General features: G+C 44.8%; 7 protein-coding genes and 3 non-coding genes across 11 annotated transcripts; 4 read left to right on the forward strand and 6 right to left on the reverse strand.

The window, feature by feature from the left end:
- Positions 1 to 4,171: 4,171 nt before the first annotated feature.
- RPL39 (ribosomal protein L39) lies at positions 4,172 to 6,684 on the reverse strand. Its single transcript, XM_062183312.1, has 3 exons — positions 6,574 to 6,684; positions 5,340 to 5,443; positions 4,172 to 4,374 (listed from the first exon to the last, which is right to left on the reverse strand). Exons 1-3 carry the CDS (start codon positions 6,574 to 6,576, stop codon positions 4,326 to 4,328), a joined length of 156 nt encoding a protein of 51 aa, XP_062039296.1. The 5' UTR covers positions 6,577 to 6,684; the 3' UTR covers positions 4,172 to 4,325.
- Positions 4,888 to 5,019, reverse strand: LOC133753893 (small nucleolar RNA SNORA69). The gene has a single exon (XR_009865130.1). It is a non-coding gene; the product is annotated as a small nucleolar RNA SNORA69 (small nucleolar RNA).
- A 14,689-nt stretch (positions 6,685 to 21,373) lies between the features above and the next one.
- On the reverse strand, positions 21,374 to 37,968 carry UPF3B (UPF3B regulator of nonsense mediated mRNA decay). 2 transcript variants are annotated; one of them, XM_062183705.1, is made up of 11 exons: positions 37,717 to 37,968; positions 36,749 to 36,855; positions 36,481 to 36,587; positions 34,091 to 34,189; positions 29,684 to 29,794; positions 28,608 to 28,651; positions 27,992 to 28,174; positions 27,559 to 27,597; positions 25,510 to 25,670; positions 24,944 to 25,238; positions 21,374 to 22,382 (listed from the first exon to the last, which is right to left on the reverse strand). In XM_062183705.1, exons 1-11 carry the CDS (start codon positions 37,870 to 37,872, stop codon positions 22,233 to 22,235), a joined length of 1,452 nt encoding a protein of 483 aa, XP_062039689.1. In that variant the 5' UTR covers positions 37,873 to 37,968; the 3' UTR covers positions 21,374 to 22,232. The 2 variants fall into 2 exon arrangements, with proteins under 2 accessions (XP_062039689.1, XP_062039690.1); XM_062183706.1 differs by lacking the exon at positions 27,559 to 27,597.
- A 793-nt stretch (positions 37,969 to 38,761) lies between these two features.
- On the reverse strand, positions 38,762 to 48,459 carry RNF113A (ring finger protein 113A). Its single transcript, XM_062184096.1, has 3 exons — positions 47,383 to 48,459; positions 47,249 to 47,304; positions 38,762 to 38,948 (listed from the first exon to the last, which is right to left on the reverse strand). Exon 1 carries the CDS (start codon positions 48,415 to 48,417, stop codon positions 47,383 to 47,385), a length of 1,035 nt encoding a protein of 344 aa, XP_062040080.1. The 5' UTR covers positions 48,418 to 48,459; the 3' UTR covers positions 38,762 to 38,948; positions 47,249 to 47,304.
- Positions 48,460 to 60,878: 12,419 nt separating this feature from the next.
- LOC133753905 (small nucleolar RNA SNORA7) lies at positions 60,879 to 61,016 on the forward strand. The gene has a single exon (XR_009865138.1). It is a non-coding gene; the product is annotated as a small nucleolar RNA SNORA7 (small nucleolar RNA).
- A 29-nt stretch (positions 61,017 to 61,045) lies between these two features.
- LOC133753142 (large ribosomal subunit protein eL32-like) lies at positions 61,046 to 61,542 on the forward strand. The gene has a single exon (XM_062183548.1). The coding sequence runs from the start codon at positions 61,082 to 61,084 to the stop codon at positions 61,487 to 61,489; it is 408 nt and encodes a 135-aa protein (XP_062039532.1). The 5' UTR covers positions 61,046 to 61,081; the 3' UTR covers positions 61,490 to 61,542.
- A 12,528-nt stretch (positions 61,543 to 74,070) lies between these two features.
- Positions 74,071 to 87,068, forward strand: AKAP14 (A-kinase anchoring protein 14). Its single transcript, XM_062183047.1, has 5 exons — positions 74,071 to 74,227; positions 74,315 to 74,406; positions 83,347 to 83,526; positions 86,147 to 86,199; positions 86,984 to 87,068. The coding sequence occupies exons 1-5, from the start codon at positions 74,071 to 74,073 to the stop codon at positions 87,066 to 87,068; spliced, it is 567 nt and encodes a 188-aa protein (XP_062039031.1).
- Positions 74,985 to 75,338, forward strand: LOC133753352 (protein transport protein Sec61 subunit gamma-like). Its single transcript, XM_062183894.1, has one exon. The coding sequence runs from the start codon at positions 75,024 to 75,026 to the stop codon at positions 75,228 to 75,230; it is 207 nt and encodes a 68-aa protein (XP_062039878.1). The 5' UTR covers positions 74,985 to 75,023; the 3' UTR covers positions 75,231 to 75,338.
- A 3,999-nt stretch (positions 87,069 to 91,067) lies between the features above and the next one.
- Positions 91,068 to 111,892, reverse strand: NKAP (NFKB activating protein). Its single transcript, XM_062183524.1, has 9 exons — positions 111,379 to 111,892; positions 109,111 to 109,191; positions 105,786 to 105,856; positions 105,468 to 105,608; positions 102,403 to 102,466; positions 99,122 to 99,231; positions 98,953 to 99,028; positions 96,817 to 96,966; positions 91,068 to 93,431 (listed from the first exon to the last, which is right to left on the reverse strand). The coding sequence occupies exons 1-9, from the start codon at positions 111,756 to 111,758 to the stop codon at positions 93,257 to 93,259; spliced, it is 1,248 nt and encodes a 415-aa protein (XP_062039508.1). The 5' UTR covers positions 111,759 to 111,892; the 3' UTR covers positions 91,068 to 93,256.
- Positions 94,537 to 94,664, reverse strand: LOC133753898 (small nucleolar RNA SNORA31). Its single transcript, XR_009865134.1, has one exon. It is a non-coding gene; the product is annotated as a small nucleolar RNA SNORA31 (small nucleolar RNA).
- Positions 111,893 to 141,471: the final 29,579 nt, after the last annotated feature.

A 141,471-nucleotide genomic window follows, 5' to 3' on the forward strand; every position in this document is an offset into this window, starting at 1 on the left:
TCTTCCATCCTGGTTCATTCCCCAATTGGCCGCAACCGCCGGAGCTGTGCTGATCTGAAGCCAGGAGCCAGGAGCTTCTTCCGGGTCTCCCACGTGGGTGCAGGGGCCCAAGGACTTCGGCCATCTTCTACTGCTTTCCCAGGCCATAGCAGAGAGCTGGATCAGAAGTGGAGCAGCTGGGACTCGAACCAGCACCCATATGGTATGCCGGTGCTGCAGGGGTAGGATCAGTCCACGGTGCCACAGTGCTGGATTTATTTCTAAAGAGTAAATCCCCTCCCAGGCCAGTGCCGTGGCTCACTTGGTAATCCTTTGCCTGCGGCACCGGCACCCTGAGTTCTAGTCCCGGTTGCTCCTCTTCCAGTCTAGCTCTCTGCTGTGGCCCGGGAGTGCAGTGGAGGATGGCCCAAGTGCTTGGGCCCTGCACCCACATGGGAGACCAGGAGGAGGCACCCGGCTCCTGGCTTTGGATCAGCATAGCTCTGGCCGTAGCGGCCATTTGAGGGGGTGAACCAACGGAAGGAAGACCTTTCTGTCTCTAACTCTGCCTGTCAAAAAAAAAAAAAAAAAAAGTAAATCCCCCCAGCAATTTCAGCGTTAGAGCTGGGACTCAGCATTAGGTCCAGGATTTTCTGCCTCATTGACAAGGTCTTGAGGGGTTATTCTACCTGTCCAAATTAGAATCCTAGAACTGCAAGGGAACTGGCATCTAGCTAGCAGCTTACATGAGCACCAGCTCCATGCCAACTCTGCTTGGTTCTCCTAAGTGGCCTCCCATCACCACCTCCCTCCCCCATCTCTGGTCCCTGTCTCTCAGGGCCTTTATCTAGCATAGAGCATCTGTGCTGAGGAAACCTGCATCCTGCTCACTCCCCTTCCTCTCCTTTTCCCAGTCCCTGCATGGAACTCAGTGCTTTAGTGATTCCATGTCACCCCTAGAACTGCAGGGGGTAAGGGGCCCATTTTGCAGATGACATTGAACTTACAGCTGGGGAGCAAACAGCACTGTCAGCCACCACTTGGCTGCTGCCTGTCTCAGTGGATCATCAGGGATGAGCACTGTCAGTGCAGAGTTCTTTGTGTCTTTTTTAAGTTGACATTTTATAGGTACCTTTTCTAACTTTGAAAATTTTTTTTTTTTTTTACTTTTTGACAGGCAGAGTGGACAGTGAGAGAGACAGAGAGAAAGGTCTTCCTTTTGCCATTGGTTCACCCTCCAATGGCCGCCGCAGCAGGCGTGCTGCTGCCGGCGCACCGCGCTGATCTGATGGCAGGAGCCAGGTGCTTCTCCTGGTCTCCCATGGGGTGCAGGGCCCAAGCACTTGGGCCATCCTCCACTGCACTCCCGGGCCACAGCAGAGAGCTGGCCTGGAAGAGGGGCAACCGGGACAGAATCCGGCACCCCGACTGGGACTAGAACCTGGTGTACCGGCGCCGCTAGGCGGAGGATTAGCCTATTGAGCCAAGGTGCCGGCTATTAACTTCGAAATTTTAAACACTATCAGAAGCTCCCATCCCATCCAGTCCAACTCACTTCACAGGTGAAGAAAGCGGTCCTGGAAGTTGCACCAGCTAGCAAAGGGCCAGTGGGACCAGAACGTGTGCTCAACTCCCAGGCTCACATGGCCAGCCCTGTTGCCCATTTCCTCACTCAATTCCTATCCTGTTTAAAGTCTGTAAAGCAAGCTGGCTGTGCCACTAGTGACCCTGGCCTTCTCCATCTACCACCCTGGGCTTGGTTAGGACGTCTCAACCCACTCTGAAGAAGCTGAATTATTTCCTGGTTAATTTCCTTGTCACTTGATTGTTGTTCAAATCTATCAAGTCCCTCTGCTTTTGAAAAACCATTTAAGAACTATCGCTCACTGGGGCAGCTCTCTATGTCCAATAATGAAGGCAACACTGAAGCACCAAGAGAAAAATATTTTAAAGTCTAGGGCTCACAAGGGAGACAGCTTCCAAAGACCCCTTTGAGGCTCCCAAGTTCCTGGCTTGTCTCATACTGCAGTCTGTAATTTCAATAAGCAGTTCTTAAGGATTGCAGTCACTGGAAGCTCCATGGGGCTTCAAGTAGACCCTTCCTTCTTAGCTATGTCCCTCCAACCAGCACAAGGCCCCTATGAACTGGGTAGGTAGGGAGTTACCACTAAACCCAATTCTGGTTTCCCTTGCTTCAAGTTTCAAGCCCAATTCCCCAGGTGATTAACTGCTCCCTCCGATCTATTCCACAAAAAAGGTTTGCTGACAGCTTGCAAATTGGCTTATTAGTTCACCATCTCCTAATTTACCAAATCTATCACCCAATTAATCCCCAACACACTGGACAGTGCCTGACACAAAGGTGCCCAAGAATTTGCCAAATGCATCTCCTAAGTATTGAGTGGTTCTTTGTGGAGTGTTAGGTATAAATAAATCATTCCCTGCGGATTTATTAGCCAAGGAAATTGCAAGGACTAACAGAGCAGTATACTAACCTGGTGTAAGTTCAAATCTGCCATTAAGATTTCTAGCAAGAGGGAGGAAACATCACTATATTTTTAGAATTTTATTGACAAACTTTATGAACCCTAAAAAAACAAATTAAAAAATATATACTCTGGGTACTGCTGCTGTGTAGTGGGTAAAGCTGCCACCTGCAATGCCAATATATCATATGTGCCAGTTTGAGTCCTGACTATTCCACTTCCTAACCAACTCCCTGCTAATGCACCTCGGAAAGCAGTGGAAGATGGCCCACATACTTGGGCCCCTGCACTCATGTGGGAGATCTGTAAGAAGCTCTTGATTCCTGCCTAGCCCAGTTCTGGCTGTTGCAAGCCATTTGGGGACACAACCAGCAGATGGAAGCTCTCTCCCCCTCCCTATGTGTCTCAAATAAAATAAATCTTAGCTGCCGCCTGCAGTGTTGGCATCCCATATGGATGCAGATTCAAGTTCCTGCTGCTCCACTTCCAATCCAGAGACCTGGAATAAACTTCTCTCTTTATCTGCGCAGCTCCAACCATTGTGGCCAATTGGGGAGTGAACCAGTTGATGTAAGACCTAACTCTTTAAAAAAAAAAATACTCTAATGCATTAAATTTTTTCTAACATGCTCATTAACCCAGCCACAGGTGTTCAGTAGTCAGTGTTGCCATTAACCAATTGCTACAATGCCAACAATTAATCTCCATCTGTTCTTAAAACAGATAGCCATTTCCCATCCAACGGTTTAGTCCCCCAAATGGCAAGAGCCAAGAACTCAATCCAGGTCTCCCATTTGGCTGGTAGGGACCTAAGCACTTTAGTCACCACCCACTGTGTGCCATGGTGTGCACTAGGAAGCTGGAAACAGAACCGGGATTTAAACCTAGGTGCTCCTGCTGTGGAACACAGGCATCCCACAAGACACACAGCCACAACGCCAAACACAGACCACCTCAATCTTTAAGGCAAACGTGAACTCTACTCAATTCAGAATCAGGGGTTGGCTTTTTCTGAAATGAGCCAAGTAACAAATATTTGAGGTTTTGCAGGCCACACAGCGTCTGTGCATCAGGGTTAAAAAGTCATAGATAATAGGATGTAAATAAATAGGTGACCATGTAACAAAAAACAGGTCATATACAAACAAGCAAGATTGCTCTGCCAACTTCTAGCTTAGATAATTCCTGCCTACTAAAAATCTAACTGCAATTCGGCCGGCGCTGTGGCTTAACAGGCTAATCCTCCGCCTTGCGGCGCCGGCACACCAGGTTCTAGTCCCGGTTGCCCCTCTTCCAGGCCAGCTCTCTGCTATGGCCCGGGAAGGCAGTGGAGGATGGCCCAAGTGCTTGGGCCCTGCACCTGCATGGGAGACCAGGAAAAGCACCTGGCTCCTGGCTTCGGATCAGCAAGATGTGCTGGCCGCAGCGGCCATTGGAGGGTGAACCAACGGCAAAGGAAGACCTTTCTCTCTGTCTCTCTCACTATCCATTCTGCCTGTCAAAATAAATAAATAAAAAAATTTAAAAAAAAAAAAGATTTAATTAAAAAAAATCTAACTGCAATTCAATACCCCCCCCCACCAGTCCTTCACACTAAACACACGTCAGGTACTTGGTAGCCAGAGAACATTTCTATCATTGCAGAATGTTCTACTGGACCAGTTAAGAGGGAGCTAGGCACTTCACAAACCAGAATACAACAGCAGTTCAAAAGGTCTCACATATTTATTACTGAACCAGCCCACTGGTCACAGCCCTAATCAAACATGTCCAGCTGTCCAGATGGTGACATCTTCAGCTTGATGTGGTGATAGTGACATTGAGACAGAAGAAATGTGCGCGCCATTCAAGTGCAATTCCTTATAGACCCAGCTTGGTTCTTCTCCAATGTCTCCTCTTGGAGTTATACCTACACAGGAAAAAATTTTCAAGTTACAAACAGCACGACCAGTTTAGGTGTTCCTCTTTAACATATTTGGCAGTTTTTCTGCAGAGTAAGATGATCTAGTGGCCAGCACTGTGGTGTAGTGGGTAAAGCCATGCCTGCAGTGCCAGCACCCCAATCCGATCCAGCTCTCTGCTGTGGCCTGGGAAAGCAGCAGAAGATGGCCCAAGTCCCTGGGCCCCTGCACCCACAGGGGAGGCCTGGAAGAAGCTCTGCTTCAGATCAGTTATGCTCCAGCCACTGCGGCCATCTGGGGAGTGATCCAGAGGCTAGAAGATCTCTAACTCTTTCAAATATTTTTTTTTTAAAAGATGACCTGCCGAACTTTTATTTTATGAAAATGATTGAAGGCTAGGATCCTAATCAGCACTGAAATAGTGAGAAAACTCCCCTACCCATGTACCCCTTACCTACTTTAACAGTAACGCCCCATTCATGTCTACTGCAGCAGTGATTTGTGGAGCTAAAACAATTCAGAATTGTCGATGTCGGTCTGTCATGATTTTACCAGTACAGTGGCAAAATCAAAAATGACCAACACAGCTTTTCTTTCAGCAGGATAATGACAGTACTTTCACAAAATAAAGCACTGTAATTGCAACCTGCTTTCATCCCATATGGGCGCTGGTTCTAGTCCCAGCCTCTCCTCTTCTGATCCAACTCTCTGCAATGGCCTGGGAAAGCAGAAGAAGATGGCCTAAGTGCTTGGGCCCCTCCCCCCCGCGTGGGAAGACCTGGAAGAAGCTCCTGGCTTTGGATCGGCGCAGCTGCGGCCAATTGGGGAGTGAACCAGCGGATGGAAGACCCCTCCCCCGCCTGCCTCTGTGTAGTACAGGATGTATTGGGTTCAAGTAACATTCAATTGGATGTCAGTGTTAAAACTGGACCCTTATGTTGAATCAACCAAGCAGCACAATAGGGGGTCTTACCTGATTTTATTACCAGTTTTCATCCGAATCCATTGCGGAATGGGGCGGTTTTGCTTTTGCTTTTTGGCCAGGAACCTCTTTATTCTGAAGGTCTTGTGAGAAGACTGCAAGGAAAGGCAAGTATTTTAGACAGTGAAACTCCACCTGCACAAATGATTCCAAGTTAGGAGCTCTTTCTCCAACAAACACTTAAGTGCTTTATACCTGAAACCATCTCCACCAAGCCCTCTGAACCTCACAACTTCTCTGGAGGCAGGTAGCACTGTTCAAAATTCAGGAAGGTAAGTGACTTTGCCCCAAAGCAGTGTTAATGCGCAGAGCTGGCATCTAAGTCCAGAACTTCCTAGCTCCCTAGCCAGGACAGCCTGCTGTCACCCACTCTGAGCAAAGAGGCTACCTGGAAATAGTGACCACCTATCACTTGCCAGTCACTGAGTGTGAGTGCCCTGATTTCTAAGACAGAGGTACCTACCTCCTCAAGGGTTATTGTGAGGATAACAGGAATATTCTAACTCGCCTACTGTTTTCATATTAATCTTATTTACGTGTCTTTCATGTCATCTAGCCCACAGTATTAAGCAGTAAACTCAAACCTAGAAGGCAATTAAAATGTCACTTCCCAGGAAGCTGTGCCACAGGACAGTAACCGGTCAGCTGTTGACATTCACTAACAATGTACAAACAACGAACAAGAACATGGGCTCAGAGCACAACACTCTTTGTTCAGGCGCTTCCACGGGGTGACGCTTCAAGTTTCTGAACAGCTAAAAAGTCCTGTAACCTAACCGTGTGCTATGCGCCTGGGTACCAAGCTCTCTGAAAACCAAGACTCCAGACTCCACACCTAATGCCAGAACGTCGTGCACGCCTCCGGCAGTGTGCAACCGGGCCATGATTTCTGGGAAACCCCCGACCTGACCCCTATTCCTGCCGCAGAATCACAACTCCGTCCCGACAAAGGGAAGCAGGAATCCTGGCCTGCCTCGGCGGCGATCCGGCAGGCAGAAATCACCTGGAAAGCAAGGCGTCAGCGCAGCCCGGCGATCCCTAAGCAATGGCTTTCTCAGTTTCCCCGGCAAGGCCGCAGATTAGAGCAGCTGACAAACTGGACCTTCTCTTAAGAAAGCCTTTAAAGAGCTTCTGCCCCGTGACGCTCCGTGCAGCCCCGACAAGTCCGCGGCGGCCTCGCTTCTCAAAAAGCCATCTCCCAGCCGATGGCGGCCGATACACTTACCATGGCGAGGGAGAATCAGGGACACCCACCACGATGGCGGAGGAAAGGAGAAAGGAAGGGGCGGGCGGAAGAACGCGTTTAGAAGGCGCCACGGAGGGGCAGGGCTTAGGCGGTGACGCCATACGTCGGTGACCGCCCGCTAATGCCTTTCCCTCTCCGCCCCTCTCCCCCACTGCGTGCGCTCTCTGGGGGCCGTGGGAACGAGTACTCGTTCCTAAGAAATGGAATTGGCTTTGCTTCAGTTCCGTGAGTTCCCCCATGTGAGTCCATCAGGGTGCCAGGGTCCCCGTTTCTTGGGTGACGCCTGCGAGAAGCGCCAAGGTAGACTCCCGTCCGAAAGCAGAGGGCGCAGAGTGGGCGGGACTAACCCCCAAGAAGGGCGGAGACGGCGTCCGTCACCTCTGAGCGCCGGGGACTTCGGCTCAGGATCTGTGAGGAAGCGCGCACAGGGGCCAGGGAACGCCCTGCCAGGGCCAGTGTAGCCTTCCCCCGCGGCCTGCCCTCGACCCGCCTGCCCCAGCTTCGCGTGCTGGAAGTCGTAGCGACCTGTTGTTCATCTATTTCGTCTCCCTCATTTATTTTATTTTTATTTCTTTTTTTAAAAAGATTTATTTATTTATTTGGAAGTCAGAGTTACACAGAGGAGAGGAAGAGAGAGTCTTCTATCTAATGGTTCACTCCCCAATTGGCCCCAACGGCCGAAACTGCGCCAATCCGAAGCCAGGAGCCGGGAGCTTCTTCTGGGTCTCCTACACGGGTGCAGGGGCCCAAGCACTTGGGCCATCGTCTACTGCTTTCCCAGGCCATAGCAGAGAGCTGGATCGGAAGAGGAGCAGCAGGGACTAGAATCCGTGCCCATATGTGATGGTGGCACTGCAGGTGGCAGCTTTCCCGCTACTCCACAGCGCCAGCCCCTATTTATTTATTTGAAAGTCAGAGTTAGAGAGAGAGGAAGAGTCAGAGAAAGAGGTCTTCCATTCCCAAATGGCTGCAACAGCCGGGGCTGCGCCAGACCAAAGCCAGGAGCCAGGAACTAATTCTGGGTCTCTCATGTGGATGCAGGGGCCCAAGGATTTGGGCCATTCTCCCTTGCTCTCTCAGGCGCATTAGCAAAGAGCTGGATTGGAAGTAGAGCAGCTGGGACTGGAACCTGCGCCCAAATGGAATACCAGGGTCGTAGGCAGTGGCTTAACCCACTACAATGCCACAATGCCGACCCCTCTTCTTCCTGGTACAAAAATAAAAACGTGGAGATAAAATAGTGGCATAGTGGGTTAACCGCTGCCTACAGTGCCGGCATCCCATATGGGAGGTTTTGAGTTCCAGCTGCTGCACTTCCAATCCAGCTCCCTGCTAGTGGGCCGGGGAAAGCAGTAGAAGATGATCAAGTCCTTGGGCCCCTGCAGCCAGGTGTGAGACCCGGAAGAAGCTTCTGGCCCCTGACCTCAGCGTGGCCCAGACCTGGCTGCTGCAGGCATTTGGGAAGTGAACCAGCAGATGGGAAATACCTGCCTTTCCCTCTCTTTAACTTTGCCTTTCAAATAAAAACATAAATCTTTTTTAAAAAAAATAACAAAAATGTGTAGCTTTGTAGCCACTTCAGGCATTTTTGCACCAGTGGATTAAGGAAGTTTTTTTTTTTAAGATTTATTTATTTATTTGAAAGCAGGATTACAGAGAAAGGGGAAGAGATAAAGATCTATCCACTGTTCACTCCCCAAATGGGCACAATGGCTAGTGCTGGGACAGGATGAAGCCCGGAGCTTCATTTGGGTGACCCATGTAAGTGCAGAGACCCATGTACTTGGGCCATCTTCCTCTGCTTTCCCAGGTGCCTTAGCAGGGAGCTGGATTGGAAGTAGAGCAGCCAGAACTGGAACGAGAACCCATATGGGACACTGGTGTTGCAGGCAGTGGTTTTTAACCTGGGATTCACATTTGTAGAATTTAGAGTGCATGGGGGCCAGCGCCGTGGCTCACTTGGTTAATCCTCTGCCTGCGGCGCCAGCATCCCACATGGGCACCGGGTTCCAGTCCCAGTTGCTCCTCTTCCAGTCCAGCTCTCTGCTGTGGCCCAGGAAGGCAGTGGAGGATGGCCCAGGTGCTAGGGCCCCTGCACCCGCATGGGAGACCAGGAGAAAGTGCCTGGCTCCTGGCTTTGGATTGGTGTAGTGCGCTGGCCGTAGCAGCCATTTGGGGGGTGAACCAACAGAAGGAAGACCTTTTTCTCTGTCTCTCTCTCTCTCTCTCTAACTCTGCCTGTCAAATAAAAATTAAAAAAAAAAAAAAAGAATTTAGAGTGCATGAACTTGCATGGGGGGGGGATAGGACTATAGAGGGTATTTCAAAAAGTGGAGAATGGAATTAAAAATGCTTATTTTGGTGTACTAAACTGTGACATTCAGGATTGGGCATTTGACACAGCCATTAAGAGCTGCTTGGGAGAGGCCAGTGCTATGGCTTAGTGGGTTAAGCTGCTGCCTGCAGTATTGAATTCCCATATGGAGATCTGTTTGAGTTCCTGTTGCACCACTTCCAATCCAGCTCCCTGCTGGTGAGCCTGAGAGACCAAGGGAGTGTGGCCCTGGGTGCTTGGGTCCCTCCTGCCCACGTGGGAGACCTGAAAGAAGCTCCTGACTCCTGGCTTCTACCTGGCCAGCCCCGGCCATTTGGGAAGAGAAACAGTTGGAGAGTGAACCAGTGGATGGATGGAGGATTGATCTCTCTCTCTCTCTCTCCATTTCAATTAAATAAGTACAGTCTTAAAAAAAGTAGATGAAGAGCTGCTGGGACATCCACATCCCATGAGTGCCTGGTTTTGAGTCCTGACTCATTTTCTTTTCCAAATTCCTGCTGTTGTGTACCATAGGAGGCAGCAGGTGGTGGCTCAGGTAGTAGAGTCCCTGTCATCCACATGGGGGACCTGAATTGGATTGCAGGCTCCTGGCTTCTGCTTGGTCCTTCCCTGGCTATGGTAGGTATTGAGGGAGTGAACCAGTGGATGGAAGATTTCTCTGAGTCTGTCTTTCAAATAAAATTGACAATGTTGAAAAAAATTGAAATCTATGCATATGAAGGGTCTTCAAAATGATTATGAAAAGCTGTATTATGAAAAAACTTGGAATTCAAAAAAATTTGGCACCAAAATAAACTTACCTTTTTTTAATGCCTCTTTTCCTACAAACTTTTGAAGCATACTCTTTTTAAAAGATTTATTTATTTATTTATTTTTAAAATCTTCTTTACTCAAAAGGCAAAGTTAGACAAGGAGAGACAGAGAAGAGGAGAGATCTTCCATCCTCTGGTTCACTCCTCAAATGGCTGCAACAGCCCAGGTGGGGCCAGGCTGAAGCCAGGAGTCAGGAACTTCTTCCGAGTCTCCCACATGGGTAGCAGGGGCCCAACCACTTGAGCCATCTTCTACTGCTTTTCCTAGGGAGCTGGATAAGAAGCAGAGTAGCCCTAACTTGAACTGGCACCCATATGGGATGCCAGCATCAAAGGCAGCGGCTTTATCTGCTACGTCATGATGCCAGTCCCTGAAGTACTCTTTCACCAAACCAACTGAAACGTAATACTTCCTTTATTTACGAATATAGGCCACAGCGATATTAGCAGTTAGGTTGACTTAGTCATCAAAGAAAGTCAAAGAGCTACTGTGCTATTATACTATAGTTAATATAAATGTCTCAGGCCAGCGCCGTGGCTCAACAGGCTAATCCTCCACCTTGCGGTGCCAGCACACCGGGTTCTAGTCCCGGTTGGGGCGCCGGATTCTATCCCGGTTGCCCCTCTTCCAGGCCAGCTCTCTGCTGTGGCCCGGGAAGGCAGTGGAGGATGGCCCAAGTGCTTGGGCCCTGCACCCCATGGGAGACCAGGAGAAGCACCTGGCTCTTGCCTTCGGATCAGCGCGGTGCGCCGGCCACGGCGGCCATTGTGGGGTGAACCAATGGCAAAGGAAGACCTTTCTCTCTGTCTCTCTCACTGTCCACTTTGCCTGTCAAAAATATATATATATATATATATATATGTCTCAAAATACAGTTTACATACTCATCTCTTCTTTCAAGTTTCAATAGTTATTAGGCCCACAAATACAACTGTCTAAAGCCCGTGTGTTACTATAGCCCACATTTATTTTAAAAATATTTTGATAACTGTATTGCAATATAACTGGTTTTCTATGTAATCTTACATACTTTATGCACCTAAAACATTTGGGAAATACATCCCTAGGCATCCTCAGACTACCAAAGAGTTCCATAGCACAAAAGTTGTTTCAACTCCCTGCACTGAATTACAGTGACAGATGGTTGAAAAGCAAAGTAGGTATGTGGCTGTGGAAATAGTCTAGACAAAAAATGATCATGGCTCAAAGTAAATTGTCTCCGTAAGATAGAACAAGAAGGAGTAAAATGAAGGGATGGTAATGAGATTGACAAACCTTGGGGTGGGCATTGTGGCACAGCTTGTTAAACTGCCGAGTAGGAGGCCCACATCCCTTATCAGAGTACATCGTTCAGCTCCCACCTACTCTATACTTGTAATCCAGCTTCCTGCTAATGTGCTTGGAAAGCAGCACACGATGCCCCAAGAACTTGAGTTCCTGGCCAGCTACATGGGAGACCTGGATGAAGTTCCTGGCTCCTGGGTTTGTTGCTGGCATTTGGGTAGTGAATCAGCAGATGGAAGATCTCTCTCTCTGTCACTCTACCTTTGAAATAAATAAATCTTAAAAAATAAAATTAATGGTGCACCAGACATTTGGTACAGCAGTTAAGATGGCACTTGGGATGTCCATAAATCATATCTGAGTCAGAGGCAGCAAATGATGTACCTGGTACTTGGGTTCCAGCCACCCATGTTGGATACCCTGTTGGAGTTCCTGGCTCCTGGCTTTGGTCTGGTCCAGACCTGGCTGTTACATGCATTTGGAGAGTGAACAAGTGGATGGAAGTTCTCTGTCTCTGCTTTTCAAATAAAAAATTAACAGGAGTTGGTCCCAAGTTTCTGCCTTGGTTACTCAGTGCTGAACGTAGGTCTTGAGAGAAAATACAGAAGATGTGGGAAGCTTGGGGCCCAATTTGTTAATTACTATTTTTAACAGCTAGAGTTTTATTACATTAATCCCATCCAGTTTTAAAATTCAGACCCTCATCCAGATAATTTCAGATTTAATTGACATGAGACATCAGGCTTCTTAACTTGGATTTTTATTTATTTACTTCAGACCCAGTATATTCTTTTTGGTGACCCAAAGGAGCAGTGAATAAGCCCTTAGTTGATGAAATTATTTTTAAAAGAATAATTTTATATATTTGAAAGACAGAGTTACAGAGAGAGGTCGAGCCAGAGAGAGAGAGGTCTTCCATTCCACTGGTTCACTCCCCAATTGGCCGCAATGGCCAAAGCTGAGCTGATTCAAAGCCAGGAGCCAGGAGCTTCTTCCAGGCCTCTCACAAGGGTGCAGGGGCCCAAGGACTTGGGTCATCTTCTACTGCTTTCTCAGGCCATAGCAGAGAGCTGGATCGGAAGAGGAGCAGCTGGGACTTGAACCATTGCCCATATGGGATGCCAGTGTTGCAGGCTAGGGCTTTAACCCACTGCGCCACAGCGCTGGCCCCTGATGAAATTATTTTTATCATCTTCCTACCTACCAGTTATTGAGGGATTTAAAAAAAAAGATTTATCTATTTGAAAGGCAGAATCACAGGAAGCAAGAGGGACGGAGGGAGGGAGGGAGGGAGAGAGAACTAGAGAGAGAGATACCTAGATATCTTCCATCTGCTGGTTCACTCCCCAGATGGCCACAATGGCTGGAGCTGGGCCAGGGCAAAGCCAGGAGCCAGGAGCTTCTTCTAGGTCTCCCACATGGGTGCAGGGGCCCAAAAGCTTGAGCCATTTTCTGCTGCTTTCCGAGGCACATTAGCAGGGAGCTGAATTGGAAGTGGAGCAGCTGGGAATTGAACTGGCACCCATATAAGATGCTGGTGCTGTAGACAATGGCTTTAATCCACTATGCCACAGTACCAGGCCCAATTGAGGGATTATGTTTTTTTAAAAGGATTTATTTATTTATTTATTTGAAAGGCATGGAGAGAGAAGAGATACAGATCTTCCATACACTGCTTCACTCCCCAAGTGTATGCAACAGCCAGGGCTGGGCCAGGCCAAAGTCAGGAGCTAGGAACTCCATCCAGGTCTCCCATATGGGTGGCAGGGGCCCAAGTTCTTGAGCCATCACCACTGCCTCCTAGGATGTGCATTAGCAGGAAGGTAGATCGAAAGCAGAGCAGCTAGGCTCTGCTTTCTCAAACCAGGCTGCTTTGTTTTTCTTGATGACACTTAATCACCTTCTAACATGCCATGGAGTTTATTATCTAACTCCCCACTGTAATGAAACTAAATGAGGGCACAGGTTTGTAAAAACTTTTTGATTTGAAAGAATTGTAGATGCATAAGAAGTTGCTAAGAAATGGACAGAGATTCTGTGTACCCTTCCCTGAGGCTTCCCTGTTAGCATCTTGAATAATTATCAAAACCAGGAAATTCATATTGGTACAACCCACAGAGCTTATTTGGATTTCCTCAGTTAGCTACACCCTCATCTGTGTGTGTGCGTTCTATTGAATTTTATCATGTGTAGTTCTGTGTAACTCCCACCACAGCCAAAATATAGGACCAGGCTATCATCACCAGGCTCCAGGAGGACACAGATTGTTTGTGGAATTTGTTTGCTCCTGTACCCCCACACCAAGAACAGAACCAGACACAGTGCAGGGCCTCAGTGTCTGTTGCATTGAAGAGACAACAGAATGTAGTGGTGTTATGGGACTAGGAGGCAATCTGGGTTCCTGGCTCACGCCTAAGAAGAATTTCCATGTGGAAAGGGACAGTGAGCAAAGCGAGATTCATTGAAAGCAAGAAACCTCCTGCTGCAGCAGTCAGGAGGACTCCAAGGGAGGAGTTGCCAAAGAAGCTTGGACTCCCAGGAGCCCAGCCCCCATAGGATGCCTCCTGCATTTCCTAGTGCCCTAGCTCACTCTTTAGACTCCACTTCCCTGCCCCCAGGCAACTAGCCCAGCCATTCCCCAACTAAGAGAGCCGTGGGGAGGCGCTGTGCTGTAGCAGGTGAAGCTGCTGTCTGCAGTGCCGGCATCCCATATGGGCGCCGGTTCGAGTCCTTGCTGCTCCACTTCCAATCCAGCTGTCTGTTATGGCCTGGGAAGGAAGTGAAAGATGGCCCAAGTCCTTGGGCCCCTCTACCCATGTGAGACACCTGGAAGAAGCTCTTGGCTCCTGGTTTTGGATCCGCACAGCTCTGGCCATTGTGGTCATCTGAGGAGTGAACCAACAGATGGAAGACCTCTCTCTTTCTCTCTGCCTCTGCCTCTCTGTAACTCTGCGTTTCAAATAAGTCAATCATTTTAAAAAGATTTATTTGAAAGAGAAAGAGGGAGAAACAGAGAGAGAGAGAGAGAGAAATCTTGCATCTACTGGTTCACTCCCCAAATGGCAGCAATGGCTGGGGTTTGGCCAGGCCAAAGCCAGGAGTCAGGAGCTTCTTCCAGGTCTCCCATGTGGATGGCAGGGGCCCAAGTATTTGGGCCAAGTTCCACTGCTTTCCCAAGCCGTTAACAGGGAGCTGGATCTGCCAGCATCACAGGCAGTGGCTTTACCCACTAGGCCACAACACCAGCCCTAAGAGTTCTTTATGTATGTTAAGTACAAGCTCTTTATGACTTGCCAAAATTCTCTTCCATTGTGTGAGTTGTCTTTTTGCTTTATTGATGGTGCTGATAATGCCTGATTTCTTTGTTTCTTTTGCTTCCTGTGCTTGGGGCGCCATATTTAAGAAACAATTTCCTAATTTAAGGGCATGAAGATTTATGCTTATGTTTTCATCTAAGAGTTTCATAGCTGGAAGTTTTATGAGCATTTTAAAATTTATAACTTAGTTATAAACTTAAGGGTTTTTATAAACTGTAAAAGGTATATAGCTAAAAACTCTTACATTTAGTTCTTTGTTCCATTTTTAGTTAATTTTTGTATATGATTTGAGGCTGGGGGGGTTGACTTCATTCTTTTGCGTGTGGATATCCAGTTGTTCCAGTTACATTTGTTGAAAACCGTATTCTTTCTACACTAAATTATCTTGACACCCTTGTTGAAAGTAAACTGTGGGGCTGGCGCTGTGGCATAGTGGGTAAATGCCACCGCCTGCAGTGCCGGCATCCCTAAATGGGCGCTGTGTGGAATCCTGGCTGCCCAACTTCCAATCCAGCTCTCTGCTAATGTACCTGGAAAAGCAATGAAGGATGACCCAAGAGCTTGGTCCTGGGCATCCACTTGGGACACCGGGAAGAAGCTCCTGGCTTCGGATTAGTGCAGCTCAGGCCATTGTGACCATCTGGGGAGTGAACCAGCAGATAGAAGCTCTCTCTCTCTCTAATTGTGAATAAAATAAATCTAAAAAGAAAAATGTGATGCCTTCAGGGCAAGGAGGGAGGCTGTGAGGGAAACCAACCCAGCTAGCACTGATCTCAGACTTGCAGCCTGCAGAAATGCAATGAATCAGTTTATATTAAGCCACACAGTCTGTGGTGCAGCCTTGGGGGATGTGTTTCACACCTCCTCATGGATACCTGAAACCAAGGCTAGTACCAGACCTTGCACATACTATTATTTTTTCTTAAACGTACATACCTTATCACACGCCTTGGCCATAGCCTTTTTTTTTTTTTTTTTTTGACAGGCAGAGTACATAGTGAGAGAGAGAGAGACAGAGAGAAAGGTCTTCCTTTTTGCCTTTGGTTCACCCTCCAATGGCCGCTGCGGCCGGTGCATCTCGCTGATCCGAAGCCAGGAGCCAGGTGCTTCTCCTGGTCTCCCATGGGGTGCAGGGCCCAAGCACTTGGGCCATCCTCCACTGCACTCCCAGGCCACAGCAGAGAGCTGGCCTGGAAGAGGGGCAACCGGGATAGAATCCGGCGCCCCAACCGGGACTAGAACCCGGTGTGCCGGTGCCGCAAGGCGGAGGATTAGCCTGTTAAGCCACGGCGCCGGCCCGGCCATAGCTTTGTGTGGTTTGAAGTACGATCGCAAAGCTAGCCCAGGTTTTTTTTTTTTTTTTTTCACTTTTCGCAATTTCACAGATGTGAGAGGCTTTATTACCATGGGTCTCAGCAGCCTTGGTGTATGATCTTTTGTTCTTTCCTTTCCAAGTGGAAAACTTTCATCCTTTCACTTAAAGTAAGCTCTTTATAGCTTCTCATCCAAATCACCAGCATCAGTTCCCTTGTGCTGTGGGGCCATTCTTAAGGAAAATAAGGGAGACTTGACAACAGGCATTAGGACGCTGCTACAATCAGTCCCATAGCCAAGCTGGCTACCATGTGGCTAACAGGTGGGCAGTGTGCACAGTGTGGATCTGCTGAGCAAAAGGAGGCTTCACAGCCTAGGCAGGATGGAGACTGATGCAAGAATCCACCATGCTACTTAGAATAGCCCACATTTAAAAATTATGAATGGTTCGTTTCTGGAATTTTCCATTTAATATTTTTGGATCATGATTGACTGCCAGTAACTGTGAGACAGTGCAGCTGGGGAGACGGGAGGACTGTATCTTGGTCCAGCAACCTGAGCAAGTTAATACTGGTGAGGTCATTACATGGGGAGATGGAGAGAAGGATAATCCAAGCTAGAAGGAACAGCATGACACAGAGGTCAGGGGCTTCCAGTCACAACACTCAAGACGCTTGGGAGAAATCTGAAGGGAGGAATAGACAGCAGAGAATGGAAGTGGGGCTGGCTTCCAGACAGAGGGAACTGCACTCATATTTGCAAAGGAACCCATATCCAGGACTTCCCAGAGCTGATTCTGGGGTCTGAACTTTACCCTGAGAGGCAATGCTTTGAAGGCTTCCTCCTTTTTTTTTTTTTTAAGATTTATTTTTATTTATTTGATAGACAGTTACAGAGAGAGGTAAGGACATAAAGAAAGACAGGTCTTCCATCTGCTGGTTCACTCCCCAACTGGCCGCAACGGCCAGAGCTGCGCCGATCTGAAGCCAGGAGCTTCTTCCGGGTCTCCCACGTGGGTGCAGGGGCCCAAGGACTTGGGCCATCTTTTACTGCTTTCCCAGGCCATAACAGAGAGCTGGATCGGAAGTGGAGCAGCCGGGACTAGAACCGGTGCTCATATGGATTGCCAGTGCTTCAGGCCAGGGCTTTACCCGCTGTACCATAATGTCGGTCCCTCGAAGGCTTCTTTAGCAGAATAATTTTTTGTTTTAAAAACCATTTTATGTAGAAACCCACCCTTGACTCTTCTCTTTCTTGTCCACCCTTAACCCAATCTGCTAGCAAATCTTATCAGTTTTCTTCAAAATATATTTAGAGGGGCTGGAGCTGTGGCATAGTGGGTAAAGCTGCCGCATGCAGTGCTGGCATCCCATATGGGTGCTGGTTCAAGTCCTGGCTGCTCCACTTCTGATCCAACTCTCTGCTATGGCCTGGGAAAGCAGTGGAAGATGGCCCAAGTCCTTGGGCCCCTGCACCTACGTGGGAGACCTGGAAGAAGCTCCTGTCTTCAGATCGGCACAGCTCTGGCCGTTGCGGCCAGTTGGGGAGTGAATCGTTGGATGGAAGACTTCTCTCTCTCTCTGCCTCTCCTTTTCTCTCTGTGTAATGCTGACTTTGAAATAAACAAATAAATCTTCTATATAAATACATAAATCTTATATGCCTAGAATCCAGTGCTTCTCACTGCTGTTCTCACTTGGATCACTGCAAAAGTCCAACTCTCCCTTCTTATGACTCTGCCCCTCTTAGGGGGTTGGCGCTGTGGTGTAGTGGGTGGAGCCACCAGATGCGATGCCAGTATCCCATGTGGGCATCAGTTCGGGTCCCAGCTGCTCCATTTTCGACCCAGCTCTCTGCTATAGCCTGCACCTGTGTGGGAGACCTGGAAACTCCTGGCTCCTGGCTTCGGATCAGCTCAGTTCTTGCTGTTGTGGCCATTTGGGGAGTGGACCAGCAGATGTACGATCTCTCTCTCTGGCTCTACTTCTCTCTGTAACTCTTTCAAATAAATAAAATAAATCTTTTTTTAAAAAAAGTACCTTAGGGGTAGATGTGGCCTAGCAGTTAAGATACCTTGTTGGGATGCCACATCCCATACAGCAAGGGCTACATTGAGTACCTGGGTTCCTGTCCTGGCTCTGCTTACAACTGCCACTTCCTGCTAATATGCATGCTGAGAAGCACCAGGTGATAGCTCACCCATGTGGAAAACCTGGATTGAGTCCAGGCTCCCAGCTTTGGGAATTGGAAAGTAAACCAACTGATGGGGGCTCTGTCTCTCTGGTTGTCAAATACAACAAATACATTTTTTTCTTTCTTTTTTCTTTTTTCTTATTTTTTGACAGGCAGAGTGGACAGTGAGAGAGAGACAGAGAGAAAGGTCTTCCTTTTTGCCGTTGTTTCACCCTCCAATGGCTGCCATGGTAGGCGCGCTGCTGCCGGCGCACTGTGCTAATCCGATGGCAGGAGCCAGGTGCTTATCCTGGTCTCCCTTGCGGGTGCAGGGCCCAAGCACTTGGCCCATCCTCCACTGCACTCCCTGGCCACAGCAGAGAGCTGGCCTGGAAGAGGGGCAACCGGGACAGAATCCGGCGCCCCGACCAGGACTAGAACCTGGTGTGCCGGCGCCGCTAGGCGGAGGATTAGCCTATTGAGCCGCGGCGCCGGCCCAACAAATACATTTTTAAAAAAGATTTATGTATCCATTTGAAAGGCAGAGTTACAGAGAGGCAGAGGCAGAGGTAGAGGGACAGAAGTCTTCCATCTGCTGGTTCGCTCCCCACATGGCTATAATGGCTGGAGCTGGGCTGATCAGAAGCCAGGAGCCAGGAGCTTCTTTCAGGTCTCCCACGTGGGTACAGGGTCCCAAAGACTTGAGACATATTCTACTGCTTTCCCAGGCCATAGCAGAGAGCAGGATCAGAAGTGGAATAGCCAGGACTCAAACTGGCACCCAAATGGGATGCCGGCACTGCAGGCAGTGGCTTTACCCGCTAAACCACAGCGCTGGCCCCATACAAATAAAATTTTTAAGTTGTTAGCAAGAGGGAGGGCCTTCCTGTGGTTTCACCAGTTGATCTGGTTTAGACTTTGTCTAGCAACACTTGGCAGGTTCCCACACCACCCTGAGCCATACAACCCTTCTCACATTGTGCATTGTGCTGATTATTTTTATATCTTTTAACACCACTGGACCATGAATTCCTCAAGGACAAGGATTTGTTTGAGTCCTTGACCCCCAAGGCCTGGCACACAGTGAGTGATTAGTAACTGTTTGGTAAATTAATAAATACGTGTAAGAAATTTAAGGGGGTGGGGTGGGGTAGTTTGGTTTACCCAGAGCTGGATTGGCCAGGCAAGTAGAAAAGAGGGAGCTGCCAACATGAAAACAGCCTTGCGATGGCCTACAACAGGCCGGGTAAGTTGGTATGCAAACAGTGCCAAGTCATGACTGATGGCTGAGGAGCACTGCTACTGCTAATGTCAACTCCTCTTACCTCTTACCTTGGCTTCCATTTTTATCTGCCTTTGCAGGAAACCTACACTGTTGGGGAGTCACTCACTTTGAGCTTTCCTTTTGACTTCTAAAAATAATATAGTATTTCTCATATTTATAATAATCTTACCTCAACACCATTTACCTGCCTCCATTTTTTCCCACAGACTTCTCTAAAATGTTGTATTTGCTGTTTCTATTCTCAGTCCAGTGCCTTCCATTCCCCATAATTTCAGACCGTCAGTCACTGAGTCCCATAGCCCTTTCACATATCACACTCCACCTTTCAGCAACATCCAACCCTGCTAGCCAGTCCCTCTTCTTCCTGAAATTCTTTTAAGAAACTCTTTAAGTAACATCAGGCTCTTGTTTTTTCTCCTATTCTCTGCCTACTCCTTCTGTTCCTGGGGATACATTTCCGTATCTGTATAGTACTGTTAGCGTTTTTCAAGGCTGTACCCTAGGTATGCATCTGTTCCAACTTCATTCTCTCATGCTAAAGTGATGGAATCTTGCCCTTGGCTTCAATGATCATCTAAAAATGGATAAATTCCCAGATGTATCTCTAGCCCAAATCTTTTTTTTTTTTTTTTGACAGGCAGAGTGGACAGTGAGAGAGACAGGGAGAAAGGTCTTCCTTTTGCCGTTGGTTCACCCTCCAATGGCTGCCGCGGCCGGCGCACCGCGCTGATCCGGCTGATCTGGCTGGAGCCAGGTGCTTTTCCTGGTCTCCCATGAGGGTGCAGGGCCCAAGCACTTGGGCCATCCTCCACTGCCCTCCCGGGCCATAGCAGAGAGCTGGCCTGGAAGAGGGGCAACCAGGACAGAATCCGGCGCCCCGACCGGGACTAGAACCCGGTGTGCCGGCGCCACAGGCAGAGGATTAGCCTAGTGAGCCGCGGCGCTGGCCCCAAATCTCTCTTTTTTAAGATTTAATTTACTTATTTGAAAGTCAGAATTACAGAGAGAGGGACACACACACAGACCTTCCATCTGCTACTTCACTCCCCAAATGCCACAATGGCCAGGGCTGGGCCAGACTGAAGCCAGGAGCCGGGAGCTTCTTCCCGGTCTCCTACATGATGCAGGGGCCCAAGCATTGGGGCCTCTTCTGCTGCTTCCTCAGACACATTAGCAGGGAGCTGGATCAGAAGTGGGGCAGCTGGAACTGGAACCTGTGCCCATATGGGATGCTGGTGTCATAGGTGGCGACATTACCTCTGTGCCACAGTGCCGGCCTCCCAAATCTCTTTTCTGACCTCCAAGACCCATTTATACAATTGCCCCATCTCTGAATTCCCACCTGCCACTCACTAGCATGGTTTCTATTTCGCCAGTTCACTGACGACTGCAAATACTATGAAATCCAACGCCCACTTCACATTCCTTGTTTTCTGTAACTATTTCTCTGTGGCATGGGACACTGTCAGCCATTCTCCTCCTCAAAATTTTCCCTTCCCTAATTTTAGTACTCTTTCCCAGTTGATGACCATTCTCTTTCAGTCATCTTTGGTGGCTCTTTTTCTATCTGCCTCTTGGGATACTGGTTTCCAAAAGCTGAGGGAGGGGCTGGTGCTATGGCATATCTGGTAAAGCCACTGCCTGCAGTGCCAGCATCCCATGTAGGCACCAGTTCAAGTTCCAGCCGCTCCACTTCCAATGCAGCTCTTTGCTATGGTCTGGGAAAGCAGTGGAAGATGGGCCATGTCCTCCGGCCCCTGCACCCACGTGGGAGACCCAGAAGAAGCTCCTGGCTCCTGGCTTTGGATTGGTGCAGCTCTGGCTATTGTGGCCATTGGGGAGTGAACCAATGGATGGAAGACTCTCTCTCTCTCTCTTTTGTTCTCGCTCTGCCTCTGTAATTCTTTCAAATAAATAAATCTAAAAAAACCTAATCATGTCTTCTAGAAAGCAGTATTAAAAAAAAAGCTGAGGGAACATAAAGCAGTGTTACTAAATAAAGGCAAAATGAGCTCTGTTAGGAGGGCCCGGCAGGGTGAAAATCAAGCAGCAGCTTAAGGATGTTGTCAGACATCTTGCTTCTTATGGAACAACACCAGTGAACCATGATTTAATCTACTCCCTGGTGAACAAAACAAAGACAGAATGCTAGTGAAGGCAGAAACTATGATCATTCATCCCCTTTTAAAATTTTCAAGTCAAAAGCTTATTTTCTTAAAACTAATAGCTATTTAGTTAATAAACACACAGTGTCACATTTGAGTGCTGTTGATATTTATTGACATCAGCACAAAACAAGTTAAGACTTGAAGCTGTTACTTAACAGGAACAGATATTTGTGTGCAGTTTCCTTCCTGGAGAGGGTATGCTCTCAGATTATGAGACCTAAGGTAAAACAAAGACTGGATTGTCAAGAACCAAACAAGGACTACATTTTACCTATTAGTAGAAAAACTGCTAAAGGCAGAATGAGATGTTTAAAAATATTCCTCATGCCAAGCTCACATAAGCAAACAGAAAACTAATCCTTAACTTTTAGGACATAGGGTATAGCTATAAGATGACTAGTTCGATTTTTGCAGTGAAAATTTGTTAAATCCTTCACTGTACTTGTATTACAATTACATGCTTGTTGCTTCTACACTATACAAAGTCAACAGTTATCAACAACAATGCAAGATAACGATCTGAACAAGAGTTCAAAGTGACTCTGCTCCACTCAAACTAAGAAAATTCAAGCCAGGATTAACAACATCTTTTTTTAGAGCCAGCTCTCCTTTTTTTTTTTTTTTTTTTTGCTTGTGTCACACATAATTAAGTCCTCACTTGACATTTCCCGCCTGCAAATTGCAACACGTGTCCTCACCATCGTCTTTTTCTGGCACTTTAAAGTTAATTTGTAGAAAACACAAAAACAATGAAATTGTACTTCCCAATTCTGAGCCTGCAATCAGATTCCTGCTTTACCGCTAAACATACTCCTCTGCAGTGCACCTCACCAGCACAGCGACACCCTTTCTTTCTCTCTATTCCTTTGCCCTGAGGGCACTTCTGGATTGCTGAATACGTGCTCTTTGGCGGCCTGGACAGTCAGGATATCTAGGACCATTTGGACTTATCACTCCTCTCCCCCTTCTTTTCTATGGCTAATACCACTTTCCTGCTTTTTGTCTATTGCTGAATCTCCAGACTTGGTGCTGTCGTCAGGGGGACAGAGTCGATTTCGGCTTCGAGCTCCTGGTTGGTAAAGCTGCATTGCTGGGCGATCCTGAAGTAAAATGAAATATGTTAATATTACAACACTGCTACTAAACTTTTACGTGGGATTTTCAGAGCCATAAGGCATGTATTAATATATACCAAAAAACAGGGCACTGAAAACCCAAAATGAGGGCCTGGTGCATAACAGCTGTCCATTTCCTTTCTCTTGTCTCCAGAGAAAAGCAACCATTTCATAAGTGGTACTTCATATGCCTAGGGTAAATTTTTGAGACCTGTACTACCTAATTTTCTTAACCATCTCAAGATGAACTAATTAGCTTATTTTTTTAAAACTTAGAAACCTTAGCTATTGCCTATCTCTTCTTCCCATAAGTAAACTGGCTATAAATAATAAAGGTGAAACCTCTTAAGTGGATGCATCCCTGGAATTATGAGCGCAGATGCTATGTAGCTTGCCACAGACATTTGTTTCTGATTCAGGTATAACACCTCAGCAGGTGGCACTTTAGATCTGAGATTCCCAAATAAGCCTCAAGAAAGCCTCATGTATCTCTCAGTTCAAGTAATATGTTTAGTTCCACAGTACAATACTGGAAAACTTATAGTGCTTTTTAAGAATTCAACCAAAAATTCCACGTGCCTTCCTCTCCCTTCCTCCCTGATTTATGAAAGTTAGGTACTCGGATTCTTGCCACACATGTGGGAGTCCTGCATGGAGTTCCTGGCTCCCGGCTTGTGGGCATTTGAGCAAGTCAATCAGTGGGTGGAAGATCTTTCTTTTTCTCTGTCACTCTGCCTTTCAAATAAAATCTTGAAAGAGAGGGCAGGGCTGCCATTGTGGCACAGCAGCTAAAGCCACTGCCTAGAGTGCCAGCTGCTCTACTCCCAATCCAGCTCCCTGCATATGTGTCTGGGAAAGCAGCAGAAGATGGCGCACGTACTTGGGCCTCTGGTGCCTATGTGGGAGAACTGGAAGAAGCTCCTGGCTCCCAGATTTGGATCAGCCAAGCTCCAGCAGTTGTGGTCGTTTGGGGAGTAAACCAATGGATGGAAGATCAATCAATCTCTCTCTCCCTCTCTCTCCTTCTCTTTCTGTAACTCTGCCTTTCAAATTAAATAAACAAATCTTTTTTTAAAGGATACATTTCAGGCAAATAGAGTTTGGGGGCCCTGTGTAGATACTATTAAAAAAGATATTGATAAAGTAATTGGAAAAATCTGAACACTAAGTGGACAAGATGTTAAAAATTGTTAGGCTTTTTTTAAAAAAGATTTATTTTATTTATTTGAAAAGCAGAGTTAGAGAGACAGAGAGGGAGAGACAGAGACCTTCCATCTGCTAGTTCACTCCCCAAATGGCTGCAACAACCAGGGCTGGGCCAGACTGAAGCCAGGAGCCAGGAGTTTCTTCTGAGTCTCCTACATTGGTGCAGGGGCCCAAGCACTTGGACTATGTTCCATTGCTTTCCCAGGTGCATTAGCAGGGCGCTGGATTGGAAGTGGAGCAGCTGGGATTTGAACCAGCACCCATATGGGATGCTGACACTGAAGGTGGTGGCTTTACCTGCTACGCCACAACACTGGCCCTATTTGTTAGGCTTAATTTTTTTTTTTTAATTTGAAAGGTAGAGTGACAGAGAAGGAGTGACACACACACACACACACACAGATCGAGATCTTCTGTCTGCTGGGTCACTCCCCAAATGCCTGCAACAGCTGGGGCTGGGCCAGGCCAAAGCCAGGAGCTCCATTTGGTTCTCGCACATGGGTAGCAAAGGCCCAAGCAGTTGAGACTTCATCTGCTGCCTCCCAGGCATGTTAGCAGGAAGCTGGGTAGGAAGTACAGAGTAGCTGGGACACAAACAGGTGCTCTGAGATGGGATGCAGATTGTTGCAGAGGCTTAACCTGTCACACCACAATGACTGCCCTAGATTTTTTTCTTATTTTAGTGTGAAAGTGCTCCTAAGGTTATATTATCCTTAAAAAGACTCTATCTGTAATAGTTAAATATTTAAAGAAACTCTAAGTCTAGGATTTGCTTGAAAATAATCCAGTAGGGTAAGGAATGAGGTAGAGTTGATAATCGTTGAAGCTGGGTGATGAGGAATTGGGACCTCATCATACTATGTTTTATTCCCTCCACTTTTATGTATCTCTGTCATTTCCATAGTTAAACTTTCCCATTCCGGGGCTGGTGCTGTGGCGTACCGGGTAAAGCCGCTGCCTGAATCCCCGGCATCCCATATGGGCCCTGGTTTGAGTCCCAGCTGCTCCACTTCCCATCCAGCTCCCTGCTATGGCCTGGGAAAGCAGTAGAAAATGCCCAGGTTCTTTGGCTTCTGCACCCATATGGGAGACCCGGAAGAAGCTCCTGGCTCCTGGCTTCGGACTGCCCCAGCTCCAGCTGTTGTGGCCATTTGGGGAGTGAACCAGCGGATGGAAGATTTCTGTCTCTGCCTCTGCCTCTCTGTAACTCTGCCTTTCAAATAAGTAAATAAATCTTTAAAAAAAAAAACCCTTTCCTATTTAAATAGTCTTTCCTTTACATTTGCCAGCAAAGGGAAAAAGTCTTCATGAAAACAAACAAGTTTAATGAAAAGCAGCACCTTGTTTCTTATGCGATCTCTCTTAACCACTTCCTCTTTCTTTTCAGTTTTTTCTGAGCTGCCTAATGATTCTGTACTTTCATTCTTCTTTCCTTTATCCCGAAGTGCTTCTTTTTCTTTCTTCATTTCTTCTTCTTTTCTCTTGAAAGCCTTCTCTTTCTCATAACGCTCCTTCTGCCTACGGCGCTCTTCTTCTTGCCGCTTCAGTCTCTCTCTCTCTCTCAGTATGCGCTCCTGATCTCGTTCGTAGTCCCGATCCCTCTCCCTGTAGTCTCTGCCACTATCATCTTCAGGTCTGCATGAAAAACAAATCTGAGAATGAACCCTCAGAGATCTTGCAGGAACACTGGCAATGGGACTTGACCACTAAAATGACGTACTTTTAGAGTACAAAAAAAAAAAAAGAAATCAAAATAATCATTCTCCCAGATTAAGATAGTAGGGTATTTGATATCCTTCCTCCTCATCCTCTGCTAAAACAGTTTATCCTCTTCAGTACAATTCCAGGACACAGCAGCAAGTGTAGTATTCAGAAATCAAACAACAAAGAGCCCTCAGCTACTGACCTCTTTGGCTTTTCATCTTTATATTCAACATCAGAACGCTTGGGCAACGTACAGCTTTGCCCACTGGTTCGCTCATCATTCAGATTCTCTTTATCCAGTTTCTTGGCTTTGTCTCTTTTGTCCAATTCTTTTTCATCTCCCTTTTCTGGTTTCTTGAGCAACTTTAAAGAAAATATGCTTATTTTTATTTTTGAAGGATAAGGCATTATTTTCTGATTCCACTAAAGCAAACACATCCTAAATACTTAAAAATTTAGATTATAGAAGGTCCCCTATCTCTGTAGGCACTCAAACTTACAGGCGAACAACTAGTACGTGAGAGTAGTAATTTACTAAAAGGATGCTATTAATGTGAAAGTGTTATCCACTCAAGTGAAGTGGTTTAATCACTTTGTGGCAATAGGATCAAGACTCCTTTGGCTTTAAATGGAGCAACCTTTAGGTGAACCAAAGCACATTTCCAAGTTTGCTTCTGTAACAAACCAGCATGTCAATATGGCTTGATGCGGAAAATATCCCACAAATTTAAAATGCTATGCAGATTATTACTGTTGGACTGTTTTTTTTTTAATGAAATATGGATTTGGAATGACAAATACCTGTGGTCACCAAAGGAGAGATCCATTGCAGGAGTAATTTTGCCTTGAGCCTGAGAATAACATACTTATGATGGTACAATTACATTACAATTAGATGAATAGCAAAAATTATTTGTCATTTGATTGAAAAGTCCAAATGCTTTAAGACATCAGAATGGTGAAGTTCCAGCTCTACTGAATAGGAACTCTGAACTCAATGCCATCTATATCCGTGTTAAAAATGTCATTCTTTCTCAAATCAGAGCTACACATCTCTCTAGAATACTTCCAAGTGTTGAATAGTCAGAGAGATTCTTGGGCAAAGTAGAATTTGAAGTCTCATATAAAGTTCATCTCAGGGTGAAGGCATCATACAAGTTACGAAGCAAAAGGCAAAGCACAAGATTTAAGCATAAAGTATTTTAGCACATAGACAGCCACTGCAAATGGAAGTCCAAACTGGACACTAAGAAGGCATCAGTGTAAAGTGAGGATACCATGTGCAGGTTTCATTGGAAGTGTTCTTATTTTTCTAATGAACATCTAGATTGGAAACGAAGATGTTCATTACTGTAATAAGAACATGAATGAGAGTCTCTAGCATGGCTGGCTCTACCTTCTGCCTTGCTGATTGAGGAACAGAAAGTCAAGTCACTTGTGGCATGGCAGAGAGACTGCTGGAAGGAATTAAGGTGGGAATCCTCCCTGCCCCGCCAAGCCCTCTGTCACCAATATGAGCCCTGTGGAGACCCAGGGAACCCTAGCTACATAAACTGCCGAGTTTTCAGGGATAAAGGACTCCACCATCACCTCTGTGAGATTTTCTCTGATTTTTCCTAAAGTATAAGGGTACTTCAAAAAGTTAGTAGAAAAGTAGAATTAAAAGATTTTTTGGGGGGCAGAAAATTTTGAAATCCATGCATAGTTTTTTCATAATATGTACCTTCCAGGAACCTTTTTGAAGATCCCTCAGATCCCCCAGGTGATGAGAAGTCTATTGGGAACAAGGGCTGCTCAAGCCATGCCCTCAGAAGGAAGCAGCAAGGTTGAAATTGTTCTACAAGTTTTCCTCTACCTACATGCAATGCATTAATCAGAATCTGCTGCTTGGATTTACAGCTAGATGCATGAAGATAACAAGGAAAAGCACATAATGCAGGATATATCTATCCTTAGTCCTCCCACAAGGCAGCCAGATATGAGAGGCATATATGAAGAAGAGAAAGAGCTATATAGGCGTGGTTATCTTCTGGTTGAATGTCATAGAAGCTTCTGGGTACACAGCAGAGCATCAGGAAGTCACCGGGGCTTCCTTTTCAAGTAGGAATTCAAAGTAGCTCAGCTTTTAAGAAGTCAATCTGAAGGAGATTTCAACAGGTAACACTACCACCACCACCGAAAGGACTTATTAGCTAAGACCTGCATGTGTGACATGATACTAGGTGATCTGTATCATGTACTTGGTCCTTACATTTTTCTGATTCACAGCTTGTAACAGAAACCTGTGTACCTGAAGACAGTGGAAAACAAACAGATGAGGCAACTTCATGTATCAATTATGAAGGAAAAGCTGAATAAAACCCGTAATTCATGCCAGCCAGCCCTAAGCCCTCATTTACTATGAATTGAGAGAATAATCTACAAATTGAATATTTTCAATGATAAAAGAACATAGATCTGCACTAAAGAAATGATAATATCATGTAAACTACTTCTCATTTTAAATGATCTTAAATTAAAAAATAATAACATTACAGGAAAGATTTCTATTGGTTCTTTCCCCCCCAAAAGGATAAAAACAAAACAAAAAACTCATTTACACCAATACAATATGCATGCATTCTTAAAGATGTAGATACATGCAATTTTCAACAGCATGCAGTCAATTTAAATTCTCTTCATACCTTTATCTTTGGTTCATCCCTTAATTTGTCCCTTTCTGGAACTCTGTCTATCTTCTTCAGCTTTTCTATATCTTTCCTTTTTCGTTTCTCTTCTTCTTTCCACTTTCTTCTCTCTTCTTCCCTCTGCCGTTTTCTTTCTATTTCTCGTCGCCTTCTTTCTTCTCTCTTTTCTTCTCTCATTCTCTAGAAAGAAACATCAACACAAACCTTCAAGTGAGATAATCATCATCAAAAACCTAATCAATCCCAAGGGCATGACGGGCTCCCACTACACTGGATCATCTTTCTACAACCTCCATAACCTCCACCCCACCCAGAAAGGGATAGAGAATGAAGACCAGGGCCTGCTAGTGTCAGTCTCCCCCTGCTGCCTTACTGTTCTGTCCAGAGGCCTTTAGAATATCAAGACAGGGTCTCTGGGAGAAGTTAAGGACTCTCCAGGTTTACAGAGTGAGAGAGAGAACCAGAGAGTGAGACTCGCAAGTCCAATCTTTATAAAGAACGATGGTGGAAAAAGCAGCTCTTTCTTGAACTACAGGACCCCAATGCTCTTAAAATATTTATAGAATGTGAACCAATGAAAGTATTCAGAGAACTATAAAAACAAAAGGTTTACCTGCTTGTTTTTCAGGAAGCTCAAAAGTGGGGTTGTCTTTTTAGCTACATAAATGTAAACAGATTATTAATAATACTCATCACTCTCTAGCAAGAATTCCATTTCCTGACATTCCCTGCCATCCACCCAAGGTGGGAAAACTATACCCCTTAAACAGAAAGTTAACAACTATATTACTGGGAAGTAGTTTTACTGTATCCCATTTTAGCAACACAGGTTTAAAGTACATCTTAAAAAGTGAAGAAATTAAAATTAAGGCAATCAAACAATTTTTAACAGAGTAATTTCTAGTTAGTAAGAATTAAGTACAAAGGACATTCTCTTGTTTTACTAATAAGAATATATGAATTTTTTCAATTGGAAAGAAATTGGGGAAAGGAATTAAAAAGATCTAATCCTTTTGATCTCATAATTCTGCTTCTGGGAGTTTATTCTAAGAAAGTTACCAGAAATAGCTTAATCTGATTAATAAAAAATCAAGTTTTCAAGAAGAATATTCAGCTTCATTTTTCTACATTCTGAACAGTGCTATTAGCTCTTTAACTACTTTTTAAATACATACTTTCTTAAGATAAATTCCTAGGAGTGGAAATCTTGGGTGAGACTCAACTGGTATTTAGTTACTGATACAGTAGTGACAGCCTATTACTTAGAACCAACATCCAAATTAGAATTTCTCAAGAGGTTTTCACTTTTGTAGTAACCAATTCCTTTATATGTGTATATACATAAATATATATAAATACAAGAAATATAATCAATTCCTTTACGTATATATTTACTTATATTTATTTGTAGGTCAAATTTTTTATGAACATTAACTTTTTGTTGCTAGGATATATCAATTGATCGTCAAAAGCTTACCATTATCTAAATTCCCCTTATCAGTCTTTTTACACTTATATTACAAGGCAAGTATTATCATGTGCATTTCCCAGCAGAAGAAACAGTCTCAGAGAAGTAAGTGACTTCTCCAAGGTCACCGAGCTAGCAAGTGATGGAAGTGGGAGACAGATTTAAGCAAAAAAAAAGAAAAAAAGAAAAAGCCCTTCCCCTAATTCCTTTTGCCCACTTACCTATCAATTCTCTATTTTTTGCTTCTATTTCCTCTAGCAGTGTCTCTGGAGTAGATGTCATTTTCTCATTGTCTGTAGCATAACTTTCCAAAAATTTTCTATATTCTGGATCTAAATAATTGTTCAAGGAACCAGAAAGTATAGTAGACTTTAAATGAAAGACCAAATATTATATAGGATTATATAGGATACTTAAGTATCAAAGAGGGTAATATCCTACTTCATGGAAGATTTTTAAAAAAAAGCATACCCACAAGATAGACTATTTAGGGATTACTTGGTCACAAATAGAAATGCTACTGCCAGTACCCACTATAGAAGTCTTGTGTAGGCCAGTGCCGTGGCTTAACAGGCTAATCCTCCGCCTTGCGGTGCCGGCACACCGGGTTCTAGTCCCAGTTGGGGCGCCGGATTCTATCCCGGTTGCCCCTCTTCCAGGCCAGCTCTCTGCTATGGCCCGGGAAGGCAGTGGAGGATGGCCCAAGTGCTTGGGTCCTGCACCCGCATGGGAGACCAGGAGAAGCACCTGGCTCCTGGCTTCGGATCAGCGCGATGCACCGGCCGCAGCGGCCATTGGAGGGTGAACCAACGGCAAAAAGGAAGACCTTTCTCTCTGTCTCTCGCTCTCTCTCACTATCCACTCTGCCTGTCAAAAAAAAAAAAAAAAAGAAGTCTTGTGTAACACAGGAGTCAGGAAAAATGAGATACCACACATCATAACAGAACCACAGGGGATGTTATATGGGATATATTTTTAAAAGATCTATTTAATTATTCAAAAGGCAGAGTTACACAGAGGGAAAGAGAGATCTTCCATCTGCTGGTTCACTCCCCAAATGGCTATAACAGCCAGGAGCTAGGCACTTCATCTGGGTCTCCCACGTGAGTAGCAGGAGCCCAAGCACTTGGGCCATCTTGTGCTGCTTTCCCAGGCACATTAGCAGGGAGCTGGATAGGAAGCAGAGCAGCCCGGACTTGAACTGGTGCTCATATGGATGCCCATGGTAGATACAGTGGCTTAATTGCTAGGCCACAATTTCAGCCTCTACCACTGCTTCTACTAATCCAGAGTCACACTTAGGGGACAACTGAAAGTTACAGCTATGGAACCTTCTGAGAGTATTAGGTATAGTATATAAATAATTCCTGTTTGGCTTACTTTGGGTAAACTCAACATAAAATATCAGATGTTCCAAAAAGATAAGTTGGGCAGAAACCCTAGATGTGGCACTGGAAGGGATGGTAAATCCTGAAGTTTTCTCCTAGATACTTTTGGCTTCAGAAAGGTGACACATCACAATCATTACACTGCTCTTTTTAAAAAATTTATTTGAAAGGCAGAACAACAGAGAGAGGAGGAGAGACAGACACAGAGATATTCCATCTACTGCTTCATTTCCCAAATGGCTAGAAAGCCAGGAATTCCACTAAGGTCTCTTATTTGGGTGGCAGGGGCCCAAGTACTTGGACCATTCTCCATTGGTTTCCCAGGTGCATTAGCAGGGAATTGGATTGAAGCAGAACAGTCAGGAAATGAACTGGCACTCATATGGCATGTTGCCCTTTTTTTAAAAAATAAAGATTTATTTATGCATTTGAAAGTCAGAGTTACAGAGAGAGAGAGGACCTGAGACAGAGGGACAGAGACACAGACACCTACTGGTTTACTCCCAAAAAGGCAGCAGTGACTGGGGCTGGGGCAGGCTGAAGCCAGGAGCCAGGAGCTTCTTCCCGGTCTCCCACATGGGTGCAGGGGCCCAAGTACTTGATCATCTTCCTCTGCTTTCCCAGGCCATAGCAGAGAGCTGGATCGGAAGCAGCGCAGCCAGACTCTGGCGCTCATATGGAATGCCTGCGCTGCAGGTGGCAGTTTAACCCTCTCACCACAGCACTAGCCCTGTGGGATGTTGGCTTTGCAGGTGGTGGTTTAAATACCTGCACCACAACACTGGCCCTCATATTGCTAGTTTCTATGCACTGTCAAACATATCTCTTGATCTGGTCTTCCAGATCAAAATCTATGATATGTTCCATAAACAACTGTGTGTTGAGTCTTTATTGTGTTTTCTTTATAAAATATATGTTAATAGAAACAAATGGTGGGGGAAAAAGCCATTGTAATCCATAAGCTGTACTTTGGAAATTTATATTCATTAAATAAAAGTTAAAAAAAATAGAAACAAATGGTGGAAATGAAACTAGATGATTCTAAAGTATTAATCTGATGAGTGAGCATCTGGGTAGTGGTTAAGATGCCACTTGGGGACACCTGCATCCCATCAGAGTGCCTGAGTTCCACTTTCATCTCTGCTGATTCCAGCTTCTTGCTAATGCTCACCCTGGGAGGCAGCGGGTGATGATTCAAATAGGACCCTGCTACTCACATGGGAGACCCAAATGGAGTACCTGGCTCCTGGCTCAGTCCCAGCTCTTATAGACAAATGTGGAAGATGTCTTTCAGTCTCTCTCTGCTTCTCTGCCTTTTAAATAAATAAAAAGCTTAAAAATATATCAATCTGATATAAAATATTGGGGCTAAATCCTTATACAAGATAACAAGAGTTAAATAATTTTTCGACCTGACAACATAATGTTACAGAGATCTCAAAATCTGAAGCCAGTTTACTTTCAATGGCAATCATTTCCGATTTTTTTTTTTGACAGGCAGAGTGGACAGTGAGAGAGAGAGAGACAGAGAGAAAGGTCTTCCTTTGCCATTGGTTCACCCTCCAATGGCCGCTGTGGCCGGTGTGCTGCGGCCGGTGCACCACGCTGATCCGAAGGCAGGAGCCAGGTGCTTATCCTGGTCTCCCATGGGATGCAGGGCCCAAGCACTTGGGCCATCCTCCACTGCCTTCCCGGGCCATAGCAGAGAGCTGGCCTGGAAGAGGGGCAACTGGGACAGAATCCAGAGCCCCGACCAGGACTAGAACCCAGTGTGCTGGCGCCGCTAGGCGGAGGATTAGCCTGTTGAGCCACAGCGCCGGCATCATTTCAGATTTTTACTTCCTATATTTCTGTTCAACTGAATCACTATGTGTCTAATTAACTGCATATCCAAAGCCTAGAAAATAGGACTGGCTACTTTACTTTGTATTAAGTTACTTGGGTATGGAAGTTACTTAGTATTTATTTCCCCAAATAGCTCAAACCTTCAGAAAGATAATAGAAACAAAGTCATATAATTGTAAAAACACCTAAGAGATCTCAAGGAGCAGTTTTCATACTTTGAAACATCTGATTTTTTCCCATTGTCCTCTGCAATAAACCTATGATTATTTGCTACTCAACAGTCAACCCTGTATCAAGGGTGGAGAAATAAAATGCCAGTAATCAGAGAGAGCAGAAACTCTGCAGGAAACCAACTTCCATCCTGAGGATTAAGCAAAGCATCCACTGACCAATAACATATCTCCATATCTTTATTCTATATGTTTTCTAATTAAAATATTGGGACCTGGGGCTGGCATTGTGGCACAGCGGGTTAAACTGCCACCTGTGATGCTGGCATCCCATATAGCCACTGATTCGTGTCCTGGATGTTCCACTTTCGATCCAGCTCCCTGCTAATACACCTGGGAAAGCAGTGGAAGATGGTGCACGGACTCAGGAGATCCAGATGAAGCTCCTGACTTTGTCCTGGGCCAGCTCCAGCCATTGCAGTTATTTGGGGAGTGAACCAGCAGATGGAAGATGATTCTAACTCTGCCTTTCCAATAAAAAATCTTTAAAAATGTTGGGACCTAATTAACATCATAAAGGTATAATTTTTATTTATTTAAATTTATTGTTCTTGTTTTAAAAAATATTTATTTACTTGAAAGGCAGAGTTATAGAGAGGCAGAGGTAGACAGAGAGGTCTTCCATCTGCTAGTTTATTCTCCAAATGTCCACAAAGGCCAGAGCTGGGCTGATCCGAAGCCAGGAACCAGGAGCTGGGTCTCCCACGTGGGTGCTGGGGCTCAAGCACTTGGGCCCTCTTCTACTGCTTTCCCAGGCCATAGCAGAGAGCTGGATCAGAAGTGGGGCAGCTGGGACCCATATGGGATATTGCACTGCAGGCACCAGCCCCAATTTTTTATTTTCATCTACTTGAAACACAGAGAGTCAGAGTAAAAGTGAGAGAGAGAGATCTTCTATCCACTGATTCATTTCCCACAGGTCTACAACAGCCACAGCTGGGCCAGGCTGAAGTCAGCAGCCAGGAACTCCATCCTGGTCTCCCAGTGTGGGTGGCAGGGGTCCAAGTACCTGAAACATCATCTGCTGCCTCCCAGTGTGCATTAGCAGGAAGCTGGATGAAGGCACCACAAGCAGCGGATTAACCCACTGTGCTACAACACCCACCCCAAGGTATTTTTAAAAAGCTCATAGCAATAGCATCATATAACTAGAATTATACCATACCATCATCAATAGTTCCAACTTTGGTATCTCTTTTCTTAGTCTTCTTTTTTGCAGCTTTTTGAAAAGGTGCAAATTCTACTATAGCAGGATATTCCTGACCTGTTTTAAAAAAAAAAGAATACCACACTTGCTATAAAAAAGGTCAAACGTGGATACAAGAGAATCTATTCATTGCTTTCTAGGCCTCCTTTTATGGCAATCTTCTGAAGAGGGTCTCCCAAATGGCATAAATCACACTGGCACAATTATAATCAACATGCTACCAAAGCTCAAAATTCACACTAACAACATAATGATATGGTAGAGAAGTAAAATACTCATTTAAATTCAACTTTTAAAATGTGATTTTTTTTATTTGACAGAGTTAGTGAGAGAGAGACAGAGAGAAAGGTCTTCCTTCCATTGGTTCACTCCCCAAATGGCCACTACAGCCAGCGCTGTGCCGATCCGAAGCCAGGAGCCAGGTGCTTCCTTCTGGTCTCCCATGTGGGTGCAGGGCCCAAGCACTTAGGCCATCCTCCTGCCTTCCCGGGCCACAGCAGAAAGCTGGACTGGAAGAGGAACAACTGGGACTAAAACCCGGTGCCCATATGGGATGCAGGTGCCACAGGTGGAGGATTAGCCAAGTGAGCCATGGCACTGGCCTCAAAATGTGAATTTTTGATATGTGAAATAAAACCCCAATTTTCCTGTTAAAACTATGCAGATGTAAACCAGATTATAAGAACTCAAACTGACCAGAAGGTATCACAAAGCATTACTGATTTTGGAAATCCTAATGAATCCAAAATTAGACTAGCTTAGTAACTGTGAGACATTCTGAGAAAGAATAGAATAGATAAAGCAGAGGGGAATTGTAGAAGACAGACTTGACAAGACTAGAAATAAAGGCAGACTGTGGAGGACCCTGACCACTTATTTAAGGAATTCAAACTTTTTTTTAAATCCCATTGTTAAACAATTAAAAATCACTTTCAAAAAGATTAATTTCATGACAATTGACAGAATTATTCAGAAATGAAAAACCCTGTAAGTTTAGAAAAAGTGGTTGTCCAAGCATTTGGTGATGAAGATATAAAGTGTGAAAGTATTAGTAAGTTCAACTGAACAAGAGACAGAACTGACAAGAGTCAATTTCACTTGTTTTAAAGGTGAAGGATAAAAAAGAAATGCAGAAATTAAATATGATTCAAATTTCCAGGGTAAGTAAGTAGGAAATCATTGCTATCCACTGGAATAAAAGTGGGAGTGGAAAAACAGCTGTGTTTTCAACTTTTACTGACCTAATCTTTGAAAAAGATTTAATTTTATCAAATTAATGTAATACTGAAAACACAAAACTAAACAATTATATCATTCACTTATGATTACAAAGCCAAAAAAGTAGCAAATGGAAGCAGCTTGGACATTTACTGGCTAAACCTTGCAAGCAGCAGAATGTAAGTAGAAAGAGTTAAGGCAGAAAAAAAAAAAAGTAAAAAAAAAAAAAAAAAGAGTTAAGGCAGAATGCCCCTATGATCCTCCTGGGTACAAAGTGGGAGATCAAGTCTGATGTTTTAATGATATCACATACAACTTTGTGCAAATATTTAATAGTATTCCAACTGGAATTGTTGACTTACATAATCCAAATTAAATAACTAAATAAATGCTGGTCCTTGAAGCAAGATGAGAAGTAAATACTTAAAACCTGGCCGGCGCTGTGGCTTAACAGGCTAATCCTCCGCTTTGCAGCGCTGGCACACCAGGTTCTAGTCCCGGTTGGGGCGCCGGATTCTATCCCGGTTGCCCCTCTTCCAGGCCAGCTCTCTGCTATGGCCCGGGAAGGCAGTGGAGGATGGCCCAAGTGCTTGGGCCCTGCACCTGCATGGGAGACCAGGAGAAGCACCTGGCTCCTGGCTTCGGATCAGCGCGATGCGCCGACCGCAGCGGCCATTGGAGGGTGAACCAACGGCAAAAGGAAGACCTTCCTCTCTGTCTCTCTCTCTCACTATCCACTCTGCCTGTCAAAAAAAAAAAAAAAAACCTGTCATACAAGTTTAAAAAATCACTTATCAGTATTGCTGCTGAAATGAAATAGTTAAAACAACAAGATCTAATCCAGGACAAAAACACTTGTTAGACTAGGAGAAAATAGTGGCAACTTCATTCAGTTGATCAAACCAAATAACAGTTTAATAAAAATACCTAAAGGCTGTGAAAAGTCATATGTCTATTTTTAAGACTACAGTCACCTTATCAGATTTGTAAAACTCTTTAAATATTGCACACTTTATCACTTAGGATTTTAGAAAAGCTACCCAGGAAGGCATTAAGAAAACATGGTGATGTGCGTATCATCTTAAACATAAAAATGAAATCCATGCTCTATTTCATTTATGAACACTCACCTTTATTGTCAAGGAATACATAGCCATCAAACCGATCCCTGAACAAGATAATGTCCTCTTGGTTTTTAAAGTTGATGTATGCTCTGGCATACATATGAGGATACAGACTGCAGAGAGAAAAGCAATTATGTAAATAAACTTGCAGGTGTCAAGCTGAATTACAAGCATGTACATATTAAAGAGAAAGACTCAAAAATCAAATGGAAAACATTAGAATAAAAAGAATGGAAAAATATTTTTCATTTACCCCCTCCCTCTTTTGTTTTACCTAGTATCATTAGAAAAAAACTCAAAATAATCATGGTCAGGCATGGGTTGAAGATGTTCCTGAAGCTGCTCCTTGGTCAAAGTGGGAGGTAATCTTCGAATTACCACCTTAGGAAATGAATAAGGAAAATAAATTAAGTATGTCAATTTTTGTCATACCTGAAAGAATCAACGTTCCTGAAGAAAGCTGGTCCTATTAGAGTACGTATTAAAACTCATAAAACTCAGGAGAAAAATACTCTTCTGCAGCTCAGGGCTCAGAGATATGGTAATACCGGGGTTTTTAAAAACTCTTGGAAATAAGAACCACTTGGAGCAAAGAAAATTCCAGGTTATGCTCTCATCATTTTCTATCACCCTCTTATCAACAGTTGTAGTGGCAAAAAGTTAGGGCAACCGTGGTCTTTTGGGGGTGCACGAAATCTTGATCTAGTAATATTTCTCTCTTGACAAACACATCCTAAAACAAAACCCTTGCCTATTCAGCTTAAATTTAGAATTAAAAATGCTAACGAATATCAAAATCACCCAGTGCTCCTAAAACAGGATGCTCTCGATCTGCCCCGAAGACCACTAATCCCCCCCTTACACTCACTCCAACTCACCTCCATTAATACTCCAGCCGCAAACCCCTGAGGTCCCCTTCACTATTTACTAATCGTCCCCAACTCATCTTTTAATTCCTCACTCTTAACTATGCCTCCCCAGTCCCATTTTCACTTCACAGCGCAGATCTAAACCCGTCACGTCTTGGCGGGGTCCTCCCTTTCCGTCACCCCCACCCCAGTGTTTGGCTAGGAGGGGCTCCCCCACCTCAGGCGAGCAGATGAGACAGAGTGATGCGATTTTCATTCAGGTGAAGAGACAGAAGGGGAACCAGAGAGAGGAAGAGAGCAGTCCCATTCCCAGCCATACTCCACAAGCGGCTGACCCGTCCCGCCCTCTCCCGGGCCAACAGCCGATCGACACCTTGCTCAGCGCCTCTTTCTTCTCTTTATTGCGATCCTGCTTATCGTCCCCTTTGCCGCAGTCCCCCGGAGTCCCACCGACGCTGCCTGTGGCTCCCTGGGGCGTTAACAGGGTTACTCGCTTCTCCTTAGGCCTATGGTCCTTCTCTTCCTTCATGGTCACGACTTGCTCTTCAGAAGTGCAGTCGGGTTTCAACGCCGCTACGCCGGCTACCTACGACTCGCAGGCGGCTCCCATCATAGCTCCGCCCCCAACAAACGCCCCTAGTGATAAAGCCAGGCCCCGCGTTCCAATTGGGTCTCGCCAGGATATCGCGAGACTTCAGGGAGCGCGGCTTCCCTCAGTGGAAAGGTTTTAACACCTGGTCTTTACTTCCTGGCTTCCGAACCGCAGCGTCGTCCAATCCCCTCGTGACTCAGATTCCCTGGGGACTGGCCCAGTGCGCGTCATTGGCTCTTCGCCATCTTGACTATTCTTTCGGGGACTACAAATCCCGGCATCCAAAGTAGCTACTAGTGTTTTTCAAGTGAAAGATGGGTTTTGGGCGCTAAATTTCTCTTTAGTTTTCATTAGGCAAACTCAATGTTATCTAAGAGAACGACTAATATTTTCTATCATTGAATTTAAAGTGTGCTTCTTGGGGCGGCTGTTGTGGCTTAGCGGGTTAAAGCCACCGCCGGCAGTCCAGCTGCTCCACTTCCGATCAAGCCCCCTGCTAGTGGCCTGGGAAAGCAGTGGAAGATGGCCCAGGTGCTTGGGCCCCAGCACCGCTGTGGGAGACCCAGAAGAAACTCTAGGCTCCTGGCTTTGCCCTGGCCCCGCCCCACCCCGCCCCTCCCAAGCCGTTGAGCCCATTTCGGAGGTAAACCAACAAATGACAGATCTCTGCGTCTTCTTCCCTCTCTGTAACTCTTTCAAATAACTAGGCAGATCTTTACAAAAATAAACAAACAAAACAAACAAAAACCTGTACTTTGAGGCTTTAGAATTTCTTTTTTTAAAAGATTTATTAATTACGGAGAGAGAAGGAGAGGCAGAGATAGAGAGAGACAGGTCTTCCATCCACTGGTTCACTCCCCAATTGGCTGCAAAGGCTGGAGTTGCGCCGATCCAAAGCCAGGAGCCAGGAGCTTCTTCCGGGTCTCCCACATGGATGCAGGGGCCCAAGGACTTGGGCCATCTTCTACTGCTTTCCCAGGCCATAGCAGAGAGCTGGATCGGAAGTGGAGCAGCTGGGAATTGAACAAGCGCCCATATGGGATGCTGGCACTGTAGGCTGCAGCTTTTACCCACTAAGCCACAGCGCCAGCCCCGAGAATTTCTGTTCTATATATTGATTGGGAGTTGCAGAGATATAAGTACTCACAAGATACTGATATTAAAAGGGGCAATAAAACCATATATATGAGTTTTATCGACACCCTTTTTTAAAATTAAAAGATGCATTTATTTTAGTGCAAAAAAGATATCTTTGAGATCCATGCGTGTAGGTTTTCAAAAAGTTCGTAGAAAAAATCTGTTCTATGAAAATACTATGCATGGATTTCCTTTTTTTTTTTAGAAAGCTTTTATTTAATAAGTATAAATTTCATAGGTATAGCTTTTGGATTATAGCAGTTCTTCCCCCCATACCCACCCTCTCATCCCAAAACTGCCCCACCTCCTACTCCCTCTCCCATCCCATTCTTCATTAAGATTCATTTTTAGTTATCTTTATATACAGAAGAGCAGCTCTATACTAAGATTTCAACAGTGTGCACCCACATAGACACACAAAATATAAAGTACTGTTTAAAGACGTTTTACCTTTAATTTTTTTTTTTTGACAGACAGAGAGAAAGGTCTTCCTTTTGCCGTTGGTTCACCCTCCAATGGCCGCCGCGGCCAGCGCGCGAAGGCCGGAGCCAGGTGCTTCTCCTGGTCTCCCATGGGGTGCAGGGCCCAAGCACTTGGGCCATCCTCCACTGCACTCCTGGGCCATAGCAGAGAGCTGGCCTGGAAGAGGGGCAACCAGGACAGAATCTGGTGCCCCGACTGGGACTAGAACCCGGTGTGCTGGCACTGCAAGGCGGAGGATTAGCCTGTTGAGCCACGGCACTGGCCCACATTATTTTTTTTTAAAAAAAGATTTATTTATTTGAAAGGCAGAGAGAGAGAGAGAGAGAGAGAGAGAGAGAGAGAGAGAAACTTTCCATCCACTTGTTCAATTCCCAAATGGCTGCAATGGCTGGGGCTGTGCCAGGCGGAAGCCAGGAGCCTCGAGATTCTTCTGGGTCTCCCACTTGGGTTCATGGGCCCAAGTTCTTGGGCCATCTTCTGCTGCTTCCCCAGGTGCATTAGCAGGGAGTTTGATTGGAAGTGGAGCAGCCAGGGCTCCACCCAGCGCCCATATGGGATGCTGGCTTTGTAGGTGTTGGCTTAAACCGTTACACCACAACTGCAGGCCCCTATTGTTTTTTTAAAGATTCTTTTTTGGTGTTGTTGTTGAACTCTTAGTGTAGGGTTAACTATATGATCATTAAGTACATTGAAAATAGATCTTTGTAAAAATTAAGAGTGAGAATGTGAGAGGGAAGAGGAGGAGTGGTTGGAGCATGAGTGGGAGGGTAAGGGGGGAAGTGTCACTATGTTCCTAAATCAGTATATATGAAATACATGAAATTTGTACAACTTAAACAAAATTAAAAAAAAAAAAAGAAAAAAAAGATTTTGCTTATGTGAAAGGCAGAGTTACAGAGAAATAGATAATAGTATTATTCTTTAAAGAGTCGCTCTCTCTGATGGTTGTTTTATTTAGATTGACAGTCCCGATTTTCCTTTCTCTGGGCAGTAAGGGGGTGGCTCCACAGTGGGAGAGGTAAGATGAGAAGGCCCAGGTTCTAAAGGGGGGGGGGTGTCACTTAGAGAGAAACATGCCGCCCCCCCCCCCCCAAACTTGAATCTTAGCTGGGAAGGAGGTTTTGTCTAGAGAGAAGCAAGCTGTAAAACAGCTCCTTATCTCTTCCTGAAGGAACTGACTTCATTTGCTACACAGGGTGAAGAAGTTCAACTTTAAAGATATTTGCAGAAATAGTTGGGGGTTTTGGTAAAAGACAGTTAGGAAAAGACTGGCACATTCAATGGAGATAAACTGTAGGTACGATAGCATGCAACAGAGAAAAGGGTAGAGACCGCTTTATATTGTTCTTCACAGTATTTTACATATATTTGGGCACTTCAAAAAAATTCTTGGAACATAGGCCGGCGCCATGGCTTAACAGGCTAATCCTCCGCCTTGTGGTGCCGGCACACCGGGTTCTAGTTCCGGTTGGGGTGCCGGATTCTATCCCGGTTGCCCCTCTTCCAGGCCAGCTCTCTGCTTGGCCTGGGAAGGCAGTGGAGGATGGCCCAAGTCCTTGGGCCCTGCACCCCATGGGAGACCAGGAGAAACACCTGGCTCCTGGCTTCGGATCAGCGAGATGCGCCGGCCGTGGCGGACATTGGAGGGTGAACCAACGGCAAAAAGGAAGACCTTTCTCTCACTGTCCACTCTGCCCGTCAAAAAAAAAAAAAAAGAAAAAGAAAAAGAAAAAATTCTTGGAACATGCGTATTATGAAAAAAACTATGAATGGATTTAAAATTTTTTTTGTACCACAATAAACTTTACTCTCATATGTGTTTGTGTGTATGTGTAAATCAGATACTGTTTCTCATGTAAGTTCTATGAATACAGGAACTTGTATGCTTTTGTCATGGATGTATCACCATCACTTAGACCAATGCATCATATAGTGGATGCTCAAAAGTGTCAGATGAATGTCCATAGCCACCAGTGCAGTCCAAGTCTACCACCATCCCACTGGACTACTGCACTACCCTTGGAACTGATCTCCTTCCTTGTATCTGGTTCCCTTCAACCCTCTACCCACACTGCAGAATTATATATGTATTTTTTATCTTGTCAGGGTTTTTTTGTTTTTTTTTCTTTAAAAAAAAGATTTATTTATTTGAAAGGCAGAGTTACAGCGAGAGAGGGAAAGACAGAGAGACAGATCTTTGATCTGCTGGTTCACTCCCTAGATGGTCACAATAGACAAGGCTGGGCCAGGTTGAAACTACGAGCCAAGAGCTTCATCTGGGTCTCCCATGAGGGTGCAGGGGCCCAAGCAATTCAGTCATCTTCCACTGCTTTCCCTGGTGCATTAGCAGGCAGCTGGGTCGGAAACAGAGAAGTTGGAACTTGAACTAATGCCCAAATAGAATGCCCACGTTGCAGGTGGCAGCTTAACCTGTAATGCTATAACACTGGCCCCCAAAATTATATTGTGAAATTCAAAGCTGATCATTTTACTTTCCTTCTTAAAATTCTTGCCCGTCAGATAAAGTCCAAAGTCCTTAACATGACATGGAAGGGGTCTCATCTTTGGCTCATGACCACCTGGCCATCTTGCTGCTTTCCCCCAACCATCTCAGACTGCTGATTTCTTAGCTGAAGCCAGTTTTACTATATACTTGTCCCTCTGCCTGGGAAACTTTCTCACTCACATTTCAGGCTACAGTTTAAGGTTCACTTACTAGGGAAGCCTCCCATGACTTCTCAGACTAGGGCAGTTCCTTCAGAGAGCAGCTGCAATCTCATCTCTGCTAGAGGGCTTGCTCCCCACCCCCACATTTAATTTTTTGTCATTGTAAGAATAGTTGCCACCTACGAAGATGCACCATTTAATTAAAGGTGATAAGATTATTTCTGACTTACAGATTTACAAATTAAAAATTCTGTAAACATGAAAAATATTTTGAGTATTTCTGTGCTTTTGTGAAGCTATGATCCATTTTAAGGACTTGCTGATGAATTGGGGAACTACGGGTTAAGCTGTTGCTGGCAACACTGGCATCCCATATCCCAGTGCTGCTTCTAGGTGTGACTGCTCTACTTCCAATCCAGTTTCTTGCTAGTGTTCCTGGGAAGGCAGCAGAGTATGGCCCTAGTGCTTGGGCCCCTGCCATGTGGGAGGTCTGGATGTAGTTCACAAATTCAGCTTGGCATACACTTGGCAATTGTGGCTATTTGTTGAGTGAACTAGCACATGGAAGAACTTTCTGCTATGCTCCCTCTCACAGAAGTAGATGAAAATTAAGGAAAAGGAAAGGGGCTGGCGCTGTGGCATAGCTCGTAAAGCCACCACCCACAATGCCAGTATCCCATATGGATGCTGGTTGGTGTCCTGGCTGCTCCACTTCCAATCCAGCTCTCTGCTATGGCCTGGGAAAGCAGTACAAGATGGCCCAAGTCCTTGGGCCCTTGCACCCACATGGGAGACGTGGCTCCTGATTGGCCCAGTTCTGGCCATTGTGGCCATTTGGGGAATGAGCCAGGAAATGGAAGAATTCTCTCACTCTCTCTGCCTCTGCCTCTCTATAACTCTGCCTTTCAAATAAATAAATAAATCTTTAAAAAAAGAAAAAGAAAAAAATGAGGGGCAAGTGTTGTGGTGCAAAGGGTTAAGCACATTCCATATCACAATGCTGGCTCCTGGCTTCAGCCTGGTTCAGCTTTGGCTGTTGCAAGCATTTGGGAAATGAATCAGCATAACACTCTGCCTTTTTTAAAAATATATTTATTTATTTATTTGAAAGTCAGAGTTACACATAGAGAGGAGAGGCAGAGAGAGAGACAGAGAGACAGAGAGACAGAGAGAGAGGTCTTCCATCCGCTGGTTCACTCCCCAGATGGCCGCAATGGCCGCAGCTATGCCAATCCAAAGGCAGGAACCAGGTGCTTCTTCCAGGTCTCCCACATGAGTGCAGAGGCCCAAGGACTTGTGCCATCCTCCACTGTTTTCCCAGTCCATAGCAGAGAGCTGGATTGGAAGTGAGGCAGCTGGGACTCAAACCGGTGCTCATATGGGATGCTGGCACTGCAGGCGGTGGCTTTACTTGCTACGCCACAGTGCAGGCCCCCACTCTGCTTTTTAATAGGGGGGTAGGCCTCTGGCCTAGCATTTAAGATACCAGTTAGAATGCCTGTGTCCTATATTGGCATGCCTGGGTTCAAGCCTTGGCTTCACTCTCAATTACAGCTTCCTGATAATGCAAATCTTGGGAAGCAGTGTGATGGCTCAAGTAGTTGGGTTCCTGCCACCCAGATGGGAGAATTGGACTGAATCTTGAGCTCCCGGCTTGAGCCTCCCCTTGTTTGCCCATTGCAACATTTGTAGAGTGAGATGAAGCACTTTGTTTCTCTTAAATAAATAAACCTTACATGGAATAGCTGACAAATATCTTTCTCCTTTTTTTTTCTCAGCTCTTTTAAGACTATCTGATGGGGCTATCGGTATGAGACAACAGGTTAAGCTGCCACTTGCAAAGCCAGAATCCTATATCAGAGCAACGCTTTGAGTCCGGGCTGCTCTACTTTGGATCCAGCTCCCTGCTCACGTGCGTGAGAAAGCAGAAGATGGCTCAATGTGTGAGACCTGGATGGAGTTCTGGTGTGCCCATTTGGGGAGTGATCCAGCAGATGGAAGATCTGTATCTCAACTCCCCTGTCACTCTCTCAAATAAAAAGGGCTAATTTATGTTCTTGGTTCCATTCCTTCTCAACCCTACTTTCTAGAAATTATTAGTTAATGCATTCCTTCCCTTTCCTCCTGTTTTCTCTTAGGAGCTTTTCTCTCAGCTTATGTAATTTAACTTACTTGAGAGGCTGAGAGAAAGGGAGACAGAGAGGGAGATTGATTCCATTCTTAGTTTTGCACCTCAAATGCCTGCAACATCAGGAACCAGGAATTCAATCTAGGCTTCCCACTTGGTAGCAGGAACCCAGTTAAAAAGAGAATAATTCAAAGTTTATCTTTTTCTATAAAGCTTTGCTCTACTCTCTTTATTTATTTGAAAGGTAGAGTTACAGAGAGGCAGAGGCAGAGAGAAAAGTCTTCCATCCTCTGGTTCACTCCCCAAGTGGCCTCAACGGCTGGTACTGAGCTGATCTGAAGCCAGCAGCCTGGAGCTTCTTCCAGGTCTCCAACATAGGTGCAGGGGCTCAAGGACTTGGATCATTTCCACTGTTTTCCCAGGCCATAGCAGAGAGCTGGATCAGAAGTGGTGCAGCTGGGACTTGAACTGGTCCCCATATGGGATACTGGCACTGCAGGTGGTGGCTTTACCCGTTATGCCAAAGCACTGGCCCCTCCACTAACTTTTTTTTTTAAATTATTTATTTATTTGAAAGTCAGAGTTACACAGAGAGAGGAGAGGCAGAGAGAGAGGTCTTCCATCTGCAACAGCCGGAGCTGGGGAGTGGACCAGCAGATGGAAAAACCTGTCTGTCTCTCCCTCTCTGTAACTCTGCCTTTCAAATAAATCAAGCTTAAAAAAAAAAAAGTGGAGCAGCCAGGACTCGAACTGGAACCGATACTGGGTGCTGGTTTTACAGGCAGCAGCTTAGCTTCCTGTGCCACATCAGCCCCTATACTTAATTATTTTTAAAAAGATTTAATTATTTATTTGAAAGGCAGAGTTACAGAGAGGCAGAGGTAGAAGTAGAGAATCTTCCATCCACTGGTTCACTCCCCAAATGGCCGCAACAGACAGAGCAGGGCTGATCTGAAGCCAGGAGCCAGGAGCTTCTTCAGGTTCTCCCACATGGGGACAGGGGCCCAAGGACTTGGGCCATCTTGTACTGCTTTCCTAAGCAACAGCAGAGAGCTGGATTGGAAGTGGAATAGCTGGGACTTGAACCAGCACTCATATGGGATGCTGGCACCACAGGCGGCAGCTTAACCAGCTTCGCCACAGTGCTGCCCCCATAATTTTTATTCTTTAAAATATTTATTTATTTATTTGAAAAGCATAGTTATAGGGAGAGTCAGAGAGAGTGAGAGATCTTCCACCTGCTGGTTCTCTCCTCAAATAACTGCAATTGCCAGGGCTGGGCCAGGCCCAAGCCAGGAGCCAGGAGCCAGGAGCCAGGAGCCTCCTCCATGTCTCCCATGTGGGTGCTGGGTCCTAAGGATTTGGGCAATCTTCCATTGCTTTTCCAGGCACATTAGCAGGGAGCTGGATTGGAAGTGGAGCAGCTGGGACTTGAACCAGCGCTCATATGGGATACCAGCACTACAGGCAGCAGTGTAACCTGCTCTGCCACAGCGCCGGCCCCTGTACTTCATTTTTAAAACATTTGATAGGCAGAAAGAGACATAAGAGTTCCCATCTCCTAGTTCACTCCTCAAATGCCAGCAATGTTAGGAGCCAGGAACTTAATCCAGGTCTCCCACATGGGTAGTAGGAACCCAATGGCTGGAGCCATCACTGCTGCCTTCTATGGTCTACATTAGCATGAAGCTGCAGAGGCTGGAGATAGTCAGGAACCCTATATGGGATGTGGGTGTCCTAACTACTGCAAATGCCCACCCCTCCTCCAAGGCTCAGACTGCATTATTCCCGAGATCAAACCAGTGCCCTCTTGTATTCATCACACTTATCATTGTTTAATGTTCCATGGGAGCAAGGGCTATGTCTATTTTGTTTGCTGCTAGTTTCCCCTATGCCAAGCCCAGAGCCTGAGAGTAGCTGCTCAAAGAATAGCTTTAAATGGATGAATGAATGTGAATAAAAAACACTCTCACAACTTATTTTTGCACCTGTTTCCTGAGATCAGCCCAGATTCTAATCATAGTTGACCTAACTCAACTGCCTGCAATCCATCCAACCACAGTCACATTTAAAAAAAATTTTTTTCTTAAAGTATGTGTTCTCCTCAAACCTCTGCTACCTCCCCATTACCTACAGAATAGAATCAATATTCCTCCACTTGGATTTAAGGCTCTGGTCCCAATCTCCCTTTTAAAACCTCTCCAGGCTTATTTAATCCATGCTTATTATTTGCCAAGCAGCAGGCTAGTCACTGAGGGGTTCACAAACTGAGAAGACAGGTATATTACTAACTTTAATAGGACGTGCTCAGCTCTATTACAGTCTGTGAGAACACAGACACTTTCAGACTGGATCATAAAATATTAAGTTTTCACCCTCTGCAAGTTCACAAATTTAGAACAAATTCTAGAACAATATGTGGCCTCTAGCCACGTTTCATGTGCTCATCAGCTACATGAAGCCAGTGTCTATCATATTGAATAGCACAGCATAGAGCTTTTCTATCATCCACAGAAGTGAGGGTTACCTACAGATGCTTCAAAGACAGCAAGGGCCATTTCCCATACATGTACCCTGTGGTGCTGGCTACCAGTTACCCAAATCAATTTCTCTTCCATTAGTACACTGTGGCTTGGGTGCATTTTGAAACAGTACAGCCTCCTAAGAGAGACAAACGGGGGGGGGGGGGGGGGGGGCTGGGTGTGTGAGTGCTTTGGAAACTATTAAGTTACACATAAATAACAGGTTCAGTTCTTGCTTTCATCACCCCTCTGGTTACTGCGCTCAGATTCTAGCTCTTTTCTCAAACTTCTATCCCCATAATATATGCCAAAAGTTCTGAAAAGACACACAGGCACACACGCTTCTCCTAGGGCTAAAAATCCACATTATACCTACCTTGGAGCTTTTAATCCAGGACCCTACTTCATCATCTGCTTTCTCTGTCACTTTCCCTAAAAAGAAAGGACACAAATTAAGATTCCCAAAAGAACAACAAATATTTATTTTGAGATTTGAGAATGATGGGAAACCTAAGTAATGGGGATTGGACCCTCATCAGAGTCTTCTGGGAAATCGGAAGCTCCATCCCCTGCTGAACCTCGGAGCTTTTCCAATTTAGCAATCAATTCTTTCGCGGGATTGAAGACGCCATTGGTCTGCTGGTCGCAGATATAGCAGCGCGGGGTGGTGCGGAAATGCTGCAGTGCACACTTCTCGCAGAAATAATGCCTGCACTTGGTGACAACCGGGTTTTGGAAGGTCTGGCGGCAGATGAAACACTTGAATGGTATTTCCTCATCATCGCTTCCTACTTCATAATTTTCGTCCTCATAGACACCATAGCGACCCTCATCAAGCTCACGTTCAATCTGCCACCCATGCTTGTAATCGGAACGGTCATGGAGGAATTTGCAGCTGTCTCCGAAGCCGCAGAAGCCAGTCTCCTTGTAGTCCTTACAGATGTCGGGCTGGTAATCCCAGCGCACGGTGGCACGTAGATGCTCGGGCGCTCGGATGGGGCCCTTCCTCACCATCCCGGAGGAGGCATTGCCCATCGATGTATCCTTGGGCTTCATGTATTTCTGATAGTTATTGATTCCCCGGTAGATCTTGTCATCCTCCTTGCCCCTCAGCTCTTCCTGTATCTTCTGGCTGCGCTCGAAGATGGCTTGCGCGTCACGCTCCTTCTCTGTGTCCAGCTCGTAGACAGCCGTCGCTCCCATATCCTCCGGCCCCACCGGTTTCGCTGAGCGGGTGGATTTGTAGACCACTCCGAGAGTCTCGGGCTCATTTCCCTGTTCCTCCTCCTCGCTACTCAAGTGGCCATAGGATACTTTTTGTTTACCACTGCCACGGGTCTTCTGTATCATCGGATTGTGGGCCGCCCGCTTCTTCTCCGGTCGCACCACAGTGCTGCCTTCGTCGCTACTGCTACCGCTTTCTCCGGACTCCGGGTTGCAGATCGGGCGCTTTCTGCGGCCTGCAGCTCCCTTCCGCCCACGCTTTTTGAAAAGGAAGGTGCACACCTGGTCTGTACTCTTCCCGGGAGAAAGTTGCTCCGCCATTTTGGAGTCTTGAGTTCCGAAAAGGCCGCGGCGTCCCAGGTCTCACGAGAACTCTTTAGGTCTGCACGTCGCGCGCTCCGTAGCCAATCGGAGCAAAAGAGGCTGGTGCAATACAGACGCGAAGGCGAGAGCGCCGGCGCCAGCCACTCTTGAGCCCTGCGGGACTCCGTGGCTTCTTTCGGCGTGCGTGGCTCCGCCCCTTCGTGGGCTGCCGCGGGGCTTACCGGGAAGAAAGCGGGGTCCCGGTCACCTTTAGGGACCTGAAAGTAGGGTTTTTGCTTAGGTAGCGGTGCCGAGATGTGGTTCGAGATTCTGCCTGGAGTCGCCATTATGGCCGTGTGTTTGAGTATCCCCGGAGTGGCCACCGCATACATTAACAAGTTCACTAACGGGCGCAAGGTAAGGCGGCTTCCCCCGCCCCGGGAACAGGCCTTCCCTAGACGGGGGTGGGGAACACCAGCAGTTAAGATGCGGAGCCTGTCCCCGAGGTTGGGAATACGAACATCGGCCCTCCGCTGCGTGTTGTTGAAAAGCGGAGACTTGCGGAACAAAGCGCACAGAAACCACATCCTGCTGTCGCGGGTGAAGGGTGCGGTGTAGGAGAGAGTAGCAGTTCGGGAACTTGAAATGTAGATTACAAGAGGTCAGCACCAAACTCGCAGGCAGAGGGACTCAGGCTGGTGCTGTTGTGACTCAGATTTCTGATCTTTGCTGCTCGATTTTGGTTTTAACTGCTCACATGAACATCTCTATAGCTTCTGGTTCTTTCCTACCAATAATCCCCCCCTTGGGCTTTTTTATTCTTCACTTTCTCTCGCAAGCCTTTAGGAATTTACTGGGAGATCCTGTTTCTCACATCAAGATTTAAATTTTACTCTTTTCGTAGTCCTTCACAACATCTCTAGAGAACAGTTAGACTTAATTGCCTTTTGGCTTTGTGAGTGCCCTTCGCGTATAATCTACCGTTATTTCTTAGAGTTCCAAAAGGCAAGTTAGGCGTTTCTTTAAAAAAAAAAATGGGGGGAGTAAGAAGAGAAACCTCAGTGGTGGTGTTTAAAATAGAAAGGATAAGAAGTCAGCATTACCAACCTAAATTTATTGGTCTGATTTTATTTAAGACATTCTGGTTTTGTATTTTTTAAAAAATATTTATTTATTTTTATTTTGAAAGTTAGAGTTACAGAGAGAGAGGAGAGGCAAAGAGAGAGAGAGAGAGAAGTCTTCCATCCGATGGTTCACTCCCTGATTGCCCGCAACGGCCAGGGCTGCGCCGATCCAAAGCCAGGAGCCAGGAGCTTCTTCCGGTTCTCCCACGCGGGTGCAGGAGCCCAAGGACTTGGGTCATCTTCTGCTTTCCCAAGCCATTGCAGAGAGCTGGATCAGAAGTGGAGCAGCCATGACTAGAACCAGCACCCATATGGGATGCCGGTGCTTCAGGCCAGGGCGTTAACCCACTTGGTCACAGCGCTGGCCCCGGTTTTGTATTGTTAGCATGGCTTTTATTTAAGTGATGATTGCATTTTTCTAGAATGTCACTTTTTAAAAGTTCTAATAGCCATCTTTTGGATCACTTATCTTCAACTGCAGTAATAATTGTCTGTTTTTGAAGGAAAAAAGGATTGCTCATTTTCGTTATCAGTGGAGTTTGATGCAAAGAGATAAGCGCATCTCTGGAGTTAATCGTCACTATGTGACTAAGGTAAGATGACTCTGATGCTAGCCTTTTGCTAATGCTGTCGGTTCTGGTAATTCCTTGTTAAGGTCATAGAGTGCTAATTTAATTTGTGTTTTCTTCTAATCAGGTTGAATAACCTTTTGTATTTAGTGATCTTTTGTATTTCCTATTCAATAGTCTGTTTATCTCCTTTATTCTCTTGCACCACCCCCTCCCTTTTTATTTAAAGATTTATTTATTTGAAAGTCTGAGTTAGAAGGAAAGACAGAGAGATCTTTTGTCAGCTGGTTCTCTCCCCAAATGGCCACAGTGGCCTGGCAGGCTGAAGGCAGGAGCCCAGCACTCCATCCAGTTCTCCCACAGGTGACAGGAGCCCAACCACTTGAGCCACCCTCTGCTTCTTTTCCAGCTGTGTTAGGTGGGAAGAAGAGCAGCAGGGAGTCAAACCCACACTCATATGGCAACTTCACTTGCTGCACCACATTAATGCTGGTCCCTCTCTTGCCCTTTTGATTTGTAGTTCTTCATGTATTTTGGATTTTAGCTATTTAATATGGTAAATATTTTTCCTAGTCTGCTGTTTGCCTTTATTTTATGCTGTTTTTCATCAGAAAATTGTTTTTAATTTTGATGTTTAGTTTATCATGTTTTATCTTTCTAGATTCTGGGTTTTATGTCTTCTTTACAAAGTCCATTCCTGCTCAAGACTATAAATATATTGTTCAATTTCTCCAAACAATGTTAATTTTTTTTTTTTTTTTAGCATTTAGTTCTTTGGTCTATCTACAAGTCAGTTTGGGGTATAATGTGGGCAAAGATTTAACTTTAATATTTTCCAAGTGGTAGCCAGTTGTCACAATTATCTAATTATAGAACAATTGGTTTTTTTTTGAAACACTAGTCAACTAAATTTCCATATATTCACGGTGTGTGGCACAGATGTACTCTTCTGTACTCCGTTAGTCTGCACCAGTACCACATTTAAAGCAGTGCCACATTTAGAGAATTATAACTTTTTTAAAATATTTATTTATTTGAAAGGCAGAGTTACACAGAGAGAGAAGGAGAGACAGAGAGAGGTCTTCCATCTGCTGGTTCACTCTCCAAGTGGCCTCAACGGCCGGAGCTGCACTGATCTGAAGCCAGGAGCCAGGAGCTTCTTCTGGGTCTCCCATTCGGGTACAGGGGCCCAAGGACTTGGGCCATCTTCTATGGCTTTCCCAGGCCATAGCAGAAAGCTAGATTGGAAGTGGAGCAGCTGGGACTCGAACCGGTGCCTGTACGGGATGCTGGCACTGCAGGTATTGGCTTTACCCGCTTTGCCACAATGCCAGCCCCAAGAATTATAATTTTACATGTAATTGGTTCATATGAAATTATAGTTATGTAGATCAAATATGGCCAAGTAGCATTTTTTAAAAAAAATTTATTTTATTTACTTCAAAGAGTTACCGAGAGAGGTAGAGAGAGAGAGAGAGAGAGAGATCTTCCATCCACTGGTTCACTCCCCAAATGACTGCAGTGGCTGGGGCTGGGCCAAGCCCAAGCCAGAAGCCAGGAGCTTCATTCAGGTCTGCCACGTGGGTATAGGGACTCAAAGCATTTGGGCTATCTTGTGCTGCTTTCCCAAGGGTATTAGCAGGGAGCTAGATCGGAAGTGGAGCAGCCAGGACTTGAACCAGTTGCCTTATGGGATGCCAGCATCACAGGTGGCTACTTAACCCATTATGCCACAGTGGCAGCCCTAGTAGTAGCATTTTCATGTGGCTCAATCTAATCGTTTATTTTTATATCTTGTAATTCATTTTCATAATTTTTTTGAAAAAATTTAAAAATTATTTGAGAGGCAGAGAGACAGTGTTTCCATCTGCTGGTTCACCTTCACAATGCTTGCAATGGTTGGGCTGGACTGGGCTGGGCTGAGGCCGGGAAATGGGAGCTGTATCCCATGTGGCTGACAGGAACCCAGTCACTTGAGTCATCACTGTTGCCTCCTAAGGTCTTCATTGGCATATTTTTTAAAATAAGGTTTATTTATTTATTTGAAAGGCCGGGTTACAGAGAGAGAGGGAGACACAGAGAGAGATTTTCTATCTGGTTCCTCACTCCTCAAATGTCCACAGTGGCCAGAGCTGTGCCAAACTGAAGCCAGGAGCCGAAATCCAGGAGCTTCATGTTGATTTCCCAAGTGGATGCAGAGGCTCAAGTACTTGGGCAATCTCCTGCTTTCCCAGGTGCATTAGCAGGGAGCTGGATCTGAAGTGGAGCAGCCAGGGCTTGAACTGGCACCCATATTGGATGCCAGCTTCATAGGTGGCAGTTTAACCTGCTTTGCCATAATGCTGGCCCCACTCAACTAGAATCTTACAAAACATTTGCCCCTCAAAAAATGTTTATTTAAAAAAAAATCTTTTGGGACCGGCACTGTGGCGTAGTAGGTAAAGCCTCTGCCTGCAGTGCCGGCATCCCATATGGGCACTGGTTCAAGTCTTGGCTGCTCCACTTCTGATCCGGCTCTGCTATGGCCTGGGAAAGCAGTAGAAGATGGCCCAAGTCCTTGGGCCCCTGCACCTATGTCTGCCTTGGCCTCTCTGTAACTGCCTTTCAAAAAAAAAGAAAAACACTAGAACAATAAAACAGTCTTCTTAAAAAAATTATTTTGAGAAGCAGAAAGAGAGATAGGAACCCCCCAGCCACTGGTTTGTGCCCCAAAAGCCTGGGAGGCAAGAACTCGATCCAGTTCTGCATGGATGGCAGGGACCCAAGTACTTGAGCTGTTGCCTCTTGCATCCCATGGTCCATGTTAGCAGGAAGCTGGAGGCAGGAGCAGAGCTAGGACTCCACCCAGACACTCTGATAGAAGATGTGGGCGTTCTGAGTTTAGTCTGAATTGATGTGCCAAATGCCCATCCCAGTTATGTTTTCATATCTTATTGCTCATTTATTCTTCACAATAGGGAAATATTGTCTCCATTTTATAGATGAGAAAGCAGAGGTTCAGAGTGATTAAATAACATTATAAGGATTCATCCTAAGTTATCTCCCTCTCAGTGCTGTTTGTGAATCTAACCTAATGGCTGTGGTAGTAGACAGTAGTCCTCCCTTGTCTGGTTTCACTTTGCACAGTTTCATTTGCCCGCTATCAGCTGCAATCTGAAAATATTAATGGAAAGTTCCAGAAATAAGTTATTTAAAACTTAGGCATTTTCTTTTACAGTACATTATAGGTTGCTCTATTTTATTATTAGTTATTGTTGTTAATCTCTTACTGTGCCTAATTTATGAATTAAGCTTCATCATAGGTATGTTATGTATAGGAAAAAATACTGTATATACAGCTTGGTGCTGTCTGTGGTTTCAGGCATTCACTGAGGGTCTTAGAACAAATCCTTCCTGAATGAGAGGGGGACTCTTTTATCTGGTTACCTAGAGTTGTGTTTGTCCAAGTATGGTTCAAGGATAGCTATGAGAATCACCAGACTGTGAAATAAAATGAGGGTTTTTAAGAGGTAGCTCCTAGGAATATGTAATTGTAACTTCTCTCAAGGTGATTATCTTGCAGTAGTAAATGAAATAGCTAGCCTGTTACTTTAATACCTAAAGGAAATGTCATCACTGATTAATATTTTAGTTGGCAGTATTTGGTTGTGAACTGAGTCTTTTAAATAAATAGTGTACTGCTTATAGGGCAAGTGTTCTGGAGTTTGGAACCCTAGACTAGAATTCTATTACTTCCTTGCTGACTTAAGCAAGTGACTTTACCTCTCTGAGCCCATGTCCTCAATCTCACAAAATATGGGATGGGGATAATAGTATCTACCACATGTTGGCTGTTATCTTATAGAATAGATTCCGCTTTATTCTTGGCTGTTATCTTATAGAATAGATTCCGCTTTATTCTCTCATTGAAGGTGCTATATATAAGGAGGATTCTGGTGGAAAATAGTTGTTCTGACTGGGTAGGGGAAGGGCCTTTTTATAAATAGTTATATATTTGCTGCTGTCAGAAAATGAACACTAGGGGGCTGGCACTGTGGCATAGCCGGGAAAGCTGCTGCATATAGTGCTGGCATCCCATAGGGATGCTGGTTCAAGTCCCAGCTGCCCCACTTCTGATCTAGCTCTCTGCTATGGCCTGGGAAAGCAGTAGAAGATGGCCCACGTCCTTGGGTCCCTGCACCCATGTGGGAGACCAGGAAGAAGCTCCTGGCTTCAGATTGGCACAGCTATGGCCATTGTAGCCATCTGGGGGAGTGAACCAGCAGATGGAAGACCTCTCTCTCTCTCTGCCTGTCTCTGTCTCTGTCTCTCTCTCTTTGTAACTTTGCCTTTCAAATAAATAAATAAATCTTTGTAAAAATATACTATTGTGGCCAAAGAAATGTGGGATATAAAAGCACTTCCTTTAGTAACAGAATGCTATTTGGAAATGATAACATCTTGAATGGCAAATTCTCATGTTCTTTTTTTAAACTTTTTTTCAGGGTTTGGAGAACATTGATTAAAGAAGCATTTTCCTGGTTGATGAAAAATAACTCATTTATGGTCATCTACCCCTGTTAGAAGGTTGTGTAATGCATTATGTAACATGCAATATGTTATATAGTACTTAATAAAAGTTAATTGAAAAAATCAAAAACATTTCTCTATTTTTTAGAGTATGTATGTATGTATGTATTTGAAAGTTAGGAGAGACAGAGAGATCTTCCATCCACTGGTTCACTTCCTAGGTGGCTGCAATGACCGGGGATGAACCAGGCCAAAGCCTGGAGCCAGGAGCTTCATCCGGATCTCCCATGTGGGTAGCAGGGGCCCAGGTACTTGGGCCTTCTTCCTCTGCTTTCCCAGGTACATTAGCAGGGAGCTGGATGGGAAGTGGAGCAACCAAGACTTGAACTGCTGCCCATATGGGATGCTGGCATTGCAGGTGGTGGCTTTACCCACTAGACCACAATGCTAGTCTTAAAGCATTTCTTTTTTGAAAGTATGCTACAAGGTCCAGCATCATGCTACAGCTGGTTAAGCCACTGCCTGTGATGTTCTGGCTGTTCCGCTTCCTGCTGCTGCACCTGGGAAAGCAGTGGAAGATGGCCCAATGGGCCCCTGCACCAGTGTGGGAGACCTGCATGAAGCTCCTGGCTTCGGCCTGGCCCAGCCCTGGCTGTTGGGGCCATTTCAGGTTTGAACAAGCAGATGGAAGATTTCTCCCTCTTTCTCTGTAACTCTGCCTTTCAAATAAATAAATCTTAAAAAAAAGTGTACTTCAGAAGATGAAGTGGTTTACCCAATCTAGTTTTGTCACTTAAAAAGGGAGGCAGCTGGAGCCAGCGCTGTGGCATAGTGGGCTAAAGCCTCCGCCTACAGCACCAGCATCCCATATGGGCTGCTCCCCTTCTGATCCAGCTCTCTGTTGCGGCCTGGGAAAGCAATGGAACATCACACAAGTGCTTGGGCCCCTGAACCTAAGTGGGAGACCCAGAAGAAGCTCCTGGTTCCTGGCTTCGGATAGGTCCAGCTCCAGCTATTGCAACCGTTTGGGGAGTGAACCAGCGGATGGAAGACCTTTCTCTCCCTCTCCCTGTCTGTAGCTCTACCTCTGAAGTAAATGAATAAATCTTTAAAAAAAGAAAAGGCAGCTGAGGTTTGTAAAATTAGACATAATATACACCAAGCATCTATCTCTGTGTAAAATTAGACATAATGTACACCAAGCATCTATCTGTGTGCCTGACATGTAATACTTCAAAGACAGTAGTTGCTACCATTGTAATAGATATTAATATATCACAAAAACATTGTTTCTTTAGAGGTAACTAAGAAAATACAGAAAAAGTAGTATTTTTTCCTGTTTCCTTTCTGGAGTGGATCCTATAGTATTTAAAATTCTAGTTAGGACACTTTTACAACTGACACTGCATCTTCAAATGTTATGCATCCTGTATGGTATCTAACATAATATGCACTTAAGCATTGATTTTTGTCTCAATGTAGAGCAGCATCAGCAATCAAGTGCTTTATTAAAATGAGTGAATATGCGTTGACCGCTTAGAGGAGAGGCAGAGAGAGAGAGAGGTCTTCCATCTAATGGTTCACTCCCCAATTGGCCGCAACAGCCGGAGCTGCGCCGATCTGCAGCCAGGAGCCAGGAGCTTCTTCCAGGTCTCCCATGTGGGCCCAGGGGCCCAAGGACTTGGGCCATCTTCTACTGCTTTCCCAGGCCATAGCAGAGAGCTGGATCAGAACAGGAGCAGCTGGGTCGCGAACAGGCGCCCACATGGGATACCAGCACTTCAGGCCAGGGCGTTAACCCGTTGTGCCACAGCACCAGCCTCCATAGGTACTATTCTAAGAAGGTAACTATACTTCACTCCCTCACTCTTTCCCTCCCTCAATCCCTCCCTTTCCTTTCTTTTTTTCTTCAATTTTTGCAAAAACATAGTTTCAATCCACTCTATAATCACAGGATTAATGCATCACTAACCATAATATTCAACAAGTATAAAATAGAAATACCACAGTTCTACAGGAGTATAAACAAAGGCTAAGAACCACAATTAAATTATGCCTTTGCAAAAATTAATGAAAAGGGAAGGAAGGAGGTGGATAGGAAGATTAATAGAAATTTAAAAACAAAAAAATTACTTTAGCTATTCAGGGTTTCTTATGTTTCCATATAAATTTTAGCATTGGTTTTTCTAGATCTGAGAAGAATGTCCTTGGTATTTTTATTGGGATTGCATTGCAAATTGCTTTGGCAAATATGGACATTTGATGATACTAATTCTTCAAATCTATGAACATGGAAGATTTTTCCATTTTTTGTATCTTCTATTACTTTAAGGTTTTATAATTTTCATTGTAGAGATCTTTCACATCCTTGGTTAAATTTATTCCAAGGTATTTATTTTTTTTTCTCTAGCTGTTGCAAATGGTACTGATTGCTTTTTAAAAAAGATTTATTTTAATTTTAAAGGTAGAGTTAGGGAGAGACAGAAATCTTCCATCTGCTGGTTTACTCCCCAAGTGCCCTGTGGCTAGGGCTGAGCCAGGCTAGTGGTTAGGGCTAGGCCAGGCTAAGCTAGGAGCCTGAAACTCCATCGGGGTCTCCCACATGGGTGGCAGAGACCCAAGTACTTGGGCCATCTTCTGCTGTCTTCTCAGGCACATTAGCAGGGAGTTGGATTGGAAGCAGAGCTGTTGAGACTTGAACTGGTGCCCCAGTGTGGGATGCCGGTTTTGCAAGCAGCTGCTTAACTTGCTGCATCACAATTCCATCCCCTTGTTTGGTTTTATTATTTTTAAGGTTTTAAAAATGAATGCCATAGTCACATAGCTCAGAAATCCAACAATGTAAGGTATATGGTAAAAAGACTTGCTCTAATCCCCAGCCCTGCACCCGCGCCACCATCTTATGCACATACATGTACAAACATGTTTTCTGTCTTCCTTTTGTATGCAACAGTAGCATCTGACACATAGCGTCCACCTTTATGCCACTTGTTTGGAAGATCGGTTTTTGTTTGAGTAAATGCTACATACCAGGCCCTACCCTGCAGGATGTCACAGTCAGAGGGAGCAATGAGTCTGCAGAAGTAGCACAGAGGTAGGCCTTGACTCAGCACTGAGTTGGGGGTGGGCAGGAAGGAAAGGCTTAGGTAAGTTTCTGGATGAAGTCTACGCTAAGCCAAGTCTTGAAGTTTGGGTAGAGTTTAGAAGACAACTTGGGGGGAATGTTCCAAGTAGAGGGAGCATGAGGGTGGGGATACAAAGGAGCAGAACTAGAGCGAAGAGTGCAAAGGCAGGGAGTAAAGGGAGCGACCAGGGCCCTGAACATTGAAGGACATTGTATGGTTTCACCAAGTGTTGGAATTTCTCCTGAAGGCAATTGGGAGCCTGTGCAGGGCGGGAAGCAGACAAATGATGTAGCTTGCATACATCTGCCAGGCTGCTCTGCACTGGTGGGTTTAAAGCAGCGGTTTTCTCAATGGACCAGTTTGCCACTCCTTACCCCCTCCCCAGGACACATTGGAATGTCTGAAGACATTTTCCTGTCACGGGAGGCAGGAGGTGTTGCTGCCATCTAGTGGAGAGAAGCTGGCAATGCTTCTAAACGTCATGCACTGGAGAGCTCTCCAGGAGAGTGATGTGCTTCAGGTTGAGAAGGCACGGAACAAACTGTTTTTATTCCAGACAGATCATGTGAGTTGTGGAGACACATGATGTTAGGAGCAACTTCATGTCAGGAGGCTCCATTACCTGTGGATTGTGGGACCTTCAGTGTATCACAACACTGATCTGAGCCTCAGTTCTTCCGTGTCGCAAGTGAAGGTAGTATATGCTGTACATGCATCCTTGGGTATCATGAAATCATAGATAAAGTACTAAAGTAGTTTATAAGTGACCAGCCCTGCACACATGGAAGGGGCCACTGCTGCACTGTGAGCATCCTTTTCTCAGCTCTGCAGCCCACTCCCAGATTTCCCAAAGGCACTCCTTCCCCCTTTTTAAAAATGATTTTATTTATTTATTTGAGAAGTAGAGTTAGAGAGAGAGAGAGAGAGAGAGAGAGAGAGAGAGAGGTCTAGCATCTGCTGGTTCACTTCCCAGATGGCTGCAGCGGCTGGAGCTGTGCCAATCTGAAGCCAGGAGCCAGGAGCTTCCTCTGGGTCTCCCATACCGGTGCAGGGCCCCAAGGACTTGGACCATATTCTACTGCTTTCCCAGGCCATAGCAGAGAGCTAGATCAGAAGAGGAGCAGCCAGGACTCGAACTGGTGCCCATATAGGATACCAGCACCATAGGTGGAGGCTTAGCCCACCACGCCACAGTACTGGTCCTGGGATGACCCTTGGCCTTAGCCTTTGATTCCCTGTTACAGTGGTCATAGTGAGGGAATCTCAGCTCTGCAGATGAACATAACAGACAGCATGAACTTCAATGAAGAGATCAGTTTTCTGAAAGCAGAAATAAAAATGCAGATTCAAGCCATTGTGAGACTCCAGTGTCTAGTTACCCCCTCAGCTCTTGCTGTTGCTTTTTTTCTAGATGAAGATAAGGGGCAGGGAATGAAAGTTAAACATCCTTTGTTTTCAAGATTCTATATTGGATACTTTTTCCAATTTTTTAAGATTTATTATTTATTTGAAAGGCAGAGTTACAGACAGAGAGGAGACAGAGAAAAAGATCTTCCATCTGCTGGTTCACTCCCCAGCTGGCTGCAATGGCCAGAGCTGGGCTGATCTGAAGCCAGAAGCCAGGAGATTCTTCCTGGTCTCCCATGCTGGCGCAGGGGCCCAAGGACTTGGGGCATCTTCCACTGATTTCCCAGGCCATTAGCAGAGATCTGGATCAGAAGAGGAACAGCTGGGACACAAACCGGCTCCCATATGGGATGCCGGCGCCTCGGGCTGATGTTTAACCTTACTGGGCCACAGTGCTGGCCCTCATATTGGATACTTCTGTGACCTAGGACTCAAATATTCTGCAGTACTTTTGTGAGAAACAAGACACATGAACAATTATGGGTTTTTTGTACCCCATGTGTGTATATGCAGATTTTAGGTATCTAAAGAGACTGGCACTCAGCTTATTGGTTTGAGTCTTTCTGTGTTTGTACATGAAACCTCTGCATAATCCTGACCAAATATTGGTGTTGGAGGTTTGCATGCTCTGGAGTATTCTCTGGGGGATGTGTTCTTTCCTTGCTTTCCATGGGAAAATGGAGCAGATTTTTGTGGCCTACAGAACCCTGGACCTGGAGTTTGAGAATGTTCTTATGAACTTCACTTTTTGATGCACTTTTGATAAAAGAAGGAAATTCCATGAGGAATAAATCCTGTGCTATGTTTATTTATTTATTTATTTATTTTTTGACAGGCAGAGTGGATAGTGAGAGAGAGAGAGACAGAAAGGTCTTCCTTTTTGCCGTTGGTTCACCCTCCAATGGCCGCTGCGGCCGGCGCATCGTGCTGATCCGAAGCCAGGAGCCAGGTGCTTCTCCTGGTCTCCCATGCAGGTGCAGGGCCCAAGCACTTGGGCCATCCTCCACTGCCTTCCCGGGCCATAGCAGAGAGCTGGCCTGGAAGAGGGGCAACGGGGATAGAATCTGGTGCCCCAACCGGGACTAGAACCTGGTGTGCTGGCGCCGCAAGGCAGAGGATTAGCCTGTTAAGCCACGGCGCCGGCCTATTTATTTATTTTTATTATTTTTTTATTTTTTGACAGGCAGAGTGGACAGTGAGAGAGAGAGAGAGAGACAGAGAGAAAGGTCTTCCTTTTTGCTGTTGGTTCACCCTCCAATGGCCGCTGGAGCCGGCGCATCGTGCTGATCCGAAGCCAGGAGCCAGGTGCTTCTCCTGGTCTTCCATGCGGGTGCAGGGCTCAAGGACCTGGGCCATCCTCCACTGCACTCCCGGGCCATAGCAGAGAGCTGGCCTGGAAGAGGGGCAACCGGGACAGAATCCGGTGCCCCAACCGGGACTAGAACCCAGTGTGCCGGCGCCGCAGACGGAGGATTAGCCTATTGAGCCGCGGCACCGGCCCTGTGCTATGTTTATATAATCTTTAATTTTAAAGAATTTCTTTGGCATATTTGAGTACCCTCTGAGTTCTATGCTGTTATCTGTAAAACATCTGTCCCCCTCCCCAGAGACTTTTCTGCAATGAAGATCCCAATAGTTGCTTTTGGGATTTCTACAAATCTTGATTCAGGATTAGAGACATAATTGTTATTTTGGGAGAATCACTGGAAAAATGGCTCAGTAGATCTTGTGTAAATCCATGTGACTACCTCCCGGGATCGCGTCTGGAGAGTGCCCAGTGCTCTGCCAGCTTCGGAAGCGGGAGGGAGAGCAAGGCGGCGGAGCACCCATTCCATTCCCAGCTTGCTCGGTAGCTGGTGACTGGAAGACCCTCTGCTACAGGGCCCTGGGCCCAGCGGGAGAGCCCGCCCGCGGAGGTCTGAGCTAACTGCTGCTTCCTGCAGGCACCATGGCCGCCCTCAGACCCCTGGTGAAGCCTAAGATCGTCAAAAAGAGGACCAAGAAGTTCATCCGCCACCAGTCGGACCGCTATGTCAAGATTAAGCGTAACTGGCGGAAACCCAGAGGTATTGACAACAGGGTGCGGAGAAGATTCAAGGGCCAGATCTTGATGCCCAACATTGGCTACGGGAGCAACAAGAAGACCAAGCACATGCTGCCCAGCGGCTTCCAGAAGTTCCTGGTCCACAACGTCAAGGAGCTGGAGGTGCTGCTGATGTGCAACAAATCCTACTGTGCAGAGATTGCTCACAACGTCTCCTCCAAGAACCGCAAAGCCATTGTGGAGCGAGCGGCCCAACTGGCCATCAGGGTCACCAACCCCAACGCCAGGCTGCGCAGTGAAGAAAATGAGTAGGCGGCTCAGGTGCGCATTTTATTTGTGTTTAAATAAAACCTTGAAAACCGCAAAAAAAAAAAAATCCATGTGACCGTTGCCTTATTATTTTGAACACATTTTTTTTATTTATTTTTTATTTTTGACAGGCAGAGTGGACAGTGAGAGAGAGACAGAGAGAAAGGTCTTCCTTTTTGCCGTTGGTTCATCCTCCAGTGGCCGCCGCGGTAGGCGCGCTGCAACCAGCGCACTGCACTGATCCGATGGCAGGAGCCAGGTACTTCTCCTGGTCTCCCATGGGGTGCAGGGCCCAAGGACTTGGGCCATCCTCCACTGCACTCCCTGGCCACAGCAGAGAGCTGGCCTGGAAGAGGAGCAACTGGGACAGGATCGGTGCCCTGACCGGGACTAGAACCCGGTGTTCCGGTGCCGCAAGGTGGAGGATTAGCCTGTTAAGCCACGGCGCCGGCCTATTTTGAACACATTTTGTATCAGCTGTTGATTTAGTTCTTGGTAGGTACCTTCCTCAGTTCCAGAAAACATGAAGAGACTAATTATATTTGAGCTACACAGTGAGCAGTTAATCAAATCTACAAATAAGTATGCAATTTTGATTATGACCCAAACAGCTATAATCTCAAAGGCAATAGAAAGAAGGTAGGGAAGACACTGGAAACACAGGGCATTACTGCCCTAAGAAAGCAAAAGTATTTTTCATGCACTTAAGAGTTTCTTTGGTAAACCATGCCTGTCCTTCTGTGAGCACCTGCCATATGGCTGGAGAGTGTCACTCAGCAGATAGATTTCCTTCTAAGCCCACTATACTCTTTTTTTTCTAGAGGCCTGAGAACAGCCCAGCCCCTCCCCTACCCCGAAACTTGCTGTTCTCTCTTACCTCTAAGAACTTAGTATTTGGGGTTCAGTTAGGTCTCTAGGGTGACCCTGGATTTTGCCTCCAGTGCCTATAAAAAGAGCCCATTGTAGTTATGATTATGGACTGAATATCAACTCATCATCATCAGAAGTGCAACCATCCAGGAAGAGAGAGCTTCACCATTGTATTTTAGTTCTGGGCCAGGCACTATTGAATGAGGCACTCAGGCTCAAGGATGGCTGCAGTGTTCTGAGAGGTCTTTGTGATGATCATGACTCTCAGTGATCCGTCTGCCTGGAGCTTAGCAGCACAGTATTTGGATCTGTGGCTGCGGCGGCCATTGGAGGGTGAACCAACGGCAAAGGAAGACCTTTCTCTCTGTCTCTCTCTCTCACTGTCCACTCTGCCTGTCAAAAAAAAAAAAAAGGTTTTATCAATGTTATCAGGCCAGGTAACCCATTTAGTGCTAAGGAGAGGGGATTCTCCTGGGGAGCTTTCCTTGGGGGGAAGGCTGAGACCACCTGTAAAGTTATCAGGGTCTGGGCAGGACTTTGTTGTAGAAAATCCTGGGCTGCTTCCAAGGTGAGCTTCTGCAGATTTGTTTTCCTTTGGTTTTCATGCTTTGTTTTCCTTAGGCCCCTCTCATACACAGGGGCTAATTTCTAACTTCCTACCTAACAATATCACCTCCTCCCCCTTTGTAGGGTGCTTTGATGGTCTTTTAGACTTGAAACAATGTCACTCAGCCACATTTGCCCACATCCAACTTGCCTTCTGTTTTGACTCAAGCATTTCACCGTCCCCTGCTTTGACTTACTAAAGTATTTGTGCGTGTGGGCACACTTTATCTTCCCTTGTCTTAGCTTGCTGTCTCCACAATTCCTGCCACCTGTGTAGTTTCCAGGCACTTAAAAGATGTGTACCAGCTGACTGGGACAACTTGACAAGAAGGGAATGTCAGCTTCTAACGTGAGCTTCATGGCTGAGCGCCATTAGCTGTGCTAGGCATATGTGGGAGAGGAGGAAAGAGCAGGGGGAAGGGCAAAGCTTAAAGATAAGTCAGGGAAGGGAGTGTTAGGGTGAGCCTGGAGTAGAAGAGCTGGGGATGGCCCTGCACCCGCATGGGAGACCAGGAGAAGCACCTGGCTCCTGGCTTCGGATCAGTGCGATGAGCCGGCCGCAGCGGCCATTGGAGGGTGAACCAATGGCAAAAAGGAAGACCTTTCTCTCTGTCTCTCTCTCTCACTATCCACTCTGCTTGCCAAAAAAAAAAAAAGAAGAAGAAGAAGAAGAAGAAGAAGAGCTGGGGACGGAAGACCTGGGAAGGAATGAGAGTGATGGAAATGAATATAATTCAAGGCCAGAGGGCGGAGTCCTGAAGAGAGGACCCCTCTTCCTGTGCTCTGATTGACACCATCCTGCCTAGGGACCTCGCCCCAGATTCCCCTCAATTTAGCAAGAAGTTAAGAGTATGGGGAGTTGCCAAGGTCTCCAAAGCAGTTCCTTGGAGTGAGTACAATATATTTGATACAGATTGCCCCCACTTTCCACATGCGGACAAGTGAGGTGCTGGCCCTCTCTCTGCCCTGGCAGTCTGCCCAGCTGCAGGTGAGCAGGGCAGGACAGTGTGCTTTCTGCCTCCCAGGGTTATGCAGGATCACTCACCTGCCATTAGTGAAGATGGTTGTCCTCAGAAGGGACTCTCAGGGCCCAGTAGAGTTCATCTGTGCACAGGCTACAGCGCTCCCGAGTGAACACAGGTGCATCTCCGAACCGCACACACTAGCGTGCTGCCTTCCCCTGGCATCATCCAGGCCAGCAGCAGGGAGGAGGCCTGTGGCTCCTGCTGCAAGAGGCACATGGCAGGGGTGCAGAGTGGGGGGCTTGGGCTTGGGGCTCCCCAACCAACTATATCTGTTTCCTTCCTGAGGAAGGAGGGGCTGGGGAAGGATGGGGCCTCTAGCTGTTGCATCCGGCCCACCCACTCCTCTGGTCTCTGCCCTCCATCTTGGGTGTCTATGGCACTTCACATTTACCTGCACTAGCATCCAAGGAGGGTGGCATTTGGAAGAACCTGTCCTCTGAGTTCAAAAGGCCTCTCAGTTTGGAGAGCCCTGGAGGCCAGAATTTATCTACATCTTGGCTGGGGGTAAAGTTTAAACTCTGGCTTCAAAGAAGGAGCCTTTCTAATCTGCTGGGAAATCTCTCCTGGCTTCTCCATGAAAGCATTTTGCCTGCAAGGAGTTTCTCATTGCTTGCATGCATGTCTCTCTTTTCCGGGCAATTAAGAATCCCACCTCCCACACCAGGTCCTCACCGAGTGCCTCTCATCACGGCCCCAGGGCTTCCTAGGAGCGATCTTGCTGCACTTGCCCATCAAAGCTTGACAACAAAGGGAAGCGGAGACCTGTCCCTGTAGAATGCTGTGGAACTTGTGCTCCGACAATGACAGTAACCCCGCAAATCCTCTTCCTGGCTGAGATGCTGGACATGACCCTAATCAGTGAAAGCTCAGGACTCACCTGGCCCTGGGAAATTTTTTCTCCCAGCTTCAGGAAAGTGGCAGGCCCTTTCTGGGTTCCTGTGCTTTTTGCTTCTGTCTGTTGTGGTTAGTCTCTTGCTCTCCATGATTGAGATAACTGATGTTTTTTGAGCAGTACGCCTGTCCTTACAGTATGCCTGTCCTTTTTCTGGGTGCTCTCTATGAATAGCCTTATTTTAGCTTCTCATCAGCCTTATGAAGTGACTGTGAAGATCCCCCCTCGTATACATGAGACTCAGAGAGGTGAAACATCCTAACTAAAGCCACACTGCCAGCTTGTGGCAGAACTGGGATGGGGGGGTGGTGTCAGCGTTGTGGCATACTTAAGCTGCAGCCTGTGATGCTGGCATCCCATATCAGAGTACCAGTTTGAGTTCTGGCTGCTTGGGAAAGCAGCGGAGGATGGCCAAAGTACTTGGGCCCCTGCCACCCCTGTGGGAGATCCACATGGAGTGCCTAGCTCCTAGCTCCTGGCTTCAACCTGGCCCAGCCCTGGTTGTTGTGGGCATGCGGGGAATGAATCAGTGGATAGATCTCTCTCTCTCTCATTCTGCCTTTCAAATAAATAAGTCTCTAAGAAACATAAAAATAAATAAAAGAACTGGGGTGGGAATTCCTTCTGTGTTTAGAGTCCATGATCTTCCTATTCAGCCACATTGCCTCCCACCCTCTCCATCCCCACCCCTATTTGCCTACCTCACAGCTCCATCTCAGCTGCAGGATCTCTGTGCATGGCATCTCAAGTATGTGACATCTTCCAGGCAAGGAGCTCAGCGTTGCTCCTGGATGAAGAGGACACTTAGCAGAGTACCCTCCTTCCTTTGTGGGGATTGAGATCAGCACTCATCACTGTGAGCAGCTGTCTTTTGATTAAACTTGTTTCTAACTAACATGGGAAGAAGCCTCTCCAAAGTCAGAACAATAACGACAACAAAAAAAGCTGGGGGAGATGAACCTGTCCTGGGAATGAAATGCATTATTATCTGCTTGCCTGTGAAGTTATTATTTGCTTGGGTTCCTGCTTGTTAGTTCCAAGCGATGATCTTAACACTTGCTAGACAGCACACAGCTCAGTATGTGTGCAAAAGAAACATTATGGATGAATATGTGCCCATGTACAATAGTGTATCAATTCCTGTAGCCACCATGTTGACATTAGGATATGCGATGAAATGTATGCATGTAACCATATAAGGGAGACAAAGAAGCTAAAGCCATACATATGGAAATACCCCTCTGTTCAGGGCTCAGGCTTTTGTATAAAAATCCAACTGGGCCTTTTGCTGACAATAATAATAATAATAATAATAATAATAAAACACTGCTTCTTGGCCTTGGTGTCTCATCTCTGTCACGAATCCTACTACATGGCTACTCCATGGTTAAGGAATTCCCATGAAACTTGGGAATTTTATGGACTAATAAAATAAAGCTGGGTCTCAACATAGGGTCATTAACTTTTCATTTTACCAGTTAAGACCATTTAAAAGAACATTTATAAAATCAATCTTTTTTTAAAAAAAGAGCACCATTTATAATAACAGTGCTATTAATAATAGTACTAGGGGGAGCTGGCATTGCAATGCCGTGACGTCTAACAGCCCTGGCTCTGAGTTTTGGGCAGATTACTGAGCACTGCCTGCACTTGAGTTTGTTCAAGTGTTGTATGAAAACACTAATGTTTCCCTCCTGGGCTATTGTAGCCTGTGGATGACTGAACATGTACGAAGCACAGTGACTGGCACATGCAAAGGGGCTCCGTAGGTACCAGCTGGGGAACTGGGCACAGTTGTTCCTCCGGGCACAGCCCTGCATGCTCATCTCCTGCTGGGCAGAAGCTAGGTATGGCTACACACAGACTGCTCCTGGTATTGAGGTCAAACAGTTGCTGTGACTGCCCCCCCACCGTGGGCTTTGCTTCTCATTGGTTGTGACTGCCCCCCCCCCCCCCCCCCGCCATGGGCTTTGCTTCTCATTGGTTGAAACTGGTGTTGCCCTGGCAGCACTTGTAAACATTCCAACAGAAAATCCTGGGCAAAGCTGTTGAGAGGCTCCTGCTGAGGCTTCCCAGATACTGCTTCAAAAAGGACCTGCTCGCCCAGATATCAGGGTATCAGGTATCAGGGGTTGTTAGGGGGTGGGGGAGTTCACAAAAAGGACCTGCAGTGGTTCTCCCTGTTATCACCCACATTCTAACCTTGACCATGTCCCCATCTCTTACCATCCATTCTGCCACCTGGCTTCTTATTAGGAAGGGAAGAGAAGAAAAAGAACCAAGAGAGGCCAGATGGAGGGAGGCTTCAGAATGATGTGTGAGGATAAAAACTGAGCTTCATCCTGGGCGCTGCTCCTCACCTCCCCTCTCTTGGTGGGGTAAAGGGCTCCCCAGGGAAGGTCTTAAGGAGTTCTTCCATACATAAAGCCCCCACTTCATTTGCCTGCTGTTAGAGGCCGCAGACTTGGATTCTAGTCAATGCATCAATAGATAGTTTGCTAAAAGCCAGGTCACTGAGTGACCAGGTCACCAAATGGGCAGTTCTCTGAAGGATGAAGTTGCTGTATGGGTAACTTAGAAGTCCTATTTAATTGACCAACTGAAAAAAGAACTTTTGGGTGGTTGTTTTTAACTACGGAGTTTACAGGAAATTGCTTTGGCTAAATTGGCGTGGCCCAAGGGCTAAGGAAAGTCCTTTAGTGTTAAAGGCATTCAGGCCGCACCCTCCCCAACCCTTTGGCCTCTTCCTGCTTTGGAATGGTCAGCCAGGAAAGACTCCCTTTCCTGCTGCACACAGATGATTCTGTCTGCCTCTTGGCTGTAGAAACAGGGAACTTAAAATGCTAGCATCAAGGCCTAAATGAACCCAGTGAATATTATCGCAGGAATGTTCAGATAATGGCCATGGGGACAAGATTGCCTGCTGCAGTATCCACAAGCCCCTGGGACCCGAGAAAGGAAACAAAGGGTTGCCATTCATGAAAGAGGCTCACAGACAGAATGGACACATTTCGGACTCCACATGTAGACGTGAAAACATTCACTGCCCTTTCTGAATCTTGGAGGGAGAAGAGCAGCATGATCAAGAGTGTGGGCTGTGGTATCTAATATATAGGACACAAAAAAGTAATGTATTTGAGTGAAATTAGCATCTTTTTTGGTAAAAATTTATTCATTTACTGAAAGAGTTACAGAGAGAGAGAGAGAGAGAGAGAGAGAGAGAGAGAGAGAGAGGGAGAGCTTCCATCAGCTGGTTCATTCCCCAAATGACCTCAACGACCAGGGCTAGGACAAGCCAAAACCAGGAGCCAGGAGCTTCATCTGGATCTCCCAAGTGGGTGCAGGGGCCCAAGCGCTTGGGCCATCTTCCGCAGCTTTCCCAGGCACATGAGCAGGGAGCTGGATTGGAAGTGGAGCAGCAGGGACATGAACCGGTGTTCCTATGGGTCCTGAAATTGACATCTTGAGATTTTTTTTTAACAGATAGAGAATTAGACAGTGAGAGAGAGAGACAAAGAGAAAGGTCTTCCTTCCCTTGGTTCACCCCCTAAATGGCCGCTACGGCTGGAGCTGCGCTGATCCAAAGCCAGGAGCCAGGTGCTTCCTCCTGGTCTCCCATGCAGGTGCAGGAGATTTTTTTTAAAGATTTATTTTATTATTTGAAAGACAGAGTTACAGAGAGAGGTAGAGACAGAAAGAGAGAGAAAGTGAGAGAGAGGGAGAGAGAGAGGTCTCCCATCCGCCGGTTCACTCCCCAAATGACCACAACAGCGAGAGCTGAGCTGAGCTGATCTGAAGCCAGGAGCCAGGAGCTTCTTCAGGTCTCCCACGTGGGTGCAGGGGCCCAAGGACTAGGGCCATCCGCAGTGCTTTCCCAGGCCATAGCAGAGAGCTGGACGGGAAGTGGAGCAGCCTGGACTCAAAACGGCGCCCATGTGGGATGCCGGCACTGCAAGCAGGGGCTTTAACCTGCTATGCCACAGCGCCAGCCCCCAGACATCTTGAGATATGATTATTGTTTATAGCTTTTGTCTATACGCCTGTGGAACAGTGGTCTTTCTACTCTCTACTTGTTGAATTCTGTATTTAGTGGAGGAATAAGCCTATGACTACAAAGTACATTTAAAGTATGTTATTGGAAAAATCAAAAGGGGCCTGCACTGCGGCGTAGCAGGCAAAGCCTCAGTCTGCAGTGCTGGCATCCCATGTGAGTGCTGGTTCATGTCCCAGCTGCTCCTCTTCCAATCCAGCCCTCTGGTATGGCCTGGGAAAGCAGTGGAAGATGGACCAAGTGCTTGGGCCCTTGTACCCACGTGGGAGAGCTAGAAGAAGCTCCTGTGGTCATCTGGAGGAGTAAACTAGTGGATGGAAGACCTCTTTCTCTCTCTGCCTCTGCCTCTCTGTAACTCTGCCTTTCAAATAAATCAACAAACATTTAAGATAATAAATAAATAAAATCATTTAAAATTATTTTAAAAAGAGGGGGTGGTGCTATGGCGTAGTGGGTTAAAGACCCGGCCTACAGCACTGGCATCCCATTTGGGAACTGGTTCGAGTCCCGGCTGCTCCATTTCCAATTCAGCTCTCTGCTATTGCCTGGGAAAGCACTGCGGATGGCCCTAGTCCTTGGACCCCTGCACCCACGTGGGAGACCTGGAAGAAGCTCCTGGCTCCTGGCTTCAGATGGGCACAGCTCTGGCCATTGTGGTCATTTGGGGAGTGAACCGGTGGATGGGAGACCTCTCGCTCTCACTTTCTCTCTCTCTTTCTGTCTCTACATCTCTCTGTAACTCTTTCAAATAAATAAATCTTTTAAAAAAAGGAATGGAGGAGGAGGGAGGGTGGTTGGGAATTATTATCCTGGGCTTAAAATTATGCATATAAAATCTGTTCTGTTTATATAAAAAAAGAAAAGAGAGTATGGGCTTTTGGGGCTGGCATACACAGCGCAGAGAGTTATGCTGCAACCTGGCACACCAGGCATCCCATGTCAGAGCACTGACTCAAGTCCTGGCTGCTTGGGCCCCTGCCTGGGCTCCTGGCTTCAGCCTGGCCTATCCCTGATTGTTGTGGACATTTGGGGAATGAACCAGTGGGTGGAAGATCTCTCTGTCACTGTGCCTTTCAAATAAAAATAAATAAATCTTTAAAAAAGAGCATGGGCTATGGAGTCAGATAGTCTAGGTGTGTAGGCTGGTCTCCTCATTTTCATATAGTAACAAGTGTCCTTCTGTTTATGACTCAGGGTACTTGTTGGTATACTAAATTTAGGATACTTGGAGGAGAGGGAATATTTACAATGATGTGGCCAGAGTGCAAGGAAACAAAGGAAAGTGTAGCTCACTGGAGCTAGTAACGGTGGGGCCTAAAGGACTGAGGGGGAAAGAATGGTTATTCTCACCACGCTGAGTTGAGTGAGAGCTTCGAGACAATCTGAGGCCTCCTCCATGCAGCCAGCCACAGGCAACCCTGTAGGAGACCACCACAGGGGTGGGGTGGGCGGAGGGGAGTAGGGGCATATACTTCAGCCTTACTCTCCTCCCTTCAGCTTCATCTCCTTATTTTGTGGAATCTCCTAGAAGTCAGTGAGCACCAGACAGCCCATTCACATGGTCCAGTCAGGTCAGTTTTCCAGGGCTGCTAGCAGGAGAAGATGGGGAGAGTGGATCTAGAAGGACAGATGAAAGGTACCCAGTGCACGATCTCATAGAGTTGTGGTAAGAGTTAAATGAAACGTGGCACATTAAACACCCTCCAATTGGGAGCTGTTATTTGTAGAGAAATAAATAGCTCCCTTTGGAGAGATAAGCAAGGATTGCCTGCAAGGAATGTAAGGCTGTGCTAGAAGTCAGTGATTTCTCCCTAGTGAAGAGACTTGTGCAGAAGCATGAAAAGAAAGAGAATCGAAGATCCAAGGGAAAAGACTTCAAAAAGATGGAAAATGTGAAAAAACTCCTAGCTCTGTGATAGAATCAAGTTCACAGACCTGATAGCTCTGATTTTTAAAATGATTATTTATTTATTTATTTATTTATTTATTTATTTGAAAGGCAGAGAGAGAGAGAGAGAGATCTTCCATCCACTGGCTCACTCCCCAAATAGCTGCAACAGCCAGGGCTGGACTAGGCCAAAGCCAGGAGCCAGTAACTCCATCTGGGCCTCTCATGTGGGTGGCAGGGATCCAAGTACTTGGATCATTATCTGCTGCCTTCCCAAGTGCATTAGCGGGAAGCTGGATCAGAAGTAGAATAGCTGGGACCTGAACTGGTGCTCCAATATGGGATGCAGGTGTTGCAAGAAGTCACTTAATGTACTGTACCACAATGCTAACTCCTAGTTTTCATTCTCAGTAAATGTTACTAAAGACATCTGAAATATTTTAGATATCATTTATGATAGCAATCTTACTAGAAAAAGAGCAAATATTTTCTTAATGTGATAAATCTCAAACCACACTTAATGGTGTACCACCAGATTGCATACCTGCTAAAATCAGACACAAAACAAGGATGTATGAATGTATGTCAGAAAAAGAGAGGGTAGGGGCCAGCATTGTGGCACCGCAGGTTAAACAGCTGCCTGTGGCACTGGCACAGAGAGAGAGAGAGAGAGAGGTCTTCCATCTGCTAGTTTACTCCTCAAATGGCCTTCAATGACCAGGGATGGCCTAGGCTGAAGCCAAGAGCCAGGAGCTTCCTCCAGGTCTCCTACATGTGTGGCAGGGGCCCAAGCACTTGAGCCATCCTCTGCTGCTTTCCCAGCCATATTAGCAGAGGGCTAGAATGGAAGTGGAGTAGCTGGGACATGAATTAGTGCCCATGTGAGATGCCAGTGTCACAGGTGGCAGCTTAACCTGCTGTGCCACTAATGCCAGCCCCAATAAAATAAATCTAAAAGAATTTCCAAAAAAGAAAAGAAAAAGAGAGGACAAAAATGATAGTTTCTTGGATATATATATATTTGTATACCTGGAAAAGACAAGAGAAAAAAACTAAGAAATCACCTCTTTCCTGCTGTATTGCCTCTAGCAGAGAACTGGAATGGAAGTAGAGTAGCTGGGATACTAACCAGTGCCCATATGGGATGCCAGTGTCATAGGCGGTGGCTTTACCAGCTATGCCATGATGCTGGCCCAATTCAGCATTTTTTTTTTGACAGGCAGAGTGGATAGTGAGAGAGACAGAGAGAAAGGTCTTCCTTTTTGCCGTTGGTTCACCCTCCAATGGCCGCTGCAGCCGGCGCATCGTGCTGATCCGAAGCCAGGAGCCAGGTGCTTCTCCCGGTCTCCCATGCGGGTGCAGGGCCCAAGGACTTGGGCCATCCTCCACTGCCTTCCTGGGCCATAGCAGGGAGCTGGCCTGGAAGAGGGGCAACTGGGATAGAATCCGGCGCCCCAATTCAGCATTTTTTAAAAGATTTATTTATTTATTTGAAAGGCAGAGTTACAGAAGAGATGCAGAGGCAGGAAGAGAGGGAGAGAGAAAGAGAGAGAGAGAGAGAGAGAGAGTGTTTGCCATCTGCTGGTTCACTCCCCAATTGGCCGCAACAGCCAGAGCTGCACTGATCTGAAGCTAGGAGCCACGAGCTTCTTCCAGGTCTCCCACGCGGGTGCAGGGGCCCAAGGACTTAGGCCATCTTCCAGTGATTTCCCAGGCCATAGCAGAGAGCTGGATCAGAAGTGGAGCAGCCAGGACTCGAACCAGTGCCCATATGGGATGCTAGCACTGCAGGCGGCAGCTTCACCCGCTACGCCACAGCCCCCCCAACCCCAATTCACTATCTTTTATGAGCCATACAACTGGGGCTGGTGCTGTGGTGTTGTAGTTTTTAAGTCTCCACCTGCAGTGCAGACATCCCATATGGGAGCTGGTTCAAGTCTCAGCTGTTCCACTTCTGATCCAGCTCCCTGCTAATTTTGCCAGGGAAGGCAGCAAAAGATGGCCCAAGTGCTTGGGTCCCTGCACCCAAGTGGGAGACCCGGAAGAAGCTCCTGGCTCCTGGTTTTGGCCTGGCCCAGCCTGGCTGTTGTGGCCATTTGGAGAGTGAACCAGTGGATGGAAGATCTCGCTTTTTCTCTCTCTGTTTGTCTCCTTTGCTCTCTAGATATGTCTTTCAAATAAATAAATAAATCTTAAAAAAAAAAAACCAGGGCCAGCATTGTGTTGTAATAGGCCATCTGCCTCCACCTACGGCACTGGCATTCCATATGGGATTTGTGTCCCAGCTGCTCCACTTCTAATTCAGCTCCCTGCTAATGGCCTGGGAAAGCTGTAGATGGCCCAAGTGCTTGGGCCCCTGCATCTGTGTTGGAGACCCGGAGGAAGCTCCTGGCTTCAGATTGGCCCAGCTCTGGTTGTTGTGGTCATTTGGGGAGTGAACCAGTGGATGGAAGACGTTTCTCTCTTTCTTTCCCTCTCTGTAACTCTACCTCTCAAATAAATAAATATTTTTGAAAAGAGCCACCCAACCTTAGTTTCTTAGGGACTTGGGTTCCATTAAAGACTCAATTAGGGGGCCGGCGCTGTGGCACAGTGGGTTAACACCCTGGCCTGAAGCGCCGGCATCCCATATGGGCGTTGGTTTGAGACCTGGCTGCTTCACTTCTGATCCAGCTCTCTGCTATGGCCTGAGAAAGCAGTAGAAGATGGCCTAAGCCCTTTGGCCCCTGCACCGGCATGGGAGACCTGGAAGATGCTCCTGACTGCTGGCTTCGTATTGGTGCAGCTCCAGCCGTTGTGGCCAATTGGGGAGTGAAGCATCCGATGGAAGACTCTCTCTCTCTCTCTCTTCCTCTCTCTCTCTCTCTCTCTCTCTCTCTGTCTCTCCTCCCTCTGTGTAACTCTTTCAAATGAATAAATAAATCTTTTAAAAAAAGACTTAATCAGAAATCAATATTTTTAGAACTCCTAAAAAGTTAAGAATCATTCTACTGCATTTGATTATTTGATTTAAGACTTTATGGTTTTGAAACTGGTTTTCAGGAAAAGTAAACCTCATTAGCCAGGTACAAAGGGTATACACTAAGTCTCACTCCTACCCACCGCCAGCCCCCAACCCCCTGCTAGAAGCAGCTGTTTCCTGCATCTTGTGATTCTTCATGAGACAGTCTGTACTTCTGTGAGTGCATTCACTGCACATGCACACATGCACAAAGAGTCATTGCTTGAGTTTCTTTTTTCAGGCAAGAGAAAATGGATATGAGTAAAAGGGACAAAAGTCAAAGGACAGTGGCTGTGAATATGGATTCTATACGGCAGAATAAAATGAATGAAGCCAAGCAGAATTTGACTGAAGTAGCTCTACGTGTAGTTGACAGTGCCATCAAAGCTGCTGCTCAGTCTGTGGAAGGTAGTAATCCTGTCTGGGTGCCCAAAGAATGGTCTTGTTAGATACTGCTACTGCCAGACAGCTAATGAGTTCACGCCTTGTTTGCAGAGGCTGCAAACGCCAACAGAAACATCAAGTGGATCACTCATGGTGAATTCACAGTGGAAGAAGGCCACAAACAAATTGACCAGTTCATTGAGGTAAGTTAGTTGACCACTCCAGTGTGGTACACGAGGGTGAGGGACAACACGAAGGCTGTTGTTTGATCAAAAATTTGAAGTCCGGAAAATCTAGGAGATAGGAGAAGTGATTAGAATACGTAAACATCATCTCCCCAGTCAAGGTCGGTTAGTCTTTGAAGATGAAAAGCACAACTGCATTTCCCTGTGCTTACAGCATCCTAACCTTACAGTTGCCTAGGGAAAGTCAGTATTTTTCAGTTAAGCAATTTGTCTGTACTGGTGCATTAAGTGGAGGTCTGGTGCCTAAGGAGGGAGATGCACTTCCAAAATGGGTGTTCTCCACCATCAACTTTAGAACGCTCATATTAACAGAGGGGATATAGGTGGATCAAGTCTTTGATTTCACTTGGGAACATATTACCTGGATGGAAATGCATATGGCTGAGTCTCCCCCCACACACACACACCTTTTTTTTCCTACCAATGTCTGGCTCTGACTCCTGTGTGTGGATTATCCTTAAGGCTTTGGGGAGAAGCTTATTAACTGGCAGGTAGATAGAGTAGAATGGCTTGAAATTCCTTTTTCCTGCTGCTACGTGTCCCTGGTGTCTCCGAAGGCCGCGGGTCCGGTAATCATGGATCAGGTAATGCAATTTGTTGAGCCAAGTCGGCAGTTTGTAAAGGACTCAATTCGACTAATTAAAAGATGCACCAAGCCTGATAGAAAAGAATTCCAGAATATTGCCATGGCAACAGCAATAGGATTTGCCATAACGGGATTCATTGGTTTCTTTGTGAAATTGATCCATATCCCTATCAATAACATTATCGTTGGTGGCTGAATACTTTTTGGAAGAATCGTCCTGGGGATTGATTAACAAGTGAGGGTTTGAGAAGCTCATGGAGTAAAAATTTGCCTATGTATTTTGTGTTTTTCCCAAGATTTTTTTATTTCTTTTTTTTTTTTTGACAGAGTGGACAGTGAGAGAGAGACAGAGAAAGGTCTTCCTTTTGCCGTTGGTTCACCCTCCAATGGCCGCCGCGGTAGGCGCGCTGCGGCCGGCGCACCGCGCTGATCCGATGGCAGGAGCCAGGTGCTTCTCCTGGTCTCCCATGGGGTGCAGGGCCCAAGAACTTGGGCCATCCTCCACTGCACTCCCTGGCCACAGCAGAGAGCTGGCCTGGAAGAGGGGCAACTGGGACAGGATCGGTGCCCCGACTGGGACTAGAACCCGGTGTGCCGGCACCGCAAGGTGGAGGATTAGCCTAGTGAGCCGCGGCGCCGGCCCCAAGATTTTTTTATTTCTAAATTAAAACAACTTCAAAACAAAACAAAACAAAACAAAAAGAAATTCCTTTTTCCTGTACTTCCTGTCTCAGGAAGTGGCTGAGGTACATAGAGGCCGAAGTTAGAGTCACTGAACATACTACGTGGAAGGAGCAGACAAGCAGGTGAGGTAGCAACTGAGAAGTGGCACAATACACCTTGTAATCTGCGAGGCATGTGGTCACTGCAGTCCCTTCTTAGCTAACGTGACTGTTGCCAGATGCTTGCAAGGGAGGCGCAGGCAGGACAGCCAGAGGCTGTTCAATGCAATATGGGTTGCAATCCAGGAAGCATACTTGTAACTGCAGTATTTCCTCAGAGTGAGTTTTCTATGGCTCAAGAAGTTTTCCCAGGTAGGTGATTTGCATCTCTGGATGGAGCTGGGGAGCCTATATCCCCTTTACCTTAAGGGACTCCACCAAATGCGCTGGGGCTATCCTCCACACTTCCATGGAACAAACCAGTTGAAATGAGTGGAGGCAAACTCCCACACCTCTGGGAAAAGTTCTAGAGGTCTGTGTTCCTCTGGCCTGCCCATCACAACCTACAGCCCTCAGGGCAGTTTCCTAGGAAGGCCGGGTCAGATAGGAAGGAGGCACAGTCAGGGGTTTCTATAGAGGGCTATACTCCCTCTATCCATGCTTCAGCAGCCACCACTCAGCAATTCCATGAGGAGAGTTTCCGGAGCAAAGTGAAAATGTGCAAGTTACTCGTGGGCCTTCCTGCTCTGGAACACATTGTGCAAGGGAACCTGCCTGCTGTATTCAGGGCTCCTGAATCAGGCAGCAGTGGGACACAAAGAAAGCAGGAGAATTGCCCTTGCAAATCCCACAGGTCATTATGGGTACAAGGCAGAAGTCAAGTCTTGACAATGACCTATGAGTCATCATGTGGTGTGAGTTCCCTCCCTGTCTCCCAGCTTATGGTTTAGACCCCATCACTTACTGTCTTGTTCCCTTTCACCTTCCTCACTCAGCCACCCACACTTGCCTCCTTGTTGTTCCTAAACTATCAGGCATGTTGCTACCTCAGGACGTTTGCAATCGCTGTTCCATCTGCCTGCTACTCTCTCCCCTGGCTCATTGATCTTTGTTAAGATCAATGCTCAATCACCTGCTCACCGAGGCCTTCCTGACTACCTCATCTAAAACGCAACCCTCCTTTCTCTGGTTTATTGTTCCGTTAGCGCTCATCTCTACCTAATACTAGAGTATTGCTGCCGAATACTAGAGTCCACTTATTTATACTATGGCTTTTCATCCACTACCACATAATTTGGCCCATGAGGGCAGAGAATTTTTTTTTAAAAAGATGTATCTATTTATTTGAAAGGCAGAGGTATGTATAGAGAGAGAGAAAGAGAGAGAAGGAGAACTTCCATCTACTGGTTCATTTCCCAAATGGCTGCAAAGGCTAGGAATGGGCCAGGCTGAAGCCAGGAGCCAGGAACTGCATCCTGGTTCCCTACGTGGCTGGCAAGGGTCCGAGTGCTTGGGCCATTTTCTGCTACTTTCCCAAGCATATCAGGGATGCTGGATCAGAAGTGGAACAACTGGGACTTGAACTGGAACTCTTATGGAATGCCCACATTGCAGGTGGTGGCTTAACCCACTGTGCCACAACACTGGCACCATGGCAGTCTTTTGATCACTTTTTTGTCCTAACCACTTAGCAATGTCAGGTTCACAGTAGGTACTCAATAAATCTGTGTTGAATACATGAATGGATTTATCTCATTACCATTATTTCATCACAGATGAAGATCCAGGTGGAAGCATTTGTTTTATCTACTTGGCAGGGCACTTGTGAGGATGGAGACAATTAGAAAGCAGATGGCTAAAAAGCTAAAAGCTCTAGATAATGCAGGCTATAGACTGACCCTGTTTTCAGCCCCATTAATGCAGAGAGCCCTAGAAGTAGGGTCTACTCTATGTCAAGCATTTTTTTTTGAATTTTTGACAGGCAGAGTGGACAGTGAGAGAGAGACAGAGAGAAAGGTCTTCCTTTTGCCGTTGGTTCACCCTCCAATGGCCGCCGCGGTAGCGCGCTGCGGCTGGCGCACTGTGCTGATCCGATGGCAGGAGCCAGGTGCTTCTCTTGGTCTCCCATGGGGTGCAGGGCCCAAGTCCTTGGGCCATCCTCCACTGCACTCCCTGGCCACAGCAGAGAGCTGGCCTGGAAGCGGGGCAACTGGGACAGGATCGGTGCCCCGACCGGGACTAGAACCCGGTGTGCTGGCGCCGCAAGGCGGAGGATTAGCCTATTGAGCCACGGCGCCGGCTATGTCAAGCATTTCTGATAGAGAGCTTTCTCAAGGTTATTGCCAGTTTCCCAGAGTCCACCACACATCAAGTAATCATAAATTAGAGGTTCCCACTTACTGAGCATCGCTATGTGGCCTGCACTGCTAAGCACTTCACCATACTTAGCTCATTTAATCCTCACAACAAATCTGTATGTGGGTACATCAGTGTAACCATTTTTTTAAATTATTTTTGACAGGCAGAGTGGACAGTGAGAGAGAGAGACAGAGAGAAAGGTCTTCCTTTTGCCGTTGTTTCACCCTCCAATGGCCGCAGCACGCACCGCGCTGATCCGATGGCAGGAGCCAGGTGCTTCTCCTGGTCTCCCATGCGGGTGCAGGGCCCAAGGACTTGGGCCATCTTCCACTGCACTCCCTGGCCACAGCAGAGAGCTGGCCTGGAAGAGGGGCAACCGGGACAGGATCGGTGCCCCGACCAGGACTAGAACCTGGTGTGCCGGCGCCGCAAGGCGGAGGATTAGCCTAGTGAGCCGCGGCACCGGCCCAGTGTAACCATTTTATATGTGAGAAATCTTGATGCTCAGAGGGGTTGGGCAATTTGTCCAAAGTCTCTGAGCAGCAAAATGAAAGTTTAATATATACTTTCACCATATTAGGAAAAGTAATTTTGTTGACAATGATAATGTAGACTTTCATTGTCAGTGAAAAAAATGCAAATACAATAGATTTAAAAGTGTTGCAATGTGAAGAAGAATGATTAACCCTGGTGTCAGAAGGCTTGTGCATTTTTGTGGTGGGAATGGGTACAATAATTAGTTTGTTGTTCTTGGGAATACACTCTGACAACAAGAACATACAAATGTATTCTCTTTAAGAGAAAAATTGGAGAATCTTCACTGCCTAATGCACAGTTAAAATTATTTTTATAATAAGACATATTACTAAAAAAAAAACCCAGGGAGCAAAAAGATACAAAGTAGGAAATAAAGTTCCATCTTCACCCCCCAATACCCAATCTGTTTCCCACAGGTTACTTACCGTGGATAAGTTTTGTGCATATACTTCCAGGTGCCTGATGATTTCAATAGTCCATAATATGCAATTGGCTAAGCCATCCTTGATAGAGTAGCACAGTGAGATACTATTTTCTGGAAGTGAATATATGAAGTAATGTTATGTAAAAATTACAAAACACAGGATAATATACACTCACAGTAGCTACATAAAAGTCTACTGTTGGGGGTCGGTGCTATAGCATAGAAGTTTATGCCTCCACCTGCAGTGCTAGCATCCCATATTGGCACTTTGTTCAAATCCCAGCTGCTTCACTCCTGATCCAGCTCCCTGCTAATGGCCTGGGAAAGCAGTGGAAATGATCCAAGTACTTGGGCCCTTGCACCCATGTGGGAGACCTGGAAGAAGCTCCTGGCATCAGCCTGGCCCATCCCTGGCTGTTGCAACCATCTGGGGAGTGAACCAGTGGATGGAAGATTCTTTCTCTGTATTTCTGCCTTTCAAATAAATAAATCTTATTTTTAAAAAATCTACTGTAGATAAACATGGGAAGAGATTGCCCTGATTAAAGGGTTCAATTTAATGGCATAGCTAAGGCTGTCTTAGTTCACAAAGGGAAAAAAAGTCCATTGTGAGCCAAGTTGAAAGGAGGAACATTGTAGAGCTGAGGCAGCCCGTTGGGTGGAGAGAGCACTGAGCTGGCTGCTCAGGAGCCTTTGGGTACCAACCTCAGGCATCATGTTAGACTCTCCCTACCCATTTCTCGGTCTTGATTTCCTCATCTGTAAAGTTAAGGGGCTTTAGAAGTTATCTCTAAGGATCATCCAATGCTACAGTCCGTGATTATGTGGCAGACTAAGCCATCAGGACTGGAAAAGCGTATTGAGTAATATAGAAAGGTTGAAAGAAAAAAGGCACGTTCCAGTGGGCCACAAAGGGGTAACTGCTGGGCTCCTTCATTAAAAGGACTAACAATACATGGACAAAGGCACAATATCTTATCTCAAAGAGTCCAGAGTCCAGTGCTCCTCTCTGGCTGAATGAAAGAATTAACTAGGGATAAGTTTGAAACAAGCCGAGGCAGAAGGCCTATGTATTTTTTTGAGGAAGGGCTTGAAATCTTTTTGCCATCTCCTCCCATGCTCCTTCCCCATGTCACTGGGTTAGACAATTCCATTTCCTACCTCTGTGAACCTCCATCTTAATTCAGGCTGTTCTTTGACTCGGAAGGTTTCTGCACTCCAATAGCCAGTCCAAGGGGGTTCAGTTGAATGGGATTTGTTGACGATCCATTATATTCAAGCCCTGTGCTAAGGATCAGGGCTGCATTATGGCTTCTGTGGGCCCCAGGCAATCTTCCCTTTGTGTGTCCCTTCCTCCTTAAAAATATGAGAAGCTTTCTTTTAAGACAGAATTAGAGGCTGGCGCCATGGCTCACTAGGCTAATCCTCCGCCTGCGGCGCCGGCACACTGGGTTCTAGTCCCGGTGGGGGCGCTGGATTCTGTCCCGGTTGCTCCTCTTCCAGGCCAGCTCTCTGCTGTGGCCAGGGAGTGCAGTGGAGGATGGCCCAAGTACTTGGATCCTGCACCCCATGGGAGACCTGGATAAGCACCTGGCTCCTGCCATCAGATCAGCGCGGTGCGCCGGCCGCAGTGCGCCAGCCGCAGCGGCCATTGGAGGGTGAACCAACGACAAAAGGAAGACCTTTCTCTCTGTCTCTCTCTCTCACTGTCCACTCTGCCTGTCAAAAAAAAAAAAAAAAAAAGCATATCTGGTCCGAGGAGGGATCGAGGTGTGGTAGTTTTAGGAAAAAGGACTTTAGCAAGTAGAGGTAGCAGCGAGATGCTTCCCAAGAAATGACAGCAGCCTGGCCAGAACCGTGATGCAATTATGGGGAGTTGAGGCTAGTTCTAGTTTGATGGGAGCTGGACTGTTTTGTCAGGAAGTATGCCTTGAGGGTAGAAAGTCATATTACTGGTTCCAGATTGTGAGAGGTCTTAAATGACACAATGAAACATTTCACTTTGCGTGGCAGGCAATGGGGAATTACTGTAGGTTTTTGAGCTGACCTGATATGATTGAAGCCATATTTAAGGCAAGTAATTCTTTTTTTTTTGGACAGTCAGAGTGGACAGTGAGAGAGAGACAAAGAGAAAGGTCTTCCTTTTGCCGTTGGTTCACCCTCCAATAGCCGCCGCGGTAGCTTGCTGCGGCCGGTGCACCGCGCTGATCCGATGGCAGGAGCCAGGTGCTTCTCCTGGTCTCCCATGGGGTGCAGGGCCCAGGGACTTGGGCCATCCTCCACTGCACTCCCTGGCCACAGCAGAGAGCTGGTTAAGGCAAGTAATTCTGGCATCAGTGAGGGATAGTGGTTTGGAAAAGCTGAGGACAATGGAGACTTGATGGCAGGCTATTGCTTGAGGCCGAGTGAGCAACAATGAGAGCTGAATTAGAGTACTGGCATTGAGCCTGGACAAGAATGGGTAGATGAGACACATATTTGGAGATAGAAGAGACATGACCTAGACTGCATATAAATTAATTAAGGGAGGAAGGTATGAAGGACTGAATGCTGACACTTTGAATAATACAGTTGACCTGAGTTATGTAATTCCCATCTCAACTCCAAGGATAGGCCCAGACGAAAGGAATATTCTAAGGAAGGTTTTCTGTTTCTCAGTTCTCCTCATTAGTAAGATTTGTATTTGAGAAGGTGGGGGGGATTTTTTAAAAAGATTTATTTATTTGAAAGTCAGAGTTACACAAAGGGAGGGGAGGCAGAGAGAGAGAGAGAGGGAGAGAGAGAGGTCTTCATCTGATGGTTCACTCCCCAATTGACCGCAACAGCTGGAACTGTGCCGATCCAAAGCCAGGAGCCAGGAGCTTCTTCCGGGTTTTCCATGTGAGTGCAGGGGCCCAAGGCTTTCTATTGCTTTCCCAGGCCACAGCAGAGAGCTGGATCAGAAGTGGAGCAGCCGAGTCTCAAACTGGCGCCCATATGGATGCTGGCGCTTCAGGCCAGGGCGTTAACCCACTGCGCCACAGCGCTGGCCCTGGATTTTTTTTTTAAAGATGTATTTATTTGAAAGGCAGAGTTACAGAGAGAAAGGGAGAGACAGAGATCTTCCATCTGCTGGGTCACTCTCCACATGGCTACAATGACCAGGGCTGGGCCAGGCTGAAGACAGGAGCCTGGAACTCCATCCTGGTCTCCAGCCTGGGTGCAAGGACCCAAGGACTTAAGCCATCCTTCACTGCTTTCCCAGGTGCTTTAGCAGGGAGCTGAATTAGAAGTACAGCAGCCAGGACTTGAACCAGTGCCCACAGTGGATGCCAGCATTGCAGGCAGCAGCTTAACCTTCCATATCACAATGTGGACTCCAAGAAGGGGATATCTTTTTGAAGTGTGCAAACAGGAATCATTCCTTTTTTTTTTTAAGTCCAAATACATGTGCTTTATTTTTTTTTATTTTTTTTTTGACAGGCAGAGTAGATAGTGAGAGAGAGAGAGACAGAGAGAAAGGTCTTCCTTTTTGCCGTTGGTTCACCCTCCAATGGCCGCTGCGGCTGGCGCATCTCGCTGATCCGAAGGCAGGAGCCAGGTGCTTCTCCTGGTCTCCCATGGGGTGCAGGGCCCAAGGACTTGGGCCATCCTCCACTGCCTTCCTGGGCCATAGCAGAGAGCTGGCCTGGAAGAGGGGCAACCGGGATAGAATCCGGCACCCCAACCGGGACTAGACCCGGTGTGCAGGCGCCGCAGGCGGAGGATTAGCCTGTTAAGCCACGGCGCTGGCCGGAATCATTCCTTTTTGAGGGATGTGCTTTATCATATTGCCTGACTCATTCTTCTTCTGGCCTTATTTTATATATCACTGATGGTTGCAATTAAGTGAATCAGATTTTTACCAATGGCTGAAACCAGCCTCATTACTTTGTAGTCACGTATTTAGGTCTCCTGAGGTGGGGTGAGCAGAACTGATGTTCTAAAGCCATTCTAATTATTTTCTAATTAGCAAATTTGCCTCCCAAGTAAGGGTCTGGAGCAAGGTATGTCTGTGGGTGGTGTGTATGTGGATATACACATCTGAGGGTGTGCCCCTGCAGGCTAAGGCCCAATCTCAGTTGATGTTTGAATTCTGCCTTTGTTTCATTTCAGCTCCACTTTTCTCTCCTCCACCCATGGAGATAATTGGGAACTGACTGTAGATTCTGATAAAAAAAATGTGAGGAGTGGACTCTAGATAAGGCTGTAACCCTGACTGTTACATGCTGCTTTTATCTAGAAGATGTGAACATAAGCCTGCTTTTCTTTTCTCTGTGTGCTTTTTCTTTTTTCTTTTCCTATGAAAACAGACTTGGGAGTTTAAAAACTACTGGGTGCACTACACAGAGTTTGTAGAGAAGAAAGATTTAATCCACTCCTTCCACTACATCTACCATGTATACTGGAGTGTCCCAACTGCTCTGAGACCGGTAGCAAAAGTCAGTGCTTTGGCCTACTTCACCATCAAGTTCAACAAAAGCAAACCTCCGGTAAGCTTGTCCTTTTTTATTCTGTTCCATTTAGTGAAGATTCAATGAGAATGGAGATTTCTTGTCAAGGTCATTTATGACCCCCTCTTTGTAAAATGTAATGGTTATATTTCTGTCCCTATCTTACTTTGTTCTTCTGTAGCACTGGCCATTGCTGATCACTCCCTCCATGAAACTTAACATTCGGCTTCTAGAACTACATGGTATCTTATCTTGGTTTTCCTCTTGCATCACTCATCATGCCTTTGCATACAGTCTCTACTATTTTTCTGCCTCCTACCAGCCTCTCTGCATTGGGATGTTCCAAAATTCAGACTTTGAACCTCTTCTCTTACTGCTTACCCCAAATTTACATCACTCCCACTTGGATGCTTAATAAACATCTCACTTATAGTATCTAAATATTAACCTGTGATTTGTTCTTTCTAAACTTGACCTACTTCCAGTTTCCTCATCTTAGCAGAAGGCCAAATTCTTGGTGTCATTCTTGTCTCTGTTTTCCTCTCACATTCTTCATCTAATTCATTAGGAAATCCTGTTGGCTCTAAAATACAACCAGAATCCAAGAATTTCTTACCATTCCCATTTAACCACCCTAGTCCAAGACACCATCCTCTCTTCACCAAGATTATTTCCATAGCTTCCTACATGGTTTCTCTGCTTCTCCCTTTGCCATCAGCATGTCTTTTTTTTTTTTCAGTATAGCAGCCAGCCAGAGTGAGACTTGTAAAATGAATTTTTTTTTTTGACAGGCAGAGTGGACAGTGAGAGAGAGACAGAGAGAAAGGTCTTCCTTTTTGCCGTTGGTTCACCCTCCAATGGCCGCTGCGGTAGGCGCGCTGCGGCCGGCGCACCGCGCTGATCCGATGGCAGGAGCCAGGTGCTTCTCCTGGTCTCCCATGGGGTGCAGGGCCCAAGAACTTGGGCCATCCTCCACTGCACTCCCTGGCCACAGCAGAGAGCTGGCCTGGAAGAGGGGCAACTGGGACAGGATCGGTGCCCCGACCGGGACTAGAACCCGGTGTGCTGGCGCCGCAAGGCGGAGGATTAGCCTAGTGAGCCACGGCGCCGGCCCGTAAAATGAATTTCTGTCACTCCTTGGTTTAAAACTTTCTAAAAGTGCTTCCCAAACGTTAAAGTGCACTTAAATTACTTAGAGATCTTAAAATGAAGATTTTGATTCAGCAAGTCTGGCAGGGGCCTCAGATTCTGTACTGCTAACAAGCTCCCGGGCAATGCTGACACTGCAGTCCAGACCATAAGGAAGACCTTGTATCATCCCATGACCCTTATTATTTCTGCTTTCCCGCCATCCTTCCCCCACTTACTCTGCTCCAGACACTCTGATCTTTTTTAAAAAAAAATTAAAAATATTTACTTATGTACTTGAAAGGCAGTTATGGAGTTGGGGGTGAGGGAGGAGGGATTGAGAAGTCTTCATCTGTTGGATCACTCTGTAAATGGCTGAAACAGCTGGGGCTGGGTCAAGCCAAAGCCAGGAACCAAGAACTCCAGAACTTCGTCCAGGTCTCCAGTGTGGCGGGCAGGGTCCCAAGCACTTTCTGCTGCTTTCCCAGTTGCATTGCCAGGGAGCTGGATCAGTAGCTGGGACTTGAACCAGTGCTCCATATGGGATGCCAGCATTTCAGGGAGTGGCTTAACCCACTGTGCCAGAATATCAGCCCCAGACACTAATCTTGCTACTCCTTTAAATAAGCCAGGTATAGTCTCACTTCTGGTTATATATCCCTCTGCCAGCTGTCTTACTAACAGGCAAGGTCAGAGACTGGGAAGTAAGTCTGGTGGAGGTGAACGAGACTGTATCAGAGATGTATAGAGAACTTAGGAGATTGGCTCTTGCTCATAATTTTGGAAGAAAGAATGATTGGGGACCACTGAGACAATATACAGCTTACAGCTTACACTTTATACTGCTTTAAATATGTTTTAAAGATTTATTTATTTATTTGGCAGAGTTACAGAGAGGGAGAGACACAGAGAGAAAGATCTTCCATCCACTGGTTTACTCCCCAGATGGCCACAGTGGCCAGGCTGGGCCAGGCTGAAACCAGGAGCCAGGAGCTTCATTTGGGTCTCCCAAGTGCATGGCAGAGGCCCAAACACTTGGGCCATCTTCAGCTGCTTTTCCAGGCTTTTAGCAGGGAGCTGGATGGGAAGTGGAGCAGTGGGGACACGAACTGGCACCCATATTGGATGCCAGTGTCACAGGCAGTGGCTTTACCCACTACACCACAATGCTGACCCTGCTTTAACTATTTTCAAAGCTTGTTTATCTGTTTCATCCATATGCCTCTTCTAAGAGATACAGATCGTCAGTTGAGTAAACTGGAACATGTAAAGCAGGTAAATGCCTTATTCATAATATTAATGAGTATAGGCCTGTTGTGACTTGTTTTAAGTTTTATGGAGATTCTTATTTGCTGCCAAAGGGATCTTTTGAGGAACAGAGGTTTGAATGACGAAGAACTATCACCCACAGATTCCCAATTCGTAGGGAAGATGAACTCTGGAAATTCAGGAGTATACATAAGGACAAATGTAGGGATGGGAGGAATTAAGGGTTGGTATGGTTGCTGACAGCTGTTCTTCTCTCTCTTAGGATATGCCTGTTGATGTCTTGTATTTCTTTGAGGGCAGTTCATTAATACACAGGTAATGAATATTTGGAGACTTTTTTTTAGGGCTAAGGGTAAGGTCATCGCACTCCATGAATCCAGTAGGGTCACAACCACAGATAATTAGAGTAACAGTGTTTTCTTTTTTGGACCACCTACCCCATTAAAATGGGCAGAAAGTAGGATTCTGCCATTGTTCTGGAAATTTGTTTTTCTTAGCATCTGGTTTTTCAGTGATCACGAACTTAAGGATCAGTTGCAAGAGTACGGTGGAGACAAACTGGGTCACGCCTGTTGTCTCTATAGAGAACTTCAAAATCATTTGGAATTAACTCACATATAATCCTTTATTTAAAGATTTATTTGAAAGTCAGAGTTACACAGAGAGAGGAGAGGCAGAGAGAGAGAGAGAGAGAGAGTCTTCCATCTGCTGGTTCACTCCCCAAATGGCCGCAATGGCTGGAACTGCGCCAGTCCGAAGCCAGGAGCCAGGAGCTTCCTCCGGGTCTCCCACGCGGGTGCAGGGGCCCAAGCCCCTTGGGCCATCTTCTGCTGCTTTCCCAAGCCACAGCAGAGAGCTGGGTCAGAAGAGGAGAGCTGGCGCTTCAGGCTAGGCCGTTAACCCACTTCGCCACAGCGCCAGCCCCCATATAATCCTTTCAATTTGTATAGCAGTAAAAGTGAATCCTCCTTACTTCGACTCCTCCCTGCTATCACTCCAAGAGACTTCTTGTTCACCACAAGTATAACAGAGAAAACGGGGAATCCATAGCCCAAGGGTTTGCTTGATTTTGAAAACGTTTTGTTTTTTCTTCCTCTAGACCAGGAATGAGTCGATTTCGAGAACAATGGCTGGATCACATTATTGAGGCCAAACATGTTTTACTGAAGATGATCCACTTTTAATTCAATTGTGTCTGATTCTTACGGAATGTTTGAGGATTGTTTCACAATCAGACTATATTAAAAATAAAATACCATGTATCAAACCACAGAATATTTATTGAATAAACTTGTGGTATACAATCCAGCTGTTTTTTGGGCATTTATTCATTTTCCATTCGGCAACTTCCATCATATTAGCAGAATAACAAGTAAGCTGTTTCTATTTTATTTTATAAAATGTTATTTATCGTTGGCAGAGAGACAGAGACAGATACAAAGATAGACGCATCTCCCATTTGCTAGTTCACTCCCCAAATGCCCCTAACAGCCAGGGCTGGGCCATGTTGAAGCCAGGAACCTAGAATTCAATTTGGGTCTCCCATGTGGGTGGGAAGGACCCAAGTACTTTGGCTATCACCTGATGCCTCTCAGGGTGTACACACTAGGAGGAAACTGGATCAGAAGTAGAGGTGGGATTTGAACCCAGGCACTCTGATATGGGATGCCAGCATTCCAAGCAGCATCTTAACTGCTACAACAAATGCTCACCCTGGTTATTTTCTAATATATTTTTCCCATCCCTATATTCATCACTTCAGATTCTTACAGATAGAGAGGTGACTTTAGAGAGTTGCTAAAATTCATGTCAGATCAAACTAAGATTGCTATTTATTTATTTAAAGATGTATTTTATTTATTTGAAAGAGTTACAGAGAGAGGTAGAGCGAGAGCGAGAGCGAGAGCGAGAGAGAGAGAGAGAGTCTTCCAGCCGCTGGTTCACTCCCCAAATGACTGCAATGGCCAGAGCTGAGCTGAAACCAGCGGCCAGGAGCCAGGAACCAGGAGCTTCTTCCAGGAATCCCATGTGGGTGCAGGGGCCCAAGGACTTGGGCCATCTTCTAAAGCTTTCCCAGGCCACAGCAGAGAGCTAGATCGGAAGTGGAGTGGCCAGGACTCAAACCTGTGCCCATACAGGATGCTGGCATTTTAACCCTCTGCGCCACAGCGCTGGCCCCTAAGATTGATATTTAGTTAGCTGTTTATTCCCTGATCTGAGCCCAAGTCTCCATCTCAGACTCACCTCTTTATGGGCACAACTAGGTGAACAAAATGACAATAGTTCTACAGGTGATAACTGGCCTGAACAGTGTTCATATCCACAGACTCCTTCATTTACTGCTGAGTTAAGCATCACTGTCAAACCATACATTTGAAACTCAGAAAGAGGCATGCTGCCTTCACAACACACAATCACACTCGCAATGAATGGCAGCAAGTTGGTTTGGGTTCTATCACCACCCTTACTTATTTCTGGTCTTCTGTGGCTGCACACTTTTAAGACACTAAAGACACAATTACATTATACTCTGAGTGATTACTTACAAATACGTCAGAATATGCATTTACATAAACAAGCACTGGAAAGGAACGTGGTACTAAAGATAACTATGTGATAATACTGCATAATTTTTCTTTTTAAAAATGTTATGTATTCATACAGTAAATAAGAGGAAATCCTATCAGAGCAATAGGCGAGGAATCGAGAAGCAGGTAAGTCTCCTTGGAGAACACAAAATATATTTAAAATATAATAACGCTATTAAATGACATATGACCAAACACAGTTTGAAGCAGTAACTCTCATAAGCTAAAAATAAAATACTTTCAGTCCTTTTATTTTTCCCTTGTCTTTCCCAAAGAATATGCTTCTTAAGCTGTTCTTTGGCAGATCTTTCCAACAAACCTTGATGAAAGAAATGGTAAAGTTGGCCAGCGCCGTGGCTTAACAGGCTAATTCTCCACCTTGCGGCGCCAGCACACCGGGTTCTAGTCCCGGTCGGGGCGCCGGATTCTATCCCGGTTGCCCCTCTTCCAGGCCAGCTCTCTGCTGTGGCCCAGGAGTGCAGTGGAGGATGGCCCAAGTCCTTGGGCCCTGCACCCGCATGGGAGACCAGGAGAAGCACCTGGCTCCTGGCTTCGGATCAGCGAGATGCGCGGGCCACAGCGGCCATTGGAGGGTGAACCAACGGCAAAAAGGAAGACCTTTCTCTCTGTCTCTCTCTCTCACTATCCACTCTGCCTGTCAAAAAAATAAATAAATAAAAAAGAAATGGTAAAGTTATGACGTAAACTAACATCTTTTTTTTTTTTCATTTACTCAACCTCTACTCTGTGGAGGAGACAGAAATGAAAAATCACAATATTCATGTGTCACAAAATTACCGCGTTTAAACAACCTTGCCGATTGAAAATAAGAGAACATGGCTATTCAGTCTCTTGGAACCAGTAACAAAATGATGTTTGTAGAGAATAACTTTTTTTTGGACAGTGAACAAAGCAAGGTCTGCTGAAACTAAGAAACCTCCTGCCACAGCAGTCAGGAGGGGGCTTCCAAGGGAGGGCCAAAGAAGCTTGCCAGTGTATACCCTTTTTATACATGAAGTGACTCTCTCTGGCCCCTTTCTGAAAATCAAACCTAGATTTAACTAATCGGGGAAGAGCAGAATAACAGCTAACTAGAAGGCAGGTCCTGTCTAGCTTTGATAAAAGCTAGATGCAGTTTATTGACCTAACTGCCCACTAGCCTGTCCAACACACCCCACCTCTTTCATTCCCCCCTCAGAATAATGGGCCCTAAATGTGGTTAGCAGTATGGGATGATGACCATTCTGGCTGCTTTATGCTGAAGGGTGGGTGTTGGGGGGATGGCAGAACATTCCTCTGAGGGCTGATCTAAGGGTCCCTGGTAGAATGCAAATTTCCTTGGGGGCTTCATCTGGAGTACCACCTGGAGTTTGATGGCTACTAATTAATCCAATCCAGCGGGGTGATCCTCAGCTGATCTGAGTTAGATTCCAGTTGAATCAGTCAGGGCACCAAGCACACTGCCGTTTCTGGAGTGGATTTTCTCCCGGCTGGCTCTGCCAACACCTTGTGGGCTAGGTGGGGTCTAAAAATCCGTATTCCAGGCTCTCCCCTCTTCCCCAGAGAAACGTTCTAAGTACAAAAAGAATATGACATATAAAGTGAAAAAGTTTATTTAAAAGGTGAAGACATCACACACACAAGGGCATTGTTTGGGAACAGAGTTGGCTGGGAGGGGGGAAAGAGAGAGGTGTTTCGTTACCCTGTTTTTCTATGTCCGCGGGAAGAGAGCAAGAATAAAATTTTTAAGTGAGGAAATTTAGGTTTTATTATACAGGGAAGTAGATGGATTAAGACTTAGAAGTTTTTTTTGGGGGGGACAAATTTTTTAGGGGGTGGTGGTGTGTGGTACAGAGGATTAGGCTGCTGCTTGCAACACATGCCAGTTTGAGTACCAGTAGCTCTACTTCCAACTGGGCTAATGTGCCTGGTAAAGCAGAAGATGGCCCAACTATTTGAGACCCTGCCACCCATGTGGGAGCCCAGGATGGAATCCCTGGTTACTAGCTTAGGATCTGGCCCATTCCTGGCTTTTGTGGCCATCTGGGGAGTGAACCAATAGATGGAGGATCTCTCTCTCTCTCTCTCTCTCTCATGCTTTCAAATAAATAAATAATTAAAAAATATTTAGAAGTTTGGGGCCTAATTTTCTTCTAACTTTTTGGAACAATAGATTTATTAGGCTACACAGCAACTATGATGAGGTGTAGATAAATAAAAATAACTTCAAGTTCAGGGGTCACAAATGTTGTTATATGTTGGTTGCTGTTTAATTCAGTAGTTGTGGGTTAAAAGTAGACAAGGGAAGCCAGAGTTGTGGTATAGTGGGTAAAACCCCTGTCTGTGATGCTGGCATCCCATATGGGTGCTGGTTCATGTTCCAGTTGCTCTGCTTCCGACCTAGCTCCCTAGCAGGGAAGATGGCCCAAGTGTTTGGACCCCTGCCACCCATGTGGGAGACATGGAAGAAGTTCCTGTCTCTGCCTCTCTGTAAGTCTAACTTACTTACTTTTTTTTTTTTAAAGATTTATTTATTTATTTATTTGAAAGGCAGAGAGAGAGAGAGAGAGAGAGGTCTTCCATCTGCTGGTTCACTCCCCAGATGGCCGCAGTGGCTGGAGCTGGGCCAATCTGAAGCCAGGAGCCTGGAGCTTCTTCTGGGTCTCCCATATGGGTGCAGAGGCTCGAGGACTTGGGCCATCTTCTCTACAGCTTTCCCAGGCCATAGCAGAGAGCTGGATTGGAAGTGGAACAGCTGGGACTTGAACTGGCACTCATATGGTATGTCGGCACTGCAGGCAGTGGCCTTACCCACTACACCACAGCGCCAGCCCCAAGTCTAACTTTCAAAATAAATAAATAAATATTTTTGAAAAAAAGTAGACAGAGGCAGGGGCCAGCATTGTGAGACAGGAGATTAAACTGCTGCCTGTGACGCCAGCATGATAAATGCCAGTTTGAGGCCTGGAAACTCCGCTTCTGATCCAGATCCCTGGTAATGTGCTTGTAAAACAGCGTAAGGCAGCCGACGTGTTTTTGCTCCTACCATCCACATGGGAGACCTGGATGGAGTGCCAGGCTCCTAGCTCTGCTCTGACCCAGCCCAGGACATTGGAGGCATTTGGGGAATGAACCAGAGGATGAAAGATCTCTCTAACTCTGTCTTTCAAATAAATAACTAAAAAAAAAAAAAGTAGACAGGGACAGGCATTTGGGCTAGTGATTAAGACATTGGTTAGGATACCTGCACCCCATATCAGAGTACATGGGTTTGAGTTCCAGCTCTGACCTGATTCCAGCTTCCTGCCAATGCAAACCCCGGGAGGTAGCAGATGATGGCTTAAGAAACTGGGTTCCTGTCACCCATGTGGGAGACCCAGATTGAGTTCTGAGCTCCTGGCTTTACCCAGGTCCAGCCTGTGCTGTTGCTTGCATTTGGGGCGTTAACTAACAGATGGCAGCTCTCTGTCTCTATCTGCCTCTTAATAACAAAAGGCAGACATTTTCCTAGAACTATGTTAAATGGTAAAACTTTTGCCTTGTACTTTGAAATATGATAGCCTTATTTAAAGACTTTAAAAAAGCACTTTATTATAAGGAGAGGACATTTTATAACAGCATAGTCATACTTTCCCACCAGGTAATTTAAATTTATCTTAGGCATATAATAATAATGATCAAAATCACCTTAACAAAAACAGTCAAAACTTCCACTGTCCCCTCCCTCTTGTGACTTAATCAAAATTGACCAAAATAAGGGAAGGATAGTGGCCTCACAATCCTACAATGTTCCGTTTTCCCCAAACTTAGAAATAAATAATAGCATAAAAAAGATAAAGTGAGGAACTTCTGTACAAGGTTAACAATTAAAATGAATGACAGCTTACAACATAAACTGAAAGGTTTAACAATGTTTAAAAATAAAATCTTATTACATAAAGGACAGCATTACAAAGGTTTAATATCATTTTATCCTATGAAACAACTAAAATACTGGTTCATTATGTTTCCTATCACAACTCTTGACATACTTGAGTCCCATTCATTTAGTTATCTTAGCATCAAAGTACAGTTTAGATCAAAACATTGGCACAACAGTAATGTCCTAATATTATATATTTGAAAGAATAATTTTAAAATAATTTATTAAAAATTTAAAAACCTAATGTCCACATTTTTCAATTCAGTAAGTCTGTGGGTTAGTTTTGTTTTTGGTTTGCTTTTGGAGGGGAGGCAGGGACTTAAACCAAAATACTTTATTTCCAGGGTAGATTATATATCATATTATGTAAGTCTTCAAATAGTAGATTTGCTTTTTTTCAGCAATGCCTTCATCTTTTTTTAAAACAAAAATGTCCTCCTATGTTTCTACCAAGTCCATTTATATCACATTCAACACAGAGGAATGATAATTTCTCGTAAGTTCAGTTGGGGGTGGGTGGGGAGGGCAGGTATCATGTAGAGCTAGAGGTAGCACTGTGCAATGGCATGAGATTTAAGTTTTTCTCATCACACACTTTCTCTCCATGCCACCTCTCCCAATATAGTAGGATTTCATTCATAATTTGGATTTTTAAACCAGAGAGGAGTTATGGTCGATCCAAAAGTACTTGCTAAAGTTGTATCAATAAGCAGCTTTTTATTGAAGGACAGAAAGAATTAAATAGAAGGCACAGGAGCACTGTAAAGCTTGTTCAGAGTACAATAATCTTTTTGTGTGCATGTGTGGAACCCAGACTTCTGTTTTTGTCACTAAAAATGTCTGCTGAATAATCAGAAAATCCTTATTTATCGTCCTTCCCTTTGGTCTTTCGGTATACCATCTCTCGAAAACTGGCCAGAATCTTGTTCTCTCTTTTCCGTCTCTCTTCTTGATTAAAGGATGCAAGGGCTCTTTTCTCGTCAGCACTATAGATCTGGTTCTCTTTTCGCAGTCGCACAGCCTCCATTCGGCGATGCCTGGAGATAATTTCATTTTTGGTTTAATTTCTCAGTAACTATTTTTATAGCATGTTTTCATTAATGTTAATACAGAAGAGAAACTTTTTGAAATGGGTTAAAGTTTTAAAAGATCATTCATTTTATCTGCCTCACATGCCCTTTGATTTGTTTCTCATACTCATTAAAGGATCGCTGATGTTCTGTCAACCCAGTGAATATCATTCATTTCAAATACTAAAGGCATAAGTCTATTCTAGTTGTCTTCAGTAAAACAACCATAAATGGGCAAATAATTAAACTTCTTAGGTGATATATCTTTTTGTCTTAGTGCAAATGGTAGTAGGATAGATAAAAGACTTTAGTTTTCATAACTGAGGTGCAACTTCTTCAATATTCTAATTTGAAATACAACCAAAAGAACCAAGTTAAAATCTGTAATTGAAGAGGAGTTTGATTTAATTTCCTTAGACTCCATTAGTGGCTCAAAGAAAAGATTTAGCACAAGAGCCAAACCAGTGAAGAATAAGGGTAGAGGCAGAGGGAAACAATGACATCATCTTCAAAAGGTCAGTTTATTTACAGGGAGAAGTTCATGAAAATCTGCCTCTATCATATGCATGTACTCAATCCTGCAAAATAAGTTCAAGAAACTTGAGCTATATCTAGAAAAATGGAGAAAAATTTGGTAAGGAGAAGAGGGGAGAATCATTTCAGGTTAGTATGAAGATAAGAGAGGAGAATGAAGAAGATGACAATACACTCAGGTTGCTCGGGATACAGTGAGTGTGGTAGTTTATCTGGAACAGAAGTGCTACATGAATGATGCTGTAAAAAACACCCATGTGCATGTTTTCTAGTACATGGGAATTATTTCCTCTTGGGTATGCAGGTGTGAAGTTGCTGGATCATATAGTACATGAAAGCTCAGTCGCCAAGGTAATGACAGACTGTTTTGCAAAATGTTTATACCCACTGGCAGTACTTAAGGAATCCTGTGTAGATCCACATTCTCTCAAGTGTATTGTTAGAACTTTAATCTTCTATCAAATGGGTGTACAATGGCATTTCACTATGTTCTTGATTTCCATTTTCAATGATAATGAACACCCTTTTTTTTCCCTACAAATGTATTCCCCAATTCAATCTGGGCTGCCACAAAGACAGACAGAAAGTGTAGGGATTTTTCTTTGGCATCCTAGTGCAAACCAAAAGAACAACCGCAAATTGTTCAAGGTCTATCAGTGGATGCAATGAACACCTTTTAATGTATGTGTAGACCATATGTATTTCTTCTGACAAATGCCCATTGCTGTCATTTTCCCATTTTTCTACTGAGTTATTTACACATATTCTTTAAATGTTATCAATATCAACTCTTTATCAGTTGTAATATATGCCAAGATTTTATCCCAGTTTGGAACCTGTCTTTTTTATTTATTTTAAGGTATGTTCTGAAGAACAAAAGTTCATATGTTTAACCTAGGTGAACTTACTAATATTTTATTTTATTGTTAGTACTTTTTTTTTTGTCTTTAAAAACTGCTTCTCTACCCTGAGGTCTAAAAGATATCTGCTCTTAATGTCCTCAGTCTGGCTGTATTGCTTTTTGTATGTGGCTATATAGAGTCCTACTTTCATCTTTTACCATATGGATTTTCTGTGTCTGTTCCTTCTTTCCATACTCATCTGACAAGCCATCTCTTTCATAAGCAAAAGTTCTATACATGCATAGCTCTGTCCTTGGACTCTGTATTTTACTCCATTGAACAATTTGGTTGTTTTATGCTTTCTAAAATGCTATAAGCTTCAAAATAAGTCCTCATATCTGGTATTTCACCCTCCTGCTCTTCTTTTTCAGAAATTAACCTCTATTCTTGGCTTGTCAGTCTAACATATAAATTTTGGAACCACTTTATTAAACTTCATGAAAAATTCTGCTTTTATGATTTTGATTCAAACTATGTTAAGTCTATAGATCAATTTGGGGAGAAATGATTTACAATACTACATTCCTATCCATGAACATGGTTATCTCTCCACTTATTTTTAGGTCTTCTTTCATGTCTCTTAAAAATGTTTTACAGTTTCATTAAGATTTATTCCTAAGTCCTATATATTTTTCTAATACTATTTTAACTGTTGCTTTCTTTTTATTTCATGGCATTTTTGGATTGTCTGTTGCTGGTATATAAAAACACAATATTTTTGTGTATTAACCTTATATACAACAATTTGTTAAACCTTATTATTTATAATTTATCTGAAGTATTTCTGGAATTTTCTATGTAAACAATCTATCATTCACAAAAATAATAGTGTCACATCCTTCTTTCCAATCCTTAAGCCTTTGATTTCTTTTTCTTACTGTTAGTCCTCAAATTCAATGTTTCAAATATTGTCCCCGGGGCTGGCGCTGTGGCACAGCAGGTTAACGCCCTGGCCTGAAGCGCCAGCATCCCATGTGGGTGCCGGTTCTAGTCCCAGTTGCTCCACTTCCAATCCAGCTTTCTGCTATGGCCTGGGAAAGCAGTAGAAGATGGCCCAAGTCCTTGGGCCCCTGCACCCACATGGGAGACCCGGAGGAAGCTCCTGGCTCCTGATTGGCGCAGTTCCAGCCATTGCGGCCACTTGGGGAGTGAACCATCAGAAGGAAGACCTCTCTCTCTGCCTCTCCTCTCTCTGTGTAACTCTGACTCTCAAGTGAAATAAATAAATCTTTAAAAAAATAAATATTGTCCCCAGAATTCCAAGGTTATAGAGGTACTGCAGGAGTTCTGCAAATGTTTGCCTCTCATGACATTTAAAAGTAGTTATCTACTTAAAAAGTTTAAAAGTTAAAGAATCCAAAACTCAATTTGAATTTATTATAGTTGTCCTTTCAGCTCACTCTCCTGTTTCTTTCTGGTACTTTGCTTTCTCTCCCCCTTCTTTCCATTCATTTCTCCATGCTGAATGTAACATCTTTCATAATCCTTTTCTGCTACTGATTCTCAGAAACTTGGGTGCATAGAGAACCAGAGGCCAATTTGGAAACCAGGAAACACTGTCTTGGGAAAATGTCTTCCTAACTCTCAAAATGCCACATTCCTTATGTGGCTGTGATAAATAGCTGAATTTAACTATATCCTCTAGTAGATAAAATATCTGTACTAAAACATGAACTAGGACAAGACATGGAAAAGCTTGATTCTTTGTAGTTGGAGATATAGAAGAGTTGCATATATATATATATACCTGAAATTTTAGACAACCATGTTTAAAACAAAAAAACAGCATCAAAACAATAGTTATATTCTACTTTATATCAGGAATAGTCACTTAATAAAAATTAATTAACAAGATATAATTCTGGTAGTAAGAAAGAAAGATGTAATTGTGGAAATTAAACTCAATGCCAACATACCTGCTACCACTCATTACATAACCTGAACATTCAAATGATGCAATTTCTTCACTTGTCAAGCCAATTTCTCCTCTTCGTGGAATACGTTTTCCAGCTTTTACATATTCAGCCATAGCTGCACCTTCACCAGGTAACAGAGCATGGCCATAGCTAAAAAGTAATTCAGAGTTCAGAAAAGCTCTATTAAACCATCTCAATACAAAAAGCTCATCTCTAAAGACAGCACAAAATTTGTTTCTCTTAGATAATAGGGGGAATAAGAGCACTGAGCAACAGTGTACTGGGAAGCTCAATATGAATTACTTTAATTAGTGAACATTGCACTATGACCTATATAACTAACAAAGAAATGCAGAGATACATTGGAAATGAAGAACATGGGGCTGGCATTGTGGTTCAGCAGATTAAGCCACCTTCTGCAATGCTGACATCCCATATGAGCATCAGTTTAAGTCCTAGCTGCTCCACTTCTGATCTGGCTACTTGCTAATGTGCCTGGGAAAGCAGCTGAAGGTGGCCCAATAGCCACCCACTTGGGAGATTTGGATGGAGTTCCAGGCTCCTGGCTTCAAACTGGTCCAACTCTTGTGGCTATTTGGGGAGTGAACAAGCAGATAGGAAATCATTTTTTTTTCCTCTCTTTCTCCTTTTCTCTTTATCTCTCCCTGTCAAACAAATAAAGTAAATCTTTTTTTAAAAAAATGTATTAGTATAGATTTATGTTTACAGTTATAGATTAATTTATCCCTAATAGGTATTGACATTACTGCCCTACCTCAATCTGATTCCCTTTCCCCTTAAAAAACTCCACAGTAACAAAATAATACAATTCAAATTAATGTATGTTTAAGACTTACAACCACTAATAATGGCATACAGTAATAATTATCTACTAATTTTGATTTAAAGCAATTCCAAATGCTACTATTCAGTTCAGTGACTATTTCTTGTATACTTATTAAACTCAAAGCTTCAAAAATTATTTATTTATTTATTTATTTGAAAGTCAGAGTTACATTGAGGAGGAGAGGCAGAGAGAGAGGGAGGTCTTCCTTCCGATGGTCCACTCTCCAATTGGCCTCGATGGCTAGAGCTGTGCCAATCCAAAGCCGGGAGCCAGGAGCTTCCTCCAGGTCTTCCCATGCGGGTGCAGGGACCCAAGGACATGGGCCATCTTCTACTGCTTTCCCAGGTCATAGTGGAGAGCTGGATTAGAAGTGGGGCAGCTGGGTCTTGAACCGGTGCCCATATGGGATGCCGGCACTGCAGGTGGCGGCTTTACCTGCTATGCCACAGTGCCACAGTGCTGGCCCCTCAAAGCTTTTAATATAAAAATAATTCTGGGACCGACACTGTGGCACAGTGGATTAAAGCCCTGGCCTGTGGCGCCAGCATCCTATATGAGCACTGGTTCAAGTCCCGGCTGCTCCATTTCCAATTCAGCTCTCTGCTATGGCCTGGGAAAGCAAGTCCTCGGGCCCCTGCACCTACGTGGGAGACCTAGAGGAAGCTCCCAGCTCCTGGCTTTGGATTGGCACAGCTCCAGCTGTGTGGCCGTCTGGGGAATGAAGCAATGGATGGAAGATTTCTCTCTCTCTCTCTCTGGCTCTACCTATCTGTGTAACTCTGTCTTTTAAATAAACAAAGTAAATCTTTAAAAAAATATAAAAATAATTCCTGCCCTTGTGGAATTCACTTATTAATAAGGCTATATACTACAATACAAGGAAAATATCTAATACATGGCATGAAAGAAATAGAAAATGCTGTGAGGATTAAAGAGGGATAGCTATCATGTCTACTTGTGGAGGGGAAGTATTAGGATTGGTATATGCTCCCTTCTTTCAAACAGAGCTTTGATGGATGGCAAGGATATTAACAGGGAGAAATGGGGGGCTGGGTAGGGAAAAAAATACAGGGCAAGGAAAAGAAGGGAAGGCATATTAGGGGGAGGAAAGAAGCTAAATGAGACAAAAGTGAGAAAGGAAACAGTAAATTCAGCAAACTTAGCAAACCAGCTCAGCTGAAACCTGAGCGGATATAAATAAGAGATTTGAGGGAGATGAGCTTGGCAAGGTAAGTTAGGGCTATAGTTTTTGGAAGTACTTTAGACAATATAAATACACTGCTACTTACTTCAAAGGTTTATCATCTTGAGAGGCAAGAGTTTTTGGAGCCTCTGGGCCAATTAAATCTGAAGGTTCTTCAGCCTCTATGAAAGATGTTCAAAAACACATTCACATTTTGACTAATTGGTTACTTTGATGTTTCATCTGTTCTGAGTTAGTCTATCAGAACAACCTACTTGATCGATCCTTCCAGGGATTCTCCAGAAACTCTTCTTGGGACTCTTTAGAGCTTGAATCACTGGATTCTTTTCTGTTCTTTTTAGATTTCTTTTTCTTATACTTCTTCCTGTAGGGATTATAATTTGATACAAATTCACTTAATATTCCCATGTTAAAAGGCATCAGTTTTTCAAGGCAATGAAAGGTAAGACTGATTAAAATGATCTAGACCTATCAAAGTTGCTAGAGAATAATTTTAATTAAAAGACTTGCAACTGATTTAATTAAATCATTTTTCATTATAAAAAGGGATCCTTAGAGGTGGGTGTTTTCACCTAGCAGTTAAGATGCTGTTTAAAAAGCCACAGTTCCACATTGGAGTGCCTGGGTTCGATACTTGCCTCTACCTTCTCGTTTTTATTTATTATTTAAAATTTTTGTTTTTAATTTCCACTTCATTTAGAAGGCAGAGAATCCGTTTTGCTCACAACAGCTGGGCTGTTATGGCTATGGCTGGGCCAGGCTGAAGCCAGGGGCCCAGAACTCGATCCAGGTCTCCAATGTGGATGGCAAGAACCAAATTAGTTGAGCCATCATCTGCTGCCTCCCAGGGTGTGCATCAGCAGGAACCTAGAATTGGAAGCAGAGCCAGGATTTGAATCTAGGCACTTTAATGTGAGATGCAGGTATCCTAAGTGGCATCATAACCACTGCACCAAAATACCTCCAGTTTCCTGTTAATGCAGACTCTGGGAGGTGGTGGTGATGGCTCAAGTAATTGGGTTCCTGCCACCCATGTGGGACATCTAGATTGAATTCCCTGCTCCTGGCTCTGGGCTTCCACCTGGCCTAGTCCCAGCTGACGTTGGCATTTAGGAATGAACCAATGGATGGGAGCTCGCTCTCATATTAAAAAATAAAATCTCTAAAAGAATAATGAAACACAGTTCTCATATTGCAGAAAGACGACAGAAAAATGACTTGCCAATTTGAGCATTAACAATTTTAAGTGTAATGGGTTAAATACATTAAATGTCTAAATCCTTAGATTCATTATGGTATAAAAAATTCCAACTCATTATTTTGAAAATTCTTAAAAAGAATTAAGCAATTATCCTACCTTGTCTATACAAACTATATGTTCAATGAGAGTAAATTTCTGTTACAGAATTATCCTATCTAGTAAATAAAGAAGGAAAGTTATAATTAGAGTATCACCATTTTGCAATCCCTAATGAAGTAACAGATCTAGACAATGTTCATCATTATGACAAAAATAGAAAACCAGACGTTGTTTGCTTCCTGACAGAAGAACAAAACCCACCTATGAAGTATCCTCCCCAAAACACCAATCTGAACCTTGGTAAACCTTTATCAATCTACAGGAAATATTGAGGACAGAGAACGTTCTCTGGAATACTATAAGAATGCAATAATTTTAATTTATGGATATTATTTGAATACTTATTTGAATAAACTGCAGAGAAATTGTTGATAATCGAGCAATTACTGTTAAATATTTTAAGCATAATAGCAGTGTGGTTATTGTTTTTCCTTTTAATAAAGAATGACTGCCTTTTAGAGAAAGGTACTGAATTATTTATGGATGGAATATATCTAGGATTGGTTCCAAAATAATATATGGGTGGTAGAAAATGTCCATGAGTTGCTAACTGTTCAAACTGATTAACGGTTGATCCAGTGTTGATTCAAGTGCAAAAACCTGGGGTGTTTTTAATACAGGAAAACTAAAAGTGGAATAGATATTTGATGGTGGAAAGGAATTGTTCATTTTATTGGATATCATAGTGATATTATGGTATTATGTTTAAAAAATTGTGTTCCCTCAGAGTATACAGTCATGAGCAGGGTATCTGGGATTCATACTATTCTCAATAGTTTGTGTATAAAGATTTTTATTAAAAAGTTTTTTAAAAGATTTATTTACTTGAAAGGCAGAGTTACAGAGGCAGAGGCAAAGAAAAGAGAGAGAAAGAGAGAGGGATAGAGAGAGAGAGAGAGGTATCTTCCATCTGCTGGTTCACTCCCGAAATGGCCAGAGGCCAGAGCTGTGCCAACCAGAAGCCAGAAACCTGGAGCTTCTTCTGGGTCTCCCAAGTGGGTGCAGAGGTTCAAGGACTTGGGCCATATTCCACTGCTTTCCCAGGCCATAGCAGAGAGCTGGATTGGAAGTGGAGCAGCTAGGACTCAAACTGGCAACCCTATGGGATGCCGGCACTGCAGGCAGCAGCTTTACCTGCAACACCACAGCACTGGCCCCTAAAAAGTTTTTAAAAATGAGGTGAAAGTACATGGAGCACTTAAGACTGTACTTTTTGGGGCTCGTGTTGTGGCACAACAGGTTAAGCTGCCACCTGCAAGGCCAGCATCCCATATGGGCTGGTGAGTCCCAGCTGCTCTTCTGATCCAGCTTCCTGCTAATGTACCTGGGAAAGATGGCCTAAGGACTCCCTGCACCCATGTGTGAGACATGCATGAAGCTCCTGGCTTCATGTCATTGCAGCCAATTGGGGAGCGAACCAGTGCAACGGAGTATTTCTCTCACTATCTCTCCCTCTATTTCTCTATAACTCTGCCTTTCAAATAAAATAAATATTTTTAAACAAACATGGACTTTTCATATAGTGGTACTATATTATACAAGTATCTGTATATTTATTATTTTAATTACCATTTTTAAGTAGTTTCCTTTACCTAGGCATCAAAGTTTAACCATGTAGGCTAAAATGGTAGGTCCAGGTAAAATTGTAATACTTACTGGTACTGGCCTAGCCTGGTGTCATTCAAAATGCTCTTTGAGTTCTGAAATTTATGTTCTAGTAGTGGATGCAGTTGGAGAATTTGTACATATACTGAACAAATGCTGAGAGAATTTTTAGTTTTGCCGAATTTATCCTTGTTTTAAAATATGTTACCTTCTAGGTGAAACCTATTCTAATCACTGTATTTGAAACCACAGTCTGCCCCCATCCCCACCTACCTTATTTCCTTATTCTACATTATTTTTCTATAGCTCTTCTAACAAACTCAATAAATAACATACGGTATTTACTTCTATACATTGTGTGTCTTCCCTTAGATTGCTACTCCAGAAGGGCAGGAACTTCTGTTTTGTATCCCAGCCCCTTGAATAGTGCCTGAAACATAAACACTTACTAAATACTTAAATGAAAAAAAATCCCTGGGGGATGGGCAAATGGGGGATTCATTACACTATTTTATGTAATTTTATATTCACTGGAACTCTTTCATAATAAAAATTAAAGAAAAAACTGACGATCTGTGTTTCTTCTTCTTTTCCTTTTTCTTGGCTTTCTTTGCTTTCCTTTTTGTATCTTCATCTGCAAAGTAAAGCACATTATAATTGAAAAAAAATTCTCTAAAGCCCCAAGTCTCTTGAGTAAACATCCTATTGCTGTCTCAATTGTTATTACAGAGAAATTCATTCATACAAACATTTATTGCTACTTGTCAGGAACTGTGCTAGGCACTGGAGATATAGAACTTAAGGTCACACTAGGTATTAGGTGATATTGAGTATTATTATTAATTTCGTTAGCGAGTTAACAGTATTGTTGGTAAGTAGAAAAATGTCATTTTTTAAAGAGGCATACTGAAATATTTAGGGTAGAAGTATGACAATGTAATTTACTTTGACTGTCTTAGCAAAAAAACCATATTTGAATCAAATATATGTAAAAATATGCATTAGTATTAAATCTGGGTGGTAAAATTCATGGTATTAATTATACTACTGATTATATTGTCTTCTTTATTTTTCTGAATACTTGAAGATTTTCATGACAAAAAGGGGGATAAAACCTATGTGTTTGAGGAAGAGAAAGAATGCTTTCTAGGAGTTAAGTCTAATAGAGGAGACAGACAGGTGAAGTGATAACAATAATCCGAGTGACAGGGGGAAGCATGTGGTGCAGTGGGCACACAGAGGAATCTCAAAATCAGATTGATTTGGGGAGAGTTGTTGAAGAATGGTTGACCAGGAAAAGGTAACTCTTTTTTTTTTTTGACAGGTACAGTGGACAGTGAGAGAGAGAGACAGAGAGAAAGGTCTTCCTTTGCCATTGGTTCACCCTCCAATGGCCGCTGCGGCCGGTGCATCGCGCTGATCCGAAGCCAGGAGCCAGGTGCTTATCCTGGTCTCCCATGGGGTGCAGGGCCTAAGCACTTGGGCCATCCTCCACTGCACTCCCAGGCCACAGCAGAGAGCTGGCCTGGAAGAGGGGCAACCGGGACAGAATCTGGCACCCCGACCGGGAATAGAACCCGGTGTGCTGGCGTCGCAAGGTGGAGGATTAGCCTATTGAGCCGTGGCACCGGCCAAAAGGTAACTCTTAAACCAGTTTTTTTTAAAAGCCAGTTTATTACAAAAGCAATGCACGCCAATTGTTGCAATGAATAAGCCAAGCTGGGTGGAGGAGGAGACTGTACAGGTACAGGAATTCTTCATACCAAGTAACAGAGTCCAGAGAAACAGCATGGGATACCTAGCAGATACACAGTAGTTCTTAGGCTATAGAGTATAGAGGATGGTGTAAGAGAGTGGCAGGGTATGTGTAATTACAGGGTCTGAACTTTACCATGAAACCTATGGAAAGCCATCAAAGGATTTTAAGTAGGGGACTGACATGCTAAGGTGTATACTTTAGCAAAGTCCAGGAGTGAGTGTTTGGTACAGCAATTAAATTGCTGTTTGGGATGGCTGCATCCCCTACTGGAGTGCCTGGTTTGAGTCCTGGCGCCTCTGCTTCTGATTCAACTTACTGCTAATGCACACCTTGGGAGGCAGCAGATGATGGCTCACGTATTTGGGTCTCTGCTATGCATGTGGAAGATCTGGATTGAGTTCTGGGCTCTTGACTTACGCTGGCCCAGCCTTGTGGGCATTTTGGGAGTGAGCCAGCTGACAGAAGATCTCTATCTCTGTATCTCTTTCTCTGTCTCTCTGCCTTTCAAAAAATAAAATGAAAATAAATATTTAAAAACTTAAAAAGAAAGAAGTCGGATCTTTCAGCAGTTAGGAAGAAAAGAGACAACAGTGGTCAGGCAACCCAGGGAGCATCAGTGGAAAGGGAGCCTTTGTGCAGTGTGTCAGTCCCAGAGGAGGTGCCTTCTACTCGATCATTAGCCAGGAAAGGGCACAAAAAAGTGTTTTTTTGTGATGTACTACTCCAAAGGGGGTGCTCTGAATCAATCAGCAGCCAGCTTGAAGCCAGCACACCTTTTTTGAGAGATTTTTATTTTTGCATTTGAATGGCAGAGTTAGAGACAGATGTAGAGACAGAGAGAGAGAGAAGTCTTCCCTCTGCTGGTTCACCCCCCAAATGGCTGCAATGGCCAGGGTTAGGCCAGGCTGAAGCCAGGAGCCAAGAGCTTTATCTAGGTGTCTCCCACGTTGGTGGCAGGGGCTCTAACACTTGGGCCATCTTCCACTACTTTTCCCAGGCTATTAGCAGGGAGTTGGATCAGAAGTAGAGCAGCCAGTGGTGCCCATATGGGTGCTATACCACAACGCCAGCCCCTTTATGATGTACTTAAAGAAAAAAAATTGTACAGAATTGTCCACTGTGCGTGAGCATTATTTACATAAAATAACCCTTCCATTGAATGGATGTAGCTTTCTAAGGTTCTCTTTGGTGCCATGTGTACTGTAGCCCAATCTCCTCACCTGGTCTGTGCCACATGCCTTGTACAACTTTGTACAACCAATCTGGAGTCAATTTTCTTAGGTCTGAATCCTATCTGTGTGAATTTGGGTATGATATTTATAACCTGCCCTGTGCCTCCATTTCTTTCTTTCTTTTTTTTAAAGATTTATTTTTTTCCTTGAAAGGCAGAGCCAGAGAGAGGCAGAGGCAGAGAGAGGGAGAGGTCTTCCACCTGCTGAGTCCCCAGTGGCCAGAGCTAAGCCAATTCGAAGCCAGGAGCCAGGAGCTTCCTCCAGGTCTCCCACACAGGTGCAGGGGCCCAAGGACTTGGGCCATCTTCTACTGCTTTCCCAGGCCATAACAGAGCTGGATCGTAAGTGGAGCAGCTGGGACTCAAACCAGCACCCATATGGGATGCCAGCACTGCAGGAGGTAGCTACATCATAGGGCCTGCCCCTCCATTTCTTAATCTATAAGGTGTACCCTAAAGTTGTTGTTTAGATTAAATATCAATACCGAACATAAAGCACTTAGCAGGGTGCCTGACACAAAGTCAGCAAGCATTCACAAACTCTTGGCTATTATTATTGCTTTTTAGAAGCTCCTTCTAAAATAAGTTTTAAGAAGTAAAACTAGTTTTGAAGCAAAGCTTGCAGAATGATGTTGGTTTTCTTACCACTAGAGTCTGTTTCAGAATCAGAGTCACTGTCACTATCTTCAGAATACTTCCTGTGTTTTCTTTTAGATGATTTTTTCTTTCTCCTTTTCTTGGACCTTTCTTTTGAATGATTAGACTTCTTCTTCTTCTTCTTTTCATCTATAGAGGATACAAGCAAAAATCTCATTTCCAAAAGAGTATTTCTGAATATCGAATTGGCTGCATTTAAAATACGGACAAGGAACAGATGATGGGCAATTCAATTAAAAGCAAAGTTCAACTATTTATAAACTTAGTTTTTTAACTTCTCAAGAAAGCCCTGTATCTTAAAAATACCTTCTGAAGAAGAAGCCGACGTAGTGCTTTTCTTTGGCTCTTCATCCTCTACTGGTGTATGTTCATCAGAGCTGAAATTCAAGAAAATAGTTGCAAGAATCAGAAAAGTGATGAAACATGGACCGTGGAGTATAAAAATATAGACCTAAAATTTTTCAGTTATAATGACTGTCTAAAAACCACTTAAAGCAAGTCTTGGACTAGTGTTGTAAGAGTGCAATTCAAGGGTCTACTACCTATTTAATAATAAAATAACTTACATTTGCAAAATTGTTTGGAGATTATAAAATGCTACTCAAACAAAACAGCATGGAAGATTAGTATTTTCAGAAAAATTTACAGGGCAAAAGTAGAGAAATGGGTGGAGCCAGCACTGTGGTGCAGTGGGTTAAACCCTTGGCCTGAAGCACCAGCATCCCACATGGGCGCTGGTTCAAGTCCCAGCTGCTCCTCTTCTGATCCAGTTCTCTGCTACGGCCTGGGGAAGCAGTAGAAGATGGCCCAAGTCCTTGGGCCCCTGTACCCACGTGGGAGATCCAGAAGAAGCTCTTGGTTCCTGACTTTGGAATGGCTCAGCTCTGGCCATTGCAACAATTTGGGGAGTGAACCAGCGGATGGAAGACCTCTCTCTCTGTCTCTACCTCTCTCTGTAACACTTTCAAATAAATAAATAAATCTTTAAAAAGAGTAGAGAAATGGGAACCATAAAGAAAGATAAAAGATGCTGGAGATAAGAAGGTTGCATAATTTAATTGTGTGTAGAAGACATAGAGTAGCAGCAACTGTTCTGTCTCCCCAGAGCAAAAAGAACCTAACGAACAATAATCTAAAGAGATTTCATTTTGTTGCAGAGAATTCTGAAAGGGAGTATTACTAAAATTCTATAACAGTTCAGAAAGGGAGTTCCGACATTCTATAATCATTTCCCCTGAAGATAACACTTGAAATAATTTAGGCATTGTCCAGAAAACAATGTTTAGGGTTCTTTCCAACTCTAATTCTATCAATTTGAGTTCATGAAACATTTTCCAAAGCTATCTATGAGAAAAATTTCAGATAATAATATTCTACCATGATTTCACAAAATTACAGATTTACCTGTCAAGCATACTGTCTTAACTCACCTTAAAGCATACTGAGAGGGAAGAAGAGACTTATCAATAACATCAAAGAGAAAAAAGGAAAAGCAGCCTTCAGATAGTACTATATACAGGAACAATAACTAAGCAAAACATACTAGTATATTCATTTAAAAAATACCTTTGTAATGCCAATTGCATTAATCTGACATGTAATCTGCTACTAGGTTGAGAAAAAACAATTCAAAATATAAGTATTATTTGTTTTTTTAAATATTTATTTATTTTTAGTCGAAAGGCAGAGAGACAGAGATCTTCCATTCACTGGCTCATTCCCCAGATGCCCACAACAGCTGGAGCTGGGCCAGGTTGAAGTCAAGCCCAGAACGCCATTTGAGTCTCCCATATGGGTAGTAGGAACTCAGGTACTGAGCTATCACCTGCTGCCTCACAAGGTGTGCATCAGCAGGAAGCTGCAATTGGAAGCAGAGCTGGGACTCCAATGCAGGCACTCGGAAGTGCCTACCACTATTATTTAACACTGAACCATTCTATGAACAGAACATTAGCACCCCATGACTTACAACTGAAAGTGAACAATTAGCAGACTAAGATCTACTAACAACATGTCTTAATCTTTATATAAGTTCTATGTTTTTATATTTTTAAGATTTATTTACTTATTTGAAAGGCAGAGTTACACGAGGCAGAGGCAGAGAGAGAGAGAGACAGAGAGAGAGGTCTTCCATCTGCTGGTTTACTCCCTAGATGGTCGCAACGGCTGGAGCTGGGCCGATCCAAAGCCAGGAGCCAGGAGCTTCTTCTGGGTCTCCCATGTGGGTACAGGGGCCCAAGGACTAGGGCTGTCTCCCACTGCTTTCCCAGGCCATAGCAGAGAGCTGGATTGGAAATGGAGCAGCCAGGACTTGAACTAGCGCCCATATGGGATGCTGGCACTGCAGGCGGCTGCTTTACCTGCTATGCCACAGTGCTGTCTGCAAGTTCCATGTTTTTAAAACTTAATGGGGGCCGGCGCCATGGCTTAACAGGCTAATCCTCCGCCTTGCGGCGCCGGCACACCGGGTTCTAGTCCTGGTTGGGGCACCGGATTCTGTCCCGGTTGCCCCTCTTCCAGGCCAGCTCTCTGCTGTGGCCCGGGAAGGCAGTGGAGGATGGCCCAGGTCCTTGGGCCCTGCACCCGCATGGGAGACCGGGAGAGGCACCTGGCTCCTGGCTTCAGATCAGCAAGATGCGCTGTCCACAGTGGCCATTGGAGGGTGAACCAGCGGCAAAAAGGAAGACCTTTCTCTCTGTCTCTCTCTCTCACTATCCACTCTGCCTGTCAAAAAAAAAAACAAAAACAAAACAAAACAAAAAAAACCTTAATGGGTAGGGGCTGGCGCCATGGCTGAATAGGCTAATCCTCCACCTTGCGGCGCTGGCACACCAGGTTCTAGTCCTGGTCGGGGCACCGGATTCTGTCCCGGTTGCCCCTCTTCTAGGCCAGCTCTCTGCTATGGCCCGGGAGTGCAGTGGAGGATGGCTCAAGTGCTTGGGCCCTGCACCCCATGAGAGACCAGGATAAGCACCTGGCTCCTGCCTTCGGATCAGCGTGGTGCGCCGGCCGCAGCACACCGGCCACGGCGGCCATTGGAGGGTGAACCAACGGCAAAGGAAGACCTTTCTCTTTGTCTCTCTCTCTCTCTCACTGTCCACTTTGCCTGTCAAAAAAAAAAACAAAAACAAAAACAAAAACAAAAACAAAAAACCTTAATGGGTAGGGACTGGTGTTGTGGTATAATGGTTTAAGCTGCTGGTTACAACACCAGGATCCCATACTGGAATCTCAGCTGTTCCGCTTCCAATCCAGCTTCCTGCTAATATGCCTGGGGAGATAGCAGAAGATGGCCCAAATATTTGGGCTCCTGCAACCCATGTGGGAGACTAGAATGGAGTTCCTGACTCCTGGCTTTGTGATGGCCCAGCCTTGGCTGTTGTATTTGTATGGGGAGTGAATCAGCAGATGGGTGATCTCTTTCTCTTTGTCTCTTTTTCTGTCACTCTGCCTTTCAAATCAATCAATCAATCAATCAATCTTTAAAAGTAAAACTTGAAGGGTAGAACCGCATAAATGACAAGAAAGAAGAAAAATGTGAAATGTACTTAAAGTTCTTCACTTAAAAATTTTGGCAACAGACTTAGAATTTAAACAATACAATACAATACAATATTTTGAAACCACTTACTCTGGTTCAGGATTCTTTGGAGAAAGTCCCCATACTTCAGGAGCTCCCAATTCTCCAATCCTCTCTCTCTCACTTAATCTCCTAGAAGGTATAGGTATATAAATATAACTCAATGGTTGAATTGTTTCTTAAATATATAATCAAATCCAACAAGATCCTAGTTAAGTCTAATTTCTCTTTATTTTTAAATGTTGCTAAAAACTTGGTTTAAATTCATCACTTAGGATTTTGGTGTTCTGATAGTACTATCAAATGGTAGCAACTACAAATAGCTTGGGTGGCTGGGTCAGAAATGACAGCCTGGGAGACTGGAAGGTATTTCCCTTCTGCCTAATTCATGATATAACTATTCATTATTCATTTTATTGTCTGCAATTTGTGACAGTTTTATATTTGGAAATAACTTCATTTGTTCAGATGTTTATGAAAGTAAAGAGGAGTCTCTTGATTTGCTCAAATCTTCAGCTTTCAGAAGCCCAGGAACGGATAAAAGCAGAAAACAAAAGTTCTAAAAATGAAAAAAAAAAAGTTTTATTTGACAAAACTTGTACTCAGTGAGACACAGGGTTTGTTCTCTCTCTGTTTTCCCTTTAGTTTCTTTTTGGAAAAGTAGTACATTCTCTATTCTTTGGAGGACATTAACATTTTCTTCTTTTGTTTTATAATGCGGTTTGTTTTAATTTTTGCTATTACTCTTAAAGTTAAAAAAAAAGGCCCACTTCCTAAAAGTTTAGCTGCTTGTGATTTGATTTCTTTTTAAACATCCTTACAAAATAAATATAGCTGGTTTGTTTGAAAAAATTATATTATTTCTTCAGGGGGAAGTGATATCATCATTATGCAGAGTCAGACTCAGCAATTCCCACTTTAAGAAACATACAATCCAAAAGGGGACATACTTGGAATATTTACATAAAGGGAGAAGAGTATCAGCCAAATTCTACAGAGCATGGAGTCCTGTTCTCATACCTGCTGTCACCTGGCTTCATCTGTACTGTTAAGATAAATTACTTATCTCCTTAAATGTACAAATGCAAATTTCATTGAAGCGGTTCTGACATATTTTGGTGAAGATTTTCCACTAAGAAACCATTTGCTTTTTGATTGATAAAGCCTCTGGGTACTTTTCTGAAAAATTTAACTTGGAAGTAACCTAACTCAGGACTGTTTTCACTGTTTCTTCTTCCATGCATGCTGAACTAACATCTAACACTTGTGGAGTATTTATTATGTTCCAAACACTAAATTATTACAACCCTAAAATTCTTCATACTAATTTTATCTTTTTTTTAATAGTGAAGAAGTAAAACTCAGAGAGGTTAAGCAACTTGCTCAAGTTCACACTGTTGTTAAACACCAAATAAGAACATCAATTTCAGACAGTCTGATTCCTGGATGAAATCGCAGTTAGCAAAAGAATCACAAGGACACCTCTCAACTGCTGAAACTTTAACTTGCTCCTCAGTGCCTGAAATACTTTTACATTTCTCATTTTCTGACACATACAGCATGTCTAGTCCTCAGCACAGTACTGGATAAATAAATCTAACCTTTAATAAACATTAGAGACAAGGGCTTCCACAGCAATAATTATAAACCTTTTCCTTTCTCCTTAAATCATGCATTTTTCCACTCCATACTCACTCTTACTAGAAATTTGATCTCACCCCGATATCATTTTTCATGGTCAAACAAGATCGAGACCACTCTGCAAGTCCTTTCTCAAGGTAGCCTCATCTACAGCCTAGCAGGTCACTTTTCCTACATTCATCGCCTTGTCTGAGGGAAGATTTTCCTTCTCTCCAATTTAAACCCTTGATTTCAACCTTCCCAATTCCCCACAAAACATTACCACTTACGTGTTCTGTTAAATCAAGCCTATTTCTTCAATAAGCAATGATTGCATGCTTGCAAAGTGCTAGGCACTGAGAATTCTATAATCAATAAAATAGGGCTCTCAAATGATAATGGCACAACCAAGTAAATGCTATAAATCTGGTAGATCTGAGGCTCTTGACCGCGTTTGCTAACAACCCAGGAGAGGGAAGAGGGTAGCACGAAACCACGGCAGTGTATAATGAATGAAAATGTAAGGGAATAAAAGGACGTATAAAAGGGTCGCCATGGGTGGACTGAATAACGGGGTGATAACAGATACAAGGCAAGTATGAGCGAACGCAAACGGCCAAAAGAGGAATGAATGATAAATCGGACTCCAAAGGGAGGTGGGTTCGTAAAAGGAAAAGTGGGGGGGGGGAGGTCACTCACTTCTGCCGCAGGCTTTCCTCCCTCTCCTTGTCCAGGAGGCTAGGCCACGGCTTGTCGCTCCCATAGGGGCGCGAGTAGCCGCCATAATAGGTGGACGAGGAGACAGAAGCGAAAGGTGTGCTCCGAGGCGCAGAGGGCCGCTCTCGAGAACGTGACCGCGAGCGGGAGCGGTAGGACTGGTTTCTTGAGCTGTGACTGAGGCCACCTAGATGGTGACTGAGGCCATTCCGTTCCCCGGATCGAGAGCACGAGTGCGAGCGAGAGCGGCGGCCCCGCGGGGAGCGAGCAGATTTGCTGGGCTTGGGGCTCTTCGACGAACTGCGACGTTTTCCCCCGGAGCCCGAGGTTTCCGGGCTCCGTGAGCCGGATACCCGAGCCATTGCTGCTGCAGGATCCCAGAAGTCGCTGGAGAAGGGGGCGCTCTCACAGTCTAGGAAGATCCCGGTTGCCTTGGCTTTCAGATCCCGCCACCGTCCAACCACCCAAACCTGAGGGGAACCTTGGGAATCGTTTCGAGTACGTCGGTAAACCCCTTCCCCGGACGTAGGCGGTCCTGCAGACTGAAGGGACGTGTGTATCGGTATAAACAAGCCGGTAGGGCAACTGGGTCTACGCTCTCCTCTAGTTCCGAGTGGCTACTCAAATCTAAACTAACGGGGAGAGGAGATAAAGTCCTTTCTCAGCTTCGAACTTTGTGGTACCTGAAGAGAAGGATGGCGGAATTAAAGATACATTTCACAGAGTGGTCGTATGAACAACATCCAATTCTGTATGTGTTTCATGTGCCTTCTGTGTATAATTATGCATTTATGTATGAGAATATATATTGCATATAATTTATTTGTTTTTTTCTAATCCCAAGCGAAATTAGGAAAGTTTATTGCGATTGGGGTGAGCTATGATATCTAAGCTCCGTATTGCCCAGGTAGCATAGAAGGCACAAAGTCTGTGTTAACGTCTTGAGCCCAACACACTCCAAGTAAGTTTGCAGCCCAGAGAAAAATTGCATACTTTTCTTACAGTAACTATCTCCACCCGTGTGCTTCAGCAAAAGGAATATGCAACCCTCTCTTTATCCAGCCCCTTAAACTAGTCATCTGCTAGCCTAGCAATATGTGGTTTATGATCAGTATTTCTGCTCATTTTCTACTGTTTTTAAATTTGGGAAGTAGAGACAGAGAGACAGAGTTCCTGTCCACCAATTCACTCCTCAAATGCCTGCAACAGCCAGGATTGGGCCAAGCTGAAACCAGGAACCAATACAGGTGTCACACGTGGGTGGCAGGGACCCAATTACTTGAGACATCACCTGTTGCCTCAAGGGTCTGCATTGGCTGGAAGCTGGAATTAGGAGCTGAAGTCAGGAATTCTGGCATTCTGATATGGGATGCTGGCTGCTGCTGCTTCTTTTAAAATATTTATTTACTTATTTGAAAGGTAGAGCAAGAGTGAGAGCGAATGTGAGAGCGATATGGAGGGAAGGAGGTCTTCTATCTGCTGGTTCACTCCCCAAATGGCCCCAGCCAGTCCTTTGGCAGCTTTTCCAGGCACATTTGCAGGGAGCTGGATTGAAACAGGCACTGTGATATGGGATGCTGCTGTTGCAACTGGCAGCATAATTTGCTGTACCACACCAGCAGCCCAGGGTATGGGCTCCTTCCTCCTGCCCTTCCTCTCTTTCTTTCTTTTCCTCTTACTTCTTCTGCTTTAAAGATTTATTTTTTTTCAAAGGGCAGAGTGACAGAGAGAGAGAGAGAGAGAGAGAAAGAGAGAGAAGGAAGGGAGGGGAGAAGTAAGGGAAGAAGGAAGGAAGGAAGGAAGGAAGGAAGAAAGGAAGAAAGGAAGAAAGGAAGAAAGGAAGAAAGAAAGAAAGAAAGAAAGAAAGAAAGAAAGAAAGAAAGAAAGAAAGAAAGAAAAAGGAATCTTCCATATGCTGGTTCACTTCCCAGATGACTGCAGTGGCTGAGGCCTGTCCAGGCTGAAGGAGCCCAGAATTCCATCTGGGTCTTCAAGTGAGTATCAGGGGCTTAAGTACTTGGGCCATCTTCCACTGTGCATTAGCAGGGAGACGTATCAGAAACGGAGCAGCTGGGACTCCAACCAGCACTCCAATATGGGATGCTGGCGTCACAGAGGGTGATTTAACCTGCTGTGCCACAACACCGGCCCCAAATCAAATGTTTACTCCTCAACAACTTTGGAAGTGGTAAGAAATTACTTACGGGATGTATTGTTGTGGAGTGCACCGATTAAAATACAGCGAGACTTTTACAGAAGAGGCCGAAGTCTCACAGCCAAATTATGGAGTCTTTATTTTGAAAGCCAGTGGCTGCACAGGGGCATGTGTTCTCCAAATCGTGCAGCCCCGATTGTGTTCAGGGGTAAGCTTTTCTATAAAGGCAAAAACCACATCTGGGCGGGAGTTAATTACAAAGCCAAGTATTTGTTACAGAAGCTAGAACAAGCAAGGCTACACTTATTGCGGGGTCGGGGGCTGGGCACTGACGCATTTTCCCAGCACTTAATGTAACTGGTTAGAAAAAATAGAGGACAAATGGAGTGACTAGGGCCGGTGCTGCGGCTCACTAGGCTAATCCTCTGCCTGTGGCGCTGGCACCCCGGGTTCTAGTCCCGGTTGGGGCGCCGGCTTTTGTACTGGTTGCTCCTCTTCCAGGCCAGCTCTCTGCTGTGGCCCGGGAGTGCAGTGGAGGGTGGCCCAGGTGCTTGGGCCCTGCACCCGCATGGGAGACCAGGAGGAAGCACCTGGCTCCTGGCTTCGGATTGGTGCAGCGTGCTGGCCGCAACGTGCCGGCCGTAGCGGCCACTTGGAGGGTGAACCAACGGAAAACAGAAGACCTTTCTCTCTCTCTCTCTCTCTCTCTCTCTCTCTCTCTCTCATTGTCTAACTCTACCTGTCAAAAAAAAAAAATGGAGTGACTAGAGATTATCCAGAGACAAAATAGACTTAGGTCAGGCATAGCTCACTTCAATATGAGGGTACTTAAAAAAGTTCATGAAAACCGGAACCAACAGATACGTTCACCGTGGTACAATAAAAATTTGAAATCCATGCTGACAAGAGGTGTTAAAAAGTGAAATGGCATAGAAAATTAATTAATTTGAAAAAAAATTATGTAGGATCTCTGTCTTTAATGTGCTGTACATTGCTATTTAATGCTATAATTAGTAATCCAATGTAGTTTTTTCACTTTATGTTGCTATATGGGCAAAATGTTGAAATCTTTACCTAATATATACTAAACTGATCTTCTGTATACAAAGAGAATTGAAAATGAATCTTTACATGAATGGAAGGGGAAAGGGAGCGGGAAAGGGGAGGGTTGTGGGCGGGAGGGAAGTTATGGGAGGGGGGAAGCCATTGTAACCCATAAGCTATACTTTGGAAATTTATATTCATTAAATAAAAGTTAAAAAAAATAAAATAAAAAAAGTTCATGGAAAATCGTATTATGGAGAAATGCATGAGTCCCCAAATTTTTCTGTACTGAAACAAACCCATTTTTTTTATTAAAGATTTATTTATTTGAAAGGCAAAGTTAGAGAGAGGTAGAGGCAGAGAGAGAGAGAGAGAGAGAGAGAGGCATAGAGAGAGGTCTTCCATCCCATCCAAATGGCTGCAATGGCCAGGAGTTTCTTCTGGGTCTCCCATGTGCAAACCCGTCTTTTAATCCTATTTCCCCCCACAAATTCCTGAAGTACCCTCATACTTAATTATGCTGAACTGACAGCTGAATTGAGTGGAACTTTTTTAGGGCAGTTCTCATTTTGTCATTTCCCTCAATTAAATTTAAGGTCCTTATACCTTATCTTATACTTACATCTGTGGCAGCTATAATTGGGACATCCTGAGGGATCATGCCCTTACTTTTCTGTAAGCTTGAGGTTGGCAAAATGAACCCCTAAATATATTAAGTATCTTGCCAAACAGAGTTGATTCAGCATAAAATGCAAAAGGGAGGAACAGAACAAATTTTAGATTAAAACATATTTCTGAGGATCTGTTTCTAACCGAAATTAACAACCATGATAGACTGAATTGATGGAAGTCATGTGAAAGAGTACTGAACTACAAGTAAGAGGATTGATCTCTGGGCCTAGCTTCTTAAATAACCAAAATAATAATTCAGGAGTCACCACTAAATGCCAATTTTGGAAGAAGTGGGGCAAGTTACAAAATATCAATTAAATATATGTAAATAGGGGGCCACAGTTGTGGTGTATGGAGTAAAACTGCCACCTGGGATGCTGGCATCCCACATGGGCACCAGTTCGTATCCTGGCTGCTCTACTTCCAATCCAGCTTCCTGCGAATGGCCTGGGAAAAGCAGCGAGAATGATCCAAGTAATTGGGCTTCTGCCACCCACGTGGGAGACCCAGATGAGACTCCTGGCTCCTGGCTTTGGCTTGGCTCAGCCCTGGCAGTTGCAGCCATCTGGAGAGTGAACCAGTGGATGGAAGGTCTCTCTCTGTCTCTCAGGCTCCCTCTGTAACTCCGACTTTCACATAAATAAATAAAAATGTAAAAAACCACATACATATATGAATACCAAGTGATTTTTAAAAGTTTTATTCATTTTTTATTTGAAAAGTAGGGTGACAGGGGAGAGAGAGAGACAGAGAGAAAGAGAGAGAGAGCGAGAGAGAGAACTTCCATCTGCTGGTTTGCTCCTCAGATGGCTGCAACAGCCAGGGCTGGGCCAGACTGAAGCCAGGAGCCAGAAACTCCATCTGGATCCCTCACACGCGTGGCAAGGGCCCAAGTATTTGAACCATCATTTTCTGGCTTCCCAGGCACATTAACAGGGAGCAGGGTTGGAAGTGGAGCAGCTGGGACTTGAACCTGCATTCTGATATGGATGCCCACCTCACAAGTGGTGTCTTAACCTGCTATGCCACAACACAGGCCTTGATATTAAATTGTTATGTAGAAATAAAATCAGAACACTCTAAAACTAGAAGAAACCAGGGATTTTCTAATTATTATTTTAATTGCCCCAGTGTATAAATAATAAAACATCAGGATACTCATTGCCATTGTGCATTAGTTAACAGAATAATTTTAACTCTAATGTGATTTTTAAACATTTGCAATTTTATATCCAATGAGATATTAATTACATATATTATAAAATTAATAAATCAAGCAGATTTTAAACTTCATAATTCATGTCAAATTTAATAGTTTCTTCTCTGATTTTTGTACTGAGAAAGGCTTTTTCATTTTCCCTCTTGTTTTTTTTCCCCAGAAACCTTTTATTTAAGGTATACAAACTTCATGCATTTCATAAATACAACTTTAGGAACATAGTGATTCTTCCCATCCATACCTGCCCTCTCATCTGCACTCCCACTCTTGTTCCTCCTCCCTCTCATATTCTCATTCTTATTTTTTTTACTAAGATCTATTTTAAATTATCTTTATACACATAAGATTTTTAAAAAAAATATTTATTTATTTGAGAGGTAGAGTTACAGACAGTGAGAGAGAGAGAGAGAGAGAGAGAGAGAGAGAGAGAGAGAGAGAAAGGTCTTCCTTCCGTTGGTTCACTCCGCAAATGGCCGCAAGGGCCGGAACTATGCCGATCCGAAGCCAGGAGCCAGCTGTGTCTTCCTGGTCTCCCATGCAGGTGCAGGGGCCCAAGGACTTGAGCCATCTTCTACTGCTTTCCCAGGCCATAGTAGAGAGCTGGGTTGGAAGAGGAGCAGCCGGGACTAGAACCAGCGCCCATATGGGATGCTGGCGCTGCAGGCGGAGGATTAACCTACTGCGCCACAGCGCCGGCTCCTACACATAAGATTAACTCTATGCTATGTAAAGAGTTAAACAAATAGTATGAAAAAAAGCTGTTCCTCAACAGTCAAGACAAGGACTGTTCAAAATCATCGCATCTCAAAGTGTCAATTTTACTTCTATAGATTACCTCTTAGGTGCTCTATTAGTAACCACAGATCAGTGAGAACATATAGTGTTTGTCATTTTGGGACTGACTTATTTCGGTAAGTATGATGTTTTCCAGTTTCATCCACTTTTTTGCAAATTCCCTCTTGTTTTTAAAAGTAATAGCAGAGTTTGTAACCTTCAGCTTCTTTAGTGGTAAGTAACTCTTTTTTGTTTACTTCCATGGTTTTCTCAGCAGCTTTAGAGAAATGTTTCGATGATTCTTTTTCTGAGTAGCTATTTTTCCATATATACTCCTCTGTCTGCTTGAGTCTTAAATTTTTCCTATTCTTCACTTTTTCAAGACCTATGGTAAAACTGTCAGCAGATACATTGCATCATCATAATTCTCTCTCTCTCTCTTTTTTTTAACGTTTTAAGCTTTTATTTAGTGAGAAAGATGCATAGGAGAGTGAGAGCTTTATTTAGGGGAGAGAGGTGAATGGGGGTTCATACTGAGCACCAGGAACCAGCCACGTGGATGAGCATCTAGGCCAGGAAACCTAGAGCACATGGCCCGAAGGCCATGTGCCCTGGAGGTGCAGGGCTACAGCAAGCCCCTTCCTAGCAAGAAGCCAGGAAAAAAAAGAGCCGCCCGGGCCACACTGTGGCCCGGCTTTTAACCCACTCCAAAGGGGAGTGGTTAATTAACCTGATTGGCTGGTGGGCACCCTGGTATGGCCAGGTAGGGGCAGGGGTCACACAAGGGTGTGGTCTTCCAGTTCACAAACCTAATCGATTTTAACCTATATGCCTGCCCACTTCATTCCCCTCTCAGAGACTCCATCCCTTAATCCTAAGGGAAGTTGATGGATGTCGAATAATTTCTTCTGTAACTGCTTCCTGCTTATGAGGGACGTAGTGCAGGCCCTGCCTATCCAGGGTCTGGAGGTCTCTGCCTATTCTAACAAATTTGCTTTGTGAGCTGGCGCAGTCTCGGTCATTGCCAAGGTCTGTGTCCCCTGTGTGGCCAGTTATTCCCAGAAGTTGAGTTCGAGCACCAGGAACCAGCCACATGGATGAACATCTAGGCCAGGAAGCCTAGAGCACATGGCCCAAAGGCCATGCACCCTGGAGGCACGGGGCTACAGCAAGCCCCTTCCTAGCAAGAGGCCAGGGAAAAAGAGCCGCTAATTCTGTCTCTTTAAAGATATCTATTCTGATGGTGAGTATATCTGTGGTCTTGTTCTCCTACAAGTTTGACCAATTTCTTCATTGTATGATTGTCTGAAGTCAAACTGGAAAAATCAAGTTACTACTCATACTTTGAGGTTTCATATAGATGATCATGATAAAACATAATCAGCTGTGTCCATTTTGATTGCATTTCATGTCACTGTGTAGTGCAGCTAACCACTCAATGCAGAAATCTTTAAGGAGTTTCACAGTGATTTTTTTAAAAGATTTTATTTATTTTACTTGAAAGAGTTACACACACACACACACACACGCACAGAGAGAGAGAGAGAGAGAGAGAGAGAGAGAGAGGTCCTTCATCCCCTGATTCACCCCCCAGATGGCTGCAATGGCCAGAGCTGCGCCGATCCGAAGCCAGGAGCCAGGAGCCAGGAGCCAGGAGCTTCTTCTGGGTCTCCTACACGGGTGCAGGGGCCCAAGGACTTGGGCCATCTTCTACTGCTTTCCTAGGCTACAGCAGAGAGCTGGATAGGAAGTGGAGCAGCCAGGTCTTGAACCAGTGCCCATATGGGATACTGGTACTTCAAGCCAGGGCGTTAACCTGCTGCGCCACAGTGCTAGCCCCGTGAGCTTCACTGTGAGTTTAATTGCTACAGGAGTCAAAAGCCAAAAACTAAAGATCTGTGAAAGTTCTAGATTTCCTTCCTTTGCTATGGGGACATGCACTTTTACTGGATAGCCCATTTGAATAGGAAGTACTGTAGAGGGTTCAAATAGTGCTGCTGGGGTGGTGCTGTGGTGCAGTGGGTTAAAGACCTGGTGTGCAGTGCTGGCATCCTATATGGGCGCCAGTTCGAGTCCCGGTGGCTCCACTTCCCATCCAGCTCTCTGCTATGGCCTGTGAAAGCAGTAGAAGATGGCCCAAGTCCTTGGGGTCCTGCACCTGCATGGGCGACCCAGAAGAAGCTCTGGCTCCTGGCTTCGGATCAGCTCATCTCTGGCCATTGTGACCATTTGGGGAGTGAACCAGTGGATGGAAGACCTCTCTCTCTCTCTGGCTCGACCTTTCTCTGTAACTCTGTCTTTCAAATAAATAAAATAAATCTTAAAAAAAGAACAAATGATGCTGCAACAGAGTAAACACTAGGCCAGTCCTGGTCAACAGCTAATTTTCCCTTTCCTAAGATGTGTTTCCTTTCTTATCAGCAGTGTTTCAATTTGGGTGTTCTTTCTGTTGTAGAGTTTTGGAGGTTCAAGTTCAAGATTGGGTAAGCCCCGCTGGTTTAGCCTCAGTGAGGGCAGACAATGGTAAAGGCAGAATACATGTGGAGGAAGGGTCATGTGATTAGCTAGGAAAGGGGGTGGGGAGAGAGGGAGGGAGAGAGAGAGAGAGAGAGAGAGAGAGAGAGAGAGAGAGAGAGGTTGTTTTTAAGTGAAAGAACATTATAACACTAATTTTACTGATTTAGAGTTTAGAAGAAACGTAGATTTGCCGAGGAAACTCTGAATTCAGTCTACCAGTAACTTGATAGCCTCTGGGGATTTTGCTAAGAAGTAGTTTATCAGACCATGAGAACTGATTCCAACTGATTATGGGACACCTCCTTTTTTGGGAATTTAAGGAATGATATTAAATTTAAAAAGTGGACCCTAGGAGCAGGTCCCAGAGCATGGTACGCTTTCCTGAGCTGTGGGCACCCAGGACTCGACTCAAACATGCATAAAAAAAGTGGACCACACTAATTGATGTCTTCTATACAGAACTAATTGCACAAGGGAAAGGCCCAAGAACTGAATTGAGTAAGAGAAATTGCATGATTTTGGATGGGGGTTTAGGGAAATTTCTAATAAGAAAATTTTCAATGGAAAAACTACTGCCTAACTTTTGTGATACCAGGCTGTAAACTTTCCTATCAATTACCTATCAAAGTCAACTTTGGAACAGTGATTAGACTACCTGCTTCATGATTGGTGAGCACCTGCTTTACTTCCAAAAGAAAAATTATTTTTTATAAAAAGTTTATTTATATATTTTAGGGGCAGATTTAGAGCAAGAGGGAGAGAGGGAGAGAAGGAGAGAGGGAGAGAAGGAGAGAGGGAGAGAGGGAGAGAGGGAGAGAGGGCTTTCATCTGCTGGTTCACTTCCCAGATGGCCACAAGGGCCAGAGGTGTGCTGATCGAAGCCAGGAGCCAGGAGCTTCTTCTGAGCTCCCATGTGGGTGCAGGGGCACAAGGACTTGGGCCATCTTCTTCTGCTTTCCCAGGCCATAGCATAGAGCTGGATTGGAAATGGAGCAGCTGGGACTAGAACCAGCACCCATATGGGATGCCAGCACTGCAGGCAGCAGCTTTACCTGCTATACCACAGTGCTGGCCCCCAAAACTCTTATCTCTGATTTGTGCTTGTAATGCTCTCCTTGCCCAGTTTCCTGGAAACAGCCAATATTTCTTAAGTTGGAAGTGAGGGGAAGCAAGAGCACATAGGTAGTGGAGGCAGCAAGTGGGGTTGGGCCTGCAAGGACTGGGTGATGTGAAAATCCAGCCCAGTCCAGTGAAGGAAATCATTTACATTTATACAGATCCACTCGTTTTTTTAAAAAATTATTGTATTTGTGTGAGAAAAAAATAGAACTCGCCTCCTGCTGCCTTACTTACCAAATACCTACAATGGCTCCAGGGCTGAGCCCAAAGCCAGGAAATGGGAACCCAATCCAGGTATCCCATGTGGTTGGCAGGAGCCCAGCTACTTAGTACATCATCACTATCTCCCAGGGTGTGCATTAGCAAGAAGCTGGATTCAGGAATCAGAGCTGTGAATCAAACCCAGGCACTCTGACATGGGACATGGACATCCTAACTGTTGTCTTAATTGCTATGCCAAACATGTGCCCCTATGTGTTTTTTAAGAACACTTCTTCTGGCATATTTATTAGTCAGTTAAGACTTATGATCCCTCATAACTGTACTTGAATGGTGGCTTTAACTAACGTATCAGGATTTCTCCTCTAAGGATGAATCAATGTTACTTTTATTAGAAGTTTGATGATGTTAGGCCTTTAGATGTATGGAAAATTTTGCAAACTCTTGGGTCAAGTCAGTCTGTTTGAATTTCACATTGTAGAGACTGTCATAAATGGGCAATTGTTCCTAATTTGCACTGTGAAGACTTGTGTCTGCCAACAGGTAGAAATGTGGCTGGAGCTAATGGGAGTCTTCTGAAGATCCAGAGAAGTGGGGCTGGTGCTGTAGCAGGTAAAGCCACCACCTGCAGTGCCAGCATCCCATATAGGCACCAGTTCAAGTCCCGGCTGCTCCACTTCCCATCCAGCTCTCTGCTATGGCCTGGGAAAGCAGTAGAAGATGGCCCAAGTCCTTGGGCCCCTGCACCCGTGTGGGAGACTCAGAAGAAGCTCCTGGCTCCTGACTTCAGATCAGCCCAGCTCTGGCCATTGCAGCCATTTGGGGAATGAGCTAGCGGTTGGAAGACCTCTCTTTCTGCCTCTCTTTCTCTGTGTAACTCTGACTTTCAAGTAAAAGAAATAAATTGTTTTTTAAAAAAAGATCCAAAGAAGTAGAGGATGAAACGCAGTTATGTTTTCATTCCAGGAGAGGTTTGAGCTGAAGATTGTATACATGCATGTACACATGCACAAGAGCTACAGAGAAACAACACTAAATAAAGTAATCCCCAACAGTTCACTTGGATGGACAGTTTGAATGCTTTACTGCCCACCAGGCTCCTGAGGGAATAGGATATTATTTGAGGGAGTCTAGAATAAGGCAGCTCCAAAACGTGTCCGACAGCCCTTATTCTGAAGCACAGGCAATGGCTATTGCCTCACAGATTCCAAATAAATTTGAACAACTATCAACTAACATCTGTGTGTGAAAGAGTGGAAAAGGGAAACAGGGTTGGATACAGAGATAAGTATGATGCAAGCCTCTGTTTCTTCATCGCTTAACTCCAATTTACTGAGAGTTCTTATTTTAAATGTATAGAATACAAAACTTTTGTTGTACTGATATGAGAAAATAAATTTGTGGGGGCTGGCACTGTGGCGTAGCAGGTAAAGCCACTGCCTGCAGTGCCGGCATCCCATATGGGCACCGGTTTGAGACCTGGCTGCTCCACTTCCAATCCGGCTCTCAGCTGTGGCCTGGGAAAGCAGTGGAGGATGGCCCAGGTCCTTGGGTCCCTGCACCCACATAGAAAGTCCCAGAGGAAGCTCCTGGCTCCTGACTTCGGATTGGTGCAGCTCCGGATGTTGTGGTCAATTGGGGAGTGAGCTAGAGGGTCTCTCTTTCTGCCTCTCCTCTCTCTGTGTAACTCTGACTTTCAAATAAATAAATAAGTAAGTAAATAAATAAATATTTAAAAAATAACTGTGGCATTTGATTCCCTCAGATTGTGGCCTTTCTCTCCTTCCTCCTCTTCCTTTTCTTTCTCCTCTCTCCTTCTTTAGCTTTAAAAAATTACCTCACAATGTGGTTTTGCAAAATTTAACTAAACATTACATGAAGTGCCTTTATATCCATTATCAGATAAACCACACCAATAAACCGAAAACCCAAAATAGGCACACCTTGGAAAGATTGGATTCAATGAGCAGAGATGCTAGGCATGTTCATGCTTTGATCTTGTCTTGCTTTTTTTTTTTTTAAATTAATAGACTATTTTTAAGAGCAGTTTTAGATTTAGGGAAAAACTGAGCAGAAAGTACAGAGAGTTCTCATATAGTCCACCCTCCCACACCCTCAAAGTTTCCCCTATTAACATCCTGAATTGGTGTAGTACATTTGTTACAACTGATGAACCAATATTGATACGGTATAATGAACTAAAGTCGATAGCTTGCATTAAGGGTCGTTCTTTGCCTGGTGTTTTCTTTTTTGGATTTTTGCCAAATGCATAATGTCATGTATCAACCATTGCTGTATAATACAGATTAGTTTTTTTATTTTTTATTTCATAAATGTGAATTTACAAAGTGCAACTTTTGTATTGTTGTGGCTTCCCCCCCAACCTCCCTCCCTCCCGTGGCCCTCCCCTCTCCCTCTCCCATCCCGCCCTTTATCGAGTTTCATTTTCAATTACCTTCACATACTGAAGATCAACTTAGTATATACTAAGCAAGGATTTCAACAGGCTGCATTCACACAACCGCACAAGGTATAGGGTATTGTTTGACTAGTAGTGTTTTTAAGTTTCATAGTAAAACACATTAAGGACAGAGATCCTACGTGGGGAGCATGTACCCAGTGACTCCCGTTGTTGATTTAACAATTGGCACTCTTATTTATGACGTCAGCAATCACCCGAGACTCTTGCTATGAGCTGTCTAGGCTATGGAAGTCCCTTGAGGTCACCGACTCTGAACTTGTTTAGTCAAGGCCGTGTCACAGTGGAGGTTCCTTCCTCCCTTCAGAGAAAGGCACCTCTCTCCTTGATGGCCTTTTCCTTCTGCTGGGGTCTTGTTCACCAGGTTCTTTCATTTAGATTGTTTTTGCCACCATGTCATGGCTTTCCATGCCTGTGAGACTCTCATGGACCTTTTAGCCAGATCCGAATGTCCCAAGGGTTGATTCTGAGGCAGGAGTGCTGTTTTGGGCATTTGCCATTCTATGAGTCTGCTGTGTGTCCTGCTTCCCCCGCAGGATCATTCTCTCCCTTTTAATTCTATCCTTCATTATTTTCTTACACTGGTCTTATTTGTGAAATCTCTTTGACACATACCCTATCTTTTTGATCGGTTGTGTATTTATACTTATCACTTTACCAAGTGCGCTGGCATTGGTACTTGCCTCCTTGGTAAGATTGATTTGAAATCCCCTGGCACATTTCTAGTTCCACCATTGGAGGTAAAGTCCGAGTGAGCATGTGCCAACCTATATATCGTCTCCCTCTCTTATTCCCACTCCTATGTTTAACATAGATCACTTTTCTGTTAATTTTAAACACCTAAGGATGATTGTGCATTGATTACAGAGTTCAACCAGTGGTCTTATGTAGAACAAACAGAGCAACAACAACAACAACCACAACAACAAAAATACTAAAAGGAATAAAATAGTAAGTTGTTCCTCAACAGTCTAGTCAAGGGCTCATCCTGTCATTGTCTTTCATAGTGTCCATTTCACTTAGCAACAACAACAGCAACAACAACAACAAAAATACTAAAAGGAATAAAATACTAAGTTGTTCCTCAACAGTCAAGACAAGGGCTGATCATGTCATTGTCTCTCATAGTGTCCGTTTCACTTCAATGGGTATCATTTTAGATGCTCGTTTAGTTGCCATCGATCAGAGAGAATATATGATATTTGTCCCTTTTGGACTGGCTTATTTCACTCAGCATGATGTTTTCCAGCTTCCTCCATTTTGTTGTAAATGCCCGGGTTTCATTGTTTTTTACTGCTGTATAGTGTTCCATAGAGTACATATACCATAGTTTCTTTATTCAGTCATCCGTTGGTGGACATTTAGGTTGATTCCATGTCTTAGCTATTGTGAATTGAGCTGCAACAAATATCGAGGTGCAAATGGCTCTTTTTTTCTCCTCTTTAATTCCATTTGGGTAAGTTCCAAGGAGTGGGATGGCTGGGTCCTGTGGTAGTGCTATATTCAGGTTTCTGAGGACTCTCCAAACTGTCTTCCATAGTGGCTTTACCAGTTTGCATTCCCACTAACAGTGGATTAGTGTCCCTTTTTCCCCACATCCTCGCCAGCATCTGTTGTTGGTTGATTTCTGTATGTAAGCCAATCTAACTGGGGTGAGGTGAAACCTCATTGTGGTTTTGATCTGCATTTCCCTGATGGCTAGGGATCCTGAGCATTTTTTCATGTGTTTGTTGGCCATTTGGATTTCCTCTTTTGAAAAATGTCTGTTAAGGTCCTTAGCCCATTTTTTATTGGGTTGTTTGTTTTGATACAGATTAGTTTTTTAAAAAAGATTTTGTTTATTTATTTGAGAGGTGGAGGTACAGACAGTGAGAGGGAGAGACAGAGACAAAGGACTTCCATCCTCTGGTTCACTCCCCAAATGACAACAGCCGGAGCTGCACCGATCCGAAGCTAGGAGCCAAGGAGCCTCTTCCAGGTCTCCCATGCAGGTGCAGAGGCCCAAGGATTTGGGCCATCTTCTATTGCCATAGCAGAGGGCTGGATTGGAAGAGGAGCAGCCGGGACTAGAACCAGCGCCCATATGGGATGCTGGCACTGCAGGCAGAAGATTAACCTACTGTGCCACAGTGCCAGCCCCCAGATTAGTTTTACTGCCCTAAAAGTACCTTCTATTCTGTCTATTCATCTTTACTCTTATACTTTCTCATTCCTCCACAAAACTTCTGGCAACTGGCGATCTTTTTTTCTATCTTTCAGTTACCCTTTTGATAAAACACCAAATAGTTGCAATCAGACTAGTTTCTTCCACTTAGCAATATGCATTCAACATTCATCCATGTCTTTTTGTGGCTTGGTAGCTAATTTCTTTTTGCTACCAAATAATAATCCATTGTGGGGATAGATCACAGCTTATTTATTTATTCACCCAGACACATCTTGGTTGCTTCCAAAGTTTTGGCAATTATTTAATAAAGTTGTTAGAAACATTAATATTCAGCATTTTGCAGATATAAGTTTCAAACTCACTTGAGGAAATATCTAGAGGTGTGATTACTGGATCATACAGTACTATTAGACTGTGTTTAGCTTTGTAAGAAACTTCCAACATGGCTGAACCATTTTACATTCTCACCATCAGAGAGTTCTGTGACTTCACATCATTATCGACATTTAGTGTTGTCAGTATTATGGATTTTGGCCATTCTAATAGGTATGTGGTGGCATCTTGTTATTTTAATTTTAAGGCTTATTTATTTATTTTAAGGCTTTATTTATTTGAAACTCAGAGTTAGAGAGAGAGGAAGAGACACACAGAGAGCTTCCATCTACTGGTTAACTCCCCAGATGGCCACAATGGCCATGGGTTGGACCAGGCTGAAGTCAGGAGCCAGGGGTTCCATTCCGGTCTCCCACGTAGGTGACAGGGACCCAAACACCTGGAACATCTTCCACTGCTTTTCCCAGGGCATTAGCAGGGAGCTGAATTGGACATGGAGCAGCTAGAATACCAACTGGTGCCCATATTGTATGCTGGTGCCACAGCTTTACCCACTACTCCATAATGCTGGCCCTTAAAGTTTATTTATTTTTATTTATTTGAAAAGGTGGGGGAGAGAGGGGAGGGGAGGGGAGGAGAGGGGAGGGAAGGGGAGGAGGGAGAAGGGAGGGGAGGAGAGGAGAGGAGAGAATAGCTTCCATCTTCTGGTTTATTCCCCAAATGCCCACCACAGCCAGGCTGACCCAGGCCAAAGCCAGGAGTCAGGAATTCCATCCATGTCTCTGAGGCACTTGGGCTATCTTCCACTGCTTTCCCAGGTGCATTAGCAGGGAGCTGGATTGGAAGTGGAGCAGCTGGGACTCCAACTGGCTTTCAGTTATGGGATGCCTATGTTGCAAAAGGCTTCTTAACCGGCTGTGCCACAATGCTGACCTCCTCCCATTAATCAATAGTCAACCGGTTTGCATACCTGGGATAAACCTCACTTAGTTGTGGTGAGTAATTTTTAACACATTGTTGAGTTTGATGTACTAATATTTTATTGGGGAATTTTGTGTGTGTGCTCATGAGAGCTATTGATCTGTAGTTTTCCTTGCTTATAGTGTATTTGTCTTCTTTTGCTATTTGACCTCATAGAAGGAGTTAAGTTCTTATGATACTGTTAGTTCAACTCTATCCTTATTGATTTCTTGCCTGCTGGATTTGTACTGATACAGGGGTGTTGAAGTCTCCAAGGACAATAGTCGATTTATCTATTTCCCTCTGCTTTTATTTTTAGAACAGATTGTAGAGAATTGTTATCATTTCTTCTTTAATTGTTTGGTAGAATTCCCTAGTGAAACTATATGGGCCTTGTGTTTTCTGTTTGGAAAGGTTATTTATTATTAATTCTTTTTTTAAAAAAAACATATAGTCCTATGTAGATTTTCTTCTTGTGTGAGTTTTAGTAGCTGGTGGTGTGGTGTGGCATAGTGGGTTAAGCCGCCACCTGTGACACCAGCATCCTTTATGGGCACTGGCTTGAGTCCCAGCTGCTCCACTTGCAATCCAGTTCCCTGATAATGCACCTGAGAATGAAGCAGAAGATGGTCCTAAGTACTTGGGCCCCTGCTACCCATGTGGGAGACCCAGATTAAACTCCTGGCTCCAGGCTTTGGCTTGGCCCAGCCCTGATCATTGTGGCCATTTGGGGAGTGAACCAGTGGATGGAAGATCTCCCTCCCCCCCCCCCCTCTCTCTCTCTGTGTGTGTGTATGTGTGTCTCCCTCTGTCTGCAACCCTGCCTTTCAAATAAATAAATAAATAAATAAATAAATGTTTAAAGAAAAGATTATATCTTTCATGAAATTGAAATTGGCTCATTGAATCTAGATTATAAAATTTTTGGTCATAGAGTTGTTCATAATACTTCTGTTATCTTTTTTAAAAAAAGATTTATTTTATTTATTTGAAAGACAGAGTTAGAGGTAGAGACAGAGAGAGAGGTCTTCCATCCACTGGTTCACTCCCCAGATGGCCGCAATGTCTGGAGCTGCACTGATCCGAAGCCAGGGGCCAAGAGCTTCCTCCGGGTTTCCCACGTGGGTGCAGGTGCCCAAGGTCTTGGGCATCTTCTACTGCTTTCCCAGGTCATAGCAGAGAGCTGGATTGGAAGAGGAGCAGCCGGGACTAGAACCGGTGGCATATGGGATGCCAGTGCTTCCTGCCAGGGCTTTAACGCACTGTGCCACAGCGCCAGACCCCTTTGTTATCTTTTTATGTCCATGGGATCAGTAATGATGACTGATCTAATATCATTTCTGATATTAGAAATTTGTGTCTTTTTTTTCATGGTTAGAATGTTATTATTTTCCCGAAATTCAGCCATTGCAGGCCTTTGGGGAGTGACCTAGCAAATGGTAACTGTCTCTCTGCCTCCCAAAAGACAAATAAAAATTTAAAAAATTTATAACTTTTATTGATTCTTTTTTTAAAAAGATTTATTTATTTATTTGAAAGGCAGAGTTGCAGAGAGAGAAGGACACACACACACGCACACACACACAGATCTTTCATCCCCCAAGTGGCTACAATGGCCTGGGCCAGGCTGAAGCCAGGAGCCCAGAACTCCATCCAGGTCTCTCACATGGGTGCAGGGACCCAAGCACTTGGGTCATCTTCCATGGCTTTTCTCGGTGCATTATCAAGGAGCTGGATAGAAGTGGAGCAGCCTGGACTCACATAAATGCTCTGATATGGGATTCCAGCATTGTACACAGTAGCTTAACTTGCTGTGCTACAATGTGAGCCCCACCTCCTTCTCTTTTGAAGGATGATTTCATTTGATAGAGCATTCTAGGTTGATGGTACTTTTCTTTTTTTTTTAATTTATTTTTTATTTTTTGACAGGCAGAGTGGACAGTGAGAGAGATAGAGAGAAAGGTCTTCCTTTTTGCCGTTGGTTCACCCTCCAATGGCCGCCGCGGTTGGCGCGCTGCGGCCGGCGCACCGCGCTGATCCGATGGCAGGAGCCAGGTGCTTCTCCTGGTCTCCCATGGGGTGCAGGGCCCAAGCACTTGGGCCATCCTCCACTGCACTCCCTGGCCACAGCAGAGAGCTGGCCTGGAAGCGGGGCAACCGGGACAGGATGGGTGCCCCGACCGGGACTAGAACCCCGTGTGCCGGCGCCGCAAGGTGGAGGACTAGCCTGTTGAGCTACAGTGCCGGGCCGGTTGATGGTACTTTTCTTTGAACACTTTAAATAGTTTATTCTCCTCTTGCTCCCCAATATGTAAGATGGTGTGATTTGGCTTATTTTGAGGTTTTCTCTTTTTTGATCTTTCACAATTTGAATTTGATAAGCTTCAATGTAGTGGTTTTTTTTTTTTTTTTAAGTATCCAGTTCTGGCCGGCTCCGCGGCTCACTAGGCTAATCCTCTGCCTGTGGCGCTGGCACCCCAAGTTCTAGTCCCGGTCGGGGCGCCGGATTCTGTCCCGGTTGCCCCTCTTCTAGTCCAGCTGTCTGCTATGGCCCTGGAGTGCAGTGGAGGATGGCTCAAGTGCTTGGGCCCTGCACCCGCATGGGAGACCAGGAGAAGCACCTGGCTCCTGGCTTTGGATCGGCGTGGTGCGCTGGCCGCGGCGCGCCGGCTGCAGCGGCCATTTGAGGGGTGAACCAACGGTAAAGGAAGACCTTTCTTTCTCTCTCTCTCTCTCACTGTCCACTCTGCCTGTCAAAAAAAAAAAAAAGTATCCAGTTCTTTGACCTGCCTGGACCTTCGGTTTAGGGTCTGCCGTTAATTTTGGGAAATTCTCTGCTATTATTACTTCAATTATTTCTTTCATTCCTTTCTTTCTTCTCCATTTGGTATTTCAATTATGCACATTGGATATTCTGAGTTTTTTTCTCATTTTTTTCCTCTTTGTTTTTCAGTTTGTGAAATTCCTGTTGCTATATTGGGAAGTTTGTCATATATTCTAATTTATTCTAGTTTACTGATTCTTACTTGCTTTGTCCAGTCTATTGATGTACCCATTAAAGGTATTCTTCATTTCTCAATGCTTTTGATGTCTATAATTTCCTATTGCCTTTTTTCTTAGTGTTTTTTAATCTGTTTATACATTAATCATCTGTTCTTGCATGTTGTCTGCATTTTTAAAAAGATTTATTTATTTATTTGACAGTCAGAGTTGAGAGAGAGAGAGAGTTAGTTCTCCAATTTGCTGGTTCACTCCCCAGCTTGCTGCAATGGCTGGAGCTGCGCCGATCCAAAGCCAGGAGCCAGGAGCTTCTTCTGGGTCTCCCTCACGGGTGTAGGGGCCTAAGTCAACTTGGGCCATCTTCTACTGCTTTTCCAGGCCATAGCAGAGAGCTGGATTGGAAGTGGAGCAGCCAAGACTTGAACTGGTGCCCATGTGGGATGCCAGCACTGCAGGCGGCAGCTTTACCCACTATGCCACAGCGCCGGCCCAATTGTGTCTGGTTCTGATATTTGCTTTGTCCTTTCACAATATATTTTTTAAAATTTAACATTCCTTATACTTTTTGGTTAAAAACCAAACACAATGTACTGGGTAAAAATCATGGAGGTTGATTGTTCGATATTGTGAGACTTTATGATTATCTGGCTAAAAATTAAGCTGAGTTGATTGTTTGCTGTGGCTTTAGGTGATAGAAACTACAATTTTCTCTCCTGTCCTTTTCTGTTTTCTGTTGTCTTTAAATTTTTCTAGAGGTTCCTTCTCCTTAAACCTTCTTTCTCCCTCCCTCCCTCCCTCCCTCCCTCCCTCCCTCCCTCCCTTCCTCCCTCCCTCCCTCCCTCCCTCCTCCTTCCTTCCTTCCTTCCTTCCTTCCTTCCTTCCTTCCTCCCTTCCTTCCTATGAGAGAAATCGATCCCTCCCTCTTTCATTCACTCCCCTAAATGCCAGCAATAGGCCATTCACTCCTCAAATGTGTACGGGAAACTGGGATCTGGGAATTTAACCCAGGGCTTCCAGATGGGTGGCAGGAACACAACTACGTGAGCCGTAACTACTGACTCCCAGGGTTCACATTAGCAGGATGCTGGAATCAAGAGCTGGAGCCAGGAATTGAACATAGTTAACCAGATGTGAGACATGGGTGTCTTAACAAGTGGCTCAACTGTGAGGTCAAATGCCTGTCCCTAGATATCCCCTCTTAAATAGAATCTGAGGCTCACAGCCATTTCATATATAATGTACTGTTATTCATGAGTCCTACTGATGTGGTGGTAAGTTAAAGGGGAGGAGACTTGTTCTATATAGTTCTGTGAGTCTGTGTCTTTTAGTGAGTCCCTGGGCCATGACTTTGACAAGTGCTTCTCAGCTTCCTCACATTCTCCCCATCTTACCCCCCAGGTTAGATCAGAAGACTAGATGGGATTGGAATTGGGTACTGGAATTGGGTATTTTCTTTCTCTCTGGTTGTTTGGGCTTTGGTGAAACCCAACTTGGTTAGACTCTGGTATAGTCGTTCCCCTCTAGGGAAATCTTCAGTTAAGGAAAACAGAGAGCTCTCTGGGAATATTACTGCTGCCTGCCCCCCACCCCCCGGCTCCCACACACCTCATCTTTACAGTGAGAACATGATGGGGCTATGATGGGGCTTCTGGAGATAGAACTCATAAAATTGTGGAGTTACCTTAAGTCTAGCACCCCTGAAGTTCTAACTCTCAAAAAGGTTCAAACTGAGCTTCTAGAAATTTCTCATAGTGTTCCTGTTCAAATTTGCTACACAACTGTGGGTTTTTTGCACTTAGGATCCGTTCTCCTGTAAACTAATTATCTGTATATACCTCTCTCTAGTTTTCATGGCGGCAGTCTACTCTGTGACCTCAATTCTCTGAAGGATATAAGGAAAGTTATTGTTTTTAGTTTGTTCAGTTTTTCTTGTTGTGTGAACGATGAATTCCAAACTATTCACATGTTGGACTGGAAACTAGAAGTCCTTGTACTTTTTTTTTTTTTTAGATTTATTTGTTTGAAAGGCAGAGTTTGCAACAGCTGGAGCTGAGCTGATCTGAAGCCGGCAGCCAGGAGCTTATTCTGGGCCTCCCACATGGGTGCAGGGGCCCAAGGACTTGGGACATCTTCTACTGCTTTTCCAGGCCATAGCGGAGAGCTGGATCGGAAGTGGAGCAGCAGGGACTAGAACCGGTGCCCATATGAGCTGCTGGCACTGCAGGCGGCAGCTTTACCCCCTATGCCACAGTGCTGGCCCTGTCCTTGTGCTTTTTTTTTTAAAGATTTATTTATTTGAAACACAGAGTCATAGATAAGTAGAGGCAGAGAGAGAGAGAGAGAGAGATCTTCCATCTGCTGGTTCACTCCCCAGATGGCTGCAACAGCTGGAGCTGAGCTGATCTGAAGCCAGGAGCCAGGAGCCAGGAACTTTTTCCAGGTCTCCCACGTGGGTACAGGGGCCCAAGGATTTGGGCCATCTTCTACTGCTTTCCTAGGCCATAGCAGAGAACTGGATTGGAAATGGAGCAGCCAAGACTTGAACTGGCGCCCATATGGGATACAGCACTGTAGGCCACAGCTTTATCCGTGGCACCACAGTGCCCGCCCCTCCTTGCACTTTTTAAAGTGAGAGTGTTAGGTAGGAAGTTAGAAATTAACCTATGTGCATGTGAGGGGCCTAAAGAAATAAAGCCTGGAAGCATACCCTGGAAGCAGCCCAGGATTTTACACTACAAAGTCCTGCCCATACCCTGATAACTTTATAGGTGGTCACAGCCTTCCCTTCAAGGAAGGCACCCTAGGGGAATCCTCTCTGCCCAGCACCAAGTAGGCTACTCTGCCTGATAATGCTGAGTAATAAAACCTTGGGAGGAATTTTACGTATTTCATGCTCAGCAAACCCTTTATCCAGGAGGAGAGGGAGGGAGGTGGGAGGAAAAATGGTGAAAAGAACTGGACCCCATTCCCTTATAAGCTCCAGTCTGAATACAGACTGTACACTTAACCCTCAGCTCTTTGCTGAGTTGCCTGCTTGGCCTGTTAGGTGTATTCTCTCCATTAAACTATGTAACCTTTCTCTCCCCAATCTGAATGGTTAGGCACTCTCTCAGAGTCCATCTGGGGAGGTGTCCATAATTCTGATGGATGCACTACCCCATTAAATCTTGCTACGTTGCTTACTAGTAGTCTCTAATGTCTAAGTTCTTTCTTGCGTGAAGATAAGAACCTATTCCACTCATATCCACTAACAAGAGTTCTAGATTTCTGTTATATTAAATGCTTATCTGCTGCTTACCAGTCACACAGGGAAAAGGAAGTTTTGTTTTCTTTGAAAAATAACAGATTAATCTGTTAATTTTTAATTTTACTATCTACAAAAGATTTACTATTTCTTTGAAAGGCAGAGTTACAGAGATTTTCCATCTACCGGTTCTCTTCCCAAATGGCCACAACAGCCAGGGCTGAGCTAGGCTGAAGCCAGGAGCCTGGAGCTTCATCTGGGTCTCCCATGTGGGTGCAGGGGCTCAAGCACTTGGGCCATCTGCTGCTGCTTTCCCAGGCACATTAGCAGGGAGCTGGATCGGAAGTGGCAGCAGGGACTTGAATCTGTGCTCACTGGGAATGCTGGCATCACTACAATGCCGGCCCCTACTACTAACTTTTTAAAACAACTATTTTTCATATTTTCTTATTTTTACATGTAATATGTTGCCTTAAATTCTTTTTATTGATTGATTGATTGATTTTGAGGAAGAGAGAAAGATAAGAGATATATCTTCCATTTACTGGCTCACAAATCAAATGTCCACAACAGCTAGGGCTGGGCCAGGCTAAAGCCAGGAGCCAGAAAGTCCATCTGGGTCTCCTACTTGGGTGCCAGAGGCTCAAATACTTGAGCCATCATCTATTTCCTCTCAGGGTGTGCATTAGCAAGAAGCTGGATTGGGGGAGCTGGCACTGTGGTGCAGTGGGTTAATGCCCTGGCCTGAAGCACCGGCATCCCATATGGGTGCCGGTTCTGGTCCCGGCTGCTCCTCTTCTGATTCAGCTCTCTGCTGTGGCCTAGGAAGGCAGTGGAGGATGGCCTAGGTCCTTAGGCCCCTGCACCTGGGTGGGGGACCTGGAGGAAACTCCTGGCTCCTGGCTTCGGATTGGCGCAGCTCTGGCCGTTGTGGCCAATTAGAGAGTGAACCAGCGGATGGAAAGCCTCTCTCTCTGTCTCTCCTTCTCTCTCTGTGTGTAGCTCTGACTTTCAAATAAATAAATAAAAAGAAGCTGGACTGGAAGCAGAGGCAGTACCTAATCCCAGGCACTCCAATTTGGGATGTGAGACTACTAAGTGGTAGTTAACCCACAATGTTTGACCCTATTATTTTAAACTCTAAGATAGAATACATGGATGAATGAATGAATAATAGAAAGATAATTTAAAGCAGTGAAGTGAGAATCCATTTAATCAGTGCAGGTACAAGAACAAAAGAGAACTCTTGTGGAACTGTGGTCTTCCTACTTTTTACTTGTTGAATGTTATGATTAGTAGGGAATTAAGCTTGTGAATATAGAGTAGATTAGAATTATGTCTTTGCAAAACTGATGAAGAAAGGGGAGGGGGGACTGAGGGAGAGCAGGGGAGTGAGAGAAATGTGGTTGTCTTCTTGGAACTATACCTATGGAATGCATGAAATCTGTTCTTTTTATATTAATAAAAAAATTTAAAAAAGAATTATTCAGTCCATATCCAGTGGTTTAACCTACTTAATTTGTATGCAGAACTACCACATGGTGATATATTTTTTAGAAGATTTATTTATTTGAAAGGCAGAGTTATAGAGAGATAGAGGGAGAGAGAAAGAGAGAGATTTTCCATCTGCTGGTTCACTCCACAAGTGGCTACAATGGCCAGGGATGGGCCAGTCTGAAGCCAGGAGCCTGGAATTCCATTCTGGTCTCCCAAATGGGTGTCAGGTGCCCAAGTACTTGTGCTATTTTCTGCAGTTTTCTCAGGTGCATTAACAGGGAGCTAGATTGGAAGTGGAGCAGCAGGGACTTGAACCAGTACCCCAGTAGGATGCTAGCATTGCAGGTGGTGACTTAACCTGCTGTGCCACAATGCTGGACCCACATGGTGATATATTAAAATAAATCTTTAATTCAGCAGGACCCCTAAGATATGAATTTAATTTGGTTAATGGAACATTATGTTGAACTCAGAATGAACATCCAAATTATATTTTTGTTAATTTCCATTTTTTTCTGTTGAAAAGAAAGATGGAATCATGCATTAGGAGTGCCTTTTCCTCTCAAATCCAAAGAGTTTATTGAATTGAACTGAATATTTTATTCAATGAATTCCATCATAGCCACTTGTCAGTTTTATGATCTTGGGTATGTTATTTAACATCTCTCTGTGTTAGTTTCTGTATCTGCATATTGCTCAGCACAGTACTTGGTACACAGGAAACTCAGGATATTTTACCTATAATTGTTATAATTATTCATTGTTAATATGTGTAAAGCACCACCAAGCTATATTGGGGAAAACAAAAATGTAGAAGACTAGGTGGGAAATTTCAAGTACTTACTATGCAGGTAAGGAGCATAAGAATTGTATCACCAAAGAGTTAAGTTTCAATAAGTTGTGAATTTTGTTGTCGAATGAGTGGTCCACATTTTAGGGAGGGGAGACCAGTAACTGGGTCAAACCGATTGAAAATGGAAGGAAAAGGAACGAGATAGAGTGAGAGGAGGAAGAAAAAGTGAGAGGGAAACAGTCAAGACCTGAATGAACTGTCTAGGTGAGGAAGGGGAGAGAGGAACAGAATAAGCAAGCAAAGGTGTAAGGTCAGAAACAAACATGGCTCATTCTGGGAATCCACTGTGAGGATAGTGTCTGAGTCACCATTCTGAAGACCAAACGTCATTGCCAGGAGACAGTAACTGAAAAAAAAATAGGCAATTTGATAGAAAGTGTGCTGACCCCTAGATCTTTCTTGAAACAGTCATATAAAACATTACGTTACTCAGTGGAAACAGCAGTGCTATGATCTGGATGTTTGTGTCCATCCTAAACCCATATGTTGAAACCTAATCCCCAATGTAATAGTATGAAGGGGAGGAGCTTTGGGGAAATGATTAGATCATGAGGGCAGTACCCTCAGGAATGGGATTAAAGACTTATAAAAATGAGTCCTAAGGGAGTTAGTTTACCCCCTCTGCCATGTGAGGACACAGAGAAGGTGCTGTCTCCGAGAAATAGGGTTTTTGCCTGACACTGAATTTCCTGGTGCCTTGATGTTTGACTTCTCAGCATCCAGAACTCCAAGGAATGAATTTCTGTGATTTATACATTACCCACTATAAGGCATTTTGTTATAGCAACTTGAAGAGACCAAAACAAGAGCAATATATATATATATATATATATATATATATATATATATATATATACTCAGCTATATACAAACATCTCTTTTCTGGGAATTTGCTGTTTGCTGCCATAAATATGCAATCTTATGAATCAAAATTCCCTCCTTGTGTGGTTCTATTTAAATGATTTATTGATGTCCAATAGTACAAGGCTGCAAGTTTTGAGGGAGAACAATCTATGCTTCTGTAAAAATACCTGAAATGTCAAGGAAGTATTCCTAGAGTTATTCAAAATATCTTTTGCCTTTCCTGTGGATTAAAGTCTTTTGATGGTTCTCAGGGGGAACAATGATGAGAAGGAGCAAGATGAGGTGAACGGACCTTGGTTTCTGGCCTTGGCTTTGGTTACTATTGGATAGCACCTCAGGGCTATGAGGTCTGATTCCTCATTTATTCAGTCTCCCCATAGTGACCAGCGTCCAAACCGGTGGTCAGTCCCCTCACTGGATGTTCTTGGAAATTCTGGTTCAAACGAAGAAATAAGACCATTATAGATGTTTCTTGGGGTGTTGGGCTGGGGGCTTGGCCACATCTAATTATATTGTGAAACACACACTCTGAGTTCTGACTTTTTCATGAATACATCAATCCTGTGAAAACCCCTTAAGGCGAAAAGTTGAGTTAAAAGGAGGGTAGGTAAAGGCCGGCACTGTGGAACAGCAGGTTAAGCCACTACCTGCAGCACCCGCATCCTATTTGGACGCTGGTTTGAGTTCCAGCTGTTTCACTTTTGATCCAACTCCCTGCTAATGCGCCTAAGAAAGCAGCAGAGGATGGCCCAAGTCCGTGGACCTCTGGACTCACGTGGGAGACTCAGAAGAAGCTCCTGGATCCTGGTTTCAGCATGACCCAACCCTGACCATTGCAGCCATCTGGGGGAATGAACCAGCGGATGGAATATCGCTCTCTCTGTCTCTCCACCCCCCCCCCCCAATAACTCTGCCTTTCATATAAATAACTCTGTTTTTTAAAGGAGGGTAGGTGAGAGATAAAAAGAGAAAAGGCAGCCCTACTTCTTGACCTTGTGATGGGGCTGTGGAAGGATAGGCTAGGAACTCGTTTGCATATGAACCTGAGTTCTGATTTTCCTCTCTTATAAAGTCCACCTGAGGAGAACCATCTCTTTGTATCTTATTGGATAAGACTCACATGAAATACCCAGCTGCCAGCACCCCTCTAGCCATACAGCTCCCCAGATCTGAGCCACAGCTCTGAACTCAGCCACTGCCATGACTCTTGCTCTGCTAGGTCTCTATAGTCTCCCTTTCACTTATGATTTAAAAGCATCTTTTGTTTCATCTTTTATTTCCCTTATTGAAGCAGGGAAGTGGATAGAGATTCTTTCTTGCTTTCTAACTTGCTTCCATTTCCACCCCCCAGGCAAACATTCTTGGGCTGAGGAGAAAGTCATGCTGCAAATTGGCAGATTTCACAGTGGCCTCAATTTTGTCTGAGGGCTGTGCTTTGGGTGAGCCTAAACATATCACATATGCTGCCCATGTCTGAATACTACCATTTTAATCTCGTGTGTCCCTTGATTGTGAGGGCAAAAACATGCATACAAGGTCTCTGGTATTTCTAGAGTCTAAATATTGGAATATAAATGTTGGGAATTCAGTCACCTTTAAGATCTACCCTCCTTATAGAGGGATGCAGTCCATTGATATACAGTTGAAAACTGAATTTCCTTTATAGCATTACACACAGAATCCCTAACCCATATTTTTGTGCTGAGGTATGAGAAAGAGCAAGTGTGACATTGATGGAGAAAAACCCTAATTAATAATTTCAAAATGAATATTAATTTCTTTTTTTATTTATTTTTTATTTTTTTATTTTTATTTTTTTAATTTTTGACAGGCAGAGTGGACAGTGAGAGAGAGACAGAGAGAAAGGTCTTCCTTTTGCCGTTGGTTCAACCCTCCAATGGCCGCCGCGGTTGGTGCGCTGCGGCCGGCGCACCGCGCTGATCCGATGGCAGGAGCCAGGTGCTTCTCCTGGTCTCCCATGGGGTGCAGGACCCAAGCACTTGGGCCATCCTCCACTGCTAATTTCTTTCTTTTTTTTTTTTTGACAGGCAGAGTGGACAGTGAGAGAGAGACAGAGAGAAAGGTCTTCCTTTTGCCGTTGGTTCACCCTCCAATGGCCGCCGCCGCTGGCGCGCTGCTGCCGGTGCACTGCGCTGATCCGATGGCAGGAGCCAGGTGCCTATCCTGGTCTCCCATGGGGTGCAGGGCCCAAGCACTTGAGCCATCCTCCACTGCACTCCCTGGCCACAGCAGAGAGCTGGCCTGGAAGAGGGGCAGCCGGGACAGAACCGGCGCCCCGACCGGGACTAGAACCCGGTGTGCCAGCGCTGCAAGGCGGAGGATTAGCCTAGTGAGCCGCGGTGCCGGCCGAGTATTAATTTCATAATGAAAGTTTCCAACTTGCTACCCTAAATTATTCTTAAAAACCTGGTTTTCTTTCCTTTTTTTAAAAAAAGATTTATTTATTTACTTGATAGTCAGAGTTACACAGAGAGAGAAGGAGAGGCAGAGAGAGAGAGAGAGAGAGAGAGTTCTTCCAACCGCTGGTTCACCCCCCCATTTGGCCACAATGGTTGGAGCTGCGCCGATCCAAAGCCAGGAGCCGGAGCTTCTTCTGGGTCTCCCATGCGGGTGCAGGGGCCCAAACACTTGGGCCATCTTCTACTGCTTTCCCAGGCCATAGCAGAGAGCTGAATCAGAAGTGAAGCACTCAGGACTCGAACCGGCGCCCATATGGGCTGCTGGCACTGCAGGTGGTGGCTTTACTCCCTATGCCACAATGCCGGCCCCACCCTACATTCTTAAAAAAAAGTTAATTCAGGGGCTGGCATTGTGGCGTAGTGGGTAAAGCTGCCACCTGCAACGCCAGCATCTCATATGAGCACTGGTTTGAGTCCTGGCTTCGGATCCAGCTCCCTGCTAATGTGCTTGGGAAAGCAGCAGGAAATGATCCAAGTGCTTTGGTACCTGTACCTATGTAGGAGACCTGGAAGAAGCTCCTGGCTCCTGGCTTCAGATTGGCCATTGTGGCCATTTGGGAGTGAACCAGCAGATGGAAGGTCTCTCTCTCTCTCTCTCTGTAACTGCGCTTTCAAATAAATAAATAAATAAATATTTTTTTAAAGTTAATTTAACATAAGCACAGATCTGGTTTTTGCTCATGGATTGTCCTGCCAGTTGGCAGACTTGGCTTTGCAAGATCAGGGAAATGTGGGCTGTTGTAGAGGAAGCACACTTGTGCTTTTGTGAGGAGGGTACAAGTGGAATCACCCTCTCAAGGCATGAAAGTGTGGACACTCTCATACCAAATACCTTTAGGGAAGGTGGATTACTTTTCCCAGAGGTAAAATGATCCAGTACTGAGGCTTGGGTGGGAAGTTTGAATCTTTAGCCCCTTAAAGGATGGAGGTGATGAGTGCTGAAGAGCTAAACTTGGGCTGGTGTGCACTATCCATAGCTGGACGCCTAGGGGAGGGGATGGCCACTGTCTTAGTCAATTTTTCTTTTGTTACTATTACAAAATACCTGAGATTGAGAGATTTATAAAGAAAGAGGCTTATTTTGTTCACGTTTTGGATATTCAAGAGCATGGTATCAGTTTGTGGTGAGGGCCTCATGGCAGGTGACATCATATGGCAGAAACATGTGCAAGAGAGTAAGATTAAGTGCCAGGTTTCATAGCAACCTGCTTTCATGGCAACCAATTCAGTTCTGGGAGAACTAACCCTCTCCTGTGAGATGGGCATTAATTCCTTCAGTGGGTGGTGCTCCTGTGACCTAGTTATTTTTCTTTTTTTTAAAGATTGATTTATTTATTTGAAAGTCAGATTACACAGAGAGAGGAGAGAGAGAGAGAGAGAGAGAGAGAGAGAGAGAGAGAAAGAAGTCTTCCATCTGGTAGTTCACTCCCAATTGGCTGCAATGGCTGGAGCTGCACCGACCTGAAGCCAGGAGCCAGGAGCTTCTTCCAGGTCTCCCACACAAGTGCAGGGGCCCAAGGACTTGGGCCATCATCTACTGCTTTCCCAGGCCACAGTAGAGTGGAGCAGCTGGGTCTTGAACCGGCGCCCATATGGGATGCCGGCACTTCAGGCCAGGGTGTTAACCTGTTGCGCCACAGTGCTGGGCCCCTCTAATTATCTTTCACCAAGCCCTAGCTATTAAAGTTTCCACTTTGCCGCCGGGAGGTCAGCATTGTGGCACAGTGAGTTAAGCCACTGCCTGCGATGCTGGCATCCCATATAGAAGTGCCATTAAGTCCTGGCTGCTCCACTTCTGATCCAGCTCCCTGAAAAATGTGCCTGGGAAAGCATCCCAGTTCTTGGACCCCTGTCACCCACATGGGAGATCTGGATGGGGTTCCAGGCTTTTGACTTTGGCCTGGCCCAGCTCTGGCTGTTGTGACCATCTGGGGAGTGAAGCAGTGAATGGGAGATTTCTTTTTGTCTCTCTTTCTCTGTCACTCTGCCTTTCAGATAAATAAAATAAATCTTCCAAAAAAAAAAAAATTCCCAGGGGACTGGCATTTTGGTGCAGTGGGTTAAACCACTGCCTGTGACCCTGGTATCCCATATGGACACTGGTTCGAGTCCTGGCTGCTTCACTTCCAATCCAGCTCCCTGCTTTTATGCGCTTGCCAGCAGAAGATGGCCCAGGACCTGGATGGAATTTCAGGCTTCTGGCTTCGGCCTGGCCCAGCCCTGGCTGTTGTGGCCATTTAGGGAGTGAAACCAGCAGACGGAAGCGTGCTCTCTCTCCTTCTCTCTTTCTCTCTCACTCTGCCTTTCACATAAGCAAATCTCTCTCTCTTTTTTAGGATTTATTTATTTATTTGAAAGAGTTACACAGAGAGAGGAGAGGCAGAGAGAGGTCTTCCATCCGATGGTTCACTCCCCAATTGGCCGCAATGGCTGGAGCTGCGCTGATTTGAAGCCAGGAGCCAGGATCTTCTTCCGGGTC

The sequence above is a fragment of the Lepus europaeus genome, chromosome X (assembly GCF_033115175.1).
Source record: "Lepus europaeus isolate LE1 chromosome X, mLepTim1.pri, whole genome shotgun sequence".
Taxonomy (NCBI): Eukaryota; Metazoa; Chordata; class Mammalia; order Lagomorpha; family Leporidae; genus Lepus; species Lepus europaeus.

Coding starts and splice junctions, on each gene's coding strand:
- RPL39 (XM_062183312.1), bottom strand. Junction 4,375..5,339: donor AAAACTGGTAATAAAATCAG/GTAAGACCCCCT, acceptor TTTCCTGTGTAG/GTATAACTCCAAGAGGAGAC.
- UPF3B (XM_062183705.1), bottom strand. CDS start 37,872: ATGAAGGAAGAGAAGGACCATAGGCCTAAGGAGAAGCGAGTAACCCTG. Junction 25,671..27,558: donor AAGCTGTGAATCAGAAAAAT/GTAAGGACCAAG, acceptor TTTTCTTTAAAG/TTGCTCAAGAAACCAGAAAA. Junction 22,383..24,943: donor GAGATCGCATAAGAAACAAG/GTGCTGCTTTTC, acceptor ATTTTACTTCAG/GATCGCCCAGCAATGCAGCT.
- RNF113A (XM_062184096.1), bottom strand. CDS start 48,417: ATGGCGGAGCAACTTTCTCCCGGGAAGAGTACAGACCAGGTGTGCACC.
- LOC133753142 (XM_062183548.1), top strand. CDS start 61,082: ATGGCCGCCCTCAGACCCCTGGTGAAGCCTAAGATCGTCAAAAAGAGG.
- AKAP14 (XM_062183047.1), top strand. CDS start 74,071: ATGGATATGAGTAAAAGGGACAAAAGTCAAAGGACAGTGGCTGTGAAT. Junction 74,228..74,314: donor TGCTGCTCAGTCTGTGGAAG/GTAGTAATCCTG, acceptor CCTTGTTTGCAG/AGGCTGCAAACGCCAACAGA. Junction 83,527..86,146: donor TCAACAAAAGCAAACCTCCG/GTAAGCTTGTCC, acceptor TCTCTCTCTTAG/GATATGCCTGTTGATGTCTT.
- LOC133753352 (XM_062183894.1), top strand. CDS start 75,024: ATGGATCAGGTAATGCAATTTGTTGAGCCAAGTCGGCAGTTTGTAAAG.
- NKAP (XM_062183524.1), bottom strand. CDS start 111,758: ATGGCTCGGGTATCCGGCTCACGGAGCCCGGAAACCTCGGGCTCCGGG. Junction 96,967..98,952: donor CAAGATGATAAACCTTTGAA/GTAAGTAGCAGT, acceptor ATTACTTTTTAG/CTATGGCCATGCTCTGTTAC. Junction 93,432..96,816: donor TATGTAATGAGTGGTAGCAG/GTATGTTGGCAT, acceptor AATTATCTCCAG/GCATCGCCGAATGGAGGCTG.